The 139,016-nt window shown below is 38.8% G+C and overlaps 3 protein-coding genes across 10 annotated transcripts; 1 reads left to right on the top strand and 2 right to left on the bottom strand.

The window, feature by feature from the left end:
- Positions 1–59,178: 59,178 nt before the first annotated feature.
- On the bottom strand, positions 59,179–78,272 carry ppfibp2a (PPFIA binding protein 2a). 5 transcript variants are annotated; one of them, XM_086286000.1, is made up of 23 exons: positions 77,286–78,272; positions 74,816–74,902; positions 73,677–73,790; positions 71,896–72,027; positions 70,014–70,310; positions 69,628–69,720; positions 68,317–68,428; positions 68,091–68,123; positions 66,659–66,720; positions 65,947–66,025; positions 65,671–65,795; positions 65,478–65,545; positions 65,335–65,395; positions 64,965–65,103; positions 63,926–64,049; positions 62,698–62,826; positions 62,271–62,421; positions 61,963–62,074; positions 61,605–61,693; positions 61,310–61,432; positions 60,736–60,861; positions 60,435–60,623; positions 59,179–60,347 (listed from the first exon to the last, which is right to left on the bottom strand). In XM_086286000.1, the coding sequence occupies exons 1-23, from the start codon at positions 77,331–77,333 to the stop codon at positions 60,126–60,128; spliced, it is 2,715 nt and encodes a 904-aa protein (XP_086142126.1). In that variant the 5' UTR covers positions 77,334–78,272; the 3' UTR covers positions 59,179–60,125. The 5 variants fall into 5 exon arrangements, with proteins under 5 accessions (XP_086142126.1, XP_086142130.1, XP_086142135.1 ...); XM_086286014.1 differs by lacking the exon at positions 70,014–70,310 and having other exon boundaries at positions 59,183–60,347; positions 77,286–78,267; XM_086286004.1 differs by lacking the exons at positions 73,677–73,790; positions 74,816–74,902; positions 77,286–78,272 and adding an exon at positions 72,895–73,136 and having other exon boundaries at positions 59,182–60,347.
- A 9,132-nt stretch (positions 78,273–87,404) lies between these two features.
- On the bottom strand, positions 87,405–112,137 carry syt9a (synaptotagmin IXa). 3 transcript variants are annotated; one of them, XM_086285984.1, is made up of 7 exons: positions 112,025–112,137; positions 102,759–103,254; positions 101,549–102,104; positions 96,561–96,681; positions 96,292–96,463; positions 95,911–96,040; positions 87,405–88,057 (listed from the first exon to the last, which is right to left on the bottom strand). In XM_086285984.1, exons 1-7 carry the CDS (start codon positions 112,041–112,043, stop codon positions 87,989–87,991), a joined length of 1,563 nt encoding a protein of 520 aa, XP_086142110.1. In that variant the 5' UTR covers positions 112,044–112,137; the 3' UTR covers positions 87,405–87,988. The 3 variants fall into 3 exon arrangements, with proteins under 3 accessions (XP_086142110.1, XP_086142105.1, XP_086142116.1); XM_086285979.1 differs by having other exon boundaries at positions 111,151–112,124; XM_086285990.1 differs by having other exon boundaries at positions 111,986–112,115.
- A 13,640-nt stretch (positions 112,138–125,777) lies between these two features.
- LOC147338894 (uncharacterized) lies at positions 125,778–127,999 on the top strand. Of its 2 annotated transcripts, XM_086298733.1 has the most exons (7): positions 125,778–126,002; positions 126,121–126,191; positions 126,364–126,540; positions 127,098–127,159; positions 127,236–127,298; positions 127,383–127,442; positions 127,525–127,769. In XM_086298733.1, the coding sequence occupies exons 1-7, from the start codon at positions 125,830–125,832 to the stop codon at positions 127,750–127,752; spliced, it is 834 nt and encodes a 277-aa protein (XP_086154859.1). In that variant the 5' UTR covers positions 125,778–125,829; the 3' UTR covers positions 127,753–127,769. The 2 variants fall into 2 exon arrangements, with proteins under 2 accessions (XP_086154859.1, XP_086154850.1); XM_086298724.1 differs by lacking the exon at positions 125,778–126,002 and having other exon boundaries at positions 126,179–126,540; positions 127,525–127,656; positions 127,739–127,999.
- The last annotated feature ends 11,017 nt before the right edge of the window (positions 128,000–139,016 follow it).

Genomic DNA, 139,016 nt, shown 5'->3' with positions numbered 1-139,016 from the left:
ATGCCGCAAGTTCATATATAACATCCTGAGATGTTGGGGAACCCCGGACTTGGTACGTGTTAAAACACTACAATGTTTCCTGTGTTGCTGTAACTGTCTGTCATCTGTGGGGAAAAGTCTGATAAAAAGATACAGCTTTTATTCCTCTGAAGGTCTTAAACCTCACTGATCCAGTTCAAGGATTCCCATCATGAAACTTACTCTGCAATCCCAAGAGGATGCATGGAGGAACAAAGAAAATGAAGTATTTTCAAATAAATCTAACTCATGCTATACCACTAGCTGGACTGTGGATAACTAATTGTTTTAATTGAGTTTGTGTGGTTTAGCATGGTTTAGCATTGTGTGGTTGTGCTGATGTAGCATAAAGTCATTAACGGAAGTTCTGTATCTTAGTGAATCTTCAGTTTAGTGAGTGACGTGATCTGGGTCGATGGATGGGGGTGTGACATCTGCACTAGATGCCTTACTGGCATCGTAAGGCGTACCTTTCCTGGAAGACAGAAAATAATGGGGGAACAGAACAAAGAGAGAACTGATTCCCATAGATTTCCAGATCAGACAACACACCTGTAGCAGGAGATGAGCGAGTCGAGTGGTATGGTTAGGGTAGTAATTCCACCTGGGGCAGAAACACCCAGCTCCCTGCACCTAGACACAAGCAACAAGTGAGAGATACAGTTATGCACATATAGCTGAGATGGGTTGAAAAGTCTAGTGAAACTAAAAGTAGTAGTGTAAATTTCCTTCACATTAATACTGCAATGGAGACTGGGGGACTACCTCCTCTCAGTTTTCTCAGTTTCATTTCGCCAACATGTATGCACGACAGCTGTTCCTGCTGCTCACAATTGTTTTGATTTTCATTAATGCGACTGCTTCAGGGCACCGCAGCTCTAGTGTTGCATACCGCCTGTCTGGCATAGCAACCTTTAAATAAACAAAAGGTCTCTGTTGTAGAAAGTGCAATGTATTCTTCACGTTTACAAATTGGAAGACATGGGGGAGGACGGGGGAAAATACCCCTGTATTATTAAAGTTCATGGATTATTCAAAGCTCAGTGTTAATGTCACCAATGTCATACACTTGACAAAAGAAAAAAGCTGGACTCCCATGTTATAATGAGCATATAACTTAAATTAAGATCAAATCAGACGCTCATTTTTATCTACAGAGGACACACAGGTTGATTTGATTTGTTTGAATAGCTTCCCAGTACTCAAAATGTGATTATGATTGTTCAGTAACAAAGACAGCAAGGGATAATTTAAAATTCACTAATCACCGCCAGCAACATGAGTAAACCTTTGGGTTTTTCTGACTTCTACTTAACAGGACTTTGTCTGTGCATTCTATATGACCCTGTTATCCTGCAACAGATAAAGAAAGCAAAAATGTTTATGAAGTAACAAAGTAATGAAGTACTGGAAGGTGGAAATAAGTACTTCACAAAAGAGCTGATTCTTTAACAAACTAAAATGCAAACATTTAGGGCAACTGCAATCACTGGTTTTTTAAAAGTAGCATTAAATCTTGTTAATAAGTGACATTAGATGAGCGTTTTGAGTCTTTCACATGACTTGGCAGTTTGCTACATAAAGTATCTTTCTTTTTCTTTTTCCAAATCTGAATTGAAATAAACTCATGAATCACACACTGTTATCTTTTCATCTAAAAATATGATAAAAGGCAAACAATAAAGAAGATTTGTGGGGGGTGCGCACGCAGAACTGTAAAATGTTGTATGCATGTGTCAATTCTGCAACACAGATGTTTCATCGTCTGCACGTCTACGTGCAGAGGCATGTTTTATCTGGGACTGCTGCCAACACAGGAAGTGTCTGTGTTAACCCATTGTGTTCAGGAGGCACAACGGAGGGTGATGCATATGCAATAACTCTTCAACAAGAAATGGTCAAAGGAAAGCCAGTTTGAGGAATGGAAAGGGTTAATTTTACAGTGTTGGCTGCATAAACTGAGCTGAGGTTTCTTCATTTTCTCCAGCTCGTGGCACGAACTGGCCTTGTATTCAGCACAAAAAAAGGCCTGTGCATAAAAAATATACAGTGGAAATAGTGTAGGAAATCTATATTATATACTAAAAGGAGAGCTACAAATATAGAATAACAAATGAAAGAAAGTTGAACAAACTAGTTGATAAAGTTCTTTGAATTTTTGATCCACTCCTGAGAGCCAGTGTTTTTTAAAGGGAGGTAAATGCACACCGATTAAATTTCCTAAAAATGCTACTTATTATATTTGAGAATGGATTTGCCTTCTGCTAAAAGATCCGATTTTGCTGTATAATACCCTCTTGAGTGAAATTATTATGTTTTATGGTTATGTTTAGCCTCTGGCCCAGTTGGCCTAGGTTAGTTAATGTGTGGCTTGGTGAGATTTCTAATGTATGAATGTTCACAGTGACTTTGCCTGTATTTATCAGCCTCTAACCATGACCACAGTGTTTGACTAACATAAACCAAAGTGCTTTTACTGTACTATGTAAACCTCACCATATGGGAGAACTATCGCTAGTGTCACAGTGTTGCACTCTATAAGCTCAGTAGCTACCCGAAATGCACTGTTTCAAGTACACAGTGATAGTACTTCTAGTGCTTCATTCACCCCCAGAAAAGCTGCATCTCAATACGATCCAAGCAGATGAATGTTTTGGTGGATTTCTCTTAGCGTGTCTTAAACTCTCTCTGTCTATGAGTTGATTAAGGACCTCACTAATCACTTCTGGACAAGGAGAGGAAGTTGGTAGTAATTAACAACTCATTATTATTAAACAAATGTGTAATAAGGAAATACTGACATAAAGTTGGCGTGGTATATTGCTGTTTAAGCAGCTGTAAATATTTTGGCAGGTAGAAAAGTGATTTCATTTGCACCTTTACGGAAAGAAAAACTTGACCAGGGAAATGAAAACAGTTTGGACCTAAACCAAGAGAAACTTCAGATTAAAAAGGATATACATTAAATTTGCAACCAGCCATGCAACACACTACCAGAACACATTTATCTCACACATCTGCTGTCAGACAGAAAAAGGGAAACAGAACAAAGAGAGACTACAGAAAGTGTTCCCATGAGAGAATATTTGATTTTCAAACAGTCAGTCCTAAACATCATTGAATGACAGAATCTTTCTCAGTCTGAAATCAAGCAATTTTTATTTTGCATTGCAAACTCCAAAACAAATAACTGTAACAATGATAAATGCAAGAATTTCTATCATGCACAAAAAACCCTAACTGTACCTACCTACTGGATTTACAGCTCACTGACTGTATGTACTAAGCCAGTGCCACTTCCAGTGGCAAACCCAAATTAAACACCAACAATTCTGAAAAAAAAAAAGACGCATTTGAAGTAGCACCATGTTACTATGTTGAGAGAACTGTGTCTAATTGTAGAAGACATGGTGTTTGTCCTCACAGTTTGGTCCACTGCCAAATGTTTAGCATCAGGGGGCACGCTACTCCAGGCCATGTAGGATCTAAGATTACCTCCCCCTGCTAGCTTACATCTTCACTAGCTTTGCAGCCCTCCCCTACTTCTCCTCTTTTTTTCTCTCTACATGAGGCCAATTTGCTGTGGCAGGCGTGCATCTCAAGGTCCAGATCTTGTTACACAAATTTAGGTTTTGCTGGAAGATTTTGGACCCAGTCCAGACCAGATAAATGAGGCTGTGTATATCTCTAAGGAGTGCCAGGCAGAGAAGACATGATATGGGTTGTTATGTTTGATGAGATTAAATAGGATGGCCTTGTGTGGTATACAAACAGCATAATCTCTAGGCTATAGCGTTACAAATCACTTATTAAATGCCATCTGAAGAACATTTTTCCACCGTCTTCTCCTTTATGCGTCAAATAACTGGTAATTGCACAAACCCACATATACTATACAAAAATTTCAGCCGCTTTTCTATTCAGTTCTTTTCATGGTAGTCCAGTGTTTTTCTTTGGTCAAGCTTTTCTCACAACATCCATAGAACTGGGATTAGCTAAGAGAATAACCGTCCTTTCCTGGATGAAATCCGGCTGCAATCTCTAACCCAGGAAGCAGTGGTCACAGGTTTTGTGCTCAAGAGGAAGACAAGCTGCTGTGGTTTATATAGCACTGTTTTTATCTCCCCTATTGTTGTTTTAGGGATTGGTTCACTGATGAGGGTGAGCTGGATTTGAAGTTTTGAACAGGGATGTCCGGCGGTGATAACCATCTCCTGGCAGTATAAGTCTGATGATAGTCCTGAAGCCATTACAGATGAGGCAATGAGATGAAGTGTCTTTCGTGTTTCAATTGCAAACAGTAAAGTTTTAGATCAATGCTTCTATAGAGATAAATCATTATTCTAAAAATATAAAAATATAAAATTGGGCTGACAGAGAAGAAGTAAAAATAAATATCGTCTTGGATATTTTATGAAAAACTTTTTTCTGTCAATGACTTTTTGTCAGTGACTTTTGTAATCCCTCACAATAATCCTCACAAATATATCATTATGTAAAGCTACTAACAGTACTAATGATATTTACTCTTTCTCTCTTATTAGTTTTTCTGGAATAACATCAATAAACACTTCCTGCAACCCATCAATGTGTCTTTTAGACCCAATTCATACAAGACTGCTCAAGGAAATCCTTATATTAACTACTGCTTCAGTCTTAAATATGATCAGTATAAGTCTATTAATGGGCCGTGTACTGCAGGCCTTTAAGGAGCGGTAATAAAAACGATTACTTGTCACTTGATCCAGCTGTGTTAGCTAATTATAGGCCAATCTCCAACTTTCCTTCTTTTTCAAAAATTCTTGAAAGATGAGTGGTAAAACTGTCATCACAGTATAGAAACATCACTAATGCAGGTTAAAAAGTGATCTTGTTGTGGCCTCTCATAGTGGACTAATTTCTATGCTTGTCCCGCTAAACCTCAGTGCACTCAGTGCACCATTGACTGCAAGTTTGTAAAGTTTGTACAACAGAGATTAGAACATTACGTGTTCAATAATTTATTCTTAGAAGGCATAGCATGCGTTTTTATTGCTACGCAGATGATACACAACTTTATTTGTCCATGAAGCCAGATGACACAAACCCATCAAACTGAGATTTTTGTACCTGGCCCTAAGAATCTTAGAAACATGGTGTCTAACCAGATACTTAGTATGGATGGTATTACCTTGGCCTACAGTAACACTGTAAGGAATCCTGGACATTTCCTTTAATGTGGATATTAAACAAATATGCTTTCTTGTATTTGCATAATATTTGATCAATTAGAAATACCTTGGCTCAGAGTGAAGCTGAAAAACTAGTTCATGCATTTAGTACTTCTAAGCTGGCCTATTGTAATTCTTTATGATCGGGTTGTCCTAAAAACTACTTAAAGGGCTTTCAGTTGATCCAAAATGCTGTAGTGAGAATATCTGACAGGGACTAGAAAGAGAGACCACATTTCTCCCATAATAACTTCTCTTCATTCTGCTTGCTTCTTTTCCCCTCACCCTTAACTCACCACACATATGGCTGCCCCTCCCTGATCCTGTTTGTGCCAGATGTTTCTTCCTGTTAAAAGGCAGTTTTTGCTTCCCACTGTTTCCAAGCGCTTGTTCATAAGGGGATATACTGATTGTTGGGTTATAACAATTAGATATATAATAAGATATATAATATAAAAAATGCCTTGAGGCAACTGTTGTTGTGATACTATATACATAACAATGAACTAAACTGAACTGAATTCAACTGAATTCTGAAAAATTGGGAAACCCATTTGTGAAAGTACCCTAAAGCTCAAACTTCAGAGTATTGAGCAGATGTCAACATCCAGATTTCCTTATAAGGTCACAGATATCCTCTGCTGCAGTCACATCTCAGCTGTGAAGTGAAACTGCTTTTCTTGGTAATTGTATGAACATGTTCTTGCAAAAGAAAAAAAAAACTCTGCTTGAACTACTGCTACATTAACTTTACTGCTTCCGTTGATATTTTAGCCTATTTTACACATATACATTTATTAATTTTGACATTCATAGAACCTTTGTGATTGACAGACTAAATCTACCCTTTCGTTAAAAAAAACCCTAATTTTTTCAGTTTTTGTTGTTGTGGGTTTCATGCTGGGCTACTAGTATATCACTGAAAAGAGGCAGCCATGAACATTTATAGATAAATTTGATCATTTCAACAACTTGAAAATTTCAATTTTCCTTAGTAGGGTCTCGGTTTATTTCCAGACAACCCAAACCAATGCCGTCCTTCTGATAAACAACACTGGGGATCGCATATTTGATCATTTTTTGGTATTTGGTATTTAAATATGACATTTACATTTTGTATTCAAAATAAATGTGATGAAACTCAGTTTGAAGAACAAAAATTGTGTAATGGGAAAAAGGATAGGCAGAAGAGAATGGATGGATGGATGGTTCAAAAGCTTCTGGACCGTGTATCTTATGGCACAAGCCTCAGCATCATCGAGAAGTCCAGCAGTTACTACAGTCTCCATTCTTCTCCTACAGAAGAGTGGGCAGCAAGGCTGAGAACAGAGGGCAGAGAGAGCCCTTTAGAAAGTAAACAGACACAGAATTGAAGAAACAAGGAAGAGGGAGGCATCTGAAACACGTGGGCATTATGGGAATGTCAGATTGGATGGACAAAGGCTAACTGTCATGGGTGGAAAGTATGGAATTGTGACTTCTTGTTTGGAAAAGATTGCCAAATTATGTCCCAAGTCATTTTCCCACAGACCTTAGGTAAAGCATTATGAGCCACTTTCACTCATAGACCTTTCTGTGTACAGGCAGAGTGGGCAGGCACGTTGATAAACTGGGCTTCCATTGTCAGTGAACTTGCTGTCTGAATATTAATCAGGTCAAAGTGACAAAAACCCTTTATTTTTTAAGTTCATCTTCAAGTCAAGTTACATTTTTTCTTGTAGGTGCCTAACATGACAAGTCATAAAGCATCATATAAGCTGTATTTTAAACAGCTGAGGGCTTCACTTGGACACAGAGTAAAAGAACCATGAAAATCTGCTGAAAAGGTGACATATTGCTGTCATTAAAAGCATTATCATGCTGGACTTTAGTTATAATGCTGTTACACTGGCTGACAAGCAGAGGATTTAAAGAGAGCTGTATTTCTCTGCCAGACTCTTAAACATCTAATTTTCCACTAACATGAGACCTAGAGCAGCATGTGTCACAGAAGGACATAAATCTCCTGTTTCCCTTCCCCCTCCTTGGCCCCGCACAGTATGGAGGAAGAGAATACAATCCAGCCTGAGCAGCACTCTGCTTAACCCTATAGTGTGCTACTGAAAGTGAAAGCAACAGTCTCAAACACTTACAGCTCTTATCTATTTAGGCATAGCTTTTGAAATTGCCTTGCATTTAGCTAATCAAGCAATCAAAATCAAATCCAGTTCACAGTTTCAAGAAAACAAGACCAGGATGTACCCCAGAGGTTCATCTCCAACCCTAGCAAAGCAGTCAGTAGTTGCTCATTCCCTTGAGGAAGGTCTTCATAAAAGCAATGATGGATGAATCCTCATGCTTGTCTCTCCTGTGGCAGAAGAGGGTATGTTGGTCCATCAGAGGTCCCGCTGCCTGCTAACTAATCCGGTCCAAGGATGACACACAATCAGCTAGAAATAGACATTTATTACACTAACCTGGACTCTGAAAGGGGTATTTGAGACTGGAAAATGGTCATCCAGGGCCTTTTAAATAGTAGTCTGGTTCTAAATTCTCATGAGGACACCTAGCATCCCAAAGAGTTGGAGAGAGATGTTTCAAGATTCATTAAACTTGTCATTGACCTTATTTCTACTACTTCCAGGTTTCCAGTTTTAAATAGATCTATTAACGTCATATTATGGACTCATAAAGAGGGAGACCAAAATGAGAGTTATATTAGAGCCTAAAAACACAATTTTTAGTTAGATTTTATTAGCATTATGGTGCAAGCAGAGTAGAAACACAGGAGACAGGAAATGTTCTAGAGCAGAGTTGAACCCAAGCTTCAGCAGGTTTTTGGCATATATGTTTCCTGCTCAACCAACAGAGCTATAGTTGAGCCTACTTTTAGGCTATTGTTTTACATTTAACCATCAACATTTCCCCCTACCAAATGTAGGTCTCACTACCAAGTTTGGTGGTAACTCTAGGGAAGCTTATCAGTTACATTTGTAATATTGTTTCTTTTACTAATTGGTAATTTTCTTTGCTTTGTTTCTTAAACTTTTGTAGAGATGACCTGATAGAATAACAGAATGCAGATTAATTAATTACGATTCAAATTAATTACAAATTCATGCATAAAGTTCCTTTTTTGAGCATCAGCTTTGTGTTACTTCCAGTTGATGGCATGGAGATACTTGCTCTGTAATAAAAATAATTATATCCCATTGTTCCACTTACACCATTAACACATCCATTTTTCCTCCTCATGCTTAAAGTGTGTTGATGGTGGGGACGTCAGTAACATTGTGATCATGGTATTAAAACAAATGGCACATTTAGATACATAAAAATATATCTAAATTTGTGAGCAATGACTGATGTGCAACTATGGCCTAGCCAGTGGGCAAGAAAATTATCTGCATCTTCGTGAGACAACTGATATGAGTTCTCAAATGGGTTCAGCTATTTAGAGAGTGTTTCTCTGATGAGTGAGCTTTCATAACAGCTAACAAATATAATGTTGAATGTGTTACCAAATAAATTTAGTGGAAAACAAGCCAATTTCATAGATAGAGAATACTTTTCGAGTCAGCGTTCCAAATGTTTAAAAAGCAAAAAGTAAGCAAGTATTTTCTTTATTTTCAGTTTATTGTTATTCATTTTCAAAAGCTGATTTTTTTCCCATATCAGCTAAATCTGACTATTTTAATTTTCAAGCTTCCTGCTTGTCTAAAGCTTTATGCATCCCTCTGCCTTACTGACACACTGACCTAATGTACACACATTATTTGGTCATTAACCGTCCTCTCATTAGTGGTGAATGGGTCTTGATTAGGGGCAAGTTCACACAATCCATCTGATGGCTATCCACAGGGACTGGGGGAGGATGGACAGAGGCAGGAGAGCACCGTCCAGTCAATTAGATAGCCTTTAGAGTTGGATGGTTCTGCTGAGGGGGTCACATTTGGACACTTCTGCCTTCCATTGCAGATTTCACCCCTCCCACAGGCACACATATCCTTCACTACACCTACACTTCAACAATCCTCTGTGGCATATTCTGTACTGTGGCAGAAAACAGTCTACAATGCTGAGATGTCAGCAGTCATTAGCCATCGTTAGCCTTTGTATGTTCTTCAGCATTTACAACTGAAGTGATCTAATCTGTGCCTCAGATTTTTTGCTGTTTTTCAATCAAAAAGACTGGCACAAAAGTAAGCCTCATATGTAGATATCGGAAAATTTTACAGTTCTGTGGAAAAGTAGGAATCAGTGCAAACACTTGACCTAACATTAGCAAACATATTCAGTGAAAAAAAAACATGAAAGTGAAAGTGGGAAAGTGCTTTTTATAGATCATAAAATCTACTGTATATTAAGGTTGAAGTCCAAACTTATATGAGGTGTGGATTAAATGGACAGAGATATAGCAGTATAGTAAAAAGCAGAACGAAGGGTTCGGAAAATGTGCAGCTGACTCCAACGTATCCTGAGGTGACACCAGACTCAAAGGCATTCTCATATGTCTGGTCTGGAGTGGACGTGAGGCTTGGGGCCCAGCCAGTACCCATCACCAGACACTGCTGGGCAGTGAGCGAAAAGCTCCACTGTAATCCAGACCCTCAGACACACCATAAGCAGACTGGTTTTGGTGTGTGGAAAACCTGTCCAGTGGAGTGCCATGGGATGAATGAAGGAAAAATAAAGTTAGTAGGGGGGCAGATAGGCATAAGTAAACAGCATACCAGCAGTTGCAATTTACCATTGAGGTATGCCGACAGCTGAATGCTATTACACCAGAAATTAAGAGAAACTGGGTAAGTACACTAAAAAATAGACATAGACACAGAGGCAGTGAGTGGCGGGACACTGGCTATGCTACGTCCTGCTGAGAAATCTCCAAACCACACAATCTCCAGAGGAAAATGTTTTCACCATCCTGTAAGTGCCCATTAACTGTCTATTCCCATTCCAGCCATGCTCTGCACCGTGTGCCCGGAGCCGCCCACAGTATTCCAAAGAGGCCAAGCAGAGCAGAAAGCTGTGCAGGCTTTCTAGAGCTGGGGTCATGTAGGTCAATCCTTTTACATACAATACAGAGAGTGAAACTATCACTTACATGGATCTAATAGGCAGATGTTTGCTAAAGCAAAGTTTAGCTCCACTGTTGTGATCTTAAAGGCTTGGGTTTAAAATGAAAGAATGAATATTAGACAATGTACTTATGTGGTGGCAGGGCAAGTGGCCAGAATTATTTACAAGTATTATTAGTTTATTTACTTTCTGCCATTTCCATCATAGATTTGAACATTTGAGGGTGAGAGAGATTGCACCCCAATTAGGGTCTGATATCTAATCAATACTTGCATATTCTGCAAGCAGGAAGTAAACGATTAGGCCCCTGGGAAAAGCAGTACAAATTACGCTGTTGTCAATGTTCGGAGAGAGAGGCAAGAGGAATGGCGCACAGTGGTTGGAAGGACACAGACATATGAACAAAGGATTGTAGAATCCTGAAAATTCCCTGTGTAGTTGTTAGCATATTGCTATTATTTATTTTTTATGTTTTTATAAGAAAATTCATCAGAAAATACAGACGTTTTAACTATAACAACTCGAAAAGCCACGATTCCCAAGCTTGTTTCTGTCAAAAAAAGAAAGAAATGTGGATGGTTACATGTTCTTCCACTAATTCATGTAGAAGTACATGGAGTAGTGGAAGAACTGAGCAATGTCTTGTCTCGACTTTGCTGTAGGGGGTGAGCTTACCTCCCAGGCTGAATTATGTGGTGCACAGAGAGAAGCTGTTCCTACAACAGCCTGTGCAGCCAGAAGCAGACCACGGACAAGGACACCACAAGTGGAAACAGGAAGACTCATTGCAACTCCTCCAACCCAATGCCTTTATTTATGTATTTACTGTACCACACTGAAACCGCAAATATGAAGGAAACTATGCAAGCTGATGCCGCCATAGGTTTATTTTTAAGTGCTGTTATTTATCATTAGTATTGTGTTTTGTTAAATAAATTCATATCAGTATATTTTAAACACTAAAAATGTTTTTAATTTGACACCTAAATTGGTAAAGCCTCTTAGTTCTTGGGACAATTTATACTAATTACATAAAACATCTTCTGATATTTAATTAAAAACATTTGTAGAAATAGAAATAAATTGTTATGTGCAAGTAAGACTGAAATTTTAGAGAAAACAAGTAGGAAAACTACGTAGATATTCACATACAAAACTTTTGCCTTAAAGGGTTATAAGTAAGAAGCCTTTTGATTTTATCTGTCTTTTTTGTCTTTTTTCTCCTGCTGCTGGATGTCAACTTCAAGCCAATCAATAGTTTAAGGAATCATTCAAAGCCATTCCTTATCAAAGCAGCGTGCTGTTCTGAAGCACGGTCTAGGCCATCTTCTGTGTGTGGATAGATTAGTCCTGTCTGCTTTGGTTCTCAGTCAAACTGGTGAGATGGAGGCCAGTCCACTGTCAAACTGAGAAGATCAAAGAACAATAAAAAAAAAAACTGTACATTAGCACATGAAAAGGCATTCGTTTGTACAATTATCACAGCAAGATCTTTCTGTATGTCTAGTCAACAGTTGTACATAGTTCATCATGTGAATTCAAGAAAGAACCTATCTATCTATCTATCTATCTATCTATCTATCTATCTATCTATCTATCTATCTATCTATCTATCTATCTATCTATCTATCTATCTATCTATCTATCTATCTATCTATCTATCTATCTATCTATCTATCTATCTATCTATCTATCTTAATTGAAAATAAAAAGTAAGAGTAATTTAAAGTTTTACTTTTGATGAAAGAATTAACATTAAAAAAGAAATCGATTGATTACAGTCGTCTTCCTTTGATGCTACCTAATCCAGGTCTTACTGTGAGGATGTTGGGAGTGAGGCATCTGCATATGGAGAAGTTTTGGGCCTCTAGACTCTGCTTTTTTGCTATTACTGGTGCGTTGCATTAATCTCTTTTGCTGTCAGAGTTAATGAAATAAGTATATAAGAACTTGGACGAGTGTGTGTGTGTATGTGTGTGTGTGTGTGTGCGTGTATCTGCTTGCTCTTAAAATCTCTGGCTCAATCTTATCGTGTGGTGCCTGTTGGGGAACTCAGAGAAAAGGAGCATTGTACTGTGAGAGCGTTCTGTTGGGTATCACTTGTAAGCTGATGTCCTCCACATGGGGCCTACAGCTGTGGCTCTGAGCTGTGGTCTGGAGGGCACGACAGACTACTCCCTCTACGACAAAGCAAATAATACAGGTACCTGAACTGAATTTATCACCATGGTTGTTGCTCAGAGAGACAATATCAGGGATACAGAAAATATAGATACAACAAATTTAATTTCTTTTTAAAAAAGGAGAGTGTTTTTTTTCACCTGATTTTATAACCTTTCTATCGTAAGAATAAACCTGCTCATAACACCCAGTGATGACAAGTCATGTAAGGTCACTTGAGCTTTTGTCTTTAAATGCTAAAGAAGTTTGCGCTCGCTCAGTTTCTCCTCTTTACAATGTCACATAGACAGACAGGATATCTTTACTACTGTGTTGATGCCTTTTATATGTAGCTGAACAACTATATCTGGACACACTCTTATCTAGTCATACATCATCTTGTCACATCAGCAATCTAAATTCTATCCTCAGTTTAATCACGGGCCCACCGTAGATAGAAAAAGGATATGCTCTCAGCTAAGGTCAGATATAGTACACACAACTGAGTGTGTATTTGTTTGTACCTGCGTGAAAGTTTATTTGACAGTGTAACACTGCATCCTTGTCTTTGCCACGTCTGTGGCTTGTATGATGATAAATTCAGTTCAGGTGTCACCCTGGTTACGGTAGGTGAGGATTGATGGTCTGCAGAGGCTGCCGATCCATCACCATCGCATCGGGATTTCAAGAATCTGTTCCTGATCACACCCCACGGCAGGGGCCACGTGGTAACGACCCCTCTCAGTGCGACACCACAGGAAATCGATACCAGGCACTCAAGGTCAATGTACTGTTGGAAAACTACTTAAGCCCTGATGGATGGAAGGCCTGCCAACAGATGAGACAAGCCACTGACAGCTCCTCCTCCCCCACTCAAAAAAATATACACACATCCAGACATAAACAAATGTGTGTCCTTTAAGGTTAGAGGTGTCTTTGTTAATAAGTTTCTCTCTGAAGCTTCCTTTGTTATTCCAATCGTCTACTCGGATTTTGTGATTAAGAGCATTTTATAATAGAATAGCTTTCAGGTCATTAACTTTCACAGGTTTATTTTGTGCAGTGTTAAACTACCGTGCATTTTTTGGCAGTAAATGTAAATACATTGTTTTGATTACTTATTGATTTAGGACACATCATCCTAGTGTAGATGAAAGTGGTAATATTGGTTAAAATTCATTTGATGGCTTTTTACAGATGATGTCGATGATGTCTAACTCAAACCTACTAAGTGTTAAAAGAAGACTGTAATTCTTGTTCACTTAGAAGTCAATTTGTTGCATCAATCTCAGTGTTTCCCCTTAAATCGTCTGTGGTGCACAAAAAGATGATCTGAAGTTTTATGTACAAGTGGGCAAATGTGTTTTTTTAAACTAACATAGATTTTTCACACCCAAAAATATTTTATTTTCTTCAGAAATGCAGAACAGAATTAACCACTGCTTTTCAGTTTCTTCATTGCGCATTTGTGTCTTTTTAGATTTCTTGTTGGCGTTACAGTTGTCTGGTATAGATACCATGAATTAACAGACTAACATTTGGGTGAATTACTGAGTTTGTCTCAGTTTTGGCAGCTACTTTACAGCCACAATCCCAGAAGTGGAGTAGCTGTCCTTTCTTTTTCCAACCATCTTTTTAGGTTGCCCTGTTTTGCGTCACATTTGCATTAGATTTCCAGTCACTGGCATAAATACAACTCAATTATTGGGATATTGTATGTCAGCAAGGGCAATGAGAAACCCATGCTTCCTTAAGTGCAGATTTGAGTATCAACCATTTTTAAAATAGAGATTAAATTGAATATGTGTCTGAATAGACCTCAGTGTTTGAGAGTACATAGTCTAGTTGTTCTGCATTAGAAAACACATCTCCCACTCATCTCCTTGAGCACTGCCCCATTAACAACAGTTGTGCTTAACATATTCAAAACATGTATAACTCTTTTTAGACTGACAATTTGCAGAGCATGCAGTGTAATCACCTTCTAAAACCACAACTGTTATAGTAATGAAATGACTACACGAGGAAAACTTTCTCGCATTAGTCGTTTCCTTTGCTTGAAGTTTTTTTTTTAATTGTTAAAAAGCAGTTCTTCATTCGTATTTCACAAGGCCACAAGGTACTTTCATTGAGGTTTCAAGTTTTAAGTTGTACATGAAGATGCCAGTGAGCTACATCCTGTATTGCAGTAACAACACCCTTCATTAGAAGACCTCAAGAAAAAGTCCGGATTCGTTGAGAAGCTGACTAGTCTGTGTTCCTCACACAGGAAATCCACAAAGAGGCATTTCGAGTAAGCGAGAAAGAGCTTGTCAGTGCAAGAATGAACAGTTCGGGTCCGTATGTTTACTGGATATGGTTTAAAAGATGATGTGCAAGACAAAGTGATCCACTGTAAGAATTATGATGTAAATTACCTAAAGGCTAATGGGAACACTGCAACAGATTATCACTTATTGTGGTGTTCACTTACAGGAAGAGGAAGACTGTGGCAGATTATCATATATTTCTATATGCTCCTGAGAACCAGCCTATTTATTTATGTCCTCTGTAATGGACATTTGTTTTTGGTCTGTATCTTTTGACTTATTACCCTATTACTACCCTATTAGTCCTGATGCGCTAAATAGAGGGCATCCTGGGTTTTCAATTGATATCTCATGTGTTTGGGTGGCCTCTTTTAGCTCCAAAGAGGCAGGAAATCACAAACAAAGTTCAATAGGAAGGTTCTTTTTTCCTTGGTTCTTAGGGGGCTATTAAGTTTTAGGGTTAAAATTTGATTTAAGGTTCCTGAAGAAAGTTCATATAAGTCAGTGAAATGCTGTTGTTTTTTTAAACAATGACACATCATAACAATAGGTTACCTTATTCTGCCAGAATGTATTTGGGTGGCAAAGTAATTATGTGGCTACACACAACAGTGGTGCAAAGGTGATCACTCAAAATAATTAAGACATATTCTTCTACAATAAGATATACTTATTATACTGTACAAGAATTATACTAAAGGGGCAATTCTTCACTGTGGATTTGTCTTACATCTTGTTTTATTTTCACAACTCACTGTAAACACAAGGAGGTAAACCACCGCACCCACAAATACACAGTAGAAATTAATATAGACGGCTAACACAATATGAGCAGTGAATATTTCCATTTACATAATGGATTATCTAGGTCACAATAGAGGTGGTCTATTATTCTTACTGCGGCTCATCTGCGTGTCTTATTCTTTTTATCCCTACTAATAATTAGAGGATTGAGATGACGCAAGACATTTGTTTTTGCTGCATACTTTCCACTAACCTATTTAAAATCTGAAGTGACCCCCACAAAGTGTAGCTGACTCCGTATTTAACAGTTATGATGCACTGCCTTCCAAAACCATATTTTCATTTCTTTGCCATACTGCAGTGAGAATGCTATTGCTAATACATTTAGGATGTTTATCTTTCTGCCTGCTGGAAGCATGATTTGTGTGCAGTTTACTGGAGCAAAACCACACAGAATCAGGCCAAAAAGCCAATGTCACTTGGACAGGCTGGAAAGAGAGTGAAGAACTCAAGCAACAGGCCCCAAAAGCTAAGAGCAGCTGCTCTGTGGGGAGCTGTGGTCAAAAGAAAATGTACATAAACACCTATCGCTGAACTAATGGGAACATGACAGAATCAAGAGTAATAGCCTTCGGTTTCAGACAATATGTACAAGGGTTAGCTGACATGTTTTCAAGCTCTAAAATAAAACTGCTAACATAAGGGAGCATTTACTCAGGAGTGTTTTTATAAAGCCAAAATGTTAGGAGCATTGTATTTTTACCATGGGGCAACATCCAGAGCTGAAAAACCCAACCCACAACTGCAGTTCCTCTTTGTACCACTTGGTACTGAAAGGGAGTCTAAACTCACCTAAACTCTTATGATAAATGTTCAAATTTACAGCATTAGAAAGTTTATTTACAGCCTGTTTTGACATCTGTAATAAAAACCATGAGTGGGGTGATTTTTTCTTCTTCTTATATTCATCCATCTGCATAATTGAGTTAGAGCGACAGGTGCTTTGATTAACAGCATGGTCCAGACTGTCCAAGAAGTTTGTTCTTCAGTTTCAGTGATTTTATTTGTCACTTTGTACTCACTGTCTCTGTGTGTTGAGCTGCACAGATAAAGTTTATTAAAGGTCTTTTTTAACCAAGCTAGCTATTATTAGCTGAAAACTTGTGCAGTCTACCGTCTCATGTAAGATCATTTCTGGCTTCAAAAAAGCAAGATGTTCAATGCTCTAATGCAGAGTCCAAAACCAGTGGGTGAAGTCTCTGTTGTTAGATCCACTTTTATGCTAGATTGGTTTTTATAAGATGCTAAAAACACTAACACTGTGGCAAGGTGATTATAATGGTTAAAGTGATTATAACCCTTTTTTTTCAGATCTCCAAGAATTAAATGAAGTAGCTCATAACTGTCTATTTCTTTTATTTTCTTTTATTCTTTTTTTCTTTCTTTCTTTATCATTATTTTTACCAAGGTATCCAATTATAGTGAAACTGAAGTGGACAAATACTAGACTGACTTTACATCCTACTTCAAGTGTTCAAGTTCTATTAGCAAAGGAGGCAAAGGCAAAGGTAAGCAAAGGAGAAACTATATTATTACCTATACAACAATCCCCCAACACACCACAATATTTGTACTCTCACAGGACTATCAAGACACTGTCTGGAATTCCAACAGATGCACACCTTTTAAATGTTCTTCAACACCTGAACTGAGCAAGAGATGAGGAGCATGAGGTCCAACACGGCAAGATGTCAGATGTAGAGAATTCAGTCAAATTTTTAAATAAAACGATGAAACAGAGTTACAGAGAATAACTGGGTGTATTACTCAATTGAGTTTGTACTGTGGGTCTACCAGGTAAGCAGCAGTCAGCTAGACTCTGGTACTTTCCTTTCCAACACATTACTTTCAAGCAAGTTCTGTATCACAGCAACCAAATTTTCACAGCTGATAAAACACTGAGCTTCCAAAATGCTCTCAAGTGGTCCCAGCTGGGTGTTTTCAGATGAGCGCCTGGCATTTCTAGCAAGGAAAACTGGTTTTCGTGTGCACACCACCTAAATTACCCCCTCTGTTTCAGAAATGATGAGATCGGTGCAGAAGAAGAGAGTAGATTTTTAAAAATGCATAATCTAAAAATGAGTTGTTTTTTTTTGAAAGAACATATTGGCAAAAGTTTCTTTTATTATGCCAAGCAGTCTTGTGTTAAATTAACTGATAAAGACACAGACTTTTCTAGGAAAATGTGTTAAGACTCTTTTCTAATGTATCTTAGTGAATTTATCACTGCCACAGCAGGCTGTCATGAAAGTCATGGTTTAGATTACATAAAAGAGATCAGACGCACAGGTTACCGTGTTTTATGACCTCTGGAGGCACTTACAAACCTTACATTAGACCTAGTCTGGGTCCAGGAGTCAGCCGCCTGTTTGAACATGAAAAATTAGCCAGGCCCTCAGACAGTGGTCATTATGTGGTCGCCACTCGGCTTTTCCACCATAGATGGGCCAAATTGGACGTGGTACTTGTGGAAAGAGCCAACTTCCAAAACTGGCTCTTCAAGGTAGAACCTCCCTCAGGAATTGTAGCAGCCCACAAAGCTGTGCAATTAATAGAAGACAGTAAGGAAGGTAAAGGAAGCTTGAAAAGACTGAAGGCAGAAAGAAAATCAAGGAAGACAGAAGCACTAGTGGTACAAAAACAAAACGAATAACAAGGAATGTGGGGCAGAAAAAAGAGACACGAAGCAGTTGCTGGTAGAAAGACAGATAAGTGTTTCATGGAAGCTACCATCTAAATCTACCATGAAATAAGGAAATACCATAAAAGTCCTCACCAAAATTACCTGTGAGCTGTTAAAACACCTTTAATGAATTACTAGAGAATTTCATTACAACTGTATTTTTTACATTTTTATCTTTCTTTTCCTTTTTTTTAATTATAATTTGTGTTGTGGTAATAAAAAAAAGCTTTCCACAAAATCCCCTGAAAAAACACACAAAAACAATCTGTTGTAAATTGAAAGTAATAAACTGCTCCATTCAGTGGTATAGCACACTTACTTCTATCTGCTTCTGTAGTTTTTTTTTTAAATTAAGAATTTAATGAAAGCTGGTCTGAAACCTCAGTGAGACTCTTCTGTTAATAGACTGCTATTACTAAACCTTCTCTGAGGTTGTTACATAATTTTTGTCACAAAATCTTCAGTGAGGTTATAAATAATTTATATCCCAAATTTCTATCTACTCATGTAGTGCAAAAGTGTTTAAAAAAATGTTTAGAGGGAGAAAGAGAGAGAGAAATATATATATACACAAACACACACTGGGATAAATTGTTGCATACATTTTTTTTTATTGTTTGGGTTTTTGTTTTATTGTTTTTTGTCATATTAAGATATTTTGACATTACAGATGTTATGTCAGCATATCTGTTTCCAAGCTATTAGACAGTTGTTTTGCGTAAAGCTCATCTTTCACCTAAACCTTTCATAGTCTTAGAGGATAGTGTTCAGCATACGGTGAGCCTGAAGGGCTTCAGTTGGTGTTTCAGAGGAAGGAAAGACCAAAAGACAAGGGAGGCGGAAGAAAGGGTGAATATTAAGTGAATGAGAGATCATAATGGAGAAAATAATGAATTATTGGGGGGGGGGGGGGGGGGGGGGGGGCTGAGACTAATGGGTGTTGTTTGTGGCCTGTTCGTGTTACTGTAACCACAACGTTAAAAGTTCCCATGATTCCAGCTGCCTTATAATAAGGATGGTCAGTGCACAGGGAAATGACCCTAGACTAGGCTTTCTACTCCTCAGCGCTGATCCCAGGTTTTGTGCAAACATGTGAACAATAATACAGCTGCTAATTAAAAATAAATAAAGAAGTAAATGTATACAATATAAATGAACATAGTAATACTCTTACACAGAGATATTTCCCCTACTTCAGGTTTTCGGTATGAGTATCAAACAGTACTCTAAAAGCCCTGGTTTCATACTTAATTGTCAGTTACATTTTCTTACCACATCCTTATTGTTACCATGAAAGCTTTGGTGTGGTATCAACTACTAGAAGATTAATTTATTATACCTGTCTATGTAACTGTGAATTTGTTTTTAAATATATGCTTTATTACTCTGGTCAGGCAATAGCAGCCAAAGTTCTACATTCTGGATTGCTACATAAACATGAGGCATTCCACTATGTTAGTACTGTGACTACTATAAGATCAAAATAATAAACAAGCAAACAATTAATCAATCAAAAAAATCCAAAACCAAACCCTGTGATCTCTTGAGGGGCTCAACTGTATTTCACTGCCTTAAATGCCTTAAAGGAGCACAGTGTACTCTTTATTTGCAGTAAAATTACCCTCATATTTCCCTACCATCAGAGTCATGATTCTTTAGCACTGTCCAAGATGGTACTGACGCACACTAATGTCTGTCACAGTCCAGTGTGAAGCATCTATAAATGGACCCCAAAGAATAAAAAAAGATACCTTGTATGAGACAAATGACTGACATCATCATTCCAAATAAATTCCTCCTGACTGAAAAATGTTGATAGTTTGGCAGCAAACATGACAGCGAAATTATGTAGACGATGTGAAGAGATGAAACGTGGCCATGAAATTGAGCCATCTTTTTCTGCTGTATAGCAAAGGCATCAATAGAAATGAAGTCTACTCCTGCAAATTGTCCAAAAAAGTCCAAAAAATAATGGGTTCAAAGACTTTACATACTTATAGTGCAGGTTAATACCATAGTGGCATAATGCAATTTTACCATAAACAAGACTGGGAAAACATGAAATGCAAACTTAACATTTTCTTTCTTTCTTTCTTTCTTTTTTTTGATCCAGCTTATTTTATAGGTCCAATGAACAATTGGCTTAAACACAACACAACTTCTACTATTTGTGGGGGGGGGGGGGGGGGGGGGGGGGGGGGGGGGGGGGGAATGGATATTGTGTGACCTAGAACAAATATTACAGTTTACTAAACATAAAATAAGCATTTTGGAGGGATAGTGTAACAGAATTAAATCACACTACATTATGGAATTACTAACATTATTAATGGATTTAAGGATGTAAATGAACAACTTTAGAAAGTAGCGGTAAAGTCCTTTACATGGAACCCAAGATTTGGAGGACCGCAGCACAGATGTTCATTCGTTATACCTGTATGGCCCCACAGTGCTACACACCAGGGACACCTTTATACAGTTAAATAAAGGCTTTGAGAGCCATCTAATCACAGCCTCTTTAAAGTTTTAATAGCAGCCAGGAAAATATCAATAACTTATATCAGCTGGAGGTTGGCTGTGTAACAAGTGGCCTCCTCCTGGGCTGTGTCTGCCTTGACTAGCATGTGTGTGGCATGTGTGAAAACACTGTATTGGTGGTGGTGGTGGTGGGTGTGTGTGTGCGTGTGTGTGTGTGTGCTGTTTAATGTCACACCCTTTTGACTGACAGATAAGTTAAGAGAAGTAAAGTAACAGAAATAAAGTCCATAGATCTGCAATCCAGTACTTGTCCCTGTAGGATTATTTATCTGGCAAAGACATCATGCTGACTCTGATAGCCCTGGGGCACTGTCTACCTCTGTATGGTACAAAATACTGGTATGACAGGCAAGCACAGCATATTCACTGGCTTTATTGCCCAAAGGCACAAAAACACAGGTCACGCCTCAGTTAGAATCACTGTGTTTATGTGTCAAAACTGCAATGACCTGCAAAATGTAGCCATGATTGATTTAATAATAATATTACCATGGCTGCAGATATGTTCAAAACTGTCCAGTCAATATTTGTGTTTGTCTGTTTCTGCACAGGAAAACAAAAAGGTTGACAACACAAACACATTACCTATAAGAAGTTATTCAATAACACGAGAGGACGGGAATGTGGATGATTGTTACATCAAACTGCATTAAACTATTTTAAAATGAAGAGACCTTGTGTAGTTAAAAGAAAAGATGAAACGACTATATTTACTCTCTTTGTAGATTCCAGGGAGATCTTTCATTTATCTCTCTCCTTAAACACAGTGGTTCACCCTGCTGCTAAAAGCCCACCTCAGCACTTTCTCTCCCTCTCCTTACCCTTTAATATTGATGATTCTCACAGGATAAAATAAGTTAAGTGGAGATATGGTAATCCCTCCTCTGCTTGCTGAACTCGTTTGTTTACTCTGGGGTGACTTCAGTGATGTAGCTATGCCTTTCTAGTCGCATATAATTTCACGTTTAGCAAACGCTACCCTCTTTAATGTGTGCACTATCAAGGTCATGAATAGCTAATTTTTTTTCAGCCCCTGGAATTAATTATTCACAGTTAAAAAGCAATGCAGAGTTCTTTCTGAAACGTGTTGGCAGATCTTACCTCTCTGACCACAAAAGATTCCACTACAGTTTTCATGTTTTGGTTACACAAATTTACTTTGTGTATCTAATGGTACTGTACAAAGCTATACATATATATTTATGGTTTTGGTTCATGTATCCCATTAGAGGGAACAAATCAATTTAATGTTGTGATGGAAGTAGTCTCTTCCAGTAGCACAGGGCTTGTAACGCAAAACTGTCCACTACAATCATCAAAAGAAGAATGGTGTTCCATATCTCCATACACCTTTCTAACACTTGAAATATACTTAAGAAAATTTTTTTTTATAAATATTTATAAATATTTATTATGCAGGAAAAAGAACATGGTTTTGTTTATAGCTGTGTGGATGTACATAGCACACAGATTTTGAATTTAATTTTATTCTCAGGACTGCTGTTACGAGAACTGGATAGTTTGTGTCATTTTCTTCAACTGAGATCAAAGTAAGTCAACATGTTCATGTCAGAAAAGTCTTCATCTGAGCCTTATTAAGTATAGACCAGATTCATTTCTTGGTAATAACAGTAATTATTGTGGATGGACTAGCTGGATTCCTACTCGGGGTTATTACAGTGACACCCCTGTGGAGCCACTATGCCCAAACATCTGAAATGGACTGTGAATTCCTCTAGATTAAGGACTAGCTTCACTGTACAGTCTATTTAAAAAGGGATTAAACTTTGCAAATCCGTTACTTTCTATAAGACCTCATATTTGAATTTTCCTTTGCATTTTAGAGCATTAATTCTCCTCGTTCTGACTTTTCAGCCCTTTTTCCATTTTAGGAGCACAGAACTTGTTCAATTACAATAACTACCAAATTTCTTTAAGCTGCTGTTTTCAGAACCACCGTAGGCAGAAATAATTATGAAATGCATCCAATGTTTTTGTTTGTTTGTTTGTTTTTTAATATTAATACAGTTAAAGACATGTTTTATGCTGGAAAAAAAAAAGAAAGTACAAGACAAGATCTGTCTGTATGTGGACAGTTAAAAAATGTTGGGCCATTAGCTATTTACAATGGCATCTCCTAACCACTGGTCACAAGATGCACACGATGATGGTTCTCAGGCTGTAAACAGAATGAGTGGACAAGTTAATGGTATTAAGCTATTTAAGATCAGTGTTCAGTTCAGTGCACTGGTTTAGGCCATGCTATTATGGCATTCAAGGCTACATTCTTCCTTGTAAGTGCTATTTCAATTAAATACATTGCACACTCTTGTTAAGGTTGTCCTTAATGGTGGTAAGCTATAAAGAAATCATTGGGATATTTAGTAAAATATGAGTGTTTACTGATATTAAGTTACGCTTTACATTTCAGCTTTAATAAACATGAGTGAGGATGTGCTCTACTGTATGTAACTGCATAAGATAAAGAAATATTTGTCCTTAAATCATATTTACAATCTTATATCATGACCGTTGGCCAGTACACAAGTCTGATGACCATCATGTGAATCATTTACATGTATGAAAAAATTAGGAAAAAAAAAGATTTAGACATATTTTATATTTATACTTACAAACAAAGTAAAGTAAAACTCTCATAGATAAACTCATCCTCACAGCACGGCTTCTGCTAAGACGGACACCCCAGTAAGAATAATTCATTTCAGAGATAGCCAACATTTGCAATTAAGCTTCATCTTCACTGCAATGTTGTCACATTCCCATACTCTGCCTTCTCTTTGAATGAATCACCTGTACACTTTAATTACTGAGTCTCTTTCCCCAAGCCCACCCACCGCCATCAACCTACCTCTTGCAGGCCTCATTATCAAACTAGGGCAATTTCCCCCCCAGCAACCCCATCTCTAATGCATGGATACTTTAAGCAAGACTGATGATGGCCAATAAATGTGTTAGAGCGAAGCTGTATAAATGATCTGGGATAAATGCGTGTTTTAAAATTCAAACATGGAGCAAAGATGAGGCTTCAAGCCACTGACATCACGTGTCTTACGTGTATATTTGGTCAAGCTCTGGGCGCTGAATCATCACAAACATAGTTGGGATAACCAATATATGATTTATCAATATCAGATTTTAATCAACTTGAAGTTCACAAGTTATAAACATTTGAGTCACTGCTTTACAAGCTTAGTCTTAGCTGTAGACAGAATTCATGTGAGTATGCCTTTCCTTGTGGCGAAATGAAGACATGCCCACTTTTGCCTCAATAGTGGCTGTAGCTCAGGTGCATCAGAACCACCAATTGGAAGGTTGGTGGTTCGATCCCTGTCTGCTCCAGTCTGCATGCAAAGAGTATAGTCTTGGCTAAGATATTAACCCCAGGTTTCTCTCCAGTCTGTCTGTAAGAGTATAAATGCACGCAAATGTTGGACAGAAAGCACTTGCATAGAAAGAGCATAGAAAAAAGTCCTTGGGTGAATGAGGCAAGTTGTGTAAAGTGATCTGAGTGTTCGGAAAGAGTAGAAAAGCGCTATATAAGAACCAGTCCATTTAACATTTTGCATAGCTGACCAGCTGCTCTTATTATGAACTTGTCTTATACACATATATGAAATACAAAACCTACATGCAAAATAGTGTCAGACTTGAGTGACACTGACCACTTTAAAAAACAAAACAAAACATCTACTTAAAAATGCAATTAAATGAACAAAAACAATAGAAGCAGAAGTAGAATATTTACTACCTCAAACTAAAGAATTGACAATGATGTGAAGTGTTTTGGGCCAATCTATAAAAAAAAAAAAGACCAGCAAGTTAAAGGATGTCCTTGCCCCAAAATGTAGAATAGTGAGAGCATAGCCTGAAGCTGTGTCATGATGTATATTGTATAAAATAGACAGCTGTGTATTGTGACAGGGCATTCTTTAACTCCCTAGAGTGAGTGACAAAGCCATAGATTTCTCACAGGAACCTGCTGCTTAGGAGGGATGACAGCTACATGTTGTTGATAAAGCATGTGGAAGGGATCGCTAATAAGCTCCTCCAGATCAATAAATGACTGCATGCTGCAAATGAAACTGTAAATCTCATCAATGGTAGTTCATAATTCTTATGTCAAGCGCACATACCAGCTAACGTGCTTGCTGCTTATCGTAACCTCATGCATATTAAATATGGGCCAAGGCTAAGGGTAGTATAATAACACAATTCTAACTTATATGATTGTAATAAAATGACAAAATATGGTACAAGTTTGTGCTGAAGTTTTCCCCGGGGAAGCTTTGACAAATAAATGAATAGTCACTTTATTTAGGGAAACTCTATCTTGATAGCAGGGCATGGCGTCTATTAGCTGAAGCATGAAAAACAGATTCTATGGCAAGCAGAAAAGCAAGATGCTTGATACATGAGTCTGATTAATCAAGCGCTACTCGCCTCGCTATATATGAAAAGAGAAAGAGTCCCATATTGAATGACAATGAGAGTTGTGTATTAAACTATCAGAACATGTTCTAACAAGGCAAAAACTTTAAAGTCACTCTGACACACATGGAGCTTACCCTTAAGACAGCACTGACATTGCGGTTTTACTTGTTATGTAATGACTTAATTGTGACTGGAAAGGAAACAAAAAAGTTTTAGGTTTCTACTATACCTTTGGTGGTACATATTAAATACAGACATGAAGCAGGCTCTCATTTTGCAAGATATCTATGCTGAGAGGGACTTTAATCCATTTTTTGCTCTTCCTAGAAAGACAAAAATTCCCTTTCAAGGATTTGAAAAACCTTTATTTAGGAAAAATCCAACCGAAAAGAATAAAGTGGAAGAAATCATGTTTTTTAAACCATCTTTAACCACTGTTACTCAGAGCTGTCCCACTTGGGAGTATCCCTATGAGCTGTGGTCATGAAGTCTCAGAACATCTCTGCCCTGTGGCTTTGTACTGACCAGCAGACCACGAACACAGCCAGGCAGTGGCTGGTCAGAACCCAGCCTTTCTGCATTTGACCATGCTAAGTTAGAACAATTATACTGCATGAAGCTTACCACACTGTAGCAGTGCATATGTCATGCATTGTCCTTTCTTTGGTAATGCAGTATTTGTGATAAAACGTCTTTTGGCTTTCTGTTTTCAATTCAATTCAATTCAATTTTATTTATATAGCGCCAAATCACAACAAAAGTCGCCTCAAGGCGCTTCATAGATACAGAGAAAAACCCAACAATCATATGACCCCCTATGAGCAAGCACTTTGGCGACAGTGGGAAGGAAAAACTCCCTTTTAACAGGAAGAAACCTCCGGCAGAACCAGGCTCAGGGAGGGGCGGCCATCTGCTGCGACCGGTTGGGGTGAGAGAAGGAAGACAGGATAAAGACATGCTGTGGAAGAGAGACAGAGGTTAATAACAGATATGATTCAATGCAGAGAGGTCTATTAATACATAGTGAGTGAGAAAGGTGACTGGAAAGGAAAAACTCAATGCATCATGGGAATCCCCCGGCAGCCTACATCTATTGCAGCATAACAAAGGGAGGATTCAGGGTCACCTGGTCCAGCCCTAACTATATGCTTTAGAAAAAAGGAAAGTTTTAAGCCTAATCTTAAAAGTAGAGATAGTGTCTGTCTCCCGAATCCAAACTGGAAGCTGGTTCCACAGAAGAGGGGCCTGAAAACTGAAGGCTCTCCCTCCCATTCTACTTTTAAATACTCTAGGAACAACAAGTAGGCCTGCAGAGCGAGAGCGGAGCGCTCTAATAGGGTGATATGGTACTACAAGGTCATTAAGATAAGATGGGGCCTGATTATTTAAGACCTTGTATGTGAGGAGCAGGATTTTGAATTCAATTCTGGATTTAACAGGAAGCCAATGAAGGGAAGCCAAAACAGGAGAAATATGCTCTCTCTTTCTAGTCCCTGTCAGGACTCTTGCTGCAGCATTTTGGATTAGCTGAAGGCTTTTCAGTGAGTTTTTTTGGACATCCTGATAATAATGAATTACAGTAGTCCAGCCTGGAAGTAATAAATGCATGAACTAGTTTTTCAGCGTCACTCTGAGACAGGATATTTCTAATTTTAGAGATGTTGCGCAAATGGAAGAAAGCAGTCTTACATATTTGTTTAATATGTGCGTTGAAGGACATGTCCTGGTCAAAAATGACTCCAAGGTTCCTCACCGCGTTACTGGAGGCCAAGGTAATGCCATCCAGAGTAAGAATCTGATTAGATACCATATTTCTAAGATTTTCAGGGCCGAGTACAATAACCTCAGTTTTATCTGAATTAAGAAGCAGAAAGTTAGCGGCCATCCAGGTCTTTATGTCTTTAAGACATTCCTGCAGTTTAACTAATTGGTGTGTGTTATCTGGCTTCATGGACAGATAGAGCTGGGTGTCATCTGCATAGCAGTGAAAATGTATGCTATGTCTTCTAATGATACTGCCTAAGGGAAGCATGTATAATGTAAACAGAATTGGTCCTAGCACTGAACCCTGTGGAACTCCATAATTAACCTCAGTGTGTGAAGAGGACTCTCCATTTACATGCACGAATTGGAGTCTATTAGATAGATATGATACAAACCACTGCAGCACAGTACCTGTAATACCTACAGCATGTTCTAATCGCTCTAATAGGATATTATGATCAACAGTATCGAACGCTGCACTGAGGTCTAGCAGGACAAGCACAGAGATGAGTCCACTGTCAGAGGCCATAAGAAGATCATTTGTAACCTTCACTAAAGCTGTTTCTGTGCTGTGCTGAGCTCTGAAACCTGACTGAAACTCTTCAAATAAGCCATTCCTCTGCAGATGATCTGTTAGCTGTTTGACAACTACTCCTTCAAGGATTTTTGATATGAAAGGAAGGTTGGAGATTGGCCTATAATTAGCTAAGACTGCTGGGTCTAGAGATGGCTTTTTGAGTAAAGGTTTAACTACAGCCAGCTTGAAGGCCTGTGGTACATAGCCGATTATTAGAGATAGGTTGATCATATTTAAGATCGAAGAATTAATTAATGGCAGGACTTCTTTGAGCAGTTTTGTAGGAATGGGGTCTAAAAGACACGTTGATGGTTTGGAGGAAGTAATTATTGAAGTTAACTCAGAAAGATCAATTGGAGAAAAAGAGTCTAACTTAATATCAATGGTACTAAGAGTAACTGTAGATAATATTACATCTGTGGGATGATTATTGGTAATTTTTTCTCTAATGATAAAAATTTTATTTGTGAAGAAGTTCATGAAGTCATTACTAGTTAACGTTAAAGGGATGGTTGGCTCAAAAGAGCTCTGACTTTTTGTCAGCCTGGCTACAGTGCTGAAGAGAAACCTAGGGTTGTTCTTGTTTTGTGGTGTAGGTCCTGGGTCCAAAGGCCAAATCTCTGGTGGGTAGCCATAAGTCACGTCTGGGTTTAGCACATTGCTGAGGCTGGCTGAGGTTTGCTGAGGAACCACAGCCTAATTCACCCAGCGCTGCGAGGAGACGGTCCGTCTGCAGCCCAGAGCCATGACCAACCAGTGCCTTTACTGAGGGGCTGCACGCCAGAGATATTATCCCCTTTCCCTTATTATTATATCACCCCTCGTTTAGCCACCACCCCTCGTTCTTTTCGCTCTCATTTATGTCGTTTTTTTTTTCCCAGGTTAATGTGTTATTTAATATTCTATTTTTAAATTAAATGTAGTAGCACTTATAAACCTCCAGATCTCTTTGGTATCCAGGCACACTTTCTAGGTTGTGCTTTATCTAGTGCTGTAATAACACATCTGGCAGAGTTTCACTGCCAAATGGCAAGTGAGATAAATGTGTGTGTGAATATTTCACTCAAGTGCTTTACAATACTTGAAAAGATAATCCATTTTTACGGAGAAAGGAGTGGGTGGGAGAGTTTAGGGTTTAAACAGCACAATAATCTCTCCATATCTGCCTCTCTACACGACACACTTTTTCCCTGCCACTTACTGGAGATGTGGGGATGTGATAACTAAGAGTAAACATACTCGGGCTGCATGTTCCAGCACACACATGCAGACAGACACGCGTACACACACACACACACACACACACACACACACTCGCTACTTTCAAATCATTCCCTGGTGCCACCGCAGCTACTTTACAAATAATGGCCCCCATGTGTGCTCAGGGCTCCAAGCCTGTGTGAGGCAGGGGTCTGGGCTCTGTGCCCAGTCTGAAGCCCTGTCAAGATCACTGTAAATTTCTCCCTGTTTTCAGCAGCTGTAATTTAAGGGCCAGATGTACAGGAGACTGAGGACAGAGCCAGATAAACAGCTTGTTACATATTTCTTTACCATGTATACTGTTTTACATGGATATCCATATACCACAGTGAATTTGTTTTGGTAGTAGCAAATTTCTTTTCTGTCCAGATCTCATGTTGACATGCAGTACCCACATGACAGTCTGCTATGTAATATAATGCATGTCGTATTTACCTTGCATTATATTGTTTAGGGGCGACCGTGGCTCGGGGGTTGGGAAGCGTATCTGTAACCGGAAGGTCGCTGGTTCGATCCCCGGGCTCTCTGTCGTGGTTGTTGTGTCCTTGGGCAAGACACTTTACCCTACCGCCTACTGGTGTTGGCCAGAGGGGCCGATGGCGCGATATGGCAGCCTCGCTTCTGTCAGTCTGCCCCAGGGCAGCTGTGGCTACAACCGTAGCTTGCCTCCACCAGTGTGTGAGAGTGAATGAATAGTGGCATTGTAAAGCGCTTTGGGTGCCTTGAAAAGCGCTATATAAATCCAATCCATTATTATTATTATTGATGTCTGAGTTAGTGCCTTTTTACAAAGCAAAATCCATGCTCTGCCTGATTTAGCTGGTGATATTTATTTATGGATCTAAGCATCTAGATATTGTTTTAACTTGCTGGAAAATACATAGTTTCGCACGTGTTGGGACTTAAAGCACACCACTGACATGTCAATAGGACAACACAAACTTTCACTAACAAAATCTTGTGTCATGACTATTATTAAAGAGGCCCCTTCAATGACAGAGCATTCTCCTTCCACTAATGGTCTCAGTTTCCTAGATCTGACAAATTCCCTGTGACATCCATAGAGACACTGGTATTGTAAACAGTGGGTGTTACCAGGGAAAATATTGTTAAATCCAGAAACTCCACCCTAATTGGGAATATAATGGAGAATGAAGGGACACCGCTGAACTAAGTGGGAGGCCTGACGAATGTGTGTAGACTGGATATGTAGGGGAATCTTTCATGTGTTTTGGCAAGGAGAGACAGCATACTGTTCAGGCCTTGTGTGAAAAGTCACATTTTATAAGTTAGTGTGATGAGGTCAGGACATGGTGCTGCAGGTTATGGAACATTGTGGATCTGAGCAAGTAAACACAGGGGGAAGGTATATATATTTCTCAGCTCTAAAGTATGCTTATATGAAAATACATATAAATTTCTATTTATTTTTTAGACTTTATTAAAAGTTTGATGACTAACAAGTCCTTGATTGTTTACAGATTTGTGCTTTAGGCAATGAAAACACTACCTAAATCATCCTTGAGCAGTGGGCTACCTTTTGACTGAGCTTTCACTTTGCATGGTACCGTTAAATCTCTGGTTTGCTCTTACTTTTATCACATGTCACATCTTTGCTAATTCAGTTGCACTGGATTAGCACTGACAAACATTATGACTCTGATTCTGATTATGAGACTTTTTGAGTGCTGCAAGGACAAGCACCAGTATACCAGTAAAATCTGTGCAAATATTTCATGCGTTAAAAATATTTTCTGGATTCACCTATTCCCACACATTCACACTGACCACATAATTTCACTGGAGTAATTTTCCTAATTTAATTTTTGGCTCAATTTTTCAGCTTTTATGGCAGTGTCTGTGTGTGACACATTTTTGTTTTGGGTCAGTCAGCTCTCTAAAATTCTTTCTCTGCATCCTCAGATGTGGTCCCAACTGTGTTGACAAGAGCTCAAACTGCCCCATTGACATCCTGACATATGAAAGCGGTGGTGATACAGCTTCAACTCTGGGATCAAACCATCAAATCTTCCCTGCTGCGCCTTCTTGTAAGAATTCCATGGAAACCAGAATCTCTGTTTCCTTTTTTTCTTGTTTAGAAACATCAGGATCAGCTCGTCATGACTTAACATCAATTTCATTTTTTTCACAGGGCAGTTTTTAAGAACACATTTTCAGCAAAAGCACAACATTTTCAGCGTGTGCACACTGTGCATGACAAGTTTGAATCAGAAAAATTCTGAATTTCGGTGGTGTTTCTTTTGCAACACGCTCAGTGTATAATGGCTTTGACTCAGAAAAATAAGAAGCTCTTCTGCCAATAGACATGTTTATGTTTAGGTTGGTCATATGCTGCCAGTACCACCCCTTTATCTGAATGTTCTTATTTTGTTTTGAACATTGGATATTGCTTCTGTGGACCCCAGATTCACTTCCACTGTTATTTTTTTGGACTGGCTTACTTGTTGGGGTTGACTCATCAAATTTGTAGCCACCTTCAAGTGACTGCTTAGCTTTATTGACCATGTTAGGGTAAGTGAAGCCACATAAGGAAAATACATTCTGGGAATGATGACCTTGCTTCGTACATGCCCCAACCATAGACATACGTAAAAACTGATCAATATTTCACATAGTGACTCACCTCTAGCGATTATGACAATAATCATAATGCTGTGTTAATATGTTAGTGTTGTTAGCAGTCAAACACTTTCTTATCCCGGGCTATCAAATGCTGATTTTTTTGTCGGATGCCTCTGGCATTGTACATACTTGAAAGGTCTTTTTTAGCAATAATGGACTCGGAGAGCCAACTTTTTTTTTTTTCTTGGAAAGAGCACAAGTGCGCATAACAAGGTAGTGGTGTTGGCATAAATAAGAAGCATGTTAATGAGGCTCTTGGTGCCTTGAACTTTGTTTTCTGTTTTTTAGAGTTATGTTCATCGGCCGTTATGTTGCCTTCACTAACTAACTTAATTCACTAGCAAAAGCTAACTGGTTAGCTTATGAAATGATTATGACTAAGGTTAAAGGAGACCCATTACCAATATAAACTCTGCCTTTTGAAAAATTAGACACTAGAGTACACTCTTTGTTAAAAGGTGTCCCATCCAACCAACTAGTAATTTGGATATAAATGTAATCCTTAGAGCTTCTTTACCCTGAATGTGGAGTTTTGAAGTTTATGAAAATCCTTCCCACAGTCTCACATTACATACACAGAGTACACTTTCAAACACGATGATACAAACCCATTTGTGGTGTTCATCTGCGAATGTAATTGGCTGGCAGTTTTCCAGTTTTGAATATAATGGCAAACTTGCTTTAAACCAGATTCATGCAAATAAAATCTTGGTATAAGTGAGTCATTATGATACCGTCAGTAGCAATCAGCTGCAGTTTCTGTAGTATAAACTTCACACACACACACACACACATGCAGTAAAGCCACTGTCTTTCTGTCCAGTGTGTGCCATTCATAACATATTGAGTCCTTACAAACTACTCTGTGTGTGTCTTTGTGCATCCTGTAAAAATGGCCAGGCAGTCTGTGACCACACAGAGAGTAACAGCAGGAGGCCTACACGTTGCTGCCTAACAGATTTCTGAGAAAGGGAGCCTCATTCTCTCCTGATGTTGGCTTCACTCTTTATTTTTCTCTTTTTAGTATGGGCACTAATATTAGATCAGCCAAGACTGCTGCTCGATAGAAAATGCTTTATGCTTGTTAAAATAATTGCCCTCAGTTTTCCAACTCATAAAATTGCCTTTGTAATTTGGTGGGGAATGTATCTTCTGAAACAATCACTCTAATGCTCGAGCAATGGCAACAGTTTTAATTAGTAGCATTGAGTTTCCACAGAAATGAATCCTGGGTGCTGCATAGAGCAGTAATTGTTGAGGTAATGGTCTTATTAATTCTGCCACACTTACAGGGGCAAACAGCAGCTAGCCTCACCACACCTCTACCAACAACCACACACACACACACACACACACACAAAGACGCACACACAGACACACACACGCACACACAAATACCACTTCAGGGTTAATTTTGGCATTGCAAGTTGAGGGAATTCTAATTTGCTCAATACATGGATAATCATTTTTATAATCAGTTGCTGTTATTCTCACTATTGGGCCACTATGGAAACTTGCCATCAGATGCTGGCAGAGGTGCTTTAGTGCTTACAAAGGCCACGGCTCTGTTAGTCGTCCTGAAGAATTCCACCTAGAATTCCTTTGTGCCACAGGGCTTCTAGCTGTACACTAGTTGCTACAGAGGGCTTTCACAAGCTAGGACCCTATTGATGTAATCCCATAATCCTCCTGCACAGGGGTCTCAGGACTGCAGGAAGGAAGTAGGGTAGGGTGGTGTGCTTTAATTAAAATCTGAAAAGACAAGTTGAGAAATTTAAGTAACTTGATAAAAGGAATATGTTTATGAGAAAAGTTGCCAGTGCTCGCACACTGTGAAATTTATAACAGCATATACATACAGTGGTTGAGATGCATTTATATAAGACCTGTATACAAAGTAAATTTCTTACTGCGGATGTAAAACACACAGCTAAATTCTTAATGATTTGCTTATTTTCCTGAGAGAAATAGCAATAATGAAATAGTGCTGACACAGAATATTTAATTTAGGGTTGGGATTTGAAAGAATACTTGGTCCAGAATTGAATGTTGCAGGCCAACACTCAGAAGGTCTGTGTTTAATGAAAAGCCTACTCTTCAATACAAATCACCTTATTTACTTCTTCTGTCCCCTCTTGTTTTGTCTGATTTCATTCCTTTCACTTAGTCTGCATTATTGCCCCTTCTCCTGAGCTATTGATTTTGGTGAACATAGTTATTGCAACATGAAAACCTCCGAGTCTCCATCTAGTCATTGTGTTGTAGGCAGCAGACTGAAGAAAGAGTAACCAGTAACATCTCCAATTTACATTCACTTAGTTGGAAAACATTAATTTCTGTGTAGACAATCAATATCACTTACAGGATAATTGGAATGTTATTAATCTAGCAATATTCCTGTATAAATGTACCATAGCCTACTATGGTGCACACAGAAAGGAAAGTAGTTTATTATTTGGCCTTACGTTATGTTTGATGAAATATCTGCATGAAAACACATTAAAAATATAAAACTTTTACACATCCATTTTGTGTGTTTTTAGTGCATTTGTTCTTAAGTCTGTACAGATTTTCCTTGATCCCTATGATTCAGATAATGGAAAAATAAATAAATCCTGGACCATAAAAAAATACAAATGTCAAAGAACTCCAAGAGCAGGCCACAGGAACAAACTGGGGTTTTCTTGTAGCTGGCAGGAATGTTGGACCAACTCTAATCCACTCACAAAGGGACAGCAGGGTGGTTTCACCCTGAACATTGGATATTGCTTCTGTGGACCCCAGATTCACTTCCACTGTTATTTTTTTGGACTGGCTTACTTGTTGTTTTTCAATGAACAATATGTTTGTCTGTGTGTTAAGTCATATAGAAGGAGGAATTTCACATGCGTACAGACCTCAGTTGTTCATGACAAATGAAACTTTATTTAAAAAGGCCTACGACAATAAAGTCTACAATGACGAATAATCTTCTGATCATTAAATTAATCCCATGCAACTTAGAAGAAAAAAAGCCACACCACAAAATCTATCCCTTAGTAATCAGAATGGCTTCTGCACATGTTTTGAAATGAATAATATTGATAATCTGTTAATATATGGAATTAAATATGTATATATGTGAAGAAAATTGTATTTTATATGATACACACTACCTACTCAAGGCCAAATGCCACATCTTCATTCAGACTGAAATGCATCTTATCAGTGTACAGTGCATTTATCACATGATGCACACACTTGACCCGGACAAGAAGTTTTTTTTTATTGACTGATAAAATCTAATTACATTTCAAAGGTTCCCAAAGCAGGTACAGCACGAGGAAACACCCCATTACAATCACGATATTGCAGCGTGTAGCTGCCTTTCAGTAGACAGTTCATAAGCAGGGATGACAGATTAAAGGAAAAACCACCATCTACTGTTAGAAAAGCTTCACTGTGTTTCACACAATTTGTCTCTGGAGCTCTACTGAGAATTAAACATGATCCTTTAATGATATTCTTTAATGTAATATTTTGGTGATGGTGAAGGAAAGCACTGTCTAACACATCTGCAAATTCTTGCATTGATGTTCACCTGTGTTGAAAGCTAATAAAAAACCCATTATAGTATATGATCATTTTTGCCCCATGGAAGTCCCATGGCATCACCATATTAGAAGAAACTGCACTGATAAGAAAAGAAATGTTTCACCCTACCATAAATCATTCTTCATATCAATTTTCAGAGAACATTCCCTTCCTTTAATTTGTAAGCTTAAATACTTTTGTCTAGCATCATAAATTATTGATATATCTGGACTGTTGCCAGGCATCTCCCAACCACCATAGACAGTAGGGCCAGTGTCATCAGTTCAAACACTTAAGACAGGCTCTTTGTGGATGGAAGGCCACAATGGCCAAAAGAAACGTATCAGCAAAATGTGGCCTCAAATCTGACATATGAATATCTCATTGAAACATTTTGGCTAACGTTTTATTGTAACACTGCCTAATGAGGCTATGGGGTAAAGAACCTTTGACTTAGCCAGGAACCCTTGTAATTACGTGTACTGCTGGATAGGTCTATTGTAATACAAAACTACATGACTACTTATTCCAAAGTCTATCAAACCCACAGCTAAAAGGATAATAGCTCGGCCTTAGAATGAAACATAGCTTAGCCATGGAATAAAAGATATTTAGTCCAATTGCTCTGCTGAATACAGAAACTACGTAAATCAAAAAGGTGTAAATTAAGAGATTTCTTAATTAACTGTGAATGTGAACCAGTTAATAAGAACAAGATGATTCCCCGGTGAGCAGGCTGGATTACTGCTGTAATCTCTTCTGTCACATATTGTGAAGCCCCAAATCTCCCCTTGCTCTAAGGAGCATTCAACCCGTCAGTTGAAATGAAAGAAGCCTTAACGAACACCTCTCCCACTCATGGAGCACTCACATCCACTTACTGTTTAACATGGGCTGTGTAGCTCATGCTGATGGCGTGTGCACTAAAACTGGGAAATCTGAGCCCGCTGAGGTGTAGAGTGATTCTTATATTCCTTTAAAGAAAAGAAAAAAAAACTTGCATTATTTTGCTTTTTATGTGTGTCTCTGTTTGTGTGTTAGGCACACTCTCAATGAGTAGAGTGTAAGTTCCTCTATTGAAATGGCACTCTCAAGTGGTTGCATTAAATTTACCATATTGGATAGTGTATGCAAAACATGTGAAATAGCTTCAGAAAAAATTGCCATAATGAAAGATTACAGTTAGGTTTAATGTGAATTGAAGAAATACTGGCAGTATATTATTCCAAACCCCCAATGAAGTTGAGGGACTAAGGTTAGGCACCCTGTTTTTCTTTTGTATTATCATAAATCATAGTAGGCCTATTTAGTCATTCAATACCACACTGTCCCCTGGGACCATAATCTGTTTACAGGAACACTGCAGCTTTGCATAGTACTTTCAAATCCATACCAAATGCATTTTTAATTGGTAAATAAATGCAAAACGCATGCTAACAGGCAATTGTAGCAGTGCTCCTGAATGCTTAAATATGGTTCTAACCATGATGTTCACATTATGGATTTTGCATCACTGTGTGTTTCCAAGGTGATTTATAATCAGCCAAGCATCCAATCGCCATTGTAGCATAATGGAAGGTCTTGAACCAAGCTATGACTTCATCACATTTCCACATGAATATTGAAGATTTCACAGAGTCTCCAAACGAGAACCAGTTTAAGATTGTAATAACACATTGTATAGTAATTTTTAGCTATTACAATTACAATTTTTACTTCTTACAATAAAGCCCTTACTTTATCTTTGGTACATTGGAAAAAATGACTCGCATGTGTAGTATGTACATGGTAGTGCACTATACATGTGAGTGCTTTCTCTTTGTAGACAAATTCTTTAAAATACGCAACAATTACAAGAAGCAGAGCTTCATTCATAGGTTAAGTATTTCCATATCTTAAATTAAAATAATATACTAATTAGGAACTAAGCTCAAGTAGGTTATTGCTTTCTATGCTACTTAAGCAAATGCCATTAACCATCACCCTTTCCATTCTCCCTTATGCACATTTTGTCCCCCCCATGCTTCTTTTATTCATGACATTGTGCACTGCTTTTCAATTAGGTGTTTTCTAGTTAGAGGATGATTTCTCATGCAGTCTGTCCTTCTTTTTTTTATGGAGTGACTTAGTTAATTATTTTTAGCAGGACCAAGAGCATGGCTTAAAATGTGACTGCTGTTCCAGAGCCACCCAGTGATCAAAGGCCAAGGCACATCACCATGTGGTTGAGCACATGATTCTATTGCAGGTAAGGGAGTAAAGAACATAAACATCCTTGTGATTGCACAGCAGTTAAAGCACTTGATAGCTAGACTGTGTTAAGGGAAAGGACATCAAGATATGTTTTTGTTTCTGGGTGTGAAAACCATGTCAGTCAATCTTCATTTAAACTGAAAAAGAAAAACAAAGGAAAACATTTTGAGTTACTACAATTTTATACCTATGATTGTAATGACATTAATCTATCCATGGTTTTTAACCATCGCCAATTATAGTGTGTAATGAGGGAAAAATTTAGCAGTAAATTTCTTTGCAGGATTCAACAGCAATCATCGAAGAGGATACTGTTTCTACGAATTAAGTCCAAAGGTGAAACATCCCCTTTTATCATCTTAATTGAGGGTAATTAAGATAGGCATTTATATCATTGCAGCAATGGACAGTAGTTACCCAGACTTTATAGTTTAATGGCTTGCTTTGTTTTTTAGACAATCAGATTTACAGTAAAAAAAAATTTTTTAAAAATACCTTAGTGTACAGTTTCTTACAGGGCGGTACCCAACTTTTACAGATTGTTTCAACCCCTATTTATGTAACCTAAAGTGTATGATATTTGAAACATGGGTTTTGTGAGCTTTTGAGACCTCTACATCATCACTGTGGTTTTATTTCCCAAAAAACGAAATATATATTGTACAATAAAATGCACTTCTAGGCTACTTCTTTCCATCCTAACTCTTTCTTGGTGCTTTCATCCAGGCCCATGACAGCAACCAACATGTTGAAAACTTCTGCAGCAGTCTTTTGCAGTAAACACCCATGCCTGGCATTCCTTTTCCTTATACTCATGAACTGAGACTGTCAAATTGTCAAAGAGTTCTCACAGTATTCCTGGAGGCCAAAGTAATACTACCTAGACTAAATATCTGGTTAGATATTATATTTCCGACAGTCAGATGTTTAGGACAATAACCTCAGTTTTATCTGAATTTAAAAGCAGGAAATTAGACTTCACCCAGGTCTTTATGTCTTCCCTGCAGTTTAACTAATTAGTATGCGTTATCTGGCTTCATGGATAGACAAATTTGGGTATCATCTGCATGAAAATGTATGCTATGCCTTCAAATGAGCCTGTCTAAGGAAATCACGAATAATGTAAACAGAATCGGTCCTAGCACATAACCCTGTGGAACTCCATAATTAACTTATGTGAAAAGAACTTTTCTTTTATATGAACAAATTGGAATCTATTAGATAGATATGATTCAAATAACTGCAGCACAGTACCTGTAATACCTACAGCATGCCCTAATTGCTGTAATAAAATATTATGGTTAACAGTGTCGAACGCGCTGAGGTCAAGCAGGACAAGCACAGAGATAACTTCACTGTCAGAGGCCATAAGAGTATCATTTGTAACCTTCATTACAGCCAATTACAGTTTTTTTCAGTCGCTAACAAGCGTTTGTCCAAACAGTTGTCACATTTGCAAAACTCTAAACACAATTAGCACAGCATTGGTCTGTTGTGGCCATACCATTCACACATTTCATGTCGTGTTCACCCAATATGCAGTCAGTGAACACATTTCCACAATGCTTACATTTTCTTAACAGACAAGCTATACCTCCCAACAAAATTATGGACTGTTTCTGTAGTATCTACGAATGTTAACACACAACATCCCACAATAGCAAAAACAATATTCCAAACCTTAGATACAGTATAAAAACCTCTGCTTCTGCAATGATATCAGTACAAAAACAATATCAATATCAAAAATATATCTCAGCTGATAATAAACAAACAATTGAATAATTGACACACAGCTGATTTATGTTGGGTAAATTGGGCCAACCACAGCTTCTTCCATTCTGGCTTAGAGTCAGTGGGGTTTATAAGGCAAGACCTTGAGGAGTGATGTTTTTGGAAACAAAAAAAAGACAAACTGTATTGTCTGGTCGAGGAAGAGTAGGAGCAAGGGGCCCAGGGAGAAGAGCAGGCCCAAGGAGAGGGCAAGGTAGAGGTGTAAGAATGCGTGGTGGTGGCATTCCAAGGGCTGCAAGAACAGTAGTCAGTGATGAAATTCGTGCCACTATCGTTGACCATGTAATCAACCATGGTCTTTCACTAAGAGAGGCTGGTGAAAGAGTGCAGCCCAATTTGAGGCGGTCAACGGTTGCCTCCATTATACGCATCTTTCAACAAACCAACAGGTAAGTATTGCATTTTACATGGATTGTTTCTATTCTCACTTGACATGTCAATATGGTCATACAGTAATGCATATGTTGAATTTTTTGTCTTTCTAAAGAATGCAACATCTTCCACCCTCTGGGGGAAGAGGAAAGCTCCTCAGTAATGATCAGGAGCTTGCCATTGTAGAAATGGTTACTGCAAATAATGCAATAAAACTGCGTGAAATTCAAACTAGAATTGTGGCGGACCATGAGATATTTGACAATATCGATAGAATCAGCCTCACAACCATTACGCGGACATTGTCCAAACACAGAGTGCGGATGAAGCAGCTCTACACTGTTCCCTTTGAGAGGAACAGTGAGAGGGTCAAGGAGCTACGACGACAATATGTCCAGGTATAGTGTATATTCAATCCAATGTCCAGTTCTATAAGCTTTGCACTTTGCAAGTAGGTAACCTACACAATACTAGGTTACAGTACAGTATGGTATACAGTAATAACATGACTTACATAAACTTTGTTTCAGAGAGTTATGGAATTGGAGGCCAACCATGCCCCTCATGAATTCATATACATCGATGAGGCAGGATTCAATCTGGCCAAAAGGCGTCGACGTGGACGAAATGTAATTGGAAAAAGGGCCACAGTTGATGTGCCAGGACAGAGAGGGGCAAACATTACCATGTGTGCAGCAATTGCAAATGCAGGATTACTCCTTCACAGATGTCAGGTTGGACCCTATAATACAGAGCGCTTGCTTGCCTTTCTCAATGATCTCCACCAGTGCCTGGTTCCAGAGCAGGGTCAGGAGGGTGAAAACATGAGGACCTTTGTAATTACCTGGGACAATGTGGCTTTCCATCACTCGCAAGCAATAACAACATGGTTTGAAGTCCACCCAAGACTGGTAAGTCTCTTCCTTCCACCCTATTCACCTTTCCTCAACCCCATAGAGGAGTTCTTTTCTGCATGGAGGTGGAAGGTTTATGACCATCAGCCATATGACCAGATGTCCCTCCTTGAAGCCATGGATGCTGGCTCCAGGGACATCACAGTTGACGATTGCCAAGGGTGGATCCGACATACCATGCGGTTTTATCCCAGGTGCATCGACTTGGATAACATCAGATGTGATGTTGATGAAAACATGTGTCCTAACCCTGAAGATCGCAGAGATTAGATGCAAATTTTTTGCCTTTTTTTAGCCCCCCTCCCCCTCCCCCCTTTTTATCTTGGCTTTTTGCTGTTGTTTTTTTGTTCAGAATGCTCTTGTGTGTTTCATGGATATTTTGTTCACTGTAAGCAATACTGTAGAACTTTCTCTGTCCTATCATACCGTGTTTCTACTGTACCTCCTGTAGTAAACAGTAAAGAAACAGAAACTTGTTTGCTTTTTACTGGAATGCTTTTGAATGTGAACATTACTGTACATGTGGACATACAGTTACCAACCAAGACATTTCTGGTGTCAAAATGGTGGATTGCATGTTTCGCATGCAAATACCTGTAAAACTGAATCATAAAGGTCTATGCAGTTTTTGTAATGTCAATAATAGCCAGTATTTTGAAACCTGGTGTACTTTGATTGACTGCATGTACCTTGTGAAGTGAAAACAAGTGTTATTCTTTGACAGACTAATTTCATTTTGAGTCAGATTTATAGTGTTTTTGTACAGTTAGTGTGTGCAGAGAAAGATGTGTTCTATTTTGAAATGAAGAGGTAGTATATATTTAACAAAATGTATTTTTGAGAAGAAAATTATCCATTTGGCCAATTGTGTTTTGTAGGTGTGAGTCTGTGTTAAGAGTTTAGAAAAAGTATCTGAAGTATGGGTAGGCGCTTGTTAGCGATTGAAAAAAACTGTAATAGAGATAGTTTGATCATATTTAAGACTGAAGCATTAATTAATGATAGGAGTTAGTTGAGCAGTCTTGTAGGAATGGGGTCTAAAAGACACACTGGTGGTTTAGAGGAAGCAATTATTGAAGTTAACTCATAAACATCAATTGGAGAGAAAGAGTCTAAATAAATGTAAATGGTATTGAAAGTAGCTTTACATAATGTTATAGCTTTGAGATGAGTAATTGTCTAATCATTAAAATTTTATTTGTGAAGAAATGTATGAGTTAAGGTTAAAAGAATGCTTGGCCCAACACACCTGTGACTTTTTGTCAGCATGTTAACAGTACTGAAGAGAAACCGGGGGTCATTTTTTTTCTTTCAAAATGTTTTAGCTTTACAGACGGCTTTTTTTAAGTGAGCAACAAACTATTTACCAGGCAAAATGAAGATTTTCGAATTAGTGTGATGCCATTTCCTCTTACAAGTTATCTGCTTTCCACAGTATCCAGAGTTATGCACAGTGAAGAAGTAAAATAAGATAATCAACCTCTGTGGGAGTAGAGTTCATGTAGCTACTCTGCACTATGCTGTCGCATGGCATTGAAGAAAATAATAGTGAAGGAATTATATCCTTACACCTAGTTATAGCACTTTCTTAAAGACATCTACTATGATGAAATGTATCCCCCACTGCATAGCCCATTATTCTAAATTTAAATGTTATTAGGAAATGATCAGACAAAAGAGGGTTTTTGGGCTATACTGTTAAATGTTCATTTTTTAAACTCTCAGCTTAACCAGAATTTTCCCACATTCCAAAATATGTATGGGTTTAGGTTAACTCGCAATTCCAAATTGACCATAGATGTGAATGTGAGCATAATGGTTGTCTGTCTCTGTGTTGTGATAAATTACAGACATGTCCAAGGTGTCACAGTTCACCCTGTGATATTTGGGATAGGCAGTATTGAATTGGATGGGTCAGAAAAGATGATGGAAGGACGGAAATTCTTTCATAGCAGATGAAAGACACAGACTACTTACTTCAAGTGGATGTTGAGACACAATGTAGACAAACTTAGCAAGTCGGAGAAACTCAAAGTTCTCTGAAGCAGTTTGTTGTTGTTGTTGTTTGGGGGGTTTTTTTGTCCTAATTTAGGACTGTTCAAGAACTTCGGTATTTAAGAACTGAAAAGATACAATATTCTTGATTTTCCTAACCTTAAGGACATGCTTATCTGAGTGCCTGTGATGGCTATGGTTTACATCATCTACGAACTCTTGCTGTTGACTGGAATCTAGTTCATCTGGTTGGTTCACCTAAACCAACAGTTGGCTAATTATTACAGACTTTCTAGATGGATAAATAAATACAGTACTTTTGCATCATAAGGGTGCCTTATTGTGAGCACAGGAAAAAATATTTTACATTCTAAATCTTAGAATTACATTCTAAGCAGGGAGATTGTCCTAAATTGAGTGATTATGAAGAAACCATTTCCTATTTATAAACATTTTATACGGTATTAAACTTGGAGCTGGAAGCTAAGGCTTTGGTTTTGCAAATCACGTTTTGGATTTCCTGCAATGTGGGTTCTTTTCTATTCAGATCTGTTTAGGGTTTCCACGTTTTTCTTATTCCAATTGACTTCTTATCTCTGAACCCTAGATGGGTTCCTGTGTACACTGTAAAAATCAATTTGTTGACTCAAGTTGACAAGGGAAAAAGGACAGTTCCTTTCCTGATCACAGTGCTTCAGTTTGCAATGGACAATTTGAGTTCATTGACGCGTTAACTACCATACATGGAGATGCACAGCAGTGACTGCTCTACACAGCCTTCAATGAAGTGATTCTGTGAAGAAATAAGAAAAACAAAACCTTTCATTTGTATGGTTATCACCACAAAAAAACAGTAAAAATACTTTTTGCTAATGATAAAAAGACATTTGCTTTCCAGATTTAAATGTAAGCAGACATGGAGACACTATTAGAAAGGACACTGAATGACATTACAAAGAAAGGAGAAAAATTAATGGATCTTTACTCAAGAAAAAAAAATGTGTGAACAGAAAAAAAGAATATAAAGTAAATATAAATTTCAATTTCAACTTTAGCTTTAGCTCAGTAGCTTTTGCTTGTGTGTCATGAGGGCAGCTTGGCTTCTTAAAAAGAAAACAATAAAAATTGTGCTTTGAACATGTAAATGAACCAACTACTAGTTGATGAATCAGAATGGCTAACTGAAGGCTGAACAGTCAAGCTCCTGTCGGGTATCATAGCGGCTAAGATGAATAGGCACATGGCTCAATATATGAAAGGGCACACAAAGGAATTGACAAGAATACCAGAGGAGCGAAATACTAGCTCCTGATAGACAGAACAGTCGCCCAAGACTGCAAGGCCAGACTGACCAGTCTGTCCACTGCCTGGATTGATTACAAAAAGGCCTATGACTTAATGCCCTGGAATGTCTACAATTGTAAAAGACCAACAGGACCTTAAGAGCTTTCATCAGGAACTCAATGGGGATGTGGCGTACAACACAAGAGGCCAACTTCAAGCCAATAGCACAAGTCACCAGCAAGTGCGGGATTTAACAAGAAGATGCTCTGTTCCCATTACTGTTCTGCATAGGCCTGAACCCCCTCAGTGAGATTATTGAAAAGACTGGCTATGGATACCAACTACATACAGAATGAAGCAATTGTTAGCCACCTTCTCTACATGGATGACATCAAGCTGTATGCCAAGAGTGAATGAGACATTAATTCACTAATCCACACCACCAGGATATACCGCAATGACATCGGAATGTCATTTGGACAAGAGGTGTGTAATCGGATAATAACAAAGAGCGCACTGCCAGAAGGCAACATTGCAGACATCGAGAACAGCTACAAGTATCTGGGAATTCCACAGGCAAATGCCAACCACAAAGAGGCTACTAGGAAAGCTGCAATGACTAAGTACCTGCAGAGGTACCTAGCTGGGTCAGGCAAGTCCTTAAGAATCAGCTGAATGGGAAGAACAAGATCCGGGCTACCAACACCTATGCCCTGTCCATGATCAGGTACCTTGCTCTGAGCACAAGATCTGTAAAGGCCGGGATCTATCACAGCAAGACCCCAGGTGCAGGCTGTGTAAAGATGCCTCTGAGACAATCCAGCACATAACAGCAGGGTGCAAGATGCTAGCAGGCAGGGCATACATGGAACGTCGTAACCAGGTGGCCAGCGTAGTATACAGAAACATCTGTGCCGAATATGGCCTAGAAGTGCTGAGGTCAAAATGGGAGACACCCCCTAGGGTGGTCGAAAATGACCGAGCTGAGATCCTGTGGGATTCAGATGGAGAAAATGGTCATGGCTAACCAACCAGACATAGTGGTAGTAGAGAGCAGAGGAAGATGACTGTAGTGATAGACATACCGATACTGAATGACAGCAACATCTGGAAGAAGGAACACGAGAAGATGGCAAGGTATCGAGGGCTCACAGAAGAGCTTGAGAGATGTGGAGGGTGAAGACAACAGTGGTCTCAGTGGTAATTGGAGCACTAGGCCTCCTAGGACCTAGGACTCCCAAGGTAGCCGAGTGGCTCCAGCAGATCCCAGGAATAACATCGGAGATCTCTGTCCAGAAGAGTGCAGTCCTAGGAACAGCTAAGATACTGCGCAGGGCCCTCAAGCTCCCAGGCCTCTGGTAGAGGACCCAAGTGTGAAGCATACACCGCTTGCAAGGGGCAAGTGGAGAATGTTTTTAAAAATATAAATTGCTTTAGGAAATACAGTAAAATATTTTGTGTATTTGGTTACATTTATATAATGTATAAGTCCTTTTGACATAACGTATTGACAAAAAACTAAGGTAAGATATTTCTGTTACTATTTAAAATCATTGTTTATAAAAAAGTAAAATAACTATCACTTCACCATTTATTAACTGGGCATATAGTCTTATGTCATGAAACGGCTGTGGCAGGCAGGCGGAAGGACCCAAAAGCAGAACTCAAAACACGGGGATGAACTGAAGGAGGCTGCTTTATTGCAGTGGCATAACTTACACAAAAAAATACTTACACAACCAAACCAAAACCTAGAAACATTGAACCAATCACAACACACTGGGAAACTAGAGACAGCAAGCTTAGGGAGCACAAGATTAGAAACCCACACAGCATGAGGGGATGCCGCGACACTGCTAAAATACACTAAGGGATAACGAGGGAATGGGACACAGAAGGAGAGCACAGCTGAGACTAATCACACTTGACGAGACTAAGGGGAGACAAGGCTAGAGATACAGACATGAGACAAAGGACCGTCAAAGTAAAATGACATGAACACAAGGGGAGCACAGAGAACACGTAAACACTGGAAGAAAAATAACAACCCCCCCCCCCCCCCCCAGAAAACTCTAAAAATGAATAAACACAAAACATAAACACGCAGACACAAGACTCCGGACTATGACATCTTGTTTCTGCGGCACGAGGTGGAGTAGCAATGGTGTATGCGAAGGTTTTTGCAACTCAAAGCTAGCTTAGTAGCACTCAAATATGTATTACCGATAATCCCATGGATGTAAAAAAGAAATATACATTAAAAGTTGTGCTGACTCACTCAGGCTGAGACAGAATGTTTACTGCTTTGAAATAAACTACCTAGAAATACTTACTTGATAACAACGTGCAGTATTATATAAAAAAAAAAAAAAAAATGGCTGACAGCGCCTTCACTGGATTTCAGATGTGACCCTTGACATTGAGCATCATGTGACCGTGAGGTCATTTTAAGGGCGGATGTATGTTACATAAAAGTTGGATGCTGACACATTTTCTGAAGTAAACTGAACGAATTATGAGTTTTAAAGTATTTTTTCAAGTTGTAGCTGTTGTAATGTGTCTTACTTAGTTGTAATGGGCAATGAGTTCAACCAGCATAATTACACTGGTTGCCCATCTGACTAAAACCCCAAATCCCTTTTTACAGTGTACATCCCACAAAAACACTTAGGATGTACACTGTAAAATGTGACTAAAAGCAGATTGTAGTTATTTGCAAATCTCTTAAACCCATATTTTATCCATAGCAGAACATAAAAAATATATAAAATACTGAAACTGAGAAAATGTAAAATTTTAAGAAAATAATATCTCATTTTAAATTTCATGTCAGCACCATGTCTAAAAAAGTTGGGACTTAACCATGTCGACCAATGCATCCCTTATTCATTTTAGAAGAATCCACAAATGTCTGGGAACTGAGAAGACCATTTGCTGGACTTGGGATAGAAAGTCCAGCAAATGTTTTCTTTTTTTTTGTTTGATGTAGGATTCTAGCGCCTCAAAAGTCCTTCTTTGTGACATATTTCATTTCATGAGGCACCAAATGTTTGCAGTTGGTGAAAGCTATAGACTGCCAGCAAGCTCTTTAACACAGACTATACTTCAATGCCCTACTATTTTAATATATGCAATATGCAGCTTAGCAATGTCTTGCTGAAATATGCGGAAAAATACGTATTTTGGATTGAAGGATATGTTACTCTGATTTATCTGACCACAGAACCATTTTCCAGGTTTTTTTTTTTTCAGTCTATTTTAATTTTGGCTCAGAGAATCCGGTGACATTTTTGGATTATGTTCATATATGGTTTATTCTTTGCATGATACAGCTTTAACATCCATGTTTGGATAGCATGGTGAATTGTGTTTTTAGGCACAGGCATGTGCCACGTCCCATGCACACAGAGATTTCTCCAGATTCTCAAAATCCTTTGAGGATATTATGTTCAATAGATGACGAACTATCCAAAGTGTTTATAGTTTTATGTTGTGGAATATATTATTCTGAATTTGTTCCACAATCTGTAGACAGCGTTTTTGCAGACTGGCGAACCACTGCCCATCTTTATTTCTGAGGAACTGCCTAGTCTCTTTATATCCAGTCCTGTTACTGACCTGATCTAATCAGCTGCAAAATGTTCCTCCAGCTGTTTCTTTCCAGTACCACAGTTTGCTGTCCCATCCCAACTGTTGCTGTCATCAATATAAGCTAATATTCTTTATCAAACAGTAAAATGTCTCAGTTTAAAAATGTGGTATTTAAACATCTGATACATTTTTCTGTGTTCTATTGTGAATAAATTATGGTTTTGTGAGATTTGAAAATCATTACATTCTGTTTTTATGTACATTTTGCGTCCTAGCTTTTTGAGGAATTGCGGTTATATCTAATTAAATCATATAGTATCAACAATTTTTTTTAAATAAATGTATGCGCATTATATGTATTTGTAATTCCAGTGTTATGCAGATTACAAATGAGTGTGTTGTTTAGGTATAAAGGAGATAGTGATATGTCATGTGTAGACTGGCCAGCTGTAAATTAATGCAGCCCAAGATTTAAGATACTCTCCTTATCATGCTTTTATCGCATTCTTATCAAAATATGAGCTCCTAAAGCCTCATGGGTGATCAATGAACATCCTTACTGCTACTGAAATAAACACAAGGGCATTCTGTGTTCTTTCTGCTGTTATCTTAAGTTATCACATGGTCATTAACCATTTATTTGGTCAGCAATCAAAAAGAAATGCTGTCTTTGAACTCGAAAACCCTGACATTTTTCTGAAATATTAATGACCAGTATTATTAACGCAAGTAACATTGCAATTAAATCAAGCTATTGCTAGCAGTGATAAAAAAAATTTGGCACAAAAACTGTACTAAATATTTGTACTCCATACACTGTATTATCACTGCACTACACTATATTGTACTCTATGACACTGTTCTGCGAAGAACCTGTTTGTGTCTTATCTGAAGCTACTTAAAGCTGATGTCAATCATGGGATGCTGGTAAATGATCAACCAGAGGGAGTGGACAGTGTAGTCAAACTGGTAAACAACCATAGAGAAACTTTTATTTTATGTAAATAAAATATGTCAACTCAGGCTGCTACCAGAGTTGACATATTAAAATTCTGTGAAATCAAACCATCTATCTATTTTGTACTTTTATTTTATGATATGCTTCTTACTACAGCCTATGTTCATAAATCAGTTCACCCAAGTGTCTGAATGAATGCAAATATATTTTAATTAAAAAGCTATTAGTTGTACTCAAGAGCAACTAGTACCTGCACCAATACCAAGAAATTAATTCAGGGATTAGACCTCATTTGTCAGAATATATATAGTATATACCTTTTGACAAACCAGAGTAAACATATTCGCTTAATCTTTTTTAGTACATAATACTATACTAATAACTATAATGTCACAGATATAACTGCAAGAACTCCAGTGTCATGTTTACTTGCAAAGGGCAAGTCTTCTTTGCTCTCGCTTTCTCTCTCTCTCTCTCTCTCCCTTTGTGTGTGTGTGCGTGCATACATGCACGTGTGCGTGCGCATGTGCCTGCGTGTGTTTGTAGCAAAAAGGGTGGTAGGCAGCTTACACAGACCCAACAGCATATCACCTCATCTGTCAATCAAGCCACAGGGGAGGTGAAGGGTAAGGAGGAGACAGGCACGCTGCCTAATCATTTTGTAATCAAGCGTCAAAACAAAACAAAACAAAAAAAAAATGTTTATCTGAACAATGCAGGCTACTACCAGAGTTGACATGAATGTTTTTTTCTCCTGTGTCATTATGTCAGGGCTAATGGACAGCGGTAAGGAGGAGAGTTAATTACTTTTGACGACACTCCCTGCTAATTTACAATTTATATGAAGTCCCTTTTCTCCTCTGCTATCAGTTGACCAGTCAAGCTACAATGCTGCTGCTTGTATCAGAGTAATCAGAATATCTACAATATCTCTGTGCATATTGGAGCACTGTGGACACTTTTGCATTCTTTCTTATGAGTTTTTTAAGCTCTAACAGCGAGGTAGGAAGTGTGGCATTGTTCCATAGCAGAGGACAAAAATATCTGCATATTTACCCAACTTCACATCTTGTTTTCCTTTCAATAAAACAGTCAGTTGTACCTAGCTGGACTCAAATAAATCTCCCAACTGTGTATTTTATTTTATTTTATTTTATTTTTTTACCAAAATGTTTTTGCCTTCTACCTTAAGCGGTGGCTCTTTTTCCCAGCACATCTTGGGAACACATCTGGTAATAACAGTGAAAGGACTGCTTATCAAAAACCAAACTGACCAACACACTAAGGCTGGTCTTCAGCTGCAGCACTGGGTTTCTTGCACCTAAGAAAAGCCTTTGATTGACAGACAGGCATTGAAAAGGTTCCTTCTGTGAAGAGAGGAATACTTTATTTCACTGTATGCGAGTGACACTTTTTCATCTAAGGATCAGTTGCAGCCTCTGTCACTTCTCTTTGCTTCTACTGTACTCATGTTGACACCAGATGTTGAGAAGCCCAGGCCACTAATTTCCATTTCACGTCCACAACTTTTTCCTCACTCGGGACTTTGAACTCTGGACTCTCAGCGTAGCACACACCGCAACCTTTGTTAAATGTTAATTTATCCTGCTTAAAACTTGTAATAAATATTAACAAGTTAACTACTAGGTTAGGTCCTCTTGTATGCTCAGTACGTAGTGCATTACATCATTTTAAATCCTTCTTACATTATTATATGTTATCATAATGGTAGCAGTCAACATACCTAATAGCAGTACTGGGCCTGATAAACGATGGCTCTCCTGACTGATAGATGTGGAAAGGCCAAAAGTGAAGAGGGACATTTTATTCTTGACCATCAATCTTACCAGGATCTGTGAACACTAAGGAGATGGTGGTAATTCATTTTAAAAGTGTCTCAATAGGGGTAAGAAAAGCCCTGAGGGGTGGTGATGGGTCCTCGCTCAATGATTGAGATCCTGAAAATGGAGCTGTTTTATGGGACTCTTAATGTAAAGAGGCAGGCAATGCCACAGACACCTTGTTAGAGAAAAAAGAGGCAGGGGGTATTTAGTGGCTAACCTCTAAGGGGGCTTTAAATAACCACAGAGTAAATAATTTCAGTTTTCTATGTATATATGCATGCATCTTTGAAAAAGGTGTGAAAAATAAATTCAACATATGAATGACAAATAAGTCATATATTTAGGTCTTCATTTGAATGGTGACATCCATGAATTTTATAGGTCATAAATGATTACACAAGAAAGTTCCTAATATCTTCTCATAGACCCCATGACAACTAATATTTGATCTTTGAGTCACAGAGACTAGAAAACCATTTGTTTTTTAAGTTGACATCACCTTATTGCCATGAGCAGTCAGTCAATCAGGTGTTGGTTCTTTCAGAAAAGGTTCTTAGAAATCAAGAGATTGATGGGCATTTGAGCATGACACCAATCAATCAGAAACGCAAGTCCTCTGTGTCACACTGTGCCATGTGCTTTTCTATGGGAGACAGGCAATCTCCCTGCATGCAAACAATGTCCCCAATTTGTCAGGAACACAATAACAGTCCTGGCAGACCCATTTGCATCACTGTGTGAACAACAAATGTCATTGATCACAATATTGATTATTTTGTTTTGAGAAAAGAGATGTCCCCAGAGAGCTTCTTAGGCAGTTGAATAATTGCATCCTTAAATTTATCTTATTTGACCTTTCTGAAGATATATACATTTTTAAAGCAGAACTGAGTAGCAGGTGGAGTGAAAATTGACATGGCTCTGAAGTAATAGCAAGTCATTTTTTATAAGAAGAAGGATTATGTTGAAATTGCAAGTGAATTATTTCATTAGGACAATAGTTAACACCCGTTGCCATTGTGGATGACACATCTTTTATCTTATCACACAAGTCCTAAACCAACAAGGAAACTGGTTACCACTAAACCTTTATGTAATACATTTGACGTCTTTAACCGTATACTGGCATAATAAAGAACAAGATTATACTGTGATCGTATAAAGATTGAAGTTAGATAGAAGAAGTTAAAAATAAGCAGGTGCAGACTATGTCCTCTGGGCACTGGCTGGCTGGCTAGATGGATGTAGGACTGTGTTTTGAGGAGGACATTGTTATATCCCTTTCTAGTTGAAATTGAAGTTGAAGAAGTTATAGCTTGTGGCCTCATCAGTTCTGTAACCAGTCAGCAGAACAAATGATGCAGTCACACCACTTGTTTGAGTCAGCCAGCACTTAGGGTAACTCTCTAATTGAAGATGTACATCACACTGCAACAGTTGCATATCATTAACACACAGAACAAGGGCCAATTGATCATTAGTGCATCAATATGTAGTTTGCATAAAATTATTTCCTTTAAATAGTCTGTGTTTGAGGTGACGCAGGGTTGCCTCATCAATAATGTAAATGAGCCATTAGGGCATTAAGAGGCTGTCTGTGGGATAGACAGACCACCAGGCGTCAGTGAGTTAATATCCGATATAGCACTTCCTGCCACACAGGCCAGTGGCCAGCGGCTGGTCTGATTATACACAACGATTATACCTACCTAAAGCCTTGCCTTTTCTGGGCTAGAAACATGCTTGTTGGTTGTTTGACTTTAGAATCTGTAGACACTGATATCAAAGTAATTCATGATATTATTGAGTGTTGCAGAGACATACTGTCAAAGTCTTTGTGGATTCAAAGCTGTGGCAACAGACAAAAAAAATTAAACCTTTAGAAGTTTAAACTGTAAAGGACATGGTTAATGTATTGCATACTCCAAGGACAATAGTAGCAGGAAAAAAGAAAAGCCATTTGTTTTCACTGGAAACTGCCACTGGAAGCCTTAACCTCTTAAGCCCCAAGGGGGTTTCTGAGCTTCCTGCTCGAAAATGTAATGCCCAAATTTAATTGATTATTTCTCTGCATTTACAAACTCTGTCCTTACAATCTTGGTGTCAAAATAAAGCTAACACTTGGGAAATTTCATCAGAGGTGTAAATATTGAAGCAGATATTACTGTGTCAAAGTTACTGAGACTGGAACACAGAAAAAGTAAGTAGATTTTTATCCTCACCTATTTATTTATTTATTTTTTTAATTTTTAGAATATAACCCTTTTAAAAATATGCCTCGGATCATATTTGGTTCCAGAAATTCAGTCACCAACATATAAGCATCATCTGTGCAAAGATTTATGTTTCTAAAGTGAAACAGTGAAAAACTACAGCCCTGTAAAATACATGAATATCCAGACATTGTACAAAAATGTCCAATTTTGGCACACAATTGGACACCATGCCAGTTGATTTTTTTTAGGTATTAAAGAGCAGAAATTAATAAATTTTATTAACAGGCCTAATAATGCTTTTTTAAAAAAATATATATTTTTGAAGAATTAACCACACATTTACATGGTAATGGCCCTTTTCTGCCGTGCGCATACAGCGTTTGATTGGCCTCTGGCCCTTTAAACTCCGAGGGGCTGTAACTTTGGTTTCTTTTGGTCCATTTGCGTGATTGGCACCTCTTTTTAATCGTTTGAGCCAATAGATTCAAAGTAACGATGCCACGTTCACATCACTTCAACCAATCAGACGTTGTAATGCCAAAACCCACGTGGGCCCAAATTTACTGCACGTGGCGTCTGTCCAGTCACGTGTCTGTAGGTGGGTCTAAAATGGAGGTTGTTGACGGAAAACGGCTCTGATGCTCTAGGTAGGCATGGTAACTACTGGTAATCACGTGGGAGGAAATCGGGATGGTAAGCCAGTTTCTGTCTTAGCGCATTTGCGCCGCTGTGTGTTTTTGTGGTCTTCTTTTGCGGCTCATTCAGTGAATTTTGGTCTAATCGTGGTGAAACTTGGTGTGTGGAGTCAGTGATAGCCCTGGAAGCTTATCTTATTAGCTTATCTTTAACCGGTTACATGAAGTCTGAAGAATTTCTGGTTCGGTTTTGTTTGTTTAGCGGACTTCTGCCCATTTACGCAACTGCTCATTTAATCACGGCTTGTTTTCAGTGTGTTTGGTGGTTGTAGAAATGGTTTGTATGACATTTTAGCTGAGATTCTGAGGTTTCTGTGGATACCACACATGTCTGGACTTATATTTTTCATCCCGTGTTATAACCGATTTAACGTGATCTCCTCCTTTTTGCCCCCGATACCGGGGGCGTGGGGCTTAAGTGGTTAACTTGTTGTGTGATTATTAACCAGAGACTGTTTTTGTGCTACCAATGTTTATTAACAATGTGTGTGCTCAACATTAAACCTTGTATAGTTTTGCATACATTATTTTTAGTAATTCATATCATTTAGATGATAAACTCATGCACAACCATGCATCCATCTATATCAGTCTGCATCAGACTAATATAAATGTGGATGGTAATAACTAAAACAATTCGATCTTATGTCTTAGCTTGACTGAGCCACATCTTTACCTGCCATGCCACTCAGTGCCAATGCTCTGCCATCATCTCTGAATGCTAGCCCACGAGGGGGCTCGTTAGCCTACTATTACAGATGTGACAAGCACACCATAATAGCCCAATTATCCCAAAATGCCAAATTTCGCTCCAAAGGAGGAGTGTGTAGTGATTAATGGTGAACACTTAAGGGGAAGAGTTAGACAACGCTGATGGGTAGGAGAAAATATGTATCAGGCTGCCACCACTACAGATGCTTCCTCCCTCTTGACAACTGCAATTCATTTGAGATGCTATTAACATGCATAATTATGCTAATCAAGCAGTAATTAAGTGCCAATTCATCAGAGACCATTTTTTGTCTGTAATTTCATCAAGCTCGGCTGTTGGGGTTTGTTTTTTCCTGCATATATCTTTATACAATATTGCCCAAATGAGGCTCTCTCATTTTATCTAACAACCCCTTTGCTGTTTTTGAAGTTTGTAAACAGGAAGGATGTAATGTATCTTATTTCTAATGACACGGCTACATTACAAAGAGACTTTTCTTTTTTTAATTAATGAAAAGAATTTTATTATGTTAAGTGATAGTAGATGATTTTTGTTATGTGTTAATGTATAGGATTTTATGTAGTGACTGGCTGGCACACGGATTTTCTTTTTTAATCAGATTATTCTGATGATAACGTCCACCCCACCTGAAAACTGATACTGGTAGGCAGCAAGTGTGGGACTTTCCTCAAACTGCAGCGCTCCAATTTCAACAGCTTGCACCATAACATAAATCATATCAACCCTACAGCTACGGTTCCTAGATCTAAACGTAAAAACTCAAAGCATAATGAAAACTCGTGCACAAATAGAAAATAAATGCAGTTGTGGCTCTAACCACCACATTCATAGTAAAAGATGATGATGTTGTATGTGAAACCCTCCTACACAAAGGAAATTATCTTGTCACAAGATAAGCAGTTTACGTGAAGCGCTAACTGGTATAGAGATTGCAAGCATCCCAGCGGGATGTCAAAACTTCCACTCAATATTTTTTTTTAAGAAGTGGTTCGCTGATGAAATCTTAAAGCATTGAGAAGTTTGGTTTATTCAACCATCGACATGGTTGTTGATAATGTGAGCATTAAACCCATTCAAAAAATGTTTCTATAGTTACTACATCCTCATGAATTCATCCAGCATGAATTAGGCAGTCAGGCTTGCATATGTCTATGTGGCATGTTTTGTTTTGTTTTTTTGTTTTTTTGTTTAAAAAAACATGCCATGTACATAAAGTTGTATTAAATTGTATTTTTACATTTACAAAAAAAAAAAAAACCTTAATATGTCCCCTGTTGAATCTGGGTGACTCACTGTAATTAAAATGTGTTCATGTCAGTTAGATTTGAATTATATGTTGCTTCAACTCACTAAAATGTAAAATTTGATTTTTGAACAACTTCTGCTGAGTTTCATAAATCTGAATTTCACAGTTGAGCATACTCAGCATTGTACAATACATACCGTACATACTTTGTTACTGACATGACACTTTCAGTTCGCAACACTTCCAAGAGTGTTTACTGTCATTCCTTTCAGCACATTGTCAGCATTAACCTCCGGTGACGGATTTTTTTTTCTTTGTGTCCTTGTTATTGGCCACTATGTACAAGAATAAATCAGTTAACATAACTTCTAAGACAGCTCCCTGAAATGGGGAATCCCAGCTTGTGTACAGCTCATTTGCTCTGAACCAGTTTGCTTTTTTCAGAAGCTTTGAACAACAGATGAAAAGATGTAACTAACCTTAAGAGTTTCAAAATATGATCCAGAGATTGTCTTGTACATCTATAGTGACAATTTAGTCTCAAGTAATTGTTTAATTGTTCACCAAACAAGCATCCTCTCCTGAATTATTTTCTGTGTCTCTGTCCCTGCTTTGGAACACATTATCATTATGTCGTCTGAAGTACATGTGAAAGGTTATTTGCCATGGCATTCCTCTGTCTAGTTTCACCCTAAGAGTCAGACAGGTGTTCTCATTGGACATGAAAGCCTCTGGTGATGCATGTCAGACTTGATCACCCATGATGATGGCTGGAGGTTAGGAAACTGTGTCTGTTCCCCTGTCATGGGAAGTCTTCTGAGTTTCAGCACTTTTATAACAGTTTTGAACAAAGATTTAGAAACTGAATGGTTTCTAAACGCTCCCTTTTCGGTCTCTTTTAAATCATTTGTTTAACCTCCGATTTACCTGGTTCATTTTTGCTCACACTCTCTCTGTCTTTGTGTGTGTGTGTGTGTGTGTGTGTGTGTGTGTGTGTGTGGGTGAGAGAGAGTGACAGAAAAAGAGAAAGATAGCGAGAGACAGAGAGAAGGGGGCGACTATTTCTAAAATGCTCGATTCTTTTTCTCTGCAGTCATTTATTTGAACCTACATGTTGACCCTTGTGTCATTCATGTCATCGTCCCACAGGTTCTGGAGTTTATTTGTACCAATGTGCAATGTTTATAGAACATGGAATAAATGAGAGTACTCATTATGATATGATTCTAGAGTGTATTGCAAAACAAATGTTATATTGCTGATGTTATGTTTTAACAAAACTGGTATATTTTGTCCTTTACTCCCATATCTTCAGGCCAATAGAAATTGATATGATTGAAACTCAGCAGGTCACATATATCTGCAGTATTTAGGTTAACAACAATCAATTAATGTAATAAAAATGATTTCAACTTTATCTAACAGTGCAACATAATCCATGCTTAATTGGTCTTAGGTCTTATCTTTATAATTGCCTAATATCGTTGTCTAATCTTTCTTTTTTCTCTCAATGGGCTAGCCATATTTTTCAGGGAATGAAAATACAGTCCAACAACTAGGCATGACGTTCTGTGGGGGCTGGGTGTGGGGTGGGTGGGGAGGAATGGGCAGTGGGTGTCTTGGCTACCAATAAAAAGGCTCCTTTGGCGCCAAGGGGGCTGATCATAACCAAGCTCTTCTACTTCAGCTCCCCAAATCACATCCCATCATGTTTGTTTTGGACCACTACTGTCATAATTTCTTTGTGGTAAGTTCAGATCGACTGCAGATAATTCAAGAAGATTTATAGCCACTGAAATTTGGGAGTAAATATTATAAAGCAAAATATAAGCCACATAGGACTCTTCCATGGGATGTACTCAGCATGGAAAGCAAACAGAGAGAAACAGCCTGGTTGATGGTGACTGGCTGTACAGGATGAGATGGGCTCTGAGGTTTGATGGGGCAGAAGAAGGCTCATGTAGACGGCTGGCTGCTCCTTTTGACGGCGTGTCATGGTTGGCTCGCAAGCTGCTCTGCCTCGTCTGGATGATGTAGTCATCATTGTGGCAGGCCTGTCAGAACAAACTGGTATGCTGGAGACAAATACAGCTTTAGTGGCTGGATGGAGAGTATACAACACATGCACCACCCTACTATTGAATATGTTCCCCAAACTGGCAAGCTGGTGGCAAGTTAATGACAGGAACGACCAGTGACATCACATAAAAACATGATTATGTTCCACTAAAGAGATCTTAGTGAGTCCATAGATCAAACAGACAGGGTGATGACTTAAAGCACTAATACGCTGGCTACTGGCATTACTTTAAGCAGGGGACTTGGCAACAAAATAAAAGTTTGCCTCTCCAATTTCAATGTTAAATGTTACCACAAAAGGGGCACAGAATAAATAAACCTTACTCGGAGCCACTCACACACAGAAATAAGCTGAGATGGATGACTGAAGGCTCAGGCATTGCCAAGGAGGAGTTCCATCACCAGTGCAGTGTTATATTTGTGATGTATTCAGATAACTTAACAGTCACAGTGGGAGAATAATGTGTAATCATTAGCAAAGGGTTTGCAAATTATTTATGTAATGTAAACCATGATAATTTACTAACACTTTTTCCCCCCCGCACTGCCATTAACAAGTAACTTGGAAACCAATAAATGTCGCAGACGCTTTCACTTAATTAAAACAATAGATATCATATTGCAAGGTAAGATGTCAGTCATACCACAGTCTCCTGCACATGGCAATTTACTGCTAACACATTATGAGGGAGGGTGACACAAATAATAGCTATTAAACTGTCAGCTAGTGCGGGCTGGATCACATTACTGAAATTAGCCTAAGATGCTCTATTATAAACAATGCCACCCTCTCTTAACACATGAATGCATACTACAGATAAGCTCACACGCATGCACTCACACTATACTGTGGAGAAAATAGCATAAAATGACTGACGTAAGCATTGGACAAAAACTCAGAGATTCCACAGGACACCAGGTCCGGTATTTGATTGATGATGTGATATCCTCTCATGTTATTTGGATAGGTATAACAACAGTGTTCCAATTCATACAACTTTACGTGCCATTCCCAGTGTAGGGAAGTACAGACATACTATAGCTCATATAGTAAACTATCAGCTGAGGCAGTGTCACTGAATTAATAAAAATAATATCAACCTTGAGAAATCCCTATAGCTCAAAATGTGAAAACTGAATACAATTCTTTTTTTTCTATCTGAATCCTCTGTGCTGCACCTCACTGAGTCAACGTGAAGTTTCAGCGCTGCCAAGTTTGCCACAATGCAGTATGCACAGGCAACACTGACATCTGCTGGTTTAAAAAAAAGCTCAAATAAAAACAAAAAAACTTTATTTCAACATTTTCTAAGCATGAATGCTAAAAAGCTTTATGTCATAAACATTAGATACCTAATATGCATCATTATGAAAAAAAAAAGTTTCTTTATCACTTTAACTTTAAATCTGTAATACCTGCTTTCTGAGTCCTTACTCCTGCATCCCTCTAATTTCCATTTAACATGGATCAATTGAGTGGTGTTACACTCTTGTCAGCAGGATTAATTTATTTATGAACCTGTCATTTATAATCATTGATCAGGGTGTTCTCTGTTAGAGAACTAATGATATGCAAAGGTAAAAGATTCACTAATTATTGTGTTTGGTCTAATTGAGGCTGTGTGCTTCTGCAGGAAGGTTAAGAGAGAAAATGACTGCTGCCCTGACTGCCAGCTCCAGAAATGCTGGCAGAATCCTAGTGAATTCCCTAGCTCTGCAACCGTGTGCAAACACACGTATTTATGGTAATTTTATTAAACAACAAATTAGCCAATAGTCGTGTTTCATTGTAGCCATTTGGGAAATGGTGATGAAGAGGATGTGGCATGAAAACCACAGCAGAATATTTTAAAACAGCAAATTACAAGGGTCAATTCAGAGATATATAACCCTTAAAATATTGTATTACAAGATCAGATAGCGTTTTACCGTGCTGAGTCAAATGATTCAGGGGTTCGGGTCAGTCTGGGACCAGCAGTCGCACGCAGTCCCCCTCTTCTAAATTGCCCAGAATCTGGATCTGTAGCGGGAAGGCAATGGATTTCCCTTTTCCTAAGGTATTATTACAATAGTTTTGGGATGGGTGGTTCGTGAATCGGGGCGGGTCAGAAATAGTTGCCATGGAAACTTTACAGAGTTTCCATTTTATTTTATTCTGACTTTACAATAAAGCCACAGAACATTTTTCTGCAGATAACAGTTACTTCACAATGACTGCATATATTTACCCCTATATATGCTTTAGAGGATGCTTTAGAAAAAATATTTTAACTGTGTGAAAACTATACAACTACTCCAATATAGAGAACATTAGTTCTTTGATGAATTTATTAAATCGTCAACAAAATCAAAACATGCACTATTGCACCATTATCAGCTCCATTAAAACAAATATTCAGACTTTCTCCTGATATCAATTCCTTGTTTCTTATTAAAGTTTGACTGTTACTGGGCAGTCTTTAGTCTCTTTAAGTCTTTAAGTATCAGATGGCATCACAAATTATTGGAAACTAGTGTTATGGATCATTTTTTTAAATTAAATATAATACAAGTTTTAATTACTGCAAATGAGGACAAAATTGGGTTCTAGGTTCCCATAAACCAACAAGCCTTATTTCAAGCTGCAAAAAAATGTTTAATCAGATTTATACAGAAGCCTTAAAGGTAACTTTAAACATTTTGAAGGTAGCTGATCCATTATTACACTGTACAAAAATCCACATGTGCAACAAGAAAAGGTCATCATTTTTCTTACTAAGTCTAAAGAAGTCTACATACAAAATAGTTGATAAAATGCTTAAAAGCAAAATTGTAAGCCTTGGAATTCCACTGTATAAGGAATGCAGAGTAGCTTTATTAAAACAATTCAAACACTGGCATTAATCATCACCTTCTTAAGATGAATATTATCTAATTAGATAAACATTAACAACAATTAACAACAATTAACAATTGCTAAATACTGCATCACAGCCCTTTCAGCAAATCACAAAGCAGATGCATCATGGGTAAATGTCTGCATTAGAATTTCCGCTGGATTTATGAAGTCACTTAGATATATGTGGGGTGGGCAGCATGGCGTTCCGTGCTTCATTTTAATTATTGTTTGGGGCCATTAGTTTGAGCTTTGATACCCACTTGTTCCTCCCGCTCAGCCTGTCTGTCCAACCTGGGGCTGAGGCCCCTTTGTGCTGAAGATGGCAGGCGAGAAACTCCGTTTACTGTTAGTGCTCCACTGTCTATCGGGCAGATATAGTCCGCAGATTCATCAGGCTTCCTCTTTCTGAGGTGACTGAATTGAGTGAAGCCCAGCTTCTTCGGCTAAAAACACACAAAAGGCCAATGTATTAACAAATAATGTTGATTATAGGCTGCATAGTATTTCACTGATTTAAATAGTGCTCTTACCTTTACTTTTGCGGTTGTAGTGAGGGGCACATGGCCCGTAGCATTGCCATATTCTCGTTTCTCCTGCATGGCCTGAAGCCCGACCAGAGCAGAAAATGCAGTTGCGAGATGACGACGGAGCAAAGTCTTTTGCGGAGGAATATTTAAAAGCAGGGCCAAAGTCTCTGAGCTGAAGCGAGGCTCCAGAATCTATGTTTGCCAAAGATAAAGGCAACATAATGAACTCTCTGCTCCCATCTAGTATAAGCACATACAACTGGTACGATCACAAAGAAACGAATCACAAATTTACATGACTTACAATCAGTCCACCGTGAACACCGCTGCCCCGTAGATTAGGAGCATACTCAGCTAGGTCAACTGCTCTCAGCCACTCCATCACACAATGGTTAGACCACTGCACTACTTCTGAAGGAGGAGGATGTTTCTAAAAGCAAAATTTAAAAAGAAATTAAAAAAAACCCCACCTTCTATTATACATGTACGTGTGTAAAACTCATTCTAAGCACATTAAAGAAATACATAAACAAATAGTCTTGAAGGCTTTTGAAAGCAGATATAAAATTAGATGCTTTATCTTGACAAATATTTGACAACTAATTGTCGCCATCTTGTGTGAAATGGATGCGATTACATCAGCCAGAGCATCACCTCCTAAATGTCTATAGAAGCTTGTTATATCTGAGCTTCAGCTGTTAAGATTTACAATTTTTTTTTTGCAAAGAATACTGGATAACATGAAAAAGTAGAGTAATTGTTACATAAACTCAGGTGACAAAGGAAAGTAAAAAAAACAAACAAACAAACAACATAATGTGTTGATTCTACAGCACTCGGAAACTCTATTTGAGGGACACAGCTTTCAAAAGTCCTACCTCCTCCACTGGCCTACGTCGAAGACAGTTTGGGTTGAATTTATTGGCATGAAGCACATGAATTGCGCACTTAATACTAAGATGGTGGAGTTGGCTGGTAACCTTTAGAGTCAAGAGATCATTCTGTCCGAACAGGAAAACAAAAAAGACATAAGCATGAGCACAGTAGAAAATCTGTCAATTCATTATAATGCACTTTTTAGGGTTTTAAGTTATATTTTAAAGCCAGATGAATGCATTTGCAGGCCACAAATTACAGAAAATCTAAAGCAGTATGTGTAAGATTAATCCTTACCACTGTGAGATATTGTATCATCCGACCATCTATTCGAGCTTCATGGAACTGGTCTTTATACTGTGGCAATCCAATATCATCCAGCCAGCCTGAATTGGTGTGTAAAATTCAAAACAAAATCCGTCAACTTCATTCATTCACTTTAATGTTGCTTCACATGTTTAAAGCATGTCCACTGAAACTGCTTAGTTAGAAGACATTTAAGAGTTTAGAGGGAAGGTTAAAATTGCATTTACAGTTACAATTGTTTTTGTTTTCTTTGGTTTAATATTCTTGTTGGTATGGTATTTGTAGATCTGATTTACATGTGAACACATAAGCCTGAGAATTTGAAATAATTCCACACAAATAGACTTACGGGTGACCCAGATGTGGTCCAGCTCTGAGGACTTCTCTATAGCTTTAGTGGTGAATGCGCGCAGAGCGAGCTGCAACTTCTTCCTGTGCAGTGGATTCTTCATACCCATCTCCTGAGGTTACAAAGAACAGTTTGTCTTATCACACAAATACTGAGGTATTTTCATTTTCTCTACACGTGCAATTCTGATGAAGTCTAATATTTAGACATAAAAATGAATTTTAATTTATGATATAGAGTGTAACTTATTTCAAAATTTGAGATTTGGTTTTTTATGTAAATAGCTTGTAAGGGGTTTATATTCTGACCTTCTCAAAATCCTGAGGTGTGGCAGACAGAAGTGTTTGTCCATTTTCAACCCACTGTCTGGAGAGACTAACGTACTGGCCCAATCCATAGTCCTCTAGCCAGCCACACACCTGCTCCTTGGTCCACTGGCTGAATGGAATATTCATATCACTGATAGGAAAGAAGTTTTAAAAATGAACGTTAAAAATTGTTATTTTATTAGGAGAAGGTTTTTTTAATTGCCATATTTTCAAGTATTTATGGTAATTTTATTAAACAACAAATTAGCCAATAGTCGTGTTTCATTGTAGCCATTTGGGAAATGGTGATGAAGAGGATGTGGCATGAAAACCACAGCAGAATATTTTAAAACAGCAAATTACAAGGGTCAATTCAGAGATACATAACCCTTAAAATATTGTATTACAAGATCAGATAGCGTTTTACCGTGCTGAGTCAAATGATTCAGGGGTTCGGGTCAGTCTGGGACCAGCAGTCGCACGCAGTCCCCCTCTTCTAAATTGCCCAGAATCTGGATCTGTAGCGGGAAGGCCTCCAGACTGTGTTCTTCTAAGTCTGTGTGGAGAAGAGAAAATTATGTGACTGGAAACACTGCCAGTTATTAATTCTCAAAGTAATGTTTTTAAAATATACAGTTATGTTGAAAAGAAAGCTTTCAAGGTACTCTATGCAGTCCTATGAAAGAGTAAGTACACCTCAACTGCTTCCATAGAAACCAGTAACAGTAACCAGAGGGCCAGTAACAGCCAGATGCTGTTTATCAAATGGACTGGACTAGCTGCTCATAATAAAGTGTGAGCACCTCTGTAAAAGGGAAAAGTTTAGGTAGTTTGCTGGTCTACAGCAGTCAAGTGCATTGATCACAAAATGATTTAACTCCTCTGTACTGTAGGTATTCTACAGACAAATGTAATGTCATTTGTCTGAGACCTAAAGCTAAACCAAAAGTGAGTCATGCAACAGGACAATGACCCAACCACAGCAGCAAATTTCCAACAAAATGGCTGGAAAAAGAACAATAAATCAAGTTGCTGCAGTGGCCCAGCCAAAGTGCAGACCTTAACCTGACTAAAATACTGTGGTAAGACCTTTAGAGAGCTGTGCCCACAGGACTCAATGAACTAAAGCAACATTGTAAAGAAGAATGTGCCAAAATTCCTCAACAACAATGTGAAGTTATTGTTTCTTGTTTCAAATAATATACCAAATCACAGGGTGTACTTAGTTTCACAGGACTGCAAGAGTTTGATAAATCTTTTTTATGTGACTGGAAACAGTTATCATGTATTTTTTTTAATCCAAAAAAGAAAACAGAATAGCAAAAACAGAATATATTGTAAATTTAATTTATCAATTCAGTAACACCTTTTTCCAGTAACAGCTAAAAAAAGTCTAAAAGTAAAGAAATAAGGCAGAGTGCATACAAGTATTTTTTATAAATATATATGTACATTTAAGACATACATCCTATAAACCATTGGGTACATGCCATGTTCACATAATTTAATGTGTAAATCAATCAATCAATCATAAATGTCCAAATCAATCAAACTTTTTTGCATTTCTTAGTTGTTGGTTTTTTTCCAGCTATCTGGCAGTCATTTAGGTTAATGCACTGTGTATTTGATGTATTTATGTATGCTCCCAAACTCACTTTCCCCAGAGTCTCTTGAAGCTCCTGTTATTCTTCATGTATTCTGGTGAGCCCACAGCTCGCTGGCCAGAATGAACAGGGGAAGTGTCACTTGAGGTGCTGTCATCACCTTTCTCTGGCTTTCCTTTGGGAGGATACAAAAACCACAGTAAATGTTATGTAAATTACAAAGTAAAAATATGATCCAAAGTGTCTTCTACATGGCCAGTTAAACCATAAAAAAATTAAAGATGCATTTGAAAATTTGAGTTTATTCTGATAATATAAGCAGACAAAGCTCCACTGTAGTCCTGCCAAATAAGTCACATTTGATTGATTGCCTCTATGGATGATTAAGCTGTTTCCTGTAATTTTGGCACGATCAGCGTTGAACTCCTGATGATGATGGTGGTGACTGAGTAAAAACCCATAAAAAGCTTTTTGTTTTTTTCCTACATTTTCATAGCAAAGAGGACATTAAGAGCAAAGTGGTGCATGCAGGGTGGCCGGCTGCTACACAGTGCTCTATTCAGTAGAGAGACTCAGGATACAGGCCATTGAGTTCAGCAAATAATTCATCAGTTAATGCCCCATGAAAAAGAAAGGGATTAGAGGCTAAATTTTACAAGGTCTGATCTTTATGGTAGAGGCTACAGACAGTCATCTCACTCCTGCAGACTGCAGCAAAGAGAAATCAGGGTGGGGCTCAAGTTAAAAATTGGTCAGTCATGCTGTGGATGGGTGGAGCTGGGATGAATGTGGTCAATCAGAGCAAGAGAGAGGGCGTGCTCAGTATGAAAGTCTATACCATGATCCATCTGCTCTGTCAGGAGGCTCTGCAATTAGCTATGATCAAAAGTAGCCTGGTCGACATAAAGTGGTTTCCTCCAAATATGAATACCGCCTTTACTCATGGGAATTACAAGGCTATCGCCTTCTCCATAGAAATGGAGAACGGATTCTGCAGTACACCAAGGTTCATTACAGAACACCAGCCATTATATAATAAATAACCATAAGCAGGAGTCAGGAAAACTTGATTTAATATGCTGGGATTTACTTTGGCTTGAGTCTCCGTCTTCACTCCCAGCTGGAGACCTTTGACTCTGTATTTCACTGCTGCTGTCTCCGATCCCATTTTGTTCTGACAGAGAGGAATTCACAGGCAGCGTGTGACTTCTCATTTCACTCGGGCCAGTCTGGATGAACAGAGTAGATACAAACAGAAAAGACAGTGACTTTTCTAAATGATAAAAGAAATCTGTGAATATAAATATAAATACATCTGTAAATGTATAGTTAATTGTGATTCTCTTATGCGTTCATCAGAAACAGTATAGCAGATCTTAAACTATAAAAGAACTAAGCAGGGAAGCATTGTGAGCTAAAACATTCTTCATATGAATTGTATCACATTTTAAGAAATATACCTTTTGCGCACTTCCATTTGTTATGTCATTCATGCTGCTTGATAAAGTCTGTACTTCTGATCTGTGAAGACAATCACAATCGATAAATTCAGTCCTCCTAAGAAATATTGGAATGACCCTTTAATGAAAAGCTGCTGCACTACCTGGAATCGCTGTCTTTCTGGACTGATGAAATCGATGTCTGCTGGGATGCAGAACTGTTTGTCGAAGCCTGCGGTTAATAAACATTTTAATATACAATTAAAATAATTAGGCTGTGCTTATATTGAAATATTTAAGGAACTAATCGATCAGCTCTTTTGAGACCAGCAGATTAATTTATTTTTTTGCACCCACTTCAGACTTCACATCCTCCGATTTTGCACTCGAGGTGTCACCATTCTTCATCAGACCCTGCTCTTCTTCCTCACTGCTGCTTGACAGGCTCCTGCCATTCGACAATGTGCGGACAGCAGATGGTGCTACAGTAACAAAGAGAAGGATTTTGTATTCCACTCAAGCAGTAGAATCCATTTCTCTTTAAAACAATAACGCATGATGGGCTTCATCACACTGACGCGTCATAATATAAGCACTGCAAGGGAATGATAAAGCACTGAGTAAGCTGATTACCTTGCCTTGCTTTACTAGAGACCTCTCTGAACTGTCTGCACTGGTTCAGGAGCAGAGTGAGCTCTTCAATACGTCGGTCCTGCAGAAAACAAGGTAACAAGTGTCCAAAGTCCATAAAACACAATTAAGATGTTTATTTAAGGTTAGGAAACACCCATATGGACTACCTGCTTCATCCAGTTACTGACCGATATACTGCACAAATGTTTTTCCTCCACCATATGGCCTTTAGATCAAAGTAATGGATAGAGATTGTGGTAACCAGCTGCATGGAGTGTTTGTTTTTTGAAGTGGTGCCCATGCCCGGTTTTGCTATGGTTCTCTTAATGTAGCTCACTCCAAAATTAGGCTTGGCAGAATGAGGCCTGCTTAAGTGTGGCTTTTCCTGAAATGGCCTGCCTTAGGGTGTGGGTACGTGTGTGTCTTCGCTGGTGTGCCACATGTAAGTCAATGTCTGTGGGTCTTTAAAGTCGAAAATACACTTGGAGGGAGAATACAAAAGCCCCTCTGTGCTATAAATGGTTGAAGGGGTGTTGCCTCTTCAAATGACACAGCCCAAAAACTGTTACACTATAAGCTTCGAAGAAGCAGTGATGTTAGCATATCCATATACAGGCCTGTAGGACAGTAAACTGATGACAATACAGATGGTAGCTTTTACTCTATGATCACAGCTGGGAAAGGACAGGTTTACAGGTCACCAGAAACGTACCTTTTCATCATTGGCAGCTGCCAGTGATTTCATACCACTCCTAAGCTTCTGCAGTTCTTGATCTATAAGGAGAAACCCCAACACTGATTATAAATCTGTATAGGCTTCTGCTCGTGTCATATAAATTTTGATATGAATAGATCTTTTTAGTAGCATATAGTTATTTAGAAAACGAGGAAAGGCGCAAACACATAAATCAATGATTTATTCATCACGAGAGTTCTCCCAACCATTTATTTTTAAATTCATCGAAGACTTTTTTAGCCATCAATCATAGTTTGAGTCTGTGACCACCTATTGTGAGAATATGATTAATACTGAGTTTTAGTGACATTCAGACTATCATTCATGTTTTTATTTCCTCTTGGATCTTTTCACTGTATTGGTCTTTTAACAGGTTTCAGTCAGAAAGCATTAAATAGACTTCAGATAGTGCAAAATGCAGCAGCCACACCTCTTGCAAGCACCCAGAAAACTGAACATATTGCATAAGTCTTAATGACTCCACACTACTGCCCAGTATTGATTTTAAGATTTTACTTATTAGCTTTAAAGCCCTTCATGGCCTGACCCCAGAATCTATACTCAAATTGCTCTTCCCATGCCGACCGGTGCGCAGCCTCGGATCCTCAGGCAGAACCTGTTTCCACCACACGCTCAAAGACAAAAAACTATCAAGCGTGTCTTCTTTTAAATCACTTCTAAAGACTCATTTATAGCGTAAGGCTTTTTCATAAATTTTATCCCTTTCGGGTCCCGTTCAAGAAAGGCATCAAGTGTAAAAACTCTGCCAAATTAAAAACTGCAGAGCCCCCCATTGTGTCACCCACTTGTGAATAATGGAGAAATAAAGTAGCTTCTTCTTAGTATAGAGTTTATATTTTTTGATAATCATTGGTCAGCTGCATCTTATTCTTTCAACTTCTGTTTTTTTATGTTGCATTTGAAGTAATTTTTTTTTACACTGGAATCACACTATTTCCTATTCTTATTTTTGATGTTGCACATTAATAAGTAAATTGTTATTGATATATTTATTGTTGCTGTTGTTGTTATTATTAGTCACAGACACATCTGGGCACGCAAACACAGGCACTTTTGCTGCAGCGTTTGCAATCATATGCACAAGACTGCTAGTAAGTGACCATGATTGTACCAAGCAAGTAGCCCAGAGAAGCAGTTATCTATGACAGACAAAAATATTATTTCTTCAGGAATCGATAAAGACAACAAAGAAGTGAAAGGGAGGAGAGATGCATCAAGTTATTGAGGAAACAAGCTGATGATTGTCAAAACTCCCCCTCAGAGCAGAAGGAAATGAAAGATAATGAAACAGAGAAGCATGTCTGAAGAAGGGAAATAAATGAGAGATCAAAAGTAGACATGGCCAGTGGGTTTAGAACAATTTTCATTATGTACTGCTCAGGCTTACATTTGGTGTTTAGTCTCTTCCTGTACAACTCCTCTGAGAGAGAGAGAGACAGAAACTCATAAGACAGTTTACTTAGGGCTGAGACTGGCTTTTTCCATAGTTGTTACTTTAACTGAAAGTGCAAACAAGAGTCATTAACTGTGTCACCTATCAAGTTGGGTAACTTTGAGTGAGACGCTGTTGTTGGCAGGTCGGCTGAGGGCTTGAGGCTGGCAGCTTTGCTTACCTCTCTCTGTGCTCTCTGTGGTTAAAGAGGGTCTGGCCAGCAGCTGAAAGTGCAAGCTCTCAATCTCAGCATTCTTACTGTGCAGGAGCTGCTGAAGGCTGCTGATCTCTGCCTGTGGGTAACACACAGCGAGAAATAAATGCCAGCAGATGACGTGTACTGCATGTGCTCTTTAAAGATTAACACCTAAAAACATTTCCACATTCATAAAAATAAGATGTATGTATGCATTTCAAGTTTAAGTGTCAGCACATGTCCTCGAGTGGAGCCCAAAACTTTTTTCCACCATTGCTTATATATGAAAACCCACAAGAAGGCACGTAAATATCACTTCTCTGATGTTTAGAGTACCAAATGTTAGGTCATTGCTATCTGGAGTTTATAGGTTGTTTTGAAGCAAGTTACAGAAGGAACACACAGATGGTAATGAAATTGACTCAAGCTGATCTGTTTGCCTGTGTTTTCTATCAGCATGCGTGTGGAAGCAAATGAGCAGTGGAAAATAAACTTCATATCTCAAATACTGATCAGGACATTTGGCCCTGATGCTAGTAACCAAAGTGTCCACCTGAGAACTGCAAGGAAAAATGTTTCTATAAAATGTAGCATTTATTCATTATGCTATTCGGCAGGTTGCAATATGTTTTTGAATAAGAGTATATTAAATTATAATAATTATTGTCAGCCTCCCTTGAGAAATAAATACCCTAAAGCCAGTCAAGGTGTAACTATACAGCTTGCCAATTACCATTTGCAGCAGCTTGTCTGTTGTGAACAAATAGATCTATAAGGGAATTAGCAGACGTGCCCTTTGAAACCAGATTTGCAAGGAGACCAAACAAGTTGACACCATAACAAGGCATATTTAGCATTTAGACGTGTATAGTTATTGTACCACAAACATAGCAAAAAAAAAAAAAAAACACAGGGAGAGATGTAAAAATAATGGGAGTGGTAGAGATTTTATCATAATAGAGGACAAATGGTGAGAGCAAGTAAAAATGGGAAAAGTCTAAAAAGTTAATATCATTAAATCACTCCAAATTACAACAATAATGATTAAAGAGCTATTATTAGGTATATTTCTATCATGCTTGAACTTAGAAAGTAAAATAGCTTGCAGAGTTCCCAAATAAACATAGGTGTCTGAGAATGGGAGAACATGTGCAAAAAGGAATGACTCACTTAACTGGCAGGAACATCAGATTGGACAGCTTTTAGGAAAGCTGAGTGGACAGTTAATGGTGGAATTTGGGAAGTGATGGTGTAGTGCAACGTCCACACAGCACATAAAGCTGAACTTTCTTTTACCTTTGTTGCTTTGAGTTTCTTCTCGTACTGTAACTTCTGATCCTCCAGGTGTTCGACTTTGTCCTTGAGAATCCTGAGTTCCTTAAGCAAGCCCTGTAACAGAATGTGTGAGAAAATGAAAAAAAATTATTTTACTTTTAAAAGAGGATTTATTTATTTTTTGTTTGTTTGTTTTTTTTTCACACAAGACACAGCACACTAAATGCAGCTCTTAACCGTGTCAGGCACTTATTAGTTTTGCTGGTTTTTCTATAGCAACATAAATGCTGTTGAGGATGTTTGGTGAGCGGTTTCATTTGCATCTAAACCTAAGGATCCCACACACCAGAGTAAGACAACGCATGCTGTACGCAACAACAGAAGTCATGCAAGTAAGCTATGCCTACACTTTCTCCTCCACAGTAGTACTTTTGCTCTGCATCTGAACTGCCCTCTTCCAGGGTAGTTGTGTTTCCATCGGCCCCGTTTGGAGTGTCCTCCAGTTTGTTCACTATCCCCGAGGTTTTGTCACATGGCACCCCCAGGTTTGAATCCTGGCTTTCAGAAGACTCAGCGGGGCACTCCACAGGAAGCCTGCTGTCATTTGGGATCTCCAGGGCCTTTTTCTCCTGGATCTTGCTATTGATTTCCTTCTGAAACTGATATATTTGCTCCTGCAGCTCACTAATGAAATTCACTACAGTCTGCCAGATGTAGTGGGAGAGAAAAAGATTGAGAGAAATGTTTAGAAAGAAAAGATGAAAAATTGTGGGGCAGGTATCTGTCTGTCTGAGTGTGAATACAGTATATATTAGTAGAAATTAACCTTTTCAACATTTTTTGATGTATTTCAGGTACATATGTAGTCTTCAATAAATACATGTTTAACCCTTTGAAAAACATACGTCATTGGTTGGTTTCCCAGTGTCAGTCTCTTTTCAAACGGGCATTGCTAAGCAGCTATTTATGTTGATCATAACTATATCGCCATTTTCAAAAACAAAATTGTTATTTGCAATGATACATTTCAGTAGGGGTGAATAATTCAGAGGTGATGCCTGTCAGTGTTCCTTCAGAAAGCAGCCAAGCAGCCGAGTTATGCTGGGACTGTGGACAGAGGAAGTCTCATTTGAGGTCCAGTACAGCGGATATGACAGATGATCCAGAGCGCCTTGATGGCTAAATTTAACTGTGAGCTTGCTGGCTCTACAGCAAGGAGGCATGTGTAGAAGCATGAATATGTGTGGGCATGTTTGTGTAGTAGAGGCAGCACGTGGGAGACCATTAAAGTACATTTATTTCTACTCTATTTATTCTAAGCAGCTGGGAAAGTTGGATTTAGAAAAGCAAGTGAGAATTAAAAACGTAACTGTAAATTAGTTAAAAACTGCAATCTGCTAAAACACATAGTGCTTTACTGTGGGGTTTTTTCCTGCTTAGAAATAACAAACTTTACAAAATTCAAAAGTCTTCAAATGATCTTTTTTCCAATATGGGGAGAAGGACCTACTCAACCAGTAGACACCACTAAGAATAAAATTCTCTGGGCCGAAGCCTACACACACTCATATTTGGCCTGTCATCCACCATGCCTGAAGTCTTCTAACCTGAGGACACAAAGAGTCTTTGACCAGGAGTGTTTTGACAGTAACTACATACATTACAGTATCCTGTCTAGTAACACTCCTGCTTTCCCTGCTTTCTCTTTCTAAAGTCGACACTGAATGCTCAGAGGTCTATTGGTAACCTAACACAGTAGCCTTAAGCAAATACAGGATTCAGTTGAGACTGACAAAAAAACATTAAACTCCTTGGATACTTTTTTTTTCCTGTAGACCTTTCCCAGGAACAACAGAGCTGGGCTTTGGTTTAATGTTTCCTTTCATCTGTCCAGAATGTGTTTACGGTCTTCCATAAAATCAGCAGCAGACTTCAAGGCTAGATCCATCAGAACACAAAGCAGATTTTTGTGTTTACCTCGTCATACCAGGAAGAGTTCAAATTTCCAGGGACTGAAGTAAAGTAGAAGCTGATGAAGATTTTAGATAATCTAATTACTCCTGTCCCCACCATTTACAAGGTGAAATGATTGATAGCCTACCAATTAAATTGAACAAGTGAATCAACTTTTGGTCGTGCTTAATATGGCTGCTTTTTGCTTTTGGGTATATATATTATCCAAGAGAAAACGACAAAGTTTTACATTGCTGACTTTAAAAAGTACATTTAATTGGAGTGTAAATATCTGGTGATAGGAATTTTCCTGTTTAATTTAGTGAGAAGCCATACCTCTGCTTTGTGCTGCCTTTCACCCCCATGGCCCTGTTTTCCTTCCATGTCTGCCAGCTTTAGTTTCAGGTAGGACACCTCCCCCATAAGACTCAGCTTCTGGTTCTCCAGTGACGCCCTATGCAGGAGTTCCTGTCATCAACAACATTCAGCAAGAGCATGAAGCAACACAAACAGACATACACAAATACATTATCCCCTTAATACTTACTGAACAAAGCCAACATTAAGCATGAGACACAGCGAACTACCAGCTCTGTAATGACAGTCCCTTCTGGTTTTAGAAGCTGTTTGAGAGGCTAAATATACACAACCCATGACCACTATTTATAATGCCCATTTCACAGCTCACTCAAAACACACAGCACTGGTGGAGAGAGTGTGAGAGAGAGAGAGGTGGCAAAAGCATGCCAAACATCCTTGAACAACATCAAAATAACTTAATATCTTCAACAGGTGCTTTTGTCCTGTAAACAGCTGCCTATCAAACCCAGTGCTAAGAGAGGCTGCCACTAAATGGTTCTGCGAAAGTCTGTGCTGAATGGCTGACAGGCTTGAGAGTCAAGCCAGACTATGCGGGCAGATGTATAACTAATTTGGTTGATGTCAAGCAGGTGTTAAATCACTTAAAGCCTAGAAATAATCATCGGAGGCAGGCAAACTGTACGTATGGATACATCCATTTAAAAGGCTGACTTTGGAAAGTATCTGAAATTCTTCCAGAGTGCACATGGAAAATATTAGAGCTTTGTCACCAGAAAGAGATTTGCGGCTCAGGTCCAAAGCCTCATAATGACCATGTCTCCAAGAAACCATTCCCGGCTGCCCTTTGATACTCTGCACACTCGGGCGGCATGGCACAGACAAGTAGACATTGCAAATCAAATTCACAGCTAATCAGGTAGCTAAGAAACACTTCTGGCACTCTTGAAATTTGTCAGAACTGACTGAAACAGTAGAATGGAGCTTGCACTGCAATATAAGAATAAAACATACTACCTTGTTCATTTTCCAATGTCTGCATGAAGTAAAGGAAACCAAAGTGTATTCCTTTCATGGATGCTGTGGTTTCAGTAAATTTTCATACGTCTATTCCATTCAGTGTTCTCGCCACTGTTTAACAAAGTCCTTGAAAGTATACACACTTGTACACTTGTAACTCTTAAAGGAGCACCACCTCATTTTCTTTTTTCTCCAGCCCATCTCTCCACCTTTTTCAGCTGTTCCTCCTTCCTCATTTGTTCCTTTCTTCGTCCCTTCCACCCTCCCTCTGTTGTTTTCTCTCTCTCTCTCTTTCTCTCTCTCTCTCTCTCTCGTCTCCTCTCCCTTTGTTTCTTACTCTTTTAATGCCTGTTTGCAAGCAGTTCTGGTGGTTATAGATTAGGGGTGTGGCTACTCATGCTATGATCACCTGCCCAGCCCGACTAGTCTGGCCCTGCAGGAACCAGACAGACATTCTGAGACGCTGTCCTGGAATGAGTCTGAGCGTCCTAAATATTTTGGTTGCTGGGGTAATCTGCAGCCAGATGCACTGGAATCTGAGTAAGGAATTTCTTTCCATGATGCTGAACTCATCCCAAATAACATTCTGAAGTTTATGAGAAAAAATTTATTAAACGATAGAGGGACAGTCTGAGGCCCTGTCCCAGTTAATTATATAGGGGTAACAGTATTGAAATAATAACTTTTCATACCTTATTTTGTTCCAGCAATAAAAGTCAAGTATTTAGTACAGAGAAGGATTTGACAAAAATGAGCATGATTTAAGGCCAGTTGAATACCTGCTGTAACATTTCCTCTGTGGAGTTGAGTTTGTGCCGATGCTCCATCAAAGAACTCTCTAAATCGCTGATCTTCACCCCCTGCGCTTCCACCTGGTCTGTCAGCACACTCACCTGTGTGTTTTTGTGAAGGTGGATGGAAAGATATTGGACATGAGGATGTGTTTTCTAAGCAAAGGCTGGAGAATAAAATGGTTTTAACATCGCTTAGATGTGAACTTTATCACACAAATACAGCCTGGGCCTAGCATTCTTCAGGATTCACATTTTCTCTTTTACTACAAAGTTTCTCACAGTGCACTATTTATTAATATCAGCTTTTCTCAGTTAATGACTGCTGCTCATTTTTGTTGACATTTCCACATCTGTGCCAGATCAAACTGTGTAAACATTTCCTTTTCAAAGAAATGAAGGTTTTTTTTGTGCTTGCCACACTTCAGTGACTCCAGCAATTTCAGCAGAAACCAGGTTAAATTTAAATCTGCAGAGAAACTATTAAGGCCACATAATAGCTAATCATATGCCAAAAAGCTGGCCCAACCAGCCAACTAGAACGGATTTTCCAAAGAAATGTTTCATGCGCGGGCTGAAGAAACAAACAGGGCATCTGACTTCTCTCACACACAGCTACAGCACACAAAGGTGCTAGCCTCAACCTGTCTAAGACACACTTGCCGAGCAGTCTTGAGTGCTAAACACACCTACACCTACACATACACTGGCAAACAGATCACACAGAACAAGACATTCAAGTGTTGTAACAGCACCAAACCCACTTTGAAACTGTTACTTCACCCACAAGTTGAACAAAAACACAATTACGCAACATTTCCAACACAATACTGAGACCTACCTTTGTCCTTTCACCTTCCTTCTCTCACCTCTATTCTCTAACACTGCTATCTGATACGAGCACTGATTAGATTTACTTCCTACTGAATGTGCGGTATCATGTGCCCATTTTCTTTTCTTTTTTTATGCAGAATCATACAGTGTGGAAGTGATTCAGCTTTATTGTTAAATATGTTGCCAGTGCAACAACCTTTTCATAGGTCATATACATTTTATAAACAGAACCCAATGGAGATGTGTTCAAGATGCATGAAACAAGTGAAAAGCATCCAGAGAAATTTCTGTACCTGTAGAATTAGTGATTCTTTGTCTCCTTCCAGACGGGACAAACGCTCCTGGTAAGACTCACTGTTAGCGTTTGAATGGAGGTTTACCTTCAGAATACAGGGCAGCAGTTAGGCTCACTGGTTACACTGCTAAGTGAGAGTAGCAGCACAGTGGGTCAAATCTGTCTTCCAGCACACAACACACACACACACACACACACACACAAACACACACACACACACACGTACACACACACTTTGTATTGTGTCTAATGTGTGTAATGTGTGCAAAGACTGTAATAGGTTTAAAAGTTCTTATCTAGCATTAACATTTGTGTAGAACATTTTTTACCAGCTGATTACTGGGGGGAAGTGTTGGCTGACGTCTGAGTTCTGTTTAGTCAGGGATAATTCAGAACCTTTAGTGTACAAGCGCGGTAAAGAGCAAACAAATTAACTCAAAGATCAAGCCTTTCAACAATACTCATAGGGACATTATATACTCCAGTTTAAAAAGTCTGTACAAATAAACTCAAGCAGTTTGTGATAATTTTTTTTTTTTTTTAAAGTATAGTCTTTCAAATAGTCCACGCATCATATTTTTAGCAGTATAATATTTGAATGTATTTAAATGTATTTACAGACTTCTTTTTTTTTTTACCTGCAAGGATAATATATCAAAATAACATGTTGCTTACAGTCTTCTTGCTTCCTGGCCTGATTAATTGTGTTAAGTTAAAACAATACAACCCTGACATTCAGGTCATTCTCCTAAAATATGTGTTGGGACAGGAACAAATTGTTAGGGTGCCTGGGTCGTCAACCCAGTGTTTTGTGTTTTTGGTTCTTTGATTTTGTTTATTTCATTCTATTCTAGCTTTGTCTTATGGGTTATAGGATTATTTTTAGTTTAGGTTCTCTGTGTGGGTATTGTTAGAGTTTTAGTATTCTGGTTTTCTCTCTGTGATCCGTAGTTGCTGTCTCCCCTTCTGCTGTATCCCCGTGTCAAGTCTGCATCTCTGTGTTATTTTTCCTGTTTTACTTTGAAAGTCTGCGTCTCGTGTTATTGTATCAGGTTTTGCTTCCTTGGTCTCGTCAGCCCTGATTTGCCCCAGCTGTGTTTCCCTCCTGTTTCCCATTCCCTGATTGCTCCCTCTGTGTATTTAAGCCTTGTGTTTCTCTGTGTCAGTGTTGTGATCTACCCACATTTCATGCTGTTTGTTCTAGTCATCTGGCTGCCAGTTCAGGTTATTGTTATTTTCAGTTTAGTGTTTGTATTCTCAGTTTTGGCAGTTCTCTGTTTACCATCTAGCAATAAATCTGAGTTTGAGTTTGCTTTCTTCCTCTGAGTGTCTGCGCATTGGATCCTCCTTGCCATCACTACTGCCTGCACACAGCCTCAACATGACACAAATAATGCCATGATAATGATATGAATGGTCTCCATGTTGTTTAGATCTATACACAGCGTTGAAACTTATCTCCAGGTGTTAAAAGTCCATATATGTTCTTTAAAAATAGCATTACTGAAGCTATCTGAAGCTTCAAATCAGGATTATAGTTGATACATTCAGAAAAAAAGACTTTTTGAGGCTATCTTGGGAGTAACTGGAAGAATAATTTCTTTTAACAGTGTTCAAAAGTGAGCAGTCATTTCTAGTTTTTGAATCTTTGTGTTTTCATAGTTTTGATACAAATGTTATGTTGTTTTTTATGCAAAAACAAGCTGAAAGTAACATTGCATTTTCACACAGTATTATGAACGTTAGTAATATCTATACAAACATTTTTAGATCACCAATTTTCCCCTTGCAGATTCTTAAAAAATACCAAACATATGATTAGCTTGTAGGATTGGCATGAAAAGGATTCCTATAAGAATTCAGTAAGAATTCACCAAATGGGGGCAGTGATAAGTAATGACTTTAATGGAAGCAAGATGGTATGTGCTATCCAAAGACTCTATAGGTTAAAGAGTCAGGAAATGATCTCACCCTGTTTATCCATTTATTATTCTCAAATAGTTTAACATATGACACAGAAGTAAGCTCACTAGTCAACCTCAGTTTGCTCCACTGTTAAAGATTCTGTAAAAGTGTTTTTTAGCTTCTTAAAAACACTTTTTGCAACCAACTTTTTTTAAACGGAACATTGAAAAATTGGAAGATTTTCTAACAGTCACACTTAAACTAAATGGAAAACATTTTTCTAATCACATACCAGATAAAGACATTTGGTATTTTTAATGCTTCATAGTCATTGCCCCCTTTTCTGCTCCACAAGGGACCTGTGTGTTTAAGACGGCATGTGTTCTGCAGCACACCTCCTTAGTTCAAAAACTAAACACATCTTCCCTCAAATTATCTACCATGGCAACGGCAATTATACTGTAAAAGCAACAACACTGCAAGAAAATAAACAAACAAGACCCTGCAATTTTGGTTCAGTATGAAAGTAAGAAGAGTGGACATGCAAGTGGAAAACATCTTACCTTTCTGAGCCAGGCAAAATGTTTGTAGAAATCAATATCATACTCCATTCTGCAGGCCCATTACACTGCAGGTCTGACTTTTAATGTTAAAAACTGAAAGAATTCAGCCCCTGGTAGAAACCAGAACACAAAATCCATAGCGTTTTGAAAGAATGGCTCTTTACTGTGCTGCACTCTCTATCTCCTACTTTTATAGAGCCTCCACATTGCAGTTGCAGAGTGTGCAGAGAGGATCTAGGTCCGTGTGGTTTGGAGTCTGGGCTGCCTGAGACTTAGAGCTGAGCTGAATAAGTCAAACTATGCCAGTTGGCTGTACTCCCTTTCTTTCTTCTTTTCCCTTTTTGTACTTCTTTTTAACTGCCCCTCTTTCTTTCTCCTGTTTCTCTAACACATGTACTCAAACTGCTACAGTGTTTACCACAACTCAGCATTTCTTCTGCATCTCATGTATGATCATTCATCTTTTTCTGCCCTGACTTCCTTTCTCTGGACTTCTCTCTGCTTGTCTCCAGTATTCTCTTGCACTGTCTTAAGTACCTTCCAGCCTAGCTAATTTTGTGGGGCTTCCTAAAGGGGAACAGGGGAGAGGAAACTTTTTGCCACACATGCTTGTCAGATGTGGTGGAGAGAAAGAAGTCAGTACAGGCAAAGCAGAAGGGGAGGGGGGCACTATAGGACACTGAAGGGGAACAAGAGCATAAAGTTTACAATATCGAACTTGAGCAGAAGCATAGTAAAAGAGGGAAAAAACTGTTGAAGGACAACTCAGACAACTACTGCAGAAAAAGAAATGAAGGAGATAAGGGAGAATTAAAAAAGAAAACAACAACCAAAAAACAGTGAGCAGCTGCTTGTGCTTTAACCAGTAGCTCTGGATCTCATTAACAGCTCACTACTTCTTCACAGACAGGAAAAAGCCCTCCAGGTACTGATGGCCAGGATCAAAGACAGCCAAATCATGCAGCTAATAAAATCCATGTTCTTTGTAGCGCTAGTCCATGTCAAAATATTAGTATATTTATCAATTCAGTTCTCTTAGACATTAGCTTGTAAATATTTCATACTGAGCTATGGATTTGCATGCTAGGTGAGGTGTTCTATAACTGTTATAGATGGGTGACAAACCTGGGAATCAGTACTCACCCCACCTCTTCCCAACCATTTTAATATAATATCTGCAGTATCATCAGATACTTGTTTCCTGAGAGCATCCTGTCCTTCCTCATTCCCCTGCCCCTCCAGCACTGCCCTGAGGGCCTCAGTCAGCTGAAGAGCCTTGAGGACAGGATCCAAGGGTGGGGGAAGGGTCAACTGTTGACTGCATTCTGGAGACTGATAATCTTTGACATCTAACTGCATACGAGCAATGAACAGGCCTTCCCCCATTTTCCCTAGGGACACATGAAATCAATACTGTAACATTCACACACCTTAATTATTTAACCATCCTACTAACTTCTTGGGTATTTGTCTTAGTACACAACTGATTAAGTCAAAGTTTCTAGGAAGTGCAAGTAAGAATAGTTCCAGAAATGACCTCTTGAGGGCACTAATATGCTCTCATGCAGCTTGCTGAATGTAAATAGCATCATACTTTGACTGTGGCTTCTTAAGTCCACAAATTAGAGGTTCAGCATGTAGTAGCAGTTAGTGTAATCACCATGTCTAAACTGCAGAAAGTTGCTTTCCACATATAATATCTGAAGTTAAATTAAAGGGCAATAATACATCAGGACATATGGCGAACATGGCCAGATGTATACTTTGTAAATATTGGTTTCTGCTGACAGAGTGTGATCATTAGTTATTGCACGTGAAATGGTTTTTCGCTGAAGCATGATAATGATCGAGCCGCCACCTCTATTAATAGAGCCTTTTTTTTTTTGACCCTTTGCAACAGCACCACTATGGCTGTGACAAAGAGCAGCGACTCAAATGTATCACCTCTGCTAGAAAACACAGTTGGGAAGAAGCCAAAATGTAAGTCGTGGTGTTTGAATTTAGTATGCTGTGAGATTTTCAAACCGATGAGAAATATTAAAATTGCATAAGTATGAGAAAGAATTAGGAAGACAATTGCAAAAAGAGGCAAAGCTGTTATCTCATAAAAACTAGAACTGTTTTCACTTTCTCTAGACTTGTCTCTCATGCTCTACAAATGCTTTAAAACTCTTTTATCTTTATCTTTAACTTGTTTTTCTTCTTACTATGCAAAGATGTGAAGAACTCACACTCAAATCATGTGAATATATCTGGTTTTACGCAAGCCTGCAATTACAAACTGGGAAGTCTTTTGAATTTCAGATAACATGAGCAGGGACCTCTTACCAGCAATAATGTCATCCATTTGCTCCAGGGCAGCCTCCAACATATGGCTGGCATTCGATGCCATGGCAACACGCCGTCTTATAAAGAAGCAGGAGATCCTCACTCACTGGTATGACTGGAATGACTGAGGGTGAGAGATGATCAGCAGTATGGCAGAATGCTGCAGACTACTCCTCTTCCTTGTTGCACTTAAATCTTTTTACAGCAAACAGCTGAGTGACTTCCAAGTAAATAACCTCCTGAATGTGGCTTTTGGGTTTAAACTTTCCTCTCATTTTGTGACCAGAGCCTTACCCATTGTCAGTTCTGTTATCCAGAAAAAGGCAGAGCTCATATTTAGAATAGTTTGTTGCTCTGTTTTCAGTGTTTGTTTGTGTATATTTTTGCTCTACAAAAGATATCTGTGAATTATTTAAATTGTGCTATAAAAACTATAAAATCACCAATATTTGAATAAGTTCAAATTCAAACAGTTTTTTTTTTTTTTTCAGCAGCAGCTGAGTGAGCAATTGCACCATTTGGAGTTTCAGTTTTGGTTATATTTCATTTAACTATTTGATGTCAGAGAGTTTTGACAGTCCCATGGGATATCTGACATTTAATATTATGATTTATTGCCGCTCTCATCTAGCAAACCAGCATCAACAGCACAAGCCTGTTAAAAATATGTGCTCATAACCACATATATTATGATGAAGTGGCAGGTTTTACTGGGGTAATGACCATCTCACACCCAAAGAAAACATGACTTTGTGCAGGAATGCTATTGCATGTGCATGTGACCCAATTTCATATTTTAAAATAATGTTCCTTTGTTTCAGTTTTACTAAACTCTATGAATAACAATGTTAAAGTTAAGTGCGCTAAGTTATTTATGAGCCTCTTACAGCTGAATTACACTGATTACATATATTGCAGCGTTTATTTTATTATATTTTATTTGATATTGCCACAAATCATGTTGTTCTTCCTTAGCTATTTTTTTTCTATGGAGGGTAACTACATCATTACCACCATAATTATATGTGATATAATCTAGCTTATTCAGATACTACGATTTACTCACTACCTGCCTTTCATATTTTATTTCTGTTCTTAAACTGTGCAATGTTATATACAAAATGGCCAACAGGGTGCATCACTAGGCAAGGAAAATATCTTTATATGGAGACATTCAGCACTTAAAAATGAAAAGAAAACGCTGAAATAACAAATCAAATTGAATTGGTTGAATTGAAGAGTTGTTGCACTGAATGTAACACAAATTGTCTCCTGTGGAACCAGCTCCCAGTCTGGGTTCAGGAGACAGACACTTTCTATACTTTTGAGAATATTTTCAAAGCTTACCCCGTGATGAAGCTTATTGTGATGTCTGGATTAGTTGACCCTGTTATGCTGCTATAGGCTTCTTGGGGAGTTTCTATAATGCACTGAGCATTTGTTTGCCACTCTTGTCTTTTCACTCTTGGTGCTTTTATATACCATAATTGCATGTCTTTGACTTTTGTGTCACTCCTGCAGTCTGTAGTCTGTTGTCCATGGTCTGTGTATGCTCGCTTCTTTTTCCACTCTCTCCCCAACAAAGCAGATGGCTACCCCTCCCTGAGCCTGGTTCTGCTGGAGTTCTTCTTTCCCACCATCTTTGCTCATGGGATCATTGGATCACTGGAGTTCTTTCTTAAATATTGTTGGAGGTTTACTTTAAAATATAAAACAGATAGCTATTGTTGTGAACTGGTGCTGTATAAATAAAATTAAACTGATTGCAAGTATTCTGAAATTTGTGTATTTTATCATTTGCGATACAAAAATGCCCTATTCAGCTCACAGACAAACCTCTATTCGTCTTACCACCTAATTAATCTCTTCATCTATCTTGAGAAAACACATGCCCACTAAACAGTTGTTTTATCTCTTTTATTCACATTGTAGGACTACATAGTTTCTAAGTTCCCAGACCTCAGGTAGATATTAGATGCTTGGAGATTTGAAAAACTTGCCTTAGGTTGCAAAACCTAACAAACCATGTTAATGCCCCTGGTCAAAAACACCATCCAAGTCCACAAAGAAATACAGAAATAAGGAACAAATTGAAATTTAAGCTATTTTATTTTTTCACACAGATCTTAATGATTTCTACAATCACACTGTTATTTCTTATGAATCTGTTATGAAGGCAAAGACCTAAAAGTAATTTGTTTCATGATTTCGAATGGGCATCAAGACCTTGCCAAATAATAGAAAGCTTTCTTTTGGAGGACAAAGTAATCACTTGCTGAGCTTTGAAGTATTATCATGTAATTTCACAGCAAATTAAATTTCTCATGTCTAAACCTTCTAGTTTTCTGCATCTTAACTTTTTTGTAGGGTATGCAAACAGAATGTAAAGCTATAGCTAAGGTATGAAATTGTGTCCATTTTCTACAATGCATTTCTACAAATGATAGATCATTTTGTATTTTCTGTGTAGATTTAAAAACAATTAATTTCAGATTTCATTGATGATAAACAATTATTGGTTTCTATGTGCCTTAACAGGTCAGTTGTATAAGAAACCCTGGAATATACCGATTGTTTATTCCCAGCTTTGGTAACAAGAACACTGGAATGGGTTTTCAATAATTGCTTCACAGAAATTTGACTTGAGTCCAAATTTTATGCTTAATTTGCCAGTTATTAGACAATAACAAAGGAGCTGCAGCACTGAATTTGTGCTGTGGACTCACTTAACCAAGTGAAAAACACCAGTCAGGTTTCAGTTTCTCTTTCACAGCGCAGAGAATTGATTGCCTTAAAGATCAACTACAAAGCCGTAGTCAGCTTGTGGGGTTTCATTGAGCAGGTCTTAACCCAGGAGATGAGCACAATTATTGCACTGAGGAAGATGGGAAATTCACAGAATAAAAGCTTGTACTAGAGCTTTGTTTATACGTATCCATCCCAGTCTTAAAACACAAACAGAACACAAAACTAAAAATGTTTCCTGAGGGCAAGATCATGACATTTTCTCTCAGTAACCCAAACTTCTATCTTTCAGGTTTATTGTTTTATCATCTCTCTGTTCAATTGTTCCATATTTCTCCCTTTATGTTAATTACTTACCAGCAATGCAGTTGTGATCAAAAAGGATTAAGGAGCAGAAACTATGATAACTTACTAGATGTAGGTTGCACATATGGCTGTGCTATTTTATAATGTTTTACCCCACTTTTGTTATCAATCCCAATATTTCTGCAGTATTTTGTCTGTCCTGTCTCTTTCTTATTTTTTCTCAGTGATTTAAAAATACAAATTATGTACATGTGATTTCAAATTAAAATGAAGTTTTAATCCTACCATTAATCCTGGACTCCAAGCATCCAGAATCAGGACAGACTGAGAAACCTGCTGCTCCAAATCAGCTGTGGTGTGACTCTGAGGAAGAGGTTTCCAAACCTGGTGACAAATCTGTGCAAATTCAGCAGTGTGTAAGAAAGAGGGGAGGAAAGATGAGTCAGGAAGCACCAGATAAGAAATGTCAAGGAGAACAGCTGGAGAATAGATGGACTGTTCTGTCTTCTTAAGGGACTGGTAGGTTTAAAAGTTTCAAATAACTAGTTATCTATCCATAATCCATTTTTTAGTTATTTTTAAAGTAATGTCATGAAACTGATATTGTATCAGTTGCAGTGGTAGAATAAGCACTCGGGTCCTATTTAAAAGCTTCAAGTATAAAGGGCACTGAAAAGTTGTACATTTAAACTGGTGGAAAAGTGTGTAAATGTCATTAACAACATGCACTTGAAAAAAAAGTTGTCAAAAAAGTTATCATTCTGATCTTGTTAGTTGTTAAGTTTTTCTTGTCTTCCTATATTCACCATGCTTAGTCTGTGTTTCTGTGATGTCTCCTGCATTTAGTTAGTTTTGTCTTTGTGTTTACTTTGGCCTACCAAGCTCATGTATCGTAGCCTCTGTCTCAGTGCTAGTTTCCTGTCTTATTTTGATAGTCTCTTGTTCTGTGTGTGTTGTGTGTGCCTAAGTGTTTATCTTGTGTATTAACTGCTTAGATTACTTTTGAACCCTGCTTTTTTTCAGTCAACTGAATTTGTGGCCTTATATAATATAGGTTTGTTCAAGTCTATTAAATCCTGTCCTGGAGTCTGAATTTTGGGTCCAGATTTCCCACAACTATGACAATACACTTAAAATTTCTTAAAATGTGACAAAAGGCTGGTAATTTAAAGTTTTGTAAATTATATAATTTGACTTCAAATCTCTTTTTTCCTATCGTATGTTATTTCCTATGTATAGAAAAATCATAACTTTTTCATATATTTTAAAGTAAAATTTCTAAAAGAAACTGCAACAATTAGAAACTAAAAAATGTGTAATAACTTTGTTGCCTTTTATAAAACATGGGTTTTTATTTATGCCTTATCTTTGCCTCAAAGCTTTAGATCCCTTACCCATACTGTCAGTGATGTGAAACATCTGCTTGCCTCCTCTAAACTATTACCACACACACACACACACGCACAGCATTGTTATTCAACTATGTTCACAAAACAAGTTCAAATGACCTTTTATTCCACAAGCCATCAAATTTCTGAACGTGAGTGACACATACGTTGCCAAATTGGTGAAAATCCTCCCTAAGATCCAAGGAGAGTGAAAGTCTCTGCACATTGTGTGCCTGTCTTTTTATGTTGATGTGCTTGTTTTTATGTGGTTGTATGAATGTCAGGTGACTTCTCTTGCAAGCCAAATTCCCTACTGGGGACAAATAAATGTATCTGTCTTTCTGTACTCAAAAATACAGTGTATCCATATTCTGAATGCATTTCTATCTTCACCTTGAGATCTTATGGTAACACAGGTTTTTATTAAAGGATTAATGTGTTTCCTTTGTCCTCAAACAAAATACACAGTTTAAATGTTTGAATTTACTTTTGTTCTTGTAAATTCACATAAAATCAGGAGTTTCTCAAGATTTTGATGTCTGAGTACCAGTTTAGGGAGCCAGAATACGATTCAGGGTCACACAAGAAAAGTGCACACACTCAAGGCTTCCATTTCGCTCTTAATAAATTCTGTTCAGAAAGTGTCTGTATGTGTTGTCATTTTTGTGTTTAGAGTGTTTTAATCACTTGAGAGATCAGCTGTTACTTTTCTGTGGCTGTATTTTTTTTTTTTTGTGTTAAAATTTTTTAGTCATTTGTGATTGCTTCATTCTGTATCACGATTCTCTACCATAGCATGACATGAACTGTGGATGAATGAGCTGCACAGTACTACATTCTTTCCCTTTCATGCTCAGAGACTGCATAAAATGTTATCAAAGGCTGCCACTGGACACAAGCGGTACTGAGCTAAGCTGCCTAGCTATAGAATAAAGATGGGAAAAAAGGCTGTGATTGTATGTAACAATCTTTTGAATATTTGTGGATTAGAATATGAAGGCTTTGAAGAGTCGAACTGCAGTAATTTAAATGTATATTTAAATAAGCCAAAAATCAGCTGAAGTTTAATTTTGAATTTTGTTTTTAATTTGCTGTCCTCGCATCTTGAAAAAGAAACTATAACAATATATGTCTAATATGACAGCTTCAGTTGACCAGGTGCAGCCAGAACCTTTGGATTAACATTTATGAAAAATATCTTGTTGAAATATTTTGAATCTGCCCTGTTGATATGGTTATTGACAGTTTACCATGCCACACGCAAGTCTTTGATGGCCTGTCTTGGTCTGTGATGTATGACTGTCTATTTTTGTTTTTGAGATACTGTTCTCAGGGGCGCTACAAACCATCCATTTAATCCGGATGGGAAACATTATTATTATTATTATTAATACTCGATGCACAATTTTCCATGAATACAGTTTTGCATGTTTTGTAGTATTTTATTACTGCTTCTCCTAAGGGAATAGTTTGAGAAACTCTTTTCAAAAAACCACTCATGATTGTCAGCTAATAGTAAATACACAAAAACACTGTCATCTTCACCTCCTTCAGGTGACACACAATTTCAAAGATGGCCTTAAAGAGGAATTTCATTAAAGGAGAAAAAAGAAAAACATGCTCACTCTCTCACTCTCACATCTACCTACCAACCTACTTACCAAAAATCACCCCCCCCCCCTTTTTTTTTTTTTTCTTTCTCATGTGGCTGTAATATTTTGATAAAATATTAATGTCCTTTCCTTCTGGCTGTTTTGAAATTAAAAATGCTTTGAGGATTATGCCTACCACTTTGATTTCTCTATTAAAACTGTGTTTTGCTCTATACAGCCTGAAGAATATATTCAGTGCATGTAATAATAAGGATACATAATAATAAAAGACAATAAAAGATTGTTTATTTGCTCTTAGAAATATTTCTTGTAATTTCTGTTGACTGGCAGAGCTAACCTTTTACCAGTGCGTGAAGTAAAGAAAATAACTGAAGCACTTTGGATACAGTGCCAGTCATAAGCTATTTAAGCAAATGAAATGAGAAAGGAGCTTAAGGGGACTGTCTGGAAACTGGTAATTATGTTTCCTTTGATTTTCAAGTTCCAGCTCACCGAGTGAGTCAGGCAACTTCCTGGATGCAGTTTACTGTTGTTTACTTCTCACCGATAAGTTATGGTACTAAATTGTGACAACACATCCGGTGAATATTGTAAAATTAAATCAGCTTTTCACTACAAAGGGAACAACATCAGATGTGCTTTGTGAAAAAAATATTTTCAGTAGATTTCAGTAGATTCATAGTAGCTAGAAATCTGGCAAAGATTAACTACAAAACATGTCATTATTTATTTAATAAGAAATAAGACAAAATGCAGAAGCAGTGTGTGAAAAACTAAATACATGCTTTGTGCTTCCATAGGAATTAAGAAAAAAAGTAGAAGTCAGGTGCACCTCTATATAGTTTTGACAGCTTTCTAGTCATCATCATGGGTGAAATCAGTAGTGATCTTAAGAGCTACATCACTCCATTAGCATGGTAGCTTTATATGAGAGGTAAGTGTGTTAGCCTAGCTACTAATAGATAAACACTGTAAAATTCTAGTTTTTTGTATATGTTTATGTACATGTACATGTATCCCCCCCCCCTCGAATGTCTCCCTAATTCTGAGGTCTCAAGGTTTGCTAGTATGGCCACCGTATCTTTGGAACCTTCTGTCATTAACTTGACCATGAACTCCTATGTATACGATAGCATTATACAGCAAATGTCAGGTCATCACTCTGAAAACCAAAACATGGCCAACATTAAAACATTAATTAAGCCGAACATAAAAAATCTGAAAATATAGAAAATGATTACTTACTAAAAGTTATTGCTGTTAAATGTGGTTCCATATGCTTCTAATTCATGGAGTGAACTATGTTTTTTATGTGCTGCATCTTCATTTTGGCTTCATTTTTTTTTTTTATAAATGATGAATGATAATAAACAATCTAATTGATTGTTTGGTTGCCTTTATCTACTATTAAGACCCGATGAGGACTAGATAAATTTTTATTATGTCCTGACATGTAAAACCTTAGAAATAAAATAATATGCAAAACTTTAATGTGTTTGCATTAGCTTTTTGTCTTATATTTAGTGCTCTAAAACACTAATCTTAAACAGTAATAAAAAAGATATTCTACAGATAATATATTTTACTGTATACTGTTTAACACAGTTTTGCTCTTTACTTACTTACTTACTTTATCTTGAAGAGCTAGTGTTGTGTACTATAGTTGCTAAAGTGATAGAAATCTAGCATATTATGAAATTCTAATTCACATTCAAATTAACTGAATTGAAACTGATGAACATTTTTCTATGGAATAATTTTTATTCGTAACATTTAACATACTTTTACTTACAGGTATTTTGCCTAAAAATGAACTGTCACTGCACATCAACTGACAGAACAATACATCCTATTCAAAAAATAGAAACAAAAACCAACAAACAAGTAGAAGATATCCCATCAAAACATGACCTCATGCACCAATTCACAACCAAAAAAAAGAGAACAGTATGGCAGTTCAACTGGTTGTAAGTACATTGTGCAATTACAGAGACTCATCTCATTAAAACAAGTAACAAGACTATTAAAAAAAGAGCAATGAGTTTATAAACTCAGGAACAGCTCAGACCTAAAATATCTGCCTGTGCTGGTTCTTTTTCTTATGGAACATCATAGAAAAAAAACATCCATCTTTGCAGTCATTCAACATGCAACTGATCCAAAAGAGCAGAGCTCAAGACAGTTTGTGTCTTTCTTTTCCATAGGTATTAATGCATGTGTTTATTTTTTTATGCTAGGACCATATATGAGCAAAATTCTGTATCACATCTGCCCAAAGGTACATATAGCACAGCCTTCGGCTTATTTGAATTGTTGCTCATGGCTACGGAGAAGGAGGTGTCTTCAGAGAATTACAGGATCCTCCCTGGCTACTACCTGTGGTCCCCTGGTACTGCAAGAGAATAAAGCAGAAAGATTGCAATGATAGTTAGTGTAAAAGAAACAAACAAACAAAAAAAACCTCCATCTCTATTAGTCATATAAACAGATGTACGATGATATCAAATAAATCTAGAGCCAATCCTACCTTTTTATCTTGGAACAAATGTACTCACCACCTACAGAGCGATGAATTGGGCAGTGAAACAAACACTGTATGTCTGCCATTTCATTTTTTTGATTTTTGGGAGGTCAGTTTATTTATGCATTCACTAAATTTTATTAGCATAGACGTTTTTTCTATGGCACCTTTTTCTTGCCAAGTCCAAGTGAAAGGATAAAAGCTTTTATAGATAAAGTGGTTCATTTGGCATAGAAACACATGAACAGACCTGCATTTGAAACCTCACAGCATAAAAGTACAGTACTGTTTTGTGAGTAGCATGAGAATAAACTGACTCAAAATTGGGCAGGATAACTATGGTTTCTTTAGCATTCAGTGAATTTGGCAAAGATACTCATTAGGTTGACCATCATTGTAAATGAACAAACTGAAGACCGATCATTAACTAGGAGCAATAAATGTTACATCGAAAGCAAAAAATAGAATTTTTGCCAGACACCATATTTCAGAAATCTGCTTATTGGCACTTTGGTTTTCCCAAGGGATGAAACTCCCCATCTTACTCCCCTTGCTGTTACCAACTAAGGGAATGCTGCAAATCAGACATTTAAATGCTGTTTATTAACTTTTTATAACCCTTTGATCTCAGCTACAATGTCTATCTCCTGTGGAGAGGGCACAGAGTATCATTTGCATGGAGGTTGGCCAAAGATTCTCAGTTCAGGTATGTATTTGTAACCTGTAAAACACAGTTTTGTCAAAGCAGTATTACTATCTGAGAAAATATTGTCAGATAACCTCAACAACTACATCATGTTCAGTTTATGAAAGGTAAACAGGTCTTACCACTGGGCTATTCAAGAAATAATGTGTATCCATAGAGAGAAGGTTCAGTGTGCAGAAAGTGATGGGTACATAAATACTTACCTTTGCTGCAGAAGAGGCAAAAGTGAAACGAAGAAGGAAAAATATAAAGCCTGGAGATATTTTTGTCAAAATTGAACCTACTTCCCCACAATGGCTCCTGCACATTTTCAAGAGGCTTGGAGACTTTCCAAGTAAAGGACTTGTATGTTGAGTGCATCCACAGATGATGACTAATGTCACTGAAAAGCCTGTGACTAAACTTAGGCTGCTATTGGAACTTGAAAATTCATAGGTCATCCCAATAATTCTGTAGATGTAGAGGAATACCTAAAATGTATAGTAAATTCTAGTCACTATTACACTGTGTAAATACACTTAACTTCCATGGGTTAAAATGGTCACGTCTGTTAATTATTATGACTTGAACAAGGGTTCAGTAGGTGTTTTGATATTGCTGGATAGAGGAGCACTGAACTTGCAGTGTGAATGTATGTATGAATATAGAGAACTATCTTGGTTTGTGAAGCTCTATGGATAAGTTCACATATAAGAAACTGAACACCCTTACCATTCACTCAATAGAAGTAGCTTAGACATTTCAAACTCACAATAGTTTCACTCCACGCTAGAATAAAGTACGGCGATTAGTGCATGAGTTTTATCGGTGGCTTTAACCTGAAGGATATCTATTTTGCCATTCACAAAACATGCTGTATTGTGTCAGTGCTTTGTCCACTATGTCTACCTTCCCTCTTCAACAGCTAAAAAAAAGATTTGGGATAAATATTAGGGATATCATAATCTCAGAGATGATGGTATAAGGCCAAGTCATACTGGTAAATTACAAAGATGACTACAAGTTCTAAACTAGCTTGTATTTGTAGAAAAATAAACGATTTTACAGAAGGCGCTACATTGCTATGGAAACTTTGGCAGCCAATTTGATCTCTGGTGGAACAGGTTATATTTTAGCCATCACACACAGATATGCAATTTCACATAAAATAGCATCACCATCTGTGGACTTTTTGGAGAGAGCCACTTTCTTTTTCACTGAAAATGATTAAATCAGATATATAATGTTTTTGAGCTTTCTAGGCTTCTTGTCAATTCTGGCAATAAAGTGATTTCCATGAAATGGCAGACATCCTCTCTTTTTTTGCTTTGTTATAGCTTACAACCATATTCCCTTTACCACTGACCAAAAATCTTTTCACAGCCGCATTCTAACAACACACTTCAGTATCAGTGAATAGTAATGAGCTCAGTGTGCCTTAATAACTGGACAGTGATAAGCTTCCTACCCACTTGCACTTTCTTTTTCTTTCATCTGTCAACTCTAACCTCAATTAATGATAAATGCTTTTTTATCATTATGTTTATGTTATAAATATTTTATACTGCTTAAACTTCAGGAAGATGGCCCAACCGACCTGAATACCTCAAGCACCAGAAACCCAAGAAAGAGGAGGAAGCATCAATGAAGGACAGGCCCCTGAATGGTATGTACCACTGGCACATAGATGAAGTGGCTGACATCCAGAAATCCTACCAATGGCCAGACAAAGCTGCACTGAAAGACAGCACAGAGGCAGTAATCATGGCAGCACAGGAACAGTCTTTAAGCACAAGATCCATAGAGGCTGGGGTCTACCACACCAGGCAAGACCCCAGGTGCAGGCTGTGTAAAGATGCCCCTCAAACAATCCAGCACATAACAGCAGGGTGCAAGATGGAGAAGTATCAAGGGCTCAGAGAAGAGGGTGAAGGTAACAGTGGTCCCAGTGGTAATCGGAACACTAGGTGAAGTGAGTCCCAAGTAGGATCTCTGTCCAGAAGAGGGCAGTCCTAGGAACAGCTAAGATACTGCGCAGGACCCTCAAGCTCCCGGGCCTCTGGTACAGGACCCGAGCGTGAAGCATAGACCCCCCTCAGGGGAGAGAGGGGAATTTTATCTATCTATCTATCCATCTATCCATACATACATACATACATACGTACGTACGTACATACATACATACATACATACATTAGGGGTGAAACAATACATGTATCGATATTGAACCGTTCGATGCAGTGCTTTCGGTAGGCATATGTATCGAACAATACAAAAATTTTTATCTATTTTATCAACTTTTCTTCTGACGATGCTGTCTGTGTTGAGCGCTCAGTGGACTTCTCCGCCTAGGCTGCACTGTCGAGCACAGATCCACTGAGTGCAGCGCAAGCTAGCAAGGCAGAAGCTAAGCTCATTGCAACATGGCAACTGCCTCAACGCTACCTGAAATTGAACCTCCCCCACCCTCATTCAGATCTGGCGTTTGGAACTATCTTGGTCTTCATGTGAAGTATGACCCTGATGGTAAGCGCGTCATGGACAAAAGTAAAACAGTATGTCAGATGTGCCACACAATGTTCAATTGGTGGGAACTAGTGTGTTAGCGCAGTTAGCTCGTTAACGTGTTGACGCCACCCAGCCCCATGTACGGGCAACCCGTTCTCACTCCCAAAGCGTAACATTTTACGCTAGGTGACAAATCGTCACCATATTACGTTTTCGGCTACCCACCACGTTCCTAAATGACGACCTCGGAAAAAGAGGAAATATGAGAACCGTCTGGACTGAACCTACACATGTTCGCTCTTTTTCTTCAAATCACTTAGAAACACGCTATTTAACATCATTAAAGTATTTAGTATTTATTTATTTATTGTCATTGTCAAGAACAATGAAATTGCGTTTGGGGCTTCCATACAACCCAAAAAAAAGAAGAAAATAATAAATACCCCTTAAAACCCAAGTGTACATATTTAACCCAGTGTGACTCCAATGCAATAAGACAATCCTTAGCAATAATGTTCGTAGAAATTCAGACAAAGACCTGAGAAACATGACAAAATACAACAATGCAACCCATTCAATATTATTGTACTGTGAGATATGATATCAGATATGATAGTTATCTATTTAAGAAAGAGGGGGGGGGGCAGGAGGGGGAAGAGAATAAAGATATGATGCACCAATGCAGACCAGTTCATTGCTATTAAGAAGTTGGATATGGTTATTGTCCGTGAGAGGGGGGCAGAGAGTTCAGGAGCCTCACAGCCTGTGGATACAGGCTGTTGGCCAGTCTAGATGTTCTGGCCTGTATAGACCTGTACCTTCTCCCTGAGGGCAGCAGATGGAAAAGGTGGCACGCAGGGTGATGTTGGTCCCGCAGGATACTGTGCACCCTCCTCAGACAGCGAGTGGGGAAGATATTACTGATCTCTGGCAGACTTGTTCCAATAATTCTGCCAGCTTCTTTCACCACCCGCTGGAGTGCTTGCTGATCGGCCTTGGTGCAGCTGGGGAACCACACTAGAAATCCATACGTCAGAACGCTGCTGATGGCACAGTTGTAGAAGTTCAACATCAGAGATCTGGGAATGTGTGCGCTCCGCAGTCTCCTCAGGTAGTAGAGGCGCTGTTGGGCCTTCCGTACAACTGAGGTGATATGGTTGCCCCAGGACAGGTCCTCGGTCACAGTTACCCCCAAGAATTTAAAACTGCTCACCCTCTCCACCGCCTCACTGCCAATGAAGAGAGGCAGATGGTTGTTATGGCCCCTCTTCCGGAAATCTACAATGATCTCCTTGGTCTTTTTGGTGTTTAAGACCAAGTTATTGTCGTGGCACCATGACTCTAGTTGTTGCACCTCTGTCCTATAGTTTGTCTCATCATTGTTGGATATAAGTCCGAGCACTGTAGTGTCATCTGCAAACTTAACAATGAGATTGGACGCGCAGGAGGAAATACAGTCATGGGTGAAGAGAGTGTATAGCAGAGGGCTCAGAACACACCCCTGAGGGGCACCGGTGTTGACCACAAGGGTGGAAGAGGTGTTCTTACCCACTCTGACACTCTGTCTACGGTTAGTGAGGAAGTCCACAATCCAGTTGCACAGAGAGGAGTTAAGTCCCAGTTGGTGGAGTTTGGGACGGAGTTTGTATGGCCGGATGGTATTAAAAGCCGAGCTGTAGTCTACAAAGAGGAGCCGTGCATAGGTGTTCCTGTGTTCCAAGTGCTTCAGTAATGTGTGCAGCACTGTGGCGATCGCATCCTCGGTTGACCGGTTCTCCCTGTATGCAAACTGGTGCGAGTCCAGGGATGGTGGAAAAGCAGCTCTGATGTGTTTAATGACCAGTCTCTCCAGGCATTTGGCGGGAATGGGGGTGAGTGCCACAGGTCTGAAATCGTTCAGACATGTGACATTTGACTGTTTTGGGATGGGAACGATGGTTGCTGCTTTGAAACAGGATGGTACCAGTGAACAGGACAACGAGGTGTTATATATAGAGGTAAAGACGTACGCCAGGTCCGCAGCACAGTCTTTTAGCACCCGGCCCAGCACTCCATCCGGCCCGGTCGCCTTCCTGGTGTTAATGCTCCGGAACACACGCCTCAGCTCATGAGTGCTCAGGACCGGAGCAGGGTCGGTTGAGGGGAGAGGGGACAGGACAGGGTCGGTGTTCTCCCTGTCAAAACGGGCATAAAAGAGATTTAGATCCTCAGCCAGAGTAGAACTGTCGGCTGAGGGTGATGGTGTTCTTCTTTTGTAGTCCGTGATAGCCCTGATGCCCTCCCAGACCTGCCTTGGGTTTGTGTTGTTCTCAAACCTGGCCTCGATACGCCTCCTGTGCTGCTGCTTGGCAGTCTTGATGCCTCTTCTCAGGTTGGCCCTGGCAGCACTGTATGCCTCCTGGTCCCCGGATTTGAAAGCGTTGTTCCTTGTTCGAATAAGTTGTTGAACTCCGTGTGTCATCCAGGGTGGATTATTAGGGAACACACGGAATCGTTTCCAAGTTGTTACATTGTCCACACAGAAACAGATGTAGTCCAAGACAGTGGAGGTGTAACTGTCCAATGCGACACGATTGTCAGTGTCCTGCACCTTGAATACATCCCAGTCTGTGCAGTGGAAACAGTCCTGAAGCATCGGAATAGCGTCCTGCGGCCATGTTCTCACGGTTTTGGTTGTAATCCCAGTGCTCTTGATCTTTTGTGTGTATATTGGGTGTAGCAGAAGGGAGAGATGGTCTGACAGACCCAGGTGGGGATAAGCCTGGGCTCTGTACGCATTCGCCATGTTGGTGTACACCTGGTCCAACGTTCTATCTCCTCTGGTAGCACACTTCACATTACGGTGGAAATTGTGAAGTACAGATTTCAGGTCCGCGTGGTTAAAATCCCCAGCCGCAATAAAGACACTGTCCGGGTGTGCTACCAGGCTGTTATTGATGCTGCTGCTCAATTGTGCTAACGCTAGCTTAGCATTAGCATCTGGTGGAATGTAAACAGCGCAGATGTAAACGGCAGAAAATTCCCGAGGGAGATAGAATGGACGGCACTTTAACACCAACAGTTCTACCTCTGTACTGCACAGTTTTTCCGTTACCGTGACGTTCGTGCACCAAAGGTTGTTAATATAGATGCACAGCCCCCCGCCAGTCTTCTTACCCGAGTCCGCAGACCTGTCGGCTCGATAGGCGGTGCGGCCTACTAGATCGATAGCCGCATCGGGAATGGCGCTGTCCAGCCAGGTTTCAGTGAAAATCATGCACGAACAGTTATTAAAAGTCCGTCGAGTGGCGATCTGCAGTCGTATTTCATCCAGTTTGTAACGGATTGAACGGGCGTTGGAGAGGAATATGATCGGGAGTGGTGGTTTAAACGGACTAGTCTTTAGCCGTGCCCACAGGCCTCCCCGCTTGCCTCTCTTCTGCCTCCGCTCGCAACGTCTCCTCCTGCGGCTTGCTGTTGCGGGTAGCCCCGGGGGTTGCTTAACGATCTCCGGGGGGATGAGATACTCGGATGTTAGTTGAAGATCTCCACGGCTTAGTTGTAGTAGATCATCTCTGTTGTATTGAAGTAACCCCAGACTGTGTGAAATAATACACAGTACCACCAAAAGTGCAAAAGTGTAGGAGCTCCGGGCCGCTGCGTCTGTGCGCGCCGCCATCTTACAAGTGTTCATACTCTTACCTCGGTTAAGGTCAGGAATAAGGTTATGGTCAGGGCTAGGGATAAGGTTAGGTTTAGGGCTGGAATACAGGGCTGGAACGTCTACTACCGCGGGAGCGTCATTGCACTGGATTCCAGCCATAACCCGCCGCGTACCATAAGAACGCCGAAGGTCTCCTTTCGCGTTCCTCAGGAACGCCGCGGGACGTGACAAAACGTCGACATGTTACGCCTCGGGAGTGAGAACGCTCTGGTACGGGGCAATCCGCGGTAACTTGTTAACGGAGATTTGCCGCGTTATGGCGTTAATGTCATTTTAACGAGATTAAGGCTGACAGCACTAGTGGGAACACAATGAATATGACTGCATGTTTACGCCGACATTATCCTAGTGCAAAGACAAGTGGAAGCAGACAAAAACAACAAGCACACATGCTACAAACTTTACCCGAGTCATTTAGACAGCCGTTAGCACATGATTCTCTTTATGGGCACCTGATATGTTTAATATGCTGCTGAGAATACAGCCCAGAAGAAGCGTATAGTATAGCTTTTATTTTGGAAAGAGACATTTCTCTGTAAAAAACTCTCTTTTCCAAAGATGAGTGATTCCTCGATCAGATAGAATTATTTATTTTTATTATTTTGTTGTTTCAGCAACATTAAATTTAAAAACTGTACTTTTGAGTTAAAATATATATTTATAATTTTAATAAATGACAAATTAAAAAGGCATGAACATTTTTTTTCTCAAAAAAATATCGAACCGTGACACCAAAGTATCAAACCAAACTGAACCGTAAATTTTGTGTATCGTTGCACCCCTAATATGTGTGTGTGTGTGTGTGTGTGTCAACACATGCCATCTCACCTCAACGAGAGGATGCCAGTGGGCGACAGGTTTTCGGGGATATGTAAGCATTTCACTCCAGTGATCTCGACCGAGGCTGTCAGCATCATTGCCGACTCGACACACACCAATGACCTCATTATGGCCTACTCTGTAGACCCAGGAGGATAAGGGAGAAAGAAAAAATATTATAAGTCCTCCCATGCTTTCCAAAAATAATAATGTCTTACATATTGTGTGTGAAAACCACCCAAGACAATATGTTACAGAGACAAAGAGTTTGAGGAAATATTTGCAAATGTTCTTGGAATATATTTTATCCGCTTTTGCCATGCAGCAAGTATAAATTAAACATTGACCCATGCAAAAGATGTAGAAACTACTCTATAGAAACTCTCGAACCGGTCATAATCCATCACAGCAATCAAAAGGCTGATCTGCTCTATGTTTTCTGGAGGGACATCAAACACAATGGCCTCATTATAGACTGGATTCAGAGTGTTCCTCTTTGTTGATGTCTTCCTCTTCTTCAATCTGCGACCGTCACACATCAGTGAAACTTTCACATATGGATCTATAAAAAAATGACACAAACAAGAAAAATTAACTTGATTTACATTTGGGATACCAGTGGGGTGCTGCAGTTACAGTCAGTATCAGATTTTAATTACCAGATGCACCAGTGATATCCATGGCCTTGAGGTTGCGAGCCTTTATCATGGTAATGGTCAGTCTGCCCGCAGTAGGCAAGTAACAAAGTGAAAACATCAGATCCCCAAGGTCCACATTATCCTAAAAGACACAAAAATATTTACTCTAAAATGAGTTTGATTGTGTATTATTCTGGTCATTTATTTACAGTGTACAACTTTTCTACAAATAATATTTTCTGTCATATTGCTCCAATTAAAGCCTCCCATATTTCACCCGGCACAGAGGCTTCAGTTCAGCTGCTGCTCACTTATCGCTAGTGCTTAAAATAACTCCACAAAAGAAGTGTGAACCAGGAAAGCACACAAATATGTGTGGTAAAGACACCTACAGTAGAATCTCTTGCTGATCTGCTGCTATGTTGGTGAGATTGTGCTGGTATTTCAAAGCACGTGTCATCAACTCATCATCATCATCTGATCATTTACAAAGGTAAGCTCAGTAAATTCAACTGAAGTGCAAAAACAACAACACTGAAAACTTAGGATCAACTGACTTTGCTGCTCCAGTAATTGTGATAATGACATCATATTACTCAACTGCACTGAGAAATCTAAGACTGAGATTTGCCCCATATTGTTATGAAACTCTCATACTAAAAGTAACAAAGACCAAGTAGGAATGTTTTTTGCAGCAGCAGGTCAATGAAAAAAACAACTCAAAACAACTCTTATGTATGCTAAGATGCCTTTTAAATTAAGATATTCAAAATAACTAATTTGGTATCCAAAGTATAATATATGTTAAGTGCTAGTTTTAGAAGTATCTGTGAAAAGGGAGATGCAGAAATCTATCAAGAGGGACATCCATACAATTGGCAACAATTTCTATAGCATGTCTTAGGAATGTCACACACACTTGGACACTATTGAGTTATTATTATTATTATTTTTGGTTAAGCTAGAGAAACTGATTTGGCATTTTGTGAGTGTGTATTTCTGTGTTGTTTTTTGTTTTTTTCTGAGAGAGAGAGATCACCCATGAATTGCACTTGTATATTTTGCTGCAATCATGATCAATTACTCATCAAGGCTTTTAAATGTGAAGGATGAATTAACTCAAAAAACCCTCCAGAAAATGCATCCCACATCCCAGAACTATCTGTTTTACATGCTTCATGGTCTAATAATTGTGATACAGGTGGGAAACAGATTAGCACTGTGTTTTACGTGCTCCGCAAAACTTCTTAGGCATCAAATAGCATGTAACATCTGCAGGTTGAATGTCATGCTCAGCGTTTCTGATAATCAGGCTGGTATGCCACAAGTATATTCTGTATTTAAAAGCTCAAACCATCAAATGTATTATACAGCTTTTGTTCATACTGAGACTGTCATTCTTAAATCCAGTAAAAATAACACATGTTCTTCATTAATCTACAATCTGCTTCTATTGCAGAGCTAAACAAGCTAAAATCTGGCAATGACACATCAATATGGCCTGTCCCACTGGAAATCAAGACTTAATGATAATTCTTTATTTTCTATCAAATAAGCTCTGTGCACTGGTTACAGAATATCATGTCTATGTACTGGTGTCCAAAGATAATTAGCTCATTTATGAGGATATATGTGTGGGGCATCTGTGTCAATCTCTGAGAACAAGCATTTGTACAAGTGTAAGAGTCTGTGTGTACTCTGTGGGTTTTTTTTCCTTTTTTTCTGTTTGTGTGCATTAGCTGAGTGCTGTGAAACTGACAAAAACTGAACAGTGTGAAAATGTGAGAATTCCAGATTCTGTTAATCACTGGTTCCCATCAACCAGACGTCACACACCATTCTGTTCCAACCAGGCAACATTGATTAGCAATCAGTTAAACAGGGCAAAGGTGCACTGATCCAGTAAACATCCATATGTTGATGGATCAAAACAATCCCAATACTTTTTGTGAGCATTTTCCCCCGAAGGCTCTATCTGGCATGCTCGTGTATCGTCATGCTGTTTTCTCGGCATCTCCTCCCCCCTCTTCATTTCTCACTTTTATGTTTTCCAGTATCTTCTGCCTCAAAAGCTGTTATTTTACTGTCTGTGAATATCTCAGCCATTCTGAGCACTCTATAGAACCCATTAGCACTACATTCAGAATGCGTATAATATGCATTCACATCTAATTACTTTTTCTGAGTAAGCTACTTCTTTTTTGTTTTACTTTAAACAATTTGTTTGCGTACTAAAAGTTGGACACAGCTGATGACTTCGTCACAGCTGGGTTAAAACAGGTGTGTCCGTGTCTGTTTATGCATTTGTGCGTGTGATGAAGAAAGACCGAGACATGTTGAGGGAAAAAAAGGCAGGCAGAGATAGATAAAGAGAGAGAGACAGAGTAAAGACAGAAAGAAGAGACAGATTCTGTCAGTATTTTTAGAGGCCATGAGTAGGAAGCCGTTAATGGTCTTTGGCACACTGTATGTGAGACTTTATGCACTAAAACCTTAGCTGCTATCAGTAGCCTGCAAATTAGACAGGCGTGGACTATGCCACAAATTTGAGCTCTGCGTTGTCATAATTTAAACTGACACAGCAATAAAAAGCACAAAATAACACCACATATCTAAATTTCGATGAGGTGAAACAGACGAGATCAAAAGGCAAAAGAAAACTGATTACTGTGCCTTTACCATAGACAATAAAATGCATGGATAAATGTGGCAGCTTTGATGAGAAGAATATAAAAGCATGCTAGCCATACAGAAAAGTGAACATTATAAAATACATTTAATCACTTTTTTGAAATAATACCAGAGATTATAAGTATATATGCAGTAATACTCACTTAATTACATATTGCTGTTGTGAATAAACAATAAATATGTGTGATAATGCAATCTTAAGTTGCATGTAATGAAGTTCTAACAAAGAATGAGCATTAAAAACAAACAAATAAAAACAACCACAACAAGTGCGTGGTGTTAGATTTAATATTTAATTGATTCTCTCCCATCTGTATTACTGTTCTTAATCTGAATGAAAGTATAATTGTGAAATGAAAATCTAAATTCAGTGATGGAGCTGCTTATACTAGAGATGAAAGCATAACAATTTGTTTTCCATTACTAATGGCCAGTGCATCAGGCACACAAACTCTGCTAACTAATGTGCTCTCCTTATTAAAAATGATATGGCTGCAGTGCAGACATTTGCAAAAGACGTAGCGATGTAGCAGACAAGCCTGGACGCCAACAGAGGCAGATGATGATTCGCTTATTAGATAAACAAGAGACAGACATATGCACAACATAGACACACAGCTGCTCAGTCAAATACTCCCATGCTTTTTTTTGTCTGCTGTTGAACTGGCTGCATGTTTTGCTCAAAAGTCAATTCTTAAGATGAGAAGAATTGACTGAGATGAGATGAGTCTGTAAAACAGTTCATTCTTAAAGGTCGGCAGTGGTCAAAATATTGTTTTAACGAAAAGCGCAGTACATTCGGTTATAGCAACACTGTGCTTTCTGAAAGATTTCAGAAAGCTGCAGCACTGCTAAAGTAAGCCCAGTTGCAAAGACACTCCACATCTTATTAAAATCTTTTTGCTGAGAAGGTTAACTATGTTCCACAGTAAACATTTATTACAGTTTCCAGACTGACTCACCACGGCTGTTCCTGTTGGACTGTCTTATTGCTTATTAAGCAATGTTGCAATGTTTTAACTAAGATTTATGCCCTTACACAAGTAAAATCATAACTAACATAGTGACTGGGAATTGATCTCATCTAAATTCAACCAATAGTTTTCCTTTACACAGCTGTGCTTTATTGATCTTGTTTTATTGAGTTCTGTTGCCTAAACTGTTTCCTGCAATCAACTGCAAACAGAATATAGGGATCAGTTGCATGTTACAGCTGTTCAAGCTCAATAAATGAAATGCCTGTAAATAAAACAGGCCAACATATAAATACCAGTGCTGTATTGTGGTGTCTGAGATCTTTCACCTCTAAAGGAGATGAGCAGGAACAGTGAAAAACATTATAAAGATCTTAAATAGCTAATAATGTAAGAAAGAAAGAAAGAAAAATGGTGCGTATGTCTTGTTCCCAAACCAGTTTTCTCAGTTTTTTTTTTAAATATTTTTTTCTCCTGTTCTCCGTTTCTTTCTCTCTCACACACATTTGATCTTATAAGGACGTACATACACTGACAGACACTCTCTGTGCAACTGTATGCTCACTTTATAGGTCTAACAGAAACTGGTCCTAACAAAATGAGATTTACTAGCACGCAGTCAGTAAGGTAACATGGCAAGAGGCCTGTAATCCTGTTGACCTTAAAAAGTCTCAAAGGATTTAATTTACTCATGGTAAACAGGTCGTTCCAGCAGAGCAAACTGAATTTAGATAGGTGGGAGCAGATGCAGTAAAAGTAATTGCTAATAAAATGCCTCAGTCCTTCACTTGTGTCATCTATTTGTAATATGTGCAGCATCAAGGATTGTTAAAGAAAAAGGAAGGTATAGTATTAAACACTATTCTAAATGCATATTTTTTAAATTAGTATTCCTTCCAAAAACCATATTTAATGAAAAATCTATTGCTAATCATTCTCCGGGCATGTAAAGGCAATTTTAAAAAGCATATAATATCAACACTGATGCCATAGATGTCTTGTGTAGTAAAATTTTGCGCTCGGGGTCACTACATCTGTTATTAAACAGATGCTTTTTTAAAGTCTTTTCATCTCGACAGCAGAGAGAGACAGCAAAGTAAAAGAAAACATCAGTTTTCAAACACAGGCCTGATCACCTTAACTAATTTTTGTCCTGTTTTTTCAGACCTGACAAGTGATAAAAGGAAAAAAATTCAGTACTTTGTACTGCCAGTGGGAGACAGAGGGACAAATTTCGAACTCTCCACACAGCTGTCACACACAGCCTTTGTGGGGGAAAAGTTAAATATAACCTGGCAGCTCTAAGTAAATATGACATAGTTTTGAGTGAACGTTCAAACTCACCGAGGAGACATACTGGATGTCTCGACAGAGTTTTGTCTCCCTGGGGAAATCTGCCAGATCCAGGAAGTTGTCCACCACCACTTGACCAATAATGTCATGCCGTGAAAAGCGGTCGAAGTCATAGACACTGAAGTGTAGCTTTCGTGTAGGAAGCTCAGAGTATGCCACAGGAAACAGGAAGACCTCATCAAACACAGGGTTGAGTGTCTTGCGGTGCACCTTTGTCTGGTGCTTGGTCTTTCGATCGGGCAACAGGTAGATCTTAACATAAGGGTCAGAGGTACCGGAGAAGTCCTTGGCCGGGAGGTCCTCTGCTTTGTGGATCTTAACTATTAACTGTTCTAGATCACAGTCATATTTGAGGATAAAATGGAGGCGCCCACAACCTCCGTCTCTTCGACTTCCTTCGTCCCCCTCAAGGGAGCGCTGTTTGTAGAGCTCGGGTTTGAGGCGGCCCAGGCCCAGGCCCATTCCGGTGAGGGAGTCCTGCCTTTGGAACTGGGCCACGTTGAAGTCTGGGTTAGAGAGGTTCATGTGTCTACGAATGGACCCTTGACTGTGCACAGAGGAAATCAACAGAAAACAAAATCATACAACATTAACACAATGAAAAGAAGGAATGTTAAAACATCAGCTGCATATTTTTTGAAGCAACCTGCATAATGAATTGTTCTGCATATCATAATTTATATCTAGTGCCAATGCTGCTTTTCACTTCAAGAACATAGTGTACACATAGTGTGCTGTATTATACATTTTATAGTCTAGCAGACAGAAATTGTTGTTTTGGTTTCATTATTGCCTTATAATGTGTCTGTTTTTTATACTCACATCTGCACATGACATTTAGTCATGTTTCAGACACCTACACTTAACAAAATCCACATTTCAACCAAGCCTCTGAACTACCTAACCCTAATCATAAATAAGGTGTAAGTTGTTTTCCTTTACCAAAATCCTTAAATGTATTATAGTTGATGCACAAATAGAAAGTAAAAATGTGAAACATGTTGGCAGGAGTCATAACTAAAGTCAAGTCCAAGTCATTTTGTCTTTCATCTCTCTTGTTCTATTGGGAAAAGTAGCAGAAACAATTAGTAGTTTGAATGTTAGCGTTTTTAACAGAGATCATAATTGTTAGGGGATTTTTAGAAAATAAGGCCAGCATATCTTATGGGAGCACATAAATCAACAAATACCTCATACTGACCCTATTTCAGACATTGAGCATCCAGAAGGTGGGGGTTCAGTGGTCTGTCTCTGCATTCGGGGGTTAGTGTGAACTCCATTTTCCCTGCTTTTACTCTGGGCATCCAGTGGTATATCTGGAGATGTGTGGCTGATCTTCATAGCTGCCTCTGGTGTGGCCATGACCACAGGTGGTGGTGATACAGGAGTCACCGGAGCCTCCACTGAAACAACAGATGCCACGGGAGTAGGCTCTCTGGCCATGGAACAATGTGATGATTCACGGCGGTTGTGCATCGGGGGGTCCACAGCTGTGTAAACTGGCTGCCTGGGTGCAGACTGTGATGGCAGAGGGCTCATAGTCGGGTTGAGGTGCCCATGGGCTTCCTTGGTGGTGGGGGAAAGCCCACGCTCCCTCCATGGTATCCAGCAGAGCTTCCATGAAACAAAGAGGGAGACCCCAAAGAGGGCCAAGCCACAGGCAGTCACTACCAATGACAGCAGACTCACAGATATGTCTGGAAAGAGAGAACAAGATCTGACAGTGAATAAGTCTTCTCTTTGCTTTGTTGCACTCTGATTTTTGATATCACCATCATATATAACCATTTCATGATTAAGTTACTCAGTAAATGTTTTAAAAATACTGCATGATGGACATGTCAGGTACACAGCTATAGGTCCTGTTGGATTTATTTTTTTCTTTTCTAACAGATTCTCATAAAGAATGCTCAATAAAATCAAAATTATGTACAGTAGTAGTAGCAGTATTTAACTATCCAATGGAGGCTCATATCTGCACTCTAAGGGTAGTGTGCCCCCCATGTTTCGATTTCATTTCCTTTGCTGATAATTATGGTGAAAAAATGAAACTTTAAAAATGATTTTTCCACAAAAGAGGTGCAAATACAACAAAACCAAATATAGAAATGCAGCATTACAACCACAGATGACCACAGTTCTTGGTTTGTTGTTGTTTTCGGAAAATAAGTTAAAATATTTTTGTTTTAACATGACAATTCAGAAATTCTTTTCAAGCATGCACATGGCATTTGACTTTTGCTTTGTGGTTTTTCTTGTGTGTATTTGCAAAGCAGCTATTGTCATACAGATGAAGATTACTTTTTTGAACTTGCTTGGATTTGTCTGTTTGCAGATGTTTATTTGAGTCTGGTGAGCTCTCCTGGCTTCCATAGGAATAACCAATGAAGAACTTTGAAAAGAAATGGTAAATGGCCTGCATTTGTATAGCGCTTTACTCAGTCCCCAAGGACCCCAAAGCGCTTTACACTACATTCAGTCATTCACCCATTTACAATGGCAAGCTACATTGTAGCCACAGCTGCCCTGGGGCGCACTGACAGAGGCGAGGCTGCCGGGCCCTCTGACCACCACCAGTTGGCAAACATGGGGTTAGTATCTTGCCCAAGGATATTTGGCCTGGGATCAAACCACCGACCTTCTGATTAGTGGCTGACCTGTTCTGCCACCTGAGCTACAGCCACAAGAAAGCAGAACTAACTCTCTTCCATGAGTATAATTTATAATGTGAAACTGTCAGTGAGGTACATTAATTGCAAGAATTTAAAATGTTCCCAGTAGTTTGATAAAGTGCTAAACCCAAGGCGCTTCATGCTGCCTGTGTGGTTAATGCATATTATCATGTAAATAAATGAGAGGGTATAAAAAACAGCTTGCAAGAAAAACATTTACAGGCTGTTATATATGGTCTGTGGTTAAAAAAAACAATTTGACAAATGGGGAGGGAAGGCGTGAAAGTCGCAATTTATACAAAACAGAAAAAAAAACATTCTGAAAACAGATGAGTTTATAAGAGAAATACTATCGAATCCCAAAATTCAAGGACAAGATCACTCATGAAGCTGCTCTACACTGGTACATGTAGGAGTTTAAAGGGCTCCTAACAGCTACTCTAGCTCTCCTGTTAAATCTGTGGATCCACAAAACACGTATAAACAAACTGAAGATGTCACTCTAAAGATAACAGCTTTGCAAAATTAAAGTTACTACTCGGTTGCTGTTCACACATGTGCATCATAAACTGTGTGATTATATATAAGCAGTACTTGTGGGCAACACCAGGAGTAATGGCCGTGGGAGTATAAAAAGTTTTACCAGCATATCAATCCAGGTCTTCATCTATCAAGTTCATAGTTTCAAAGCATGACACTGAATAATTCTTGAGTGCATTGCATTTGTTTACACCAGCCCAGGGTGTGCAAGTCACCATGGAAAGGGAGATGAGGTGTGAAGCAACAGAGTCATCAAGGGCATCTGAATCATCTCTGCTCTCAAGAAGCAAAAGCACTAAAAAAAAAATAGAAACTGCTGCAATGACTCTGAAATAATTACATGAACTTTGCAACTTTATTGCAAGTAAAAGGAATTTTCATCCAAACAGTGATAATATACTAAGTTACATTACTATTACCTGTCTTTTCTTAAATGATCTTTACTTTTCTGTTTTCACTGTTCTACTTTCCCTCTTTCCAGAAGCTGCAAATGTCCCCGAGCCTCTTTCTGGCTGTTACAGTAAAGGGAGGTTCTTTCTCTCCACCTTCACCAAGTGCTTGCTTGTTTCCTTCTCTCTAATATTGTTAAGGTCTTCTACCCCATACAATATAAAGCACCATAAGACAACTGTTGTTATAAGCAAATAAAATTAACTGAAGTCTTGTTTTGGATCATAAGGACCCCATGGAGTATTAACCATTTGCCTCAAATTGAGGTAAGGGTATGTATGTATTCACATATATTAGATGTATTAACCCCAGAAATTTGTTAATTCTACTGATATTTAAAAACATGTAATAATGTTGTGCCTTTTTAAAAAGTGCTGTTAATGTCAATCAAGACCATGGAAGATATGAAAAAAGGTTACATTTAACCATGTTTTACAGCTGGAGTCTCTGAGATACCAAACTGAAGAAATGTGGCTCTGTAGGGAACTTTAAATGTCACAAGTTCAAACACAGCATGTGTAATTTTCATAAAAATTAATTGAGGCTTTAATTAAAGTTTAAAGTTGTTAAAACAGGCTTGAGATGGTTTGCATCCTAATTGGTGTTACAGATATGCACACAAATTTGCTTTGAAAATCCCATGTCATGTTTTTGAGTTACTGTTTGATATCTGAATTTGAACAGTGTGTTTTTATGCACCGTTATTTGATGATGTAATGTCACTGAAGCAGACCAGAACAATCTTATAAACTCCTTATGTCGGCTAATGTCTTAGTAGTAGATATTAAGTTGGGATGGGTCTGTCATGAAGGAAGCGGTGACGAGGATCCAGATGCTGGACTGGCTGAGAATTAGACACAAATTTTAAAAAAAGACAAACAAAAAAACCCAAATTAAAACAACCAATGAAAACTATCAAAGTAAAACAGGAAACAATCCAGAACACCTACTCAACACGGACACAAGAAAACAGTGAGGAAACAAAAATGATAATCAGCTCCAGACAGAAACTAAAAAGGCAATAATATCTCATAACTGAAATAAATCACAAGTATATTAAACCCAAAGTAGGAACCAAAAACACAAACATTTAAAAACAGCAGCAGTGAAAGCAGAAAAGAAACCAGCATTATTTAATATTTAACAAGAATCCAAACCTTCAAAACTAACCAATCCCAGGGGCAATGACAAGGTCAAAATAAAATAAGGATGGAGTACGCATCTGGGATTGTATAGATTTTAAAGCTGTTATGCATGTGTAATTATGGAAATATCAAAGGCTTACACTTTCTATATGCTGAATTCCCTCATTCCCTAAGCTCTTATCCATCCTTGAGCTTCTGTGAGGCAAAAAATGATTAAGTGGTAATCACTTTAATTGTTCATCATCAAGATAACAGAAGAAATAAATGCTGTTCATAACGTGGCCAAATGCACTGAATAAGTACTGAAAAAATACTACACATACTGACATGGTGCTTTACCACTGCATTGTTAACAACCGTCTCCAGTGCATCATTAATGGTCATCAGTCTTTTTTTCCCTTTTACTCTTATATTTTGTATTATCAGGGCTACCGAGACTCATCATTCAGTTATTTCTTCATCTCTTGTATGTGACGATTTTGACCAGCTATGCACCCCTGTCACCATAGTTTCAAAAATCACATTAAATAAGAATTCGAAAATCTTGATCACAATCATTCAGGTTATGCATGTCTTACAAGACATATAGTTTTGAAGTCCCTTTTTTCCCTATTAGTTGCAGAAAACCTGCTATTAATGCTGCATCTCATACTATTATCGACTAATTTAAGTGTCTGCTTTCACAACCATCTCATGGCCTGTGATTATAAGAATTACATAAGAATTGGCAAAGCATTATATCATATGTTAAAAATGGAAGTGGCCACTTATATAAGTATATCATGTCCTTATACACATGACCTTATAAAATATGTGCTGTATGTTTGATTTAACCAATAGAGATAATGGGTAATTAGATGCAGTTTTCGTATTTTTATTCCATATGGTTTTCTACACTGCCACGCTTCACTGAGCTCCCAGCACCGCAGTCACCTGTCTTGCACCCCTTTCCAAATGCCATCCTCTCATTGGCCAGGACTAAGGATTCTTCTGGTTTCCCTTAACTAAAGATGACTCTGGTTTCCAGCAACCATCCTGTCTAGCACCTTAGCCGACAGCCAGAACCATCTGAACTCTTCTGCAACGTCAGTCTCCATTGCTCAGTCCATCTGCCTGACCTCTTCTGTTCTGGCCCACCAGCAGAGGTCTCTTGTTTCTACCCTTTAAGTCCCCAGGGTGTCCACCTGAGCTTTCCTGCTCTGCCACTGTCTGCTGCTTCCTCTAAGCTTTGATACCAGCTAAACTGACTCCCAAATCCCTCTTCTAACCAGTTCCCCATCATCTCTCTTTAACACATGATTTCTATTAATTTAATGTAACGGTCTTTCATCTTTGAGGTAATTTTGCTTATTGAAAAGCCCAAGCTCTTGCACAGTGTTTTGAATAGAACCAGTCTGCTGTATCCACCTGACTGTATCTATTTTTGGCTATGCGAGGGCAGCGATACAGATTATTCCCAGTTTATGTGCTGACTATGCAACAGGCTATTATTTGCCCATAGTATTATAGCAGACATATCCTTTGTCCCTTCATGTATGCGAAGACAAATCAGGCTTGTGAAGACTGGAATAAAATTTTCAAAAGAAAAAAACTCAAAAGTGTAATATTGGTGTAATCTGTATTAAGTACATTAGTCATAACAATGAGTGAAGTTTTTAGAAAAAGCAATGATTGTTTTCCTGATTAACCTATTACTGTTAAGCAGAGCATGTTATTTTATTAGCCTATAAAAGCTCCAGGAAATCAAGTGATTGGTATGTTGATACATTTAACAAAAGGGTAATAATCATGATGTGTATCACATCAAGGAGACTTTCTCCTCATGAATACCCGAACAGATAATCTGCTTAGACACAAGCAACAAATGTACAACTAATGCACAATTAAATGAAACAGAGAGTGGATTAATGAGATACAGGATTATCATTATAATTTATTTATCATTAATGGCTCTACAATAAGTTTAAATTTCATTGCAACACAAGGCATTTGATTAGATGTAGCATTTGCTGTTACACAGTTGGACTGAATGCATTATTTTATTTTGGATGAAAGTAGCTTATATTAGAAATGTTAAAGCTGTACACTAATCCGAATTGTAGCTGACAGATATCATGTTACGTTTAGTTGAAGCAAACTATTTCCTGAACTCATCACATTCAATCCTCTCATTTTGTTTCTTTTTAGTTGCACGCTATAGCAACAGAACACCGTACCTGTCAAGATCCACTTTGTTTCTTCTTTTGTTTTTAATGAGTGAGATTAATAATCATGAACTTTAGAATTTTTGCATATAAACTTCTGCTCCCACTTACAGAGCTGGGCACAGATTTAGAGCTGATTTCAGTCTGTCTTGAGTGTTTGGTCTGACTGATACTACAAAGAAGAGCTGCTTTTAAAAATATGAGAGGACTCGTGATGAGCTGAATCACACCTGACACATCTAATGTAAAGATCACACTTGTAATTAAGAGTCTGAGGCTGACTTTTTGTCATGGTAAGAGTATTAGATAAAAGTTAATGAGACTACACATCAATTGCATGACTGTTTTAGTCCAAACAGCCAAAAGTGTACTTATTTGGCAATAAAGGTTTTTGCACTTTTCACTATATGCTGTTGGTAAGGTAACCCATCCTCCAAATCCCACAGTCCTGCAATTAGGACTGGCTCTGTGTGTGGGAGCTGTCATAAGACCTTGCACAGGAACACAGACCAACTGTCCTTTCTGCACTGTGAAATTCTGTGAATACCAGAGTATGTGTGATTTGAGAGAATAATGTGGAGAAATTGAGGGACTTGCCATCTGAGGATGCTGAGCCCACAGTCGGTTTGGCAGGCCGCCCAAATGCTGCCTGGTGGAGAAGAAGCTATAGACATCTGGAGGGATTTAAAGACTACATTGGAACAAAGAGGGTGGACCAATTTTAGTGCACAGGACCTTCAAAGGTGCAAAAGTGTAGGAGGCAAGCAAGTACTGAAAAGGCAATATATGTAATGTCTACTTCTGGGATGTTATTTTCCCTAAGAATACCTCTCTGTAAGTAAAAACTATTGGAAATGTAATATGTTACACATGTACAGTAGGTGGTTCCAACTTGTTGTCCCCAATGTTGTAAAGGATGATGCATTCGATTGCATTTGCATTTCTGCAAATATGTTTTTGTTTTTTTGTTTTTTTTACTTGCTTATTGACAGATGAAAAGACTAAATCCACTCGTATACATATCTGTTAAATATAAAGCTTCCCTCATAAACTCTGAAACCTGACTCTGTTCCAAGGTAACTTAATCCTCCTACCGTATCTCTAAAGCTGATTAATTGCCACAGTCTGTTAAATAATCATGCTAGTTTTAAAGTGTAAAAATTAGAAGCTGTGATATGTGGTCTGAACAGTGGAAGACACATTTTTCTGTTCCTGCAAAAGCTAAACTAATTGGCATTTGGCTTCAGCAAGACAGGCATTGATTGATTGACCACAGTCATTGGGATTGATATTAAACTTCTCAACATACTCTCTGTAAGAGTGTCAAGAAAGGTATCTTTCCAAGTGGGTGACTAATCCATTAAAAGACATGTTACACATCTTTATTTTTCTTTCATGTTCCAGTTTTTATTTCATTGATCCTTGATATTTTATGATCTTTTGAGAAAATAGTTGTAAATATGTTTACGTAATTGATTTAAATCAAATTTGAAGTCAAAATGATGTTTTATGTTTAGCATATTTGTAAAAAAAAACAAAAAGATATATATATATATGACCGGTACACCCACAGCTTCAACTCTAGCTGAAAGAGTAGCTGTCCTCTGCCTTGTACTTATTTCCTTTGTTATTCTCTTATGGCTTTCTTCCATCACGCTGAGTGATATATGCCAGCTGGAACAGAAATTAAACCCGTAAGCCCTCTTGATAGCTAGCCCCACGGGCTACCCACATAATTTCACTTTTGAAAGTGTCAGTGTAAAAGACAAGAGAAGATCGGCCTATATGATGAATGAGGAAGCAAGAAGAGAGCTGGGACTTTGGGGGATAGTTGAAGTAAAGTGGAAAGGAACAGAAGGGAGAGCTTGGGGGTTGGAGGAGACTGACAATTCACAAAGTCCTGTCACGTGATGAATAATCATTGATGCAAACTATGGAAGCAGAATGAATGCAGTGGAAATGTGCAGGAATTACGCTTTCTCGCGCCTCCAAATAACGCTTTCTCGCTCGCTCCTTCTCTCCTCCGCACACATGCACACTGACACTAATTTATGCATGCCATTTAGGCGAATGTGTTTACCCTAAGTGTTGATAATTATGAAGCGAGAGTGGCTAATTCTAAATCTAATTATAAAAAGCAAATGCTTTTAGGTAAGAATTAAAAAAAAAGAGGCAAAGTTTCAAAGTAGTATGACTCAATGTTTGTGACATGTCAGTAAATACACGATGCAGGGCAACTCATCCAGTGAAACATATCTGATGAGTGTTCACAGACTAGCCTACACGATGTCACGCCAACCTCGTGTGATAGAAATGGGAAAAAAATGGAAGAAAAAATGGACTTCCTCGAAAAATGCATAGTTTAACCGGATCGGTGAGCTAACTAATGTGAAAAAATAATGTACAAGTCTAATTTTTCTTTGATATTATAGACTAATCTTCGTCGTGAAGTAGTCGAGCCAAGCTTGGACCACCTATAGTGTGCTTTATGCGTGCGATGTTCAGTGAAAGAAGTCATATGCGACTTCACTTACATTGAATTTAGTGCAACCATTGAATCAAGCTTGCAAATGATGCCTCACCTGAATCCGTGTAGCGTGGTCTGGCGAGATCTCGGAAATAGTAGATAAAATCCCGACAGTTTTCATTCTGCACTTCCCCCTTGGAACAAAGATCTGACAAGAGTTCGAGCGCCTTTTGACAAATCTCGTCATCTCTGTCTCCAGGCATTTCCCACCAGCATCCTTATAAAGGGAAGGTTTCTTAGGCACCACCACACCACTCCTCCCGCCTGACAGTCACCTATTCCACGCTACTCAGCACACAGCTTCAAGAGTCAGCCACTCTCGGCACGCCTTCCCACACGATGGAATCGACAAAGACACCGTGTATTAGGAAGAACGAGAAAAACACTAGTCCAAGTGCAGAAAGCAGAAAAATCCTATCAGACATGTGACGTAAAAAGAGTTTTTGTACAGCATTTAGTCAAACGGTCCACTCTGGTCCTCACTCTGCTCGTTGAAAGCCACCGGTTGAATCCGCGCACCGCCTCTGCGGCGCCGTGCGCTGTCCAACGTGCTGAAAATGTGTGCACGGAGTGTCTTTGCACAAGGCGGTCCTGTTGGCCGTAATCCGTTATCTTTAAGGTTTCGAACAGTATCGATCGCCGGGAAAGTTGAGCAGCACTTCACTACAGTGAGAAATAGCTGGATTCGCCAGCACTAATACCGATAGCATGCCTCTATTCTTTGCTCCGATGAGGCTGGTGTGGTTTTACGTGCCCGCACATGGCCAATCAGAGAATGACATGGTTTTTTTTGCTTTTTTCCCCTCCACTTTGTGAAATCACTTTACCCTTTTACATTTTAAATGTTTTAAAAAGCCTACAAGTTTGGTAAATCAACTCAAGAAACGCACCATTCACTTGGAGTTCCTGCTGCAGGTAATTTTAAATACCTTTTCCCCCTGGTGCCATCTTATCTTTGTCAAGATAACTGCTACAATGACATCTACGATTTGTTTTGTCAAAGACTGGACGTAGAATTCGGAAATACAGGGGACCAAGCAGTTTCGTTGCCATGCCAACTTGAATGACCACTTTAAAAGCTGGGTTATTGGCCCTCATTTTTACGGCTAGTTATTGCAACCTCTGAATAACGTGAAACAGCTGTTAATGTAAGTTCGAATTACCCGATTTATGGATTTCATGGCGATTTCAGTTGGCTGTGACAGATTCTGTAAAATAAATAAATAAAGGTTTTTCCACCTTATATCTATTGCCCATTTCTGCACTCGTCGAACTCCCCGATCCGGTCTAGGCATTTTCTGAAGTTTCTCACACGTCGCTCAGTAGATTCTCCAGGTCAGGTGTAAGTACTGGAAACACATAGTGCGGTTTTGTTCAGTGGTCGAGCAGCATGCAGGAGGCAGGATGCATTATGCTCACTCATTCCTGCGAATTCTCTGGACAGCTGCCAGAGCTATTAACACATGGGATGGATCGTATAGTACAATGATTAGGGAGCTGGGGTAAAAACCGTTTAATGTCCGTTCCAGCTGTTTGATCCTCACATACAACTCTTTGGGGTACTGCTCAGGCTAGAAGCAAGATTTTTTTTCTTTTTGCACGTAACAGTGAGTTGAACGGAAGCTGTGTTGTTGTGACCGTTGGGGATTTGTCAGGAGCCCAAGCACTACATAAAGTTTTAGAAAAAAAAATGTTTGAAACTCCAAAGTGAAAACTACGTACTTCTCGTATTCAGAAAACAAAAAAAACAAATAGTGGAAAAGAAACTCTAAAACCCATTACCACAGAGAGCCTACCACAGACTATAAGACAGGAACAGTATGGGTGCCCACACATTCAAGTAGGATGTGTTTATGTATCGCCCTGTCTTTATTTGATATTATTTTTAATCCTTTCCGTGTTGCTTAATTTTAAATTACAATCAACAGCAAAACATAATATATTTCTCATGGGACAGCTAATGTCAATATTGATTATCCACAAACCAAAAAAGAACATCTGTTTCACAACAGTGTTTCTCTCCTAGCTGTCAGCTTGCATAGGATAAGCAAAATGTAAAACAAACAACAAAAATTATTAAACAACTGACACTTTTATAAGTTTGGAGTGTAGTTCTCTTAGGATAACCTGTGATGTGCTGTCACTCATGTATTTCATTAACTACACTCTTTTGTGATATGGTGTTAGTTTCACCTTTGCTGAGTTTATTTCTACAAAAGACAAGCTGACTTATTATGGAATATAATCCTTGTGGTTATACAATTCACATCATTACACTTGAGTAGATAAAGTAATGAACCTGACACAAAGCCACAGAAAACATATATGCTAATGACATTTAATGAAAAGTAATCTCCTCTATGATATGAAATGATGTATGGGGAGAACTCCTAAATGGGAGTGTGGAGGTGAGGGGATAGTAGTTAGGAAATAGTGTTTTCTTATATACATAGTTTTTTATTTATATATTACAGCGTCGAGATCTCAAACACGCTGATAGCTATAATTTTAAAAGGGACAAAGGAAAAAGAAATTCTGAAGGAAAAAGATGACAGGGTGAGAGTAATGACAGATAAATGGGCTTGCTGTGTTGATGATTTTCTTGCTTGTTCCACCAAGAATAAAGAGCCCAGCAGTCAGCTCTCATCAAAGATAAACACAACTTTTTAACGAGTGCATTTATCCTGTTGCACTGCTGTCTTGCAAATGATGTGCTGCGCTCATCCCTTTTTTCCCTCTCAGTGATTTTTTTGTGGTGTTTGTGTCATTAGTTTTACCTCATTTGAATTGAGGACCCAACTCAGCAGATGTATGCTGAATTCACTTGACCTGCCCCAAATGCCTTGTGATAACAGGCATTTATGTGAAATCCTTTCTTTTTCTTCTTTAACTCAAGAAGGTGGGAGTTTTAGGAGTGGAGAGACATAGGTGATGACAATTATGATGGCCTTTTATTGTGCATATGTGTTTTTCATTGTAAAAGGTTCACACAGCAGTAACTCAGCTTTCTTGGTGTCCATGGCAACTGTAAAAGAAAGAAGGCACACTTCACCCATTTCTTCCCTCAGCTTATTTCGTTTGTCTCTCCCCTCCATGCCATCCATTAATTCTCTGTTTTTCTCAGACCTCCCCCAATGTTGTTTTCTGCTTGTCTACTTGCTCTTTTCTTTTGTTGTAAACTAGTTCACCTTTGCAAGCACCACATTTCTTATTTTGCCATGGTAAATCCCTGTAGTTGGCTCAACCAGTACAACTGCAAAATTGCTCTTTATCAGCAAGAAGAGGATGATGGTTCCAAGAAGGTATAAAATGGTCTTTTCTGAATTACCATTATGACTCAATCCAATGATTGAGTCATTGGATTGAGACTTAAGAGGGAGAACAGGAAGCATCCATGGCACATGGATTAATCAGCCGCATAAGAGGCAGCAGAACATCATATACTATGTGACTAGAAAACTGTGGAAGAGATTCATTACTTGTCATTTTCCACAAAATCTCACATCTGCTGCCCAAGCTTCTCAGCAGCCTTTGAAACAAACAAAGTGTTTTCTTAGAGGAGCTGTGCAGAGAGGAGGAGGAGGATGGGCTGGAATTTTTTCTCATCTCAATTGCTCCATCTCTATTTTTCTGTACAGCTAACAGTGAGGCCTTAAGGGTTTGAGCAACTGGTCTCAAGAAGAAAAAAAACCGAAAAGGCAAAGGCTCAAAGGCAAAGCCAATTCAAGATATTTTGGTTTCTGTGTGAGAGAGACAGCGTGGTTAAGAGTTAAATCATGCTGTGTATTTGAATAACAGAATAATGCTGGGTGTGAGTGTGTGAGGGAAGAAATGAGAAGGAAAAGCTGTTAAGGAGAGAAAAAAATACACAAAGGCAAATCAGGAATACATACATAGGTTTGCATCAGCAAAGACAAAAATGCTAAAAAATAATGAGATATGTCTTTTTTTTGACAATATGTGTTATTTCTCTTCCTTATAATGTCTTGGGTAGTATCAGCTACACATCACTCAACTGTATCTGTAGTTATATGGACAGCATGCAATCATATAAGCAGATGAAACATGAAAGCTAATTAGAAAGGCCAGAACACTCAAGCGAGGTACATGCAGTTACAGGAAACATAATGAGGCTTTGAGGGACTCGATGCAGGTAAGTAAAAGGTCACAGGGGAGAGAATACATGTGGGCAGGTAAGATACAGTCAACAACACAGATTTGCAGATGACACAAGAAAAAGAAAACATATTCAGTCTATGTGGAGTAGCATATTTTTGATTTTTTAATTCTAACAAATTGTAAAAGCAGTCTTAAAATTGGATGGGAATCTCAATTTTCAAAACTTAGAACTTTATCATAGAAATAAGCAACAAAACTGGCTTTTATATCCTCATCTTTTGTAATTATCCTTTGTACAATTTGATGGACAATAGCTTTTCCATCAAACAAGGTAAAACTGGACCATTATAACCTCACAAGGATTTTTGTTCCATATTACTGTTGGTGTGTCTGCAGTTAAGCCTTGTTCCGTAAAAAGTGGAACATTAATTCAGCTCAGCTCATATTAATGCTTCAAGCCATTCTCTTTGTTAGTGAACCGGCGACTTCATCACTGATGAAATCACTGATTACTGATTTTCAATTACTGCAATGAGAACTTCAAGAATTAAAAAGAAGACTGTTTGATATAAAGTACTTTCCATGTGGGTTAACAGTTGCTGTTGATCAGGAGGTGTATAAACCAAGAAGTTGTTACCTCAGAAAAGGAGGTTTTGTTTTTGGTAGCTTTTGCGTGAATGCGTGTGGGCATGTGTGTCACATCTCATTATGTGTGTAAACATGATAGCTTGAAAAATGTTGAATAAATTCTGAGAAAACTTTGTAGAGGTGTAGAATGGGGTCGTGTTAACAATTCATTAAAATCTGGCTTACATCCAAATTCAAATTCAAATTTTATTTGTCACGTACACAGTCATACACAGTACGATATGTAGTGAAATGCTTGGACAACTGCTCGTGACCTAAAGAAAACAAAAAAAGGAAAAGGCTATGAATAAGATGGGAAATAAATATGAAAAATTAAAAAGGGTAAATTTAACTAGGAAAGAATAAGATAAAATATATAAATTAAAGTTGAAAATAAAATAACTGTGCAACAAAATACACAATATAGAACTATATAAGAATGTATAAATAAATATAAATAAATATATATACAATAACAGCAGCTGTACAAGTATTAACTGGAAATAAAGAAATATAATGTCCAGTGTTGTGCAATCCACATTATGTCTTGTGCAGTGCAAATATGCTTAAAGTGATTAAGTGATGAAGTGAAAACAATGTCCAGAAAGTCCAGTGTGTGTGTAAGAACCATATGTGTGGGTCAGTACTGTGTGGTGGTGTGATTGAGAGACTGTATCGCCTGCGGGAAGAAGCTCCTCCTCAGTCTCTCTGTGTTGGTCTTCAGGGAGCGGAATCGCTTTCCTGACCTCAACAGAGAGAACAGTCTGTTGTTGGGATGGCTGAGGTCCTTCACGATCTTCCTGGCCTTGGTCCAGCACCGCCTGCTGTAGATTGAGTGCAGGTCAGGGAGCTCGGAGCGGATGGTGCGCTCAACTGACCGCACAACCCTCTGTAGAGCTCGTCTGTCCTGCATGGTGCTGTTCCCGAACCAGGTTAAGATGTTTCCCGCCAGGATGCTCTCTATGGTGCACGAGTAAAAGTTCCTGAGCACCTTGGAGGGCAGTTGGAAGTCTCTCAAGCATCTGAGGTGGTAGAGACGCTGACGGGCCTTTTTCACCACGGTGTTGATGTGACAGGACCATGACAGGTCCTGCGTGATGTGAACTCCGAGGTACCACCAAGGTCAACTTAATAATTTATTGATTAAAAATTGCCAAAAGGTCTTATAACTTAGGAACTATGATTCTTTCAAGTGTGTTGTATATATTCAATATAAATCATGTGACATCTGACTTCTGACCTCTCCTTTAAGGTCAATAGCTAAAGGTCAAAGGGATAATAACAGTATGGAAAGTTATTTAAAACTAGTTTTCTTACTGCCATTGTTTTTTACTCAAAACATAAAGGCACATATCATTACTTAGGATCTCTCCTGGAGTCCTCATACGAACATTGTGATCAGAAAGTCTCATCAGCGTCATTTCCTAAGGAGGCTTAGGAGGTTTGGCATGCACGCCAACATCTCCTTAACCTTCAACAGGAGCACAAATGAGAGCCTGCTGATGGGCTGCATCAGAGTTTGGTATGAGAGTTGTTCTGCCAACAACCAGAAATCACTACAGAGACTGATGGAGGTAGCAGAGAACATTACTGGCAACAGCCTTCCTGCCATTAAGGACTTCTACCTCCAGCAGCTCCTGCAAGGCCCAAAATACTATGACTGATCACAGCCATCCACCACACCAGCTATCTCCTTTTTACGGCAGATGGCACAGGGATGTGGCTGCACAGATCGCGAGATTATAGAGCAGTTTTTAGTCAAGCCTTCAGATTACCCAAATGCAACACCTGACACTTGACTGCTACTTGCAGCTGTCATACCATCCCCATCCCCATGTTTTTTATTACTTATGTACTTACTTTATGTTATATATTACTTATTATTTATCTCTTTTTTCATTCTTGTTGACCCTGTGTTAATTGAAACGTGACAAAAAAACCCTGAAAGTTAAACTAAATTGAATGTGAATGATATATGGGGATTCTAAATGTCACATTAACTTATTAGGACTTTGTTATGTACAGTATGGTAACAGGTCATAAACATACTAATACATAACAATTTTAATACCATATCCAGAAATAACTCGGGGTTTTTCTTTTTCTTTTTTGTTTTTTTGTTGTTGTTTTTTTTTTTGGGGGGGGGGGGCAAATAAATGTGTGATGAAATTTTTTTTGATTGATTTTGATTTTTTTGACATTTTTTACTAAACATTGAAACAACACTATCTCTATCCACTTAAATTAAAAGAAAAGAGTGAGCTTCTTCGGTGGGGGTTTGCACTCTTGGAGCACTATACCTTTACTTATACTTCTCTATAGTGACTGTAATAAATCTGTTTGACAGCTTTTGACCTCATTAACAAACACACAAAAACACTTCCATAATGTAAAGCAAGAATTAAACTGTTAAATTCCTTCTCAGCATAAAAATGTACAGCATGACCAATAAGCTTGGAGATTTGTAAAAGGGTGTGAAAATGTTGGAGATCAGGGCTTTATATGACTGGCTGTTTTACTATGATATACTGTAACAATAATAGTTTTACTGCATCCTTAACAACATAACCACTCACTGTCTGCTATTATTCAATATGATCACTCTTGCACTTAGCCCCAGGTATCAGCTTACTATCCCTTTGTTGCTTAGCTAAGACTAAAAGTCTCTGTTCCTCTCTTACTGTAGTTTAGGGCTTTGCTCTCCTGCAGAGAAAGAAAAAAGAAACATGAAGCTGAGCTCAGCTTCTTCCAGTGAGTAAGCTACCGTTAGCTGTGAATTATCCCACTTACTTGCATATTCAAAGGCACAAAACCATAAAGTTATCTCTTAGAATTAAGTGGGAAAACCATGCCAAAGGCAGAACACACTGTGAGGTGCCACATCATGCCAGTGAAAACATCAAAAGTAAGGGATTCCTGGGGGACGAAGCCACCTGGGGTAAATAAATTGAGGCATTTGTACACATATATTTCCAAGTTACAATGTGTTTAATTAACAAATAATAATGGATTTAGTAATATATATATAAAGATCACTTTTAATTTGAAATGTACACCAAAGCCAATGGTCTATTTTATTTTAATTTTTATATCATATTCCCTCATTATGATTTACAGATGTACACTAATAATGCAGCCAGAACAGTGTGACAATAGTAATGTATACAGGTACAGTTATCATAGCTGATAGTACACCACACAGCTGAATCAGTTTGCACTAATCCCATGCCTATTTGCTATTATGGATAAAACTGTCAGATCTATGGGCTCTCGAGCATGAAATAAATTGCCTTTTTACAGGAGGCACAGCTGAAGGTGGCAGAGTTGAAGATGCTAAGATCTGGAGTCATGTGGATGGACAGGATTAAAAATGAGTGTATTAGAAGGACAGTTCAGGTTGAGTGGTGAAGAGAACAAGTTAAGAGTCCAGACTGAGATGCTCTGGACATGTCCACAAGAGGGATAAATGATATACTGAAAAAGGTATATTGAATACAGAGTTGACAGGCTGGAGGAGAACAGGAAGACCACACAGAAGATTCATGAATGTAGTGAACAGCAGATGATCTATAGTGGTGACCCTAAAGAAGTTTTTTCCCCCTACTCAACTGATCTGTGGATAAGAGGTTGTATAGGTTTAGAAAAAGTAGTGGAAAACATTTGTTAATTAGACAGTTATGTTCAGCCATGAAAGCACTAGCTTTGAAAAGTTCAGCTTTAATGCCACAAACCTCTCTGCATGCTTGAATGCAAAACAGTGTGTGAATGAAGCTAAAAATAGCCACAGAGGCACATGCTATTCTCTGTTACCCGAGAGAAATGGATTAGATAGAATATGAAATTAGATATTCTCTCTATCTTCTCTATCTTGATTTTTGAATTCCATTAACTGATAGTAATGTACAAAGTCTATGAACTCTTAGATTTGTATCTTGTAATGTAACTGTGGGCTGATACTCATTAGTTAAAACTATATATGTTTACATTATAAACCTCAATAAGGTGGTCTACTACGTTTTGTTTTAATAAAATTTACATGCTTCTCTATATCAGTCTGTGTGTTTTATTGACAGTTGTGTCTTCAGGAGAAAACAGAGCTGCTATTTTAGACATATAAATGCCTGACTGTATCAACACAGAACACATAAAGAAAGAAAGAAAAAGTCCCAGGAACAGTGTAACATCCCTTGGTTTAAGTCTGACCTTTTCTCTAACATCCAGCGTGACCATAATTATAGACCTCACCGATTCACCACAGCTGCATTGTGGTATGTGTTTTATTGCACTAAAGTAACACAAGAGTGCCACGAGATGCGCTTAAAATGTGACATGCATGGCATTTCTAAACACATCAGACAATAGCATATGACAATGGATCAACTTTTAAACTACTTCCTGAAAATTGAAAAGCGGGTGTCCAACAATCCCAAAACAGTGGTTATATGTATAATTCTGGTCTTACGAAAGCTCACTACCCCAGGCCCAATAGTACACGCACATTACACATACAATGTGTAGCATTTAATTATCTTTATTATTTAACCTGGGGTTAGATCTTTTCTCACATAACCAGTGTCATGACACAAGATAAATGTGCTCTAACTTTAGTATCATAAAAGTGTACATTGTACAGTGTACAGTGTACAATATATATTAAATACAACAATAAATTATTATTATTTAACAGTAACATTTAACAGTTATTTAACAGTAAAACGAAAAGAGAGAGAAGAAGAGAATGAGAGAACATGAGCACGAATCAACCCTCTACCTGAAAAAAGGTCGTGCTCAGAGCCGATGTTTGATTTGGTGACCCAGAAAATGATCACAAATCTGGGGTCAATCTTCTATAGAAGTCGCCATATAAGAATCAAAATCAGAAATCTTGGGACTTGAAATTAACTACCTACCACGTGAACTTTAATAAAGTTAACATGTTATTTTCTCCACAGGGAGCAGGGAGCATTATATTATTTTGAAGCTGATGGAGAGTCATCTGCCTGTCCATCATCTCTGCCCGCATGACTGGCAGACTGCAGGCTACTCTGGGAATGAGATGTGTTGCTCTGCTAGATGGTGTGTTGCCTCAAGAGGGAGCCTCCCAGAGAGAGGTTAACACCTGCTAAACCTGCTGAGGCCCGTGGGAGGATGCTCCTATAAAAAGAATTTAGTTGAGGGAGAGAAAGATAAACAGAGAAGCACTCATGGACACATGCACACAAGCATGCACGCACATGTGCTTTCTGGTTAAATGCATATTAAACAGGTATTAGCAGCTAGGAACCAGCACACGTGCAGACCTGTTTGGGCAAGTTTTTCTCAATGACTATGTGATTTTTAGAAATAAAAAACAAACAAACAAACAAACAAACATGGACTTGATGCCTGTCAGCGTGCACTTTTTTTTTTAGATTGTCCTAAGTCTGAAATTCATTACTGCTATTGCAACCACTGTATGCTGCACGCCAATGCATTATAAAATCGGCACCTGAGAACCTGTTAAGTGCATGATTACATCAAATATCCATCTTCTTTTGCATTTATATTAGCACTTTATGTAACAAATAAATTATTTATATGGATTATTCTTCACAGTCATAAAAAGTCTGTTATTTGCACACAATAAATTTAAATTTACATATGAAAGCGATGGCACCGTTTTTGAATGTTTAGATGCTTTGCATTACAATTTGCCATGGGCACTAGGAAACATTACAGTCTGAATTACTTAGAAAATGTAAAATTGCTAGTAGTCAGAAAATATTTAGTGAACTCCAGTATACTATATGGACAAAAGTATTGAGCCACACTAAGGCAGCATGCTTCTATTGCCAGTCCCAAGCCCCGATAAATGAGTAGTGTTGAATCAAGAAGGTCATGGGCCAACAGGTTGGAAACTTTGCCACTCTTTCCCAAAGGAAACGGAAGAGGAGAGGGGTAAGGTGTGTTAGGAAGCAGCATGACAGTGAGGATTTTATATTTAGGGAGTATTATGAAAGTGAAGAGAGAGTCAGATAGGGTCACGTGTTTGTCGCTAAAACTGAAGAGGTGGTGTTGAATATTGCCAGGGCTTATTCCCCACAAGTTGGATGTCAATTAGAACTGAAAGAGGAATTCTAGGGTACCCTGGATGAAGTGGTATATATGAGGGACAGCTCAGGTTGAGCAGTTTGGAGACAAAGTTAGAAAGGCAAGACTGAGATGGGTTGGACATGTGCAGAGGATGGATAGTGGATATATATAGGTCAAGGGAAGCTGAATATCAAGCTGCCAGGCAGCAGATAAAAATGAAGACCACAGAAATTTTCATGGAGGTAGTGAAGCAGGGCATGCAGAGGGTTGATGTGATAGAAGAAGACGCTAGGGATAGTGTGAAATCAAAGAAGATAATCTGTTGTGGTGACCTCTAAACGGACCTGCCAAAAGAAAAAGAAGATGACTGAGCCACACCACTTAGTCTTAGAATCCAGGTGTTTTCACAACCACTAGCTGAGGTGCATAGAGTTTTTAAAGATTTGTGAAAGAATGGGTCACTCTAAAGAGCTCACTGAATTTGAGTGTGGCATTGTAACCACTGCAACAAGTCAATTTGTGCAATTTGTTTCCTCATAAATATTCCACGGTCAATGGAAGCATTTAGGAACCACAGCAGTTCTGCTATGAAGTGGCAGACCGCATAAAGTTCCAGAGCAGGGTTGCTGAGTGCTGACGCACACAGTGTGCAAAAGTCACCAACGCTCTGCTGACTCAGTAACTGCAGAGCTCTAAAATCTCCTAGGCATTAAAATCAGCACAAAAACTGTGCGCCAGGAACTTCATGTCACGAGTTTCCATGGCTGAGCAGCTCCTATAGGTAAAATGTGTAGGCTGCCCAGTTGATTTGGCTGTAGTGCATCTTAGCAAGAGAGGGGGAAAAGAGAAAGAAAAATGATATAGTTGAGAAGCTGACACAGTTTGTTGAAAAAAAAAAAGCCCTTTGAGTTGTTGTTTCTTGAGGAACCAGATTTTGTATTGTTTACAGTTGTCTTTTTGTCCAAAATGCACAATAAAACATCTATTATATGTGAAGAAGCCAACATATAAATTAGCGCAAAGGAGTTGAGTCTTTACAAACAGTCAGAGGATGCCTGGACCTTCTCATTAGTGAGCATGAAACCACACGTGTGACTCACATATAATAACGCTGATGAGTTTTATTTGTTGCAGGCTACTATTGATTTTGTTTGAGAGACATCCTTACCATGAGGGCAGTCTGAGCAATGTAGTAACTATCTCTTCTGTTATTCTGACACTTTCCCAGAGCATCAACAGTCTTACTGCACTGCTGGGAAAGAGCTTTGTAAGTAGACCCAGGGGAGCAAGACAACACAAAGGTTCACAGTGTTGTGTGTGTGTGTGTGTGTGTGTGTGTGTGTGTGTGGAAGCATTCATGTGTTTGCGTTAGTGCGTGCATATGGTGTATATTGCATGTTTTAATGGACTATATGATACTGAACATACAATATTCCATTAGGGAATTCACTTGTTTTGGTGACAGTGTTACCATGTCAGTAATAATTCATCAGCTAGGTTTTGTGATGTGTATACTGCATGTCTGTCTGTGAGTTGTAGGAACAACTATCATAGTTTACAGAATTACAGAAGTGTAATTTTTGTATGATAAAGGAAAATTTACTTCAAGCACAATATATAAAGTTTAGAATTATTTTTTCTTTTATTTATAAAGTTCTAATGAATGTATTTATGCCTAATTTGTATTTGAGACTAAATGGTGAGAAACATGTGACCATATGTGATTCACACACACACATGCGCGCACTCACACAGAGATGCACAGACAAAGGATGCTTCCTTAATGGCAAAGTCTGACATGGCTTTTACATAACTGAATCAGGAATTATTCTTTTCATGCTTCATGTGATTAGGCTTTAATGTGTCAATTATACAGCCTTTCCCATTTGTCCACCAGATCAAGGTAGAATGAACCATTATCCGTGCCAGTCAGAGGGCAGAACAACCAACTGAGCTGAACCATTGCACCATAGCACCAACAGCCAATCTCAGAGAGCTGATGATGATGCCCACCCCACCCCCACCCAGTGTTGCCATGGTAACAGAGCAACGAGTACCTCTATAGCTCTTATATCTGTGGTTATGGTTGTCCGTTTCCATTTTTAGGTGCAGGGATTGATCACTATTCTGCTCACCAATCATCGAATCAGGGTGGCACTGGGGCAGAACATCTGAGGATGGCCCCAGCTGAGACTGACTACCTGCTTCTTACATGAGAAATCACATAAGAGGGAAAATCTGATGGAACCTAGGAGAGATGAAATTTGTTCCATCCACCACAGGTGGAAACAGCCAACCTAATGTATTTGTGACCAGTATCACTACAAACTTGTAAAAACCCTCATTAACTTGCAATCTAAATATTTAAACACATTTTACATTAATACGCAGAAAATAGTTGCAACCTCTTGACATCACACGTTGATGATGTAGAAAAACTGGTGTCTCTCTGAACCTAACCTGAGCATGATGGAGTAAGTGTTGATTAAAACGGTTTCTTTCTGGCTCCTGTATCTGCTGGTACAGTTGAAATTGCTTAGCAACACTGAAGAAACTAATTAAGAAATTATGTGTTTGGGGTATGGCTGTGAACCACAATGTTATCACATGATAACAGTGTTAGTCACAAGGGTGGTGGAACCTGTTAAGATGCAAATAACCATGACAATACACACAACTTTGTCTCTTAACAAAACCTGCAACAACATATTATTTTGACGTGTGGCAGCATATCAGGACTGCTCAGCTGTATTAATTCACAATTAACTACATCAGCTACAGTATTATTTTACTCTATTCTTTCTCTTTTATTACTGTAGACTTTAACATGGAATGTTTCTGTCTGCAATTTTTGATTTATGCATGTATTTTTGTTGTGGAGAAAGCACTTACGATTTGTTTAATCTACAAAACAAACAAACAAACAAACAAAAAAATCACCAAAGATTTTCTCATAAGACAACAGAAAGAAACTCCTACACAGTTACTTCTAGCATGCTCAGGAGATGCTCTGTATCTAAATAATTTATTTCTCTAAGTCTGATGAAATCTTCTGGATGTGACATCATCATCTGAAGTTCCATTAGGTTCCTCTTGTGCTTCATTTACATCTGCTATCTTTTATTTTCATCATGAAATATTTTCAGAGAACATAAAATTTAAAAAAAAATGTTTGTGTGCTAATAGGCCTGAAACACCTGGTTGGTTTTCTTTGACTATGGTTATCCTATAGACACCAATAACATTATGTATGGTTTTGTTTTGCACTCAAAGAATATCTGCAACAATAACATGTAGTACCCCTTATCCGATTTAGGGCTTCGGTGGTGCTGGTGCCTATCCCTCTGTCACTGAGTGAGAGGCAGATTACGCCCTGAGCAGGTCACCTGTCCATCACATAATTGCAGTTACTGTCTTCTACAAAGTATTGTAATTTTCGAGACACTTAAGATAAATGCACTTCTTCAAGGATTGACTTCTGGAACATTTAACACATATTATTAAATTATTACTCCCTGAAACCGATTAATATTCTAACATCATTTTAGGAGTGACAGTAAGGTCTAATCAAGCTTCCTTTTTTCTTTCAGACCTTCTGTGGAACCAGCTCCAAGTTTACATTTGGGAAACAAATACCCTCTGCATTTAAGATTAGGCTTAAAACTATCCTTCTCGACAAAGCATATAGTCAGGGCTGGATCAGGGCCCTGTTTCAGGAAGCCCGTTTAGAAAACTCAGAGTGAAAAACGACACTCACGGTTGAGTAACCCCGAACTGTCCAACTCGGAATATTCCGTTTCAGAAAGGCTGATAACAATTAGTTCAATCAACGCGGAGTTGCTACAACCCCAAGTTAAGCACGCGCACGAGGATACATAAAGCCCCGATCAGTGGAGCACAGATTAAGCGAGTCACCATGGAGACGGAGGGAAAGAAGGCGCGGTCGACGTATTTCACAGCGCTCGAGGCGGAAATTCTGATGGCAGCATATGCCGACAGCATGCACATCATGCAGAAAAAAAGTAACACAGCCGCAGCTGCAAAGGAAAGGGAGCATGCATGGCAAAACATAGCCGACAGAGTCAATGCGTCAGTGTTAATTTAAACATTGATCTAGGGATTTCCACCCATATAACACGTTATTTTATCATATGTCATTCTATTTATTATGTTATACATTTTATTTTGTGATGTGATGTGAGCGCAGGTGCAACCCAACAGGCCCCAAACGTTCCTGGCAGCAAGTAAAAATGAAATATAAAAACATAGTCCAAACAGGTAAGGTGTAATTGTATTATGAGCCATAGTGCTTGGTCTGTGTGTCCTATGTAAATCAATTGCAGTTAGAGGCTACAGTAATATACCACCTGTAAGCACATATTGAAATTATCTGAGCACATCACAAGTACACATTTGCCTACTCTGTATGCCCAAATGTGTGCCGTCACAGCCAACAGAAAAAAAGCGGAGGCCCGAAAAACAGGTGGGGGTCCTCCACCACCACCACTCACAGAGGCTGAGCAGTTGGCCCTCAGCCAAAACAGTGGGCGCCCTGTGGCTGAAGGCATCTCTGCGGGGACATCCTCTGTGGCAACAACCCCACAAGACACAAGTGCCTACATAAGGGGTAAATCCAAAACAATACATGGCGTGCATACATCCATTCTGCACAGTCACCTTGACCAAAATGAACTATGTCGTAGTGAAGTTACTGTCCTACTGACAGAGAATGACAGTCATCAAACAGTTAGGTGAATAAACAACACTGAGACACTTGGAAACTGTTAACGTGCTGCACGGGTGAGGGCCCAGGGAGAGACTCACACACACCGAGCTGCAGTGGTACGTCTTTATTATGAGCATAGCAGTGTCCTTTAATTTTGCATACATGCGTGTGTGTGTGTTAACCTAACAACAGGGTGAGCTCCCTGTTCCCAGAGACAGAGCGAGTAGTACATTCCGTACCTTTCCCAATAAGTGTAACATATGAACATATACCTCAATGCAACATAAAGCTCATAAAAGCGTTTCCACCCTGACACCTACTGATTTTGCCTTCTCTCAGTGTCGGTTGTCTCTGAGAGCATACTGACAATGAGGTGTATGGTGATTGGTATGTCTGGTAATTGCCATTTGCGCCCACATAAGTCATGAGTGACCTGTATGAACCCCATATTCTTCCAGTTGACGGTGATGGTGTACTGCATCTGGTGCAGCCCCCTGTTGAGCCAGACCGACATGCAGTTGTGAGTACTCGTAATACTCCACAGACTACATGTGTCAACAGTAGAACAGCAATGTTGTTAAATGTCTCCACCACAGGCACATGATGACGAAACAGTGACAGCTGCTACAGAGGAGGCCGCAACAGAGCCACACTATGAGGTATACAGTGTACAGTGGAAAATATAACAACTGACGACAATGTGGTACTATGATGACACCATGGACTTACTATGTCCCCGGCAGAGTGATGCTGGAAATGAAGAGGAAGAGGGTCCAGCCACTCCTACAACGAACCTTTCCACAGTGGGTTGTTCAGCACTGATTTACAACCAACCTAAGTAGGCATGTACTATGGATGCCAATGCTATGTCCCTTGTTGCAATAGCTCCCTGTGAAGCAGCTGTATAAGACATATCTGGCCAGGAAGATAAGAAAGTGCGACATGGAAATGGTGCACCTCCAGCTGCAGATCCAAAAGTCGAAGCTGGAGATTGTACTGCTGGAACAACAGTTAAGGGTGGGTGGAGTGATCATAGATGGACGAATCATGTCAGTGTTTGTACAACATACTAATATACGCATTTATTCTTTGTGTACAGGACATACAGGGTGACCAATAAAGGCAGTTGACCACAGTATCTGTGTATTTGTCTTGTAACATGTTGGGTTGACGGGTCACAGGAAATGGTTGTGGCATATGGTGTCTCTGACTGCTCTTCCATCCTGTACGTTCGTGGGTGGGTCAGGATGTTCATCGTGTGGATCACTGCTGTTGTCTGGTTCAGCTGGACACTGTTCACCTCTAATCGTGGCAATGTTGTGTAGGATCACACATGCCACAATGATGTCACATGCCCTTTCTGGGGTGACCCTGAGTCCACGAAGGCACTGGAACCAGGCCTTGAGCATTCCGATGGTCATTTCAACTCTGGCCCGTGTCCTGCAATGGGCCAGATTATAACGCTGCTGTGGGCCCGGTTCAGGGTCAGGGTAAGGGGTGAGCAAATAGGGTAGACATGGGTACCCCCTATCACCAAGCAGGTGGCCAGTGAACTCTCCTAGGACAGAAGAATACATGTCAGTGCAAACGTCCCTGTGGCAATTGGTCTCTGTATATTTCACAGTTACTTCGACCCACCATGTCCAAATTTGGTGCTCAGTGTACATTCCCGGAAGATTCGTGAGTCATGTACAGAGCCTGGCCACTTGGCTTCCACATTTGTGATGATGTTGGCAGCATCACATATGATCTACCCAGTGCAGAGAACACATATTAGCATCCATTACCATGATGCCATCACTTGTTGGTGTGAAATGCTACAGGGAATTATGTACCTGTACATTGATGCTGTGGACGGACTTCCTGTTCACATAGTCTCCTTCATTTGCTGAGGGTGCAATGATTGGGATGTGGGTGCCATCTATACAGCCAATCACGCCTGGGAACCCTGGAAATTTATGTACCATTTGAGTGGTAGTTCACGTATCACCACATCATGCATTGAGTTTTGTTCATCCTGATACCTGCAATTTTGTGGCATCCCTCTTTGATGAATCTTGTGGGTCTGTGACCGGGGAACACCACAAACGAGTGCAGGAGACGTTTCAGTGCTACTGTAACATTCCTGACTGCCCAACAGACGGTAGCCTTGGAAACGTGCTCAGCGTCACCGATATTGTACAGAAAGCTCCCGTTTGCAAAGAAACGGAGTGCGGTACAAAGAATATGTAATGGACTGAGCGCATGTCCGCGATGTGTCACATGCGCAATATATGGCCTGAGGATGTTATCCAAATAACTTATTGATTGTGCTGAGAAACGGTAACATTCGCACAGGAAATCATCAGGTAATGATAAGATGTCCATACGCGCTCTGATCACTCTCTCCCGGCGGAGTGCTCTGCGGAGAATTTGGGCTTCAAGATCTACTGGCTCTTCAAGGAAGGGACACGCCATGTCTGACACTTCCTGCTGTCAGGTTTCCGACAAAGAGGCGGAGAACGTCAGGGTTAGTTGTAGTAAACCTGCTAGGGGGCAGGTTAGCTTCACGGCGTGTGTCGTCATAGTGACTCACTCAGGCTTCAGCTGAACTCGCTTTGTGAAACCGAAAACCCAGAGTTTTCGTTAACTCAAGGTATACTTACTCAGTTTTTCCACTAAACCGGCTTCCTGAAACAGGGCCCAGGTGACTAAATCCTCGCTTAGTTATCCTGCCTCGCTTAGGCCTAGACTGCTGTGGGATTCCCGCGAGTGTTTCTTTTCACTCACTCACTTTTTTCACACACTATGTGTTTATACACAACTCTTAATCATCAGTTATTATTAATCTCTGGCTCTCTTCCATAGTGTGTCTTTCTCCTTTCGCTCCCTACCGGTTGTGGCAGATGGCTCCCTGAGCCTGGTTCTGCCAGAGGTCTCTTCCTGTTAAAAGGAAGTTTTTCCTTCCCACTGTCGCCAAGTGCTTCGGGGACTTTTGATTTTTATGGGGTTCTCTCTTTATTATTGTAGAGTCTTTACCTTACAATATAACGCTCATTGAGGTAACTGTTGTTGTGATTTCATGCTATGTGAATAAAATATAATTTCATTTAACTTAATTTTAAATTTTTCTTATTTGACTTCTGTGTTAAAACAGGAAAAAAAATGTCTATTTTTATCATATTTCTGTAAAGACCTAGGGTAATACTGAATATATACATTTCCTGTAGATTGTCTATGCTAGTATACATATTAATACATATTAGGTCATCATGCTGGCCTATAATGTCAAAGTAAAGTTGTCTGAAGCGACTGAAGAAGCCAGAGTTATATTGCCTGTGATAAAGATTTCCTTTGGGAGAGGTGGAAGAAGAGAGAGAGAGAAATTAAATGGTACAAGGAAGACATTACTGGGACCTATTACATGCACTGACACTGCTCTGGGAGCCATTAGCTTGCATAAACAGGTCATTCCTTTACTGAGCTGTACTCATTGATCTACCTTTGCTCCTCCTTTAACTAAATGAGCACAGCCAGTTCAGCACAAATGTTGTGGCAACCAAAGATTTTGAGGCTGACCTACAAGGTCTATCAGATGATTTAGTGGCTTCAATTAAGGTAGATATTATGGTGTGTTTAAATTTATGCATGCTGTACCATCTGTACTAGTAGTATGTATATCTGTTTCATGTTTGTTTTTTTTAAAAAAGGTTCTTTGATAAACTACTCCATGCCATAAACAACTACTAGGTGTACAATCTCTTTTTGCAATCATCCACATGACAATGTGCCAGAAGCCACGTTTTTAACTGCCAGTCTCACATGAATCCACAGAGACTTAAAGAACAGTTCATATAAGCTTGTTGGAGCCTTTATGTTTACACTGAGGCATTTGTTCTAAGGCCATGTCCCTTTACACCCTCTAGGCAGAAATGCACTCTGGGAGATGAGTTGATGTTGTAAAGCAGCATAATACAAGACACAGAGTGTATGCTGAAAGACTTCTAGTTGTAAAGTGGTCTCCATCTCTACAACTGTACCCTCAAACACACAATAATAACATGGACTGAACCACCACTCACAACCACTAGCACTTTATATAGCCTCTGTAGAAACTATCTACACCCTCACTTATCTTAACTGCACTACTGTATAGCTCTGTGTAAATAATCATTCTGTACATTCGATAATCTTTAATCCTACAACTGTTTACAACTTGCATAGTTCCCATTTCTGTATAGCTGTATATCTCAGATTCTGTAAAGTTATTTATTTCATATTCTGTATAGTTTTTCATATTTATATCCTGTTCATAGCCTGTACATAGCTTGTACTCACTACAGCCTGTACATACTTATAGTTATAGAATATTCACAACATACTTCATACCGTGTACATTATAACATACCATAATAGACCCATTTCTGTAGTATACTCACATATCTATATTATTGCTAATATACAGTGGGGCAAAAAAGTATTTAGTCAGCCATCGATTGTGCAAGTTCCCCCACTTAAAACGATGACAGAGGTCAGTAATTTGCACCAGAGGTACACTTCAACTGTGAGAGACAGAATGTGAAAAACAAATCCATGAATCCACATGGTAGGATTTGTAAAGAATTTATTCGTAAATCAGGGTGGAAAATAAGTATTTGGTCAATAACAAAAATACAACTCAATTCTTTGTAACATAACCTTTGTTGGCAATAACAGAGGTCAAACGTTTACTATAGGTCTTTACCAGGTTTGCACACACAGTAGCTGGTATTTTGGCCCATTCCTCCATGCAGATCTTCTCGAGAGCAGTGATGTTTTGGGGCTGTCGCCGAGCAACACGGACTTTCAACTCCCGCCACAGATTTTCTATGGGGTTGAGGTCTGGAGACTGGCTAGGCCACTCCAGGACTTTCAAATGCTTCTTACGGAGCCACTCCTTTGTTGCCCGGGCGGTGTGTTTTGGATCATTGTCATGTTGGAAGACCCAGCCTCGTTTCATCTTCAAAGTTCTCACTGATGGAAGGAGGTTTTGGCTCACAATCTCACGATACATGGCCCCATTCATTCTGTCCTTAACACGGATCAGTCGTCCTGTCCCCTTGGCAGAAAAACAGCCCCATAGCATGATGTTTCCACCCCCATGCTTCACAGTAGGTATGGTGTTCTTGGGATGCAACTCAGTATTCTTCTTCCTCCAAACACGACGAGTTGAGTTTATACCAAAAAGTTCTACTTCGGTTTCATCTGACCACATGACATTCTCCCAATCCTCTGCTGTATCATCCATGTGCTCTCTGGCAAACTTCAGACGGGCCTGGACATGCACTGGCTTCAGCAGCGGAACACGTCTGGCACTGCGGGATTTGATTCCCTGCCGTTGTAGTGTGTTACTGATGGTGACCTTTGTTACTTTGGTCCCAGCTCTCTGCAGGTCATTCACCAGGTCCCCCCGTGTGGTTCTGGGATCTTTGCTCACCGTTCTCATGATCATTTTGACCCCACGGGATGAGATCTTGTGTGGAGCCCCAGATCGAGGGAGATTATCAGTGGTCTTGTATGTCTTCCATTTTCTGATGATTGCTCCCACAGTTGATTTTTTCACACCAAGCTGCTTGCCTATTGTAGATTCACTCTTCCCAGTCTGGTGCAGGTCTACAATACTTTTCCTGGTGTCCTTCGAAAGCTCTTTGGTCTTGGCCATGGCGGAGTTTGGAGTCTGACTGTTTGAGGCTGTGGACAGGTGTCTTTTATACAGATGATGAGTTCAAACAGGTGCCATTCATACAGGTAACAAGTGGGGGACAGAAAAGCTTCTTACAGAAGACGTTACAGGTCTGTGAGAGCCAGAGATTTTCCTTGTTTGAGGTGACCAAATACTTATTTTCCACCCTAATTTACGAATAAATTCTTTACAAATCCTACCATGTGAATTCATGGATTTTTTTTTTCACATTCTGTCTCTCACAGTTGAAGTGTACCTCTGGTGCAAATTACTGACCTCTGTCATCATTTTAAGTGGGGGAACTTGCACAATCGGTGGCTGACTAAATACTTTTTTGCCCCACTGTATCTATATCACTAAAGCACTTCTGGATGGATGCAAACTGCATTTCGTTGCACTGTACCTGTGCATGTGCAATGACAATAAAGTTGAATTCTATTCTATTCTATTCTACATACACATGTTTTTCTCCATTTTGATGTGTTGCTGAGCAAAACTGTTGATGTGTTTTTTTTTGGCAGGGGGGGGGGGGGGAGGGGGTTGTATAAATTGGAAGCGCAAGAGGCCTTTGCATTTTTAGATATATTTTTTAATATAACAGAAATCCTTCAACAACATTTATGTAGAGTTCTTTTAAAATTAATAACATTTAAGCAACGTAAAAAAAAACACACACACAATGTCAACAAGTGTTAACATTGTGTTTTCACAGTCCATCAAATATTTGGTGGACCATCAAATGTTTTAAATGTTAAACTGGGAAATGTTTTTATTTGTTTTTTTTAACTTGATGCCAGTAACACAAGCCAATTGACTTGAAATAGTTATGCAACTATGTTGACATATTGGTACATATGCATTGGTGCACATCTCATATGTAGATTGCACACCAGGCACTACTAATGCTTAGACTGATTTTTCAGTAGCTTTACTAAACAAAAAACTAGGCATGCTAAACCCAGACAGATTTAAACAGTCTAATGGGTGCTGACCCACTAAAAACTGCTTCAGATCATCAGCGCTAACAATTAGAGTGGTAATAATAAATATTACATGGAAAGAAATATTACATGCAGAAAGAAACAGATGAATTTCATACTGTGGTTTTTCCAGTGTGTGGTGGATACAGGTCACAATAGTTTTTCACTCATCACCATCGCTATGCTAAGTAGGACAACTTGCCACGTGCTTACAGAGATTATCTAAGTACATTACATGTATCAAAAAGTACACATAACATTTATATACAAGAGTCTGAAGAATGATTTGATAGTAATGAAAAATAATCCATGTCCACTGTGAGAAAAATAGAAAATATTTGATTTTCGTTGTTATTTTTGTTACATGCATATACAACTACTATAAAGCCTCATTTGTATAGCCCTCTAGGCTTTTCCTCCATAGATAAAGGGGAAACCCTGAATTTTAACATTTTAGCATTTGGTTATTTTGGAGGTGTCCCGAGGGTCACCTATTGTGATCAATAAATCAGCAAAAAGTTGTTCCCATTGGAATGTTAACTCATTCACTGCCATTGACGTCTATAGCCGTCAATTGCAGTGAATGAGTCAATGGGTTTAACTCATTCACTGCCAATGGCTGGCAGTGAATGAGTTAAGCGCTTTACTCAATGAAAATGACAGAGTTGTTTGGGGAAGAAAGATTTGTCACCACACAAAATAACCTTTGTGTTACCTTTAAAAAAATCTGTCATGTTTAACACACTTTCTATTTATGCAGTCCTTATGGGAATATTGCCAAACTATAGAGTGGAGAAACTAGGCTTTATATAAAAACATCAATATCTCAAAGCTTTTGCCAAGTCTTGTTAACAACACTGAGTGAGAACTGCCAGAGATAGTTGACTAAATTTGCCTACAGTCAACTTTACAGCTTCACAAAATCCTTTTATATCCATAACAAGCACCCACTAAAATAATTAACTCTGCAGAAGGGGGTCATTTATTGTGTCTGATAGTCTGCAATGCTACTAAAAAAGAAAAAAAAAAAACGTACAGATTTCCATGAAATTCGTTAGACAGACAATCCTCAGGCGGTTGAATAATTGATTCAGTTTTGGTGGCGATCTAGATTTGGGATTTCTTTCCTGAGACAATTACCCCATTTAGCCGTGACTATCAAAACTGTTTTCAGCCATCAAACTAACCGAGATACAGACAAATGCAAATCCTAAGGGTATGTTTCCAATAGGAGCAAACTCTTGCATTTGCAGCACTTTTTGCTCACTTTTTTTTCTTCCGTTTTATCCATTTACCTGATGTTCTAATAAGTTGTCTGACAACGATAAGCAAAGACGTGAGAACAGATGGATGTGTGATTCTGGCTTTCTCTCTGTTGTCTTCTGATTCACTGTGACCCAGGCCAATCGGTTTGGAGTGAAGGAATCAACAGCCATGCTGAGAGAAGGAGGTTTAAGCTCTCTCAGGATGTAGCCAAAGAAACATATTGTGTACACACCCACATATAGACACATCGACAAATAACAACGTATTTTCTATTCAAAAGCAGTTGTGAGGGTAAAACACGAGGGGTGTTTAATTATAAACTATTGTGGATTAAAGAACTAACTCACAAACAACAAAGGAAAAAGGGTAGCACTTTCTATTTCAGCCAAGTATTAATGTGCTGTTAGCGGGGTAGGGTGGAAACGAGAAGGTAATAGCAAGTTATCAAAGCTTAATTTCCAAAATAATATCCAAAGCTCAGTGATATTTTATATTAAAATTTATGTAACTGGTTAATAACAGATCAGAACCCGGGGGTAATAATGTAGTAACAAGCATGTTGTTGGTTTGGTTAATTTTTCATTTAAGGTTTAACCCTGGAGAAACCATGGGGTCAAATTTGACCCCATGGTTTCCCTAGAAAACCAATGGGGTCGGCTCTGACCCCATGGCTTCTCCAGGGTTAAATGTTTGATACTTTTATTTTGAAAGACAAAAGTGGCAGTAATAAAAACGATGGCAGAACGATGGCAGTCTTGTATTTCCAGCCTAAATTCGGCATTCCTATTTTAATAATGCAAACTCTTTGGTCAAGTAAATAAATTTAAAACCTTAAAAATGAGTTTGGGAGTGAGGTCCAAATGCTTGAAAGTAAAATTCTCAAGCATTATCCAAAAACATGCCATATCAGCAATGAATCCAAATTTAACATTTCTGGTGTCTGCAGTCATCTGTAAAACATGATGAAAGATCTCTCATGGTTTGGAGGAGCATTTCGGCTAGAGGTTTGGGGGATCTTGTCAAATCTGATGAAATTGTGAATACAGAAAAGGGCCTTGAAGTTTTTATGCACCATTCATCTGGAAATATGCAGTCTGTCTGAAATGTGCAAAAGTGCTTTTGGACATTTCAGCAAATCACTCCACATATTTACCATTTTCTTGGCAAAATATAAAGAAGTGATGGATGCGTAGTACTGTAAATGTTAAACTATTTACTAAACAGCTACCCATTTCCAGTCAACATGCTGAACTTATATAAATTCTTTAGTGACAGATAGAATTTTGCTTATAGTTTGCAGTTGTCTTTCTCATTGCTGGTGAAATATCACTTTAATGGCATGAAAAGTGTTAAGAAATGAGTAACTTGTCCCTTTAAAGAACATATGATAATTTAAGTGTTCCTCCTACGCTCCAAGATTCTGAATTGTAGCAGTCCAATGCTTTTGGGTTGTTTTACTCACATATCTAATTTAAGGTCATAGGGTTGAATTTCTTAAAAATATTTTTAAAAAGGCCAACTTGCCGACACTTTTTATTCATCAACACAAAAACAAGCTTTGTAGTTTCAGCTCATTATATGTATACACATAGCGATTTGTAATGGGCAATACTCACTAAGTACAGGATTCCTAATAATCCAAGAAAAAGGGAAGTCATGCAGTTCACCTCAGGCTAACAGAGATTATGTCAAGCAAAATAAAATTTTTCAAAAAAGGCCTACTATTACTATGTAATAGGCATTATAATACCTATTTAGTATGTGCAACATTATTTTACTGCCCTGGTATTCATGTGTTATCACTCTTCAAAGCTAAAAATAAAACAAAAACACAACAACAGAGACAATTTGAAGCTTTTATAGTCTTGTTTTGGGGTGGCTGTAGCTCAGGTGGCAGAGCAGGTCAGCCACTAATCAGAAGGTCGGTGGTTCGATCCCAGGCTGCATCCTGGCTGCATGCCAAATGTCCTTGGGCAAGATACTAACCCCGTGTTTGCCTACTGGTGGTGGTCAGAGGGCCCGGTGGCGCCTGTGTCCGGCAGCCTCGCCTCTGTCAGTGCGCCCCAGGGCAGCTGTGGCTACAATGTAGCTTGCTATCGCCAGTGTGTGAATGTGTGTGTGAATGGGTGAATGACTGAATGTAGTGTAAAGCGCTTTGGGGTCCTATGGACTAGAAAAGCGCTATACAAATGCAGGCCATTTTACCATTTACCATTTGTTTTGGGGTGCCACTAAATTTTAGGTTGTGAAGCCCAGAAAAACATGTTTCCCCAGCAACAGGAAATTAACATGACAGTGAAATCAAATTTTGATATTAGTGTAAAAGGCCCTTCTAGTTGCTACCAACATTACAAAGGTGTGACTGCAAATTATAGCGGGAGAAAAGCAGAACAATAAGCAGAACTGCCATTTATGCTTTGAAATAAATATGCATTCATACCCTTGAGGAAATAGCTGCAGCCTGAGGCTTCAGACTTCACAAAGCTCTGCCTCACTGCCTCACTCACTCACTATAACTGTTGATTTAATTAAATATGCTAAACATTTTCTAATATAAACTGAGCTTTCACAGCGCAGGACACTGATTGTTGTCCTAGTCTATAAATTTGAGGAAACCATCCTTTGCAGGGCTCACAACCTTATTGATTTTCCCTCTGAGGCTTATTAGTTTATGAAATCCTGTATTTCCTCTGTCTTCCTCTCCAGACTGAGGAATTGCTTAAGAGGACAATATAAAAGGAACTCAAACCTTGTACCTTTTTTAGAAAAATTTAATAGCCAAGAGCTTTTTTTCTATACCAACAAAAATGTTCAGAAACCAGTCAGAAATATTAGAAGATCATATTATACTGGTTTCTAACTAGCTGCTTAATGTAATGTGGGGTTCTCTAAACTAGGATGGGCCATTATTTCAGAAGCCTGGATAAATGTCTATAAATATTATATAGATAATTATGACTTTGGTAATCCTCAACAGTTCTTCTCACTACAGTTCCAATACCATTATTATGAGGAAATAAATGCTTCCAGAAGCCTCAGCAGTAGATCCTGCTTAGTGTTAACAGATAATGTCCTGCCAACATGCTGTGTGTGCTAAATACAACGTTACACAGACGTTAGCCTGGGCTTTATATTAACATGTTACAGTTAGCACTCACCTCAAAGAAATAACCTTGCCTAAGAACGGTTTGACAGCGCATTAACATGGCTGTAGAAGCGTTTCAGTTCTATGACCAGACGTATATTCACATCCAAAACTGAATTATTTCTTTATCAAAGTATCTGTGCTTCTTACAGGTATCTTAAGAATTTATGGAAGATTTGTAGGGAACACCATTTTTAAAAATGGAGAAACTGATGTTTAGTGGTAAAAAGAGTGCTTTTCTGGGTAATTTATGACACCAAAACTTAAATAACTTAACTACAATGGAATTTATACTGTGTCATTTTTGCACGCTATGCAAAAAATTCCATGCCATTCCATGCATGCAGAACTTCTAAAAGTAGGACTGTTTTTGCAGCAGGCTAACATACATGAATATTTGAGGCTAAAAAAGCTTGTATCACTTAAGATGATGTCAGCCTAACCCACATGGCAGATATGTGTGTCTATCCCAACAACAGCTGGACCTAATTTCTTTTCTCAGTTGGAATCAGAAGCATACAAAATGAGGAAGAGGGCTGAGAGTTAAGATATTATTTTAGTAGTGGGCACTGTCCCGTCAATATAAATATTTATAAATTTGTCCATAGACAGAGGACACTCATTACAATATCAGAGACGTGTAAAGTTCACTTGCATCTTTGAGATAATTTTCAGTCTGTTATAAGAGTTTAAGGTGGGCTTAAAAAAATCAGCAGCTGGCTCTCCACTAGAACTAGAAAGTAGATAATGTCTACAAGGGTTTCTAGGGGTTCAGATTACAAACAAATATAAACACACATTCCTTGCAAATGCATCTTTTTAAAATCCCATGCACTTCTCATTATAGCTTCCAAAGCATTTATTGTTTTAACATCTCAGTCACGCCTGTAATAATTCCCCCACCATGTTTCCATCGCCTGTGCAGTGTGTAGGCTTCCCCCATGTGTGGTTGTGTTGGCATGGAAACAGGAATGACATTATGATGTGTGTGTATTGAATTTTTCACCCTTGTCCCCAGAGTTCCACACAGTGAGGAAGGCCTAACACCATCCCCTCCCCCCACCTATTACATGATAGGGGGGCAGATTCTTTTAAGATCTCAGCAAGCACGTCCATAAAAACTCAGCGCTCTCCAACTGCTATGATCTTTTAAAGTGAGAGCAGACCCTCTGTGTAGCTAACAAATGCTCGTGAATGCTCCCCAGTTTCTGTCTATCAGAACACTCCTGTAAAACGATTTTGTTGATAGGAGGCTTTTGAATAGAGGTCGTACCGTTTGCTGCTC

The sequence above is a fragment of the Aulonocara sp. 'chitande type north' Nkhata Bay genome, linkage group LG1 (assembly GCF_057382095.1).
Source record: "Aulonocara sp. 'chitande type north' Nkhata Bay isolate Kocher_YH1m ecotype deep benthic linkage group LG1, A_spYH_male_GT1.1, whole genome shotgun sequence".
In the NCBI taxonomy this organism is placed as follows: Eukaryota; Metazoa; Chordata; class Actinopteri; order Cichliformes; family Cichlidae; genus Aulonocara; species Aulonocara sp. 'chitande type north' Nkhata Bay.
Note: the sequence above shows the minus strand (reverse complement) of the source record. Positions and strands in the feature narration are given on the sequence as shown.

What these genes read in the sequence shown, in the direction of transcription:
- ppfibp2a (XM_086286000.1), bottom strand. Translation starts at nt 77,333, where the DNA reads ATGGAGTATGATATTGATTTCTACAAACATTTTGCCTGGCTCAGAAAG. An exon ending in ACTACTGTGGAGGAGAAAGT is followed by an intron (nt 69,721 to 70,013) that starts GTAGGCATAGCT and finishes ATTCTGTTACAG; the next exon opens with GGCTTGCTTAAGGAACTCAG. An exon ending in CACCTCAGGATTTTGAGAAG is followed by an intron (nt 62,075 to 62,270) that starts GTCAGAATATAA and finishes TTGTAACCTCAG; the next exon opens with GAGATGGGTATGAAGAATCC.
- syt9a (XM_086285979.1), bottom strand. Translation starts at nt 111,298, where the DNA reads ATGCCTGGAGACAGAGATGACGAGATTTGTCAAAAGGCGCTCGAACTC. An exon ending in ACCACGCTACACGGATTCAG is followed by an intron (nt 103,255 to 111,150) that starts GTGAGGCATCAT and finishes CTCTCTTTCCAG; the next exon opens with ACATATCTGTGAGTCTGCTG. An exon ending in GGATATCACTGGTGCATCTG is followed by an intron (nt 96,464 to 96,560) that starts GTAATTAAAATC and finishes ATTTTTTTATAG; the next exon opens with ATCCATATGTGAAAGTTTCA.
- LOC147338894 (XM_086298733.1), top strand. Translation starts at nt 125,830, where the DNA reads ATGGAGACGGAGGGAAAGAAGGCGCGGTCGACGTATTTCACAGCGCTC. An exon ending in AGCCAGACCGACATGCAGTT is followed by an intron (nt 127,160 to 127,235) that starts GTGAGTACTCGT and finishes TCTCCACCACAG; the next exon opens with GCACATGATGACGAAACAGT. An exon ending in CAACAGAGCCACACTATGAG is followed by an intron (nt 127,299 to 127,382) that starts GTATACAGTGTA and finishes TGTCCCCGGCAG; the next exon opens with AGTGATGCTGGAAATGAAGA.